The sequence below is a fragment of the Grus americana genome, chromosome Z (assembly GCF_028858705.1).
Source record: "Grus americana isolate bGruAme1 chromosome Z, bGruAme1.mat, whole genome shotgun sequence".
NCBI lineage: Eukaryota > Metazoa > Chordata > Aves > Gruiformes > Gruidae > Grus > Grus americana.
Genome location: NC_072891.1, coordinates 26,181,756 through 26,303,273, shown reverse-complemented (window position 1 = coordinate 26,303,273; position 121,518 = coordinate 26,181,756). Strand labels below are relative to the sequence as shown.

At 40.4% G+C, this 121,518-nt stretch overlaps 1 protein-coding gene across 2 annotated transcripts; it reads right to left on the bottom strand.

The window, feature by feature from the left end:
- Positions 1–9,067: 9,067 nt before the first annotated feature.
- Positions 9,068–102,984, bottom strand: HOMER1 (homer scaffold protein 1). 2 transcript variants are annotated; one of them, XM_054808843.1, is made up of 9 exons: positions 102,029–102,962; positions 76,604–76,760; positions 69,126–69,257; positions 64,396–64,488; positions 56,339–56,481; positions 32,153–32,309; positions 18,661–18,771; positions 16,902–16,982; positions 9,068–10,962 (listed from the first exon to the last, which is right to left on the bottom strand). In XM_054808843.1, the coding sequence occupies exons 1-9, from the start codon at positions 102,031–102,033 to the stop codon at positions 10,774–10,776; spliced, it is 1,068 nt and encodes a 355-aa protein (XP_054664818.1). In that variant the 5' UTR covers positions 102,034–102,962; the 3' UTR covers positions 9,068–10,773. The 2 variants fall into 2 exon arrangements, with proteins under 2 accessions (XP_054664818.1, XP_054664819.1); XM_054808844.1 differs by lacking the exon at positions 64,396–64,488 and having other exon boundaries at positions 102,029–102,984.
- Positions 102,985–121,518: the final 18,534 nt, after the last annotated feature.

The following is a 121,518-nucleotide window of genomic DNA, read 5'->3' as shown; positions in this document are numbered from 1 at the left end:
GTATAATATTTCAAAAGCAAACTAGATCGTATATGAAGAACTCAGGTACTTTAGAAGTACCTTTATGAGTGTTTTGAAGAGTTTAACGTTTTTTTTCTTGAGGGAGGGGAAATATCCCAAAATAGACGACCAGTCATGTCCCAGAGTAGAGTTGCCAGCTGTTTGTTCGTTGTTTGGGTTTTTTGTTTTTTTCTTCCTGTAGCCATTTTGTGTTATTTTTTTTTACTGAGACATAAATCTTACAAAAATACTCATGGTGTGCAGAGATATGTTTATATTGTGTATCTTTTTCCTTTTACTCCTGTGTTTCTGGTAGAAGTACAGTGCAAGTAAGTCAGGGTAGGCAGGTTCTATGCCCAACTGATCCCTTAACACAAGGGAAAAATAACAAAATTGGTGTATTTATGCCCTCAGCAGTGTGTGTGACTGTGGTGCGGGTACCTTCACATGTTGTGCTCCGCAGGACAAACTTCTCTTTAACAGTATTTGCTACCCTCAACTGGTGTCTACTGTGGCATTGACTTCAGAAGATAAGTAGCTGCTTTTTTTATGACTCGCACTATCTGTGAATCACCAAACCACCAGCAGAAGCTGAGCTTTATGCTCACATCACGGATCGCTTACTTAGGTCTGGTGGTGTAGAGTTTCGCCACTGGGTTTTTACCTTTTAGGAGGGAGGGATGTAATTAACAATAAAATAGTCTCTGTAAACTTTAGATGTAACATATTGGCCATTTAACTGTTACAAGCATCACTTTGCTGACACAAACTGCTTTATAGCAGAAAACGATTCCAGAGGTTTTACCAGGAAGCCATAGCAGCATGGCCACATAATCTGCCTTGCTCACAAAGTGCTGCGGAGTCCCAAGTCTCCACCCTGCAGAATCACAGACCTGACTTGTTCCCACAGATATGCCTTCCTGCCCTTCCCCCTTTGCACTGAGACTCTCCACCTCTTATGTTCTCTAAACTTTATGCAAATCTCTGCTACTGTCATTGCTGACTGTCCAGACTTTCATCAGCTCACAGACAGCACATCTCCTTTGAAACCTTGCCTCAACAGGAAGGGCTGGTGGATAAAAGCAGGCAGAGATTCTTATCAGTGCTGTTACAGCTGCTGCCTGTCTGCCTTGGTGCTGGGGTTCACTCTGTCATTAATCCACCAAAACTCTGGGGAAAACCCAAAACAAAACAAAAATTACATTTGAGATCATTCCCTGTGTTTGCTGCTTTATCCCTGCTGTGTTTGTGTGCTGTCTGTGGGATGTTTGTGTTGTGGCACAGACAAAACACCTGTATTACCTTCTTTTCACTCTTTCTCCTCCCCATGGAAGACAGTAGACTCGAATTTTTGGAGATGTCTCACTATGCCCCATACTGCTTATATAAGGCCAAACACATTCATGGTATTTCAAACAAAATTCACCATTTACTTCATTCTTTTATCTTAAACAACTTCTCTGATTTGCATTACACTCCCTCTGTATGTTATTGGTCAAGTCACAGGAGTAAGAATAATTGAATAATCATGCAATTCATACAAAGCATTTATATTAACTATACTTTTTCTTCCTCAGTACTTTATTTTAATCGCATTAAATTTCAGTAGGAATGTAACTGAGCTCTTAGCATACAAAATCATCAATGCATGCTCAAACTGCCATGCATGTTAACTGCACAACTTTAAACAACACAACAGATGTTTTATGAATCAACTTCATATGAAGCATCATAAAGTGATGGCCTTTCCCCCCCACCCCCCCACTCACTTGCTGTGAGTAAAATGACTGTTGGAGTGGACAGTCTTGCAAAAACAATATGACAAGCCATTGCACACTGCTCTTAGTTTCTAATGATATTTAAAAAAACCCCCAAAACCTCTTGAATTGGCATTAAAGAATAAAATAATGTGAAAAAATAAATCACACATCCTATCCTTCTGTGGCTGGAGCACAATGCTGTGTCATTCCCGTAATAGTTTCCTGAAGGCTTCTACTGATGGAAGATCACAGCCTCTCCAAGGGATCCATTGCAGTGCCTACTGGTTGAAGGCTTCTCTTAATATCAAACTAAACTGAAACGTAACGTCATTACTTCTTCTGCCTGCTACCACCATATGAACAAATTATTTCCACCCGCCGTGCAACAGCATTTTACGTGTCCCCCCACCCCGCCTTGCTCTGTCACTCAGCTCTACATTAAACGGTGCCGGGGGGGGGGGGGGGAGGGGGCAGCCTGACATGGGCCGCGCTGGGCTGGGCTGTGCTCCTGCAGTCGCCTCTGCCAGGTCTGGCCATTCACAGGCCATTCCTCCAGTGCCCGTGGCCAGCAGACAGCATCAAGACAAGCTGCACGCTACCAAGTGACACTCAGAGCACGTCTACTCTCATTTAATCCACTCTGGGAAAAGATGGGAGGGATGCAGGGCTTGTCCTCCAGTCAAAGGTGGCATTAGTTAACCATGCTTGACTGAAAGAGCAAATCTCTCTTCAGAAGATGAAGCTTGTCACTTTAATTAAAAAAAAAAAACAAAAAACACACCAAACAAAAACCCCTGTGTCTACTCAGGCTATGTTTTCAGGGAGAACACGGTCCACATGTTGCCTACCTGGACATGCATTGCTTACATTTGTATGCAAACTAACATATAGTACACCTAAAACACATTTAAATACTCAAAAGCAGTTACAGTTTCAAGTCAATGCTATTTCCCATTTCACAGAAAAAAACCCACCCCTTGAAGTTGTCAGCTTTTAATCTCAATTTGCAATAAGAAACTCTAAACTGAAACTCTCTGTCCCAACCAGCATTTGTCAAGACTGCACTATCAGCCATCTGGGATAAACCCGGGTTCTGCTCCCAGCTATCAGCTGCCCGACAGACCTGAAGTCTTCCTGCCTTTTGAGGCTCAGATACATGAATTTGCTGAAGCCCTTAGTGGATACTCAAGGTTTCAGGGATTCTTCTGAATAAGAAAGCTTTTGGTACTGTCAGCACCAGCTTGATTAAGTGATTGAATGCAAAATGTAGCTACTGTGCCTTTTGGAGTTCACCCAGTGGAAGGAGCCTAGCTTTTTCCCACAAGGACACTAAGACATTTTCCATTAACCCATCAACATGTCATAGCAATAGCACGTCATGGGATTTCCCTAAAAAAAAATTTCTAATATACTGAAATACTGTAAATTAGAATTTCTTCAGTTTTATATCTGTCAAGACCTTCTGGCTGATGAAGGCCTGATCCCTTGAGACACCGTCACCAGTTAGCTATTTTCCAAGTCGCTACGCCTCAGCTTTTGTCCAAGACCCAGAGCTATGCTTAAGGGGGGGGTGGGGTGGGGGGGGTGGGGGCATGGACGCGAGCTCACAACTTCCTCAAGTAGCAGCTTCTTCCTCTGGTGCAGCATGTCAAAAGAGTGACTTACAATGTCATGGTGAATTCCACAGCCACCTCGTAGCTACTGCCGAGCTGTAAAAGCAGCCTCAGTGGCTGGTTTATCTGTTTGCTTTTATCCTGTAAGTAAAACCAGGGTTGCAGCGGTGACGACATGTTTGGACATACCCAGAGTTCCTGGAGTGGTTGTTTGCTCAGCCATGGGGCTGACTTCTGCTGCATTCCGTGAGGCCCTAATTCCTCCTGCATTTTATTGCTAGATGCATGTCTCCTTGTTATAGCTTCATTATTGCAATTTGGCCAAAGTTTCACAATTCCCTTAAAAACCTTTGAATCTACAGCAGTTTGCTACCTGCCCATCCTGCCAGGCCATGTTTTAGGTCCTGTAGGTGATTTCCGCGCCTGACTCAGGCAGATGGCAGCTGCTGCTCAGAGATCTGCTCTCATCTTTGTACCAGTTCTCTCAGGGAACTTTCCAGATGTTGCTGTAATTCCTTTGCAAACAATCGGTCTCCTATCCTAGCTGATGACAGAAATCCTCTGGCTTGATGGAAATTTTTGATGCCTGATATGCGATTCCTTTTTTTTTTAAGCAGGAAAATCAGCTTAGTTTCTTCTGGAACCAGCCTGCCAATCCTAATGTCTTGATTCGAGGAGTTAAACACACCTTACAGGAATTTTCTGTTTATGCAATGCAATCATCATCAATAAGGAGCATACAAACTCCTGTCTTCTGTAAATACTTGCATTGCTCACTGTTTTAGCCAGCCTTGATTCAAAATGCTTCTTGTGTCATGCTTCAATAATGCTTGTTTAGAACATCACCGACGCTTCTTCGTTGCTTCTTTGGCTGGCCCACTCCTTCACTGAGGCTAAGAGATGGTCATGCACAAGAGACAGCACCCCATACCTACTGATGTGTTTTTTTAATGTTTTTGGGTCGCTGATGTGCCTGCGTGGTGAGCAGGGCGCTGTTTATGTGTCTCATGCCATAACCAGTTTAGGCCTTTCTTACATTTACATGTAAACATGTGCTTGGCTGCTCCATGTTACACAGGAGAAAAGAAAAAAAGGAAAAATACAAGAAATATAGGATAAAAAAAATTTGACTTCTAGGTTCAAATGATAGCAATAAACACCCCAAATAATAATTTCATAATTTTTCTTTCAAAGAGGTGGGGAAAAGGTGCTTATAGCAAACCAGCACATTACTCTGCTTCTTTCAGATCTGCACAATGAAATTTCCCCTCTGTTTTCACCCCCTGTAAGCAAATCTCCAAATGTGCAGAATGCTCTGGAGCAAAAGGGCTCGACTGGTAATAATGGGGCTACAATTTGAACCAGCAGCTTCTGAACAAAGAACAACAAATCCTCCTGGGTTGCTTCTGGGCCAGTGTGCACGGCAAGTGCAGCCACATTTGGGCTAGCTTCCACACAGCCAGCGGGGTGCAGCAGTGAGGCTGAGCAGCAGGGACGGTGCAGGATGCTCAGACTAGATACTGCTTGAGTAGCTCAACTACACATTTGCTATCCTGGCTCCTCTCACTAAATTAAAGTCAAAGAGAGAGGTGTGCCTTTCACTGACAGATTTCTGGTTCCCATTGCTGCAGATTCCTGAGAAACAATACTGCTGGAATTATAAAAGTAACAGTATACTCAGATGCACAGAAAGTAGATTTAATTTTTACATTTCCATCCACAGGTAAAGGCTATGATGTCTCTCCTGCAGGGAAGTACAAGATCATTCTGCTTCCCATCTCTTTTGTTTTGTTTAAATTCCTGTCATCATTTAACAAAATACAATCCAGACTCAAGAGAATTTCCAAGGTCTTGTTCCCTCTCCGAAAATCTTAAGCTTGCAAAAATCTGCATGACCATATTTAATTCAAAAGGAGGAAATCCATACACGCAGATAATACTTAAACATACCTTGTCAGTGTAGCTCTTTCCTCTCCCCTTAGCACCTGGATGCACATATTGTTTGTGAAGGTCCTGAGCTCTGCTTCTTTCTTGATCTACGGGGAAAAAAATTCTTCCTCTTCAGGAATTACCAGAGTCACAGAAATGCAAGTTCTCTTCCAAGAACACGTCTAGGTTGCTATTTTCAATCTAGTGGAAGCAAAAGCCGCTGACACGCTGCTGGATCCATGCAGTGAGATGAGACTCGGATGACAGCAGATGAGCAGCCCCAGAACAGGGATGGACAAGGTCTGAAACTACTTCAAAGTTTAAAGAAAGAAAAACCCCAAAACCCAGCTCAGAACTTTTGACGCTAACACCACAAGTGGTAGGAACTGATGGCAAGAAAAAAATCGGGTGTGTCGTCAGCCACTACCAATGACTAATACTGATACCAAACCTCTAGAGCTGTGAAGGTAAAAGACTGAAAGGACATGGGTTTGCAGACTGCCAGGCCTTCAGCTGTGTCCATGAAACAGACCCCTGATGCTGACCTTGAGAAGCCTATAGCGATCAGAGCAGAGTTTTGGAGCAAGCCAGGTGGGGTCAGTGTTAGCATGATGTCAATACCTAAGGAAAGCAAGATCATTCCAAACAAGCTTTTTGTCGCTGCTGCGCAGTTGAGGTGGCCTGTCCTTTGCTACACAAACCACTCTCGCCTGTTTTACAGCTACCAGTTCCACATAAGGGAAACTTTTTGACAACTCTGCATCCCCCCCCGCCCCAAATCTAACACATCTTTGATGGCTACGCCTCCCTCCCACGCCTGTATCTGAAACAACACAAACTGCCAGATGTATTGTTGCAGCTGAGCTTTCCTTGCACAAGACCCGGCAATAAGGGAGAATATGGGTACAAACTACGCTTGTGTTTCTTTGGTCCTAGGATTTGGTGCCAGCGGTGCAGAGGCAATACTGGCAGCCACAGGTCCCTGAGAGGTTGTGACAGGCAAGCTATGAGACCCCACTCAGTGTGAAAACCCGCTTCTACCTATCGCACCTAGAGGCATTGTAGGTATTATGATATAAACAGCTGCACCTGCTTTCTGGCTACACTGCACAGCCAGAACAGTGGACGTGTGCTGAACCAACTCCAGGATCTAACACAAAACTCCCTTCATTGTTCCCAAACATTTAACACAATGGGGAAAATTAATCCTACTTGTCTGAAGTAAGTGGAGCAAAACAAGGAACTAATGCTACTAAGCAAAAATGGAGATCTTAAAAAATATCTGCTATTCCGTGATATGTTTTCTGCTTAGCACCATTCAGAGGTAGTGCACATATGCAGCATTACTAAGAAAATGTAAACAAGACAATTTGAACATTGCTTTGCAGAGTCAGGTCCGGTTCTTGAAAAAAAATCGGTGTATAGCTGTGCACTTAGCTGGCACGTCCAGTTACTGGGAATGAACTACACACCTTTGGACGGAGTTTCTTGATGGTCCTTTTTTTTAATTGTCTTTTGACATCCAGACCTAATCTCTAATCAGATTTATCTTTGGCCTCAAGATCCAAGATTTCTGCAAGCAAACAAATTAAGTGCTTTTATTGATATCCCCAGTTCTGCAGAGAATTAAGGTCTGCAACAGTTTTCCATTCCTTTCTCCATGCGGTACTTCAGAAAAAGGTTTTGATTTTGACTTTCAAATGTGGTGCTCACAGAGCGCTGTTCAGTAGCCACTTCAGTACAGAATATAAAAAATGACTGAATGAATTGAGGTTTAGCCTCTTATTGAAGGTAAACCTGAAGTTAATCCCCAACTGGTAGAAAAATGAGTAGAAATCAGAAACCCTTCACAACTGACAACTGGAAAGACACATTCCAAAATATTAATCTTTAATAATTGACACATTGTTCATTGTTGCAGGGTTTTCTTTAAAGGAATTATCCTGGGCATGCCACCAATAGCATTAAATGATACTTATTTGTGTTACATCTGGTTTAGCCCTTTATTTATCGATATTTTACCTGATAATGTATTTTCTTAGAGACCTTATAATAGCATTTCTGCATGATCAGTTCATTTTGTTCTCCTGTTTCCTGGATACATTAGCCAGGAAAAGGAACGCCCAGTCTATAACAGACAGGTTAATTCACACATTTTACTTTGTCCACATAGGAAAATGCAATTTCCGGATCATTGAGCCATATGGATTATGAACAAGACACTCCAAAAACTAACTATCCAGACGGGGATATACTTACAAAAATCTTTTATGTCAAAGTCAGGATTTCACAACATAACACACTAATGAAAAATCCAGTAGCACCTGAAAGATTAAGGTAGCTGCTGCTATCACTTGCACATACTTGAAAAAGATTTAAGAAAAAAATAAAGGGTAAAAGTACATTCCCCACAGAACAGCAAGTGTATTTCAAAATAAAAAAAAAACCTATTCTTTTTCTTTTTTTTTCTTTTTTTTTTCTTTTTTTTGTTTGTTGTTGGGTATTTCTGTTAGGTTTTTTGGTAATTCTTTTTGCCTTTTTTTTTTTACAAGACTGTAGTTGCCATATAACAAGATGTACGTGATGTGACTGCTCTCCTCCTTCGGTGGAAGTTCATGGTCATGTTTTCAGGCTCTAGTACTCAACATTGTTTTCTCATATACATACTCCCATAGTTTCATCAAAGATAGATACAGTGTGTAATACCCGTCTCTGGGAAAGTAATGTTTCAAACAGGCAAACTTTTATCTTGAAACAGAAGTGGAGAGGCTACAGTAGGTATAGCTACCTAAGTATGAACATTAGGTCACAATTTCTAAACACTCACCTACTGTACATAAACATTAAAAATAGTCTTAACAATACAATTTTATTTATATGTGCACGTATCTCCACCTTATCCCATAACTATGTTTGGCAACTATTTGGGAATTCAAAGGTGCAGCCCTCAGTAATTGTATTATTTAAAAAAAAAATAATAAATGAAGCATATCTACTCTATGAGAAAAGAAATTCTCAAATATCAATTTCCAATTTTAAATTTAATTTCAATAGGAAAATATTAAAAATGTGCACATCTAAATTTTTCCATGTTCTGTATATACATATGTGTGTGTACGTATACATAGAAATACTCATGTACCACACATATTCACAAAATTTAAGTGGAAATATTTCTGTCCACTATTTTCCCACATGTAAATGACATCATATCTTTAAAAATGTCAATAATAATATCATTAAAAATAATATTACATTTATTCCATCATCAACTTTCTGTGTTTTTATTCTTTCTTCATCCTTATTATGTCCACTGAGCATTTACAGGCGAGATTCTCCTTGCACTTCCACAGATGTTATGCCAACTGAATGTTGCTGACATCACATCAAAGACACATCTGGTTTAGAGCAGCTCAAGTGATGGGAGAATCAGGCCCAAACATCCCCAGGTAAATTTAAAAACTGGTCATATCTGCTCATCTGGACCTGATGAAGATATACACACCACGGTCTAAAATCCACCGAATGAAAAACATGTAGGTCACCACAAAGTTTTCAACCAGTAGTACGCTGAACCAAGCGCCCCCCCCCCCACCTTTAATAAACAAAGTAAGTGAGAAAATACCCTAAAAATATGGAAAAAACTTGAAACATTGTGTACATTACATACTGTATAATACATGAAGGTTTAGCATTTGACCTAAACCATTTTCCTGACTAGTCAGGGGAGACCTGATAAATCACTGGTAAGGAAAAATAAGGTAGTTTAGAAATAAAGCATGTATTTCTAATATAAATGATAAAATGTGTGTATTATATGGTATATACACACAGTACACACATGAAAACAAACTTATCTTTTCTAGTTTTGAATAGCAGTCTCTAAGTGGAGAAAATTGTGTTGTACAAATTTAATAAGCAGCTAGATTTCATGTTTAACATTCAAATTAATTTGGGGAGCAAACAAAGGTCCGTGCATCTTTTGACTCTGAAGTCCGACACTCATTCATACATTTTAAAAAAGCCCTCTTCAACATTACAAGCAATTTATGGCAAGAATGTACTTTGATGCAAGACACATGACACTTGGCTTACCTTTCAAAGAGTTATTTTTTTTTTAAATAAATCTATTATATAAAGAAATGTGTGTTTGCCAAAAGTCTGTTAAAATTACATCAAAACAACTTTAAAACCTGCTGACTGAGGATAATTGAATTCAATTTCCTGTTGTTCAACATTTAGTTAACAGTTCAGAATATTGCCTGGTGTAGTTTCAATAAAGATGTGATATGAAGACCCATAAAAGAGTAAACAAGTCTCCATTTCAATTTGCTATGACAACAAAACTTCTAGAAACAGCTTTCTTGGTTGGACAGGTTCAGTGTACAAGTATTCCCTTGCAACAGCTCTATGCCCTTAATGCAATCTGTAATAATCTGTAATAAAACAGTGCTCCCCATAAGCCATTATTCACAAAACCTGAAATTCATGTGACATTCTGAAAAAGTCTCCTGCAGAACAGGTTAACATGTTAATTGGACATACATATTCGATTTATGTATCAAGGCCAGAAAACAAACAACTGACTATTCCTTGTTACCTGTGCATGTCAAATTTTACATTTAAAATTCTCAGGGTTTTTTTTGCATTTTTTTGGGTTTTTGTTTTTTTCCTAGGGGACTCACCTTCCGTCATTGGTTGGCTTCAAAACACAGTTAAGTGGAAGATAGTATTTCACTGTAATTACATGGAATTCATATGAAAAAGTAAACCTTACATTAGACAATACTGTAGAACACCAGAGTAAGCTCCATAAAGAAATACGGTATCTTCCAGTGTGTATATATATATATATAAAACCAAAAAACAACCAACCAACCAACCAAAAAAACCCAAAATGAAGAACTTTATACAAGCAGTTATAGTAACTTTGTTTCAATTAAAGATGCAACTCTCTCTCACTCCTGGCAAGAATAAATTGGTAATGGCACTGCTTCTCCACAGTGCAAAGTATCCTGAGAAATTATTAAGAACAACAAAATACAGGGCTGCCATCACTAAGTTCTTGCACAAACCACAGCAATTAAATATCTTAAATAAATAAACCAGCAGATAACCTATATTATGTCTATCACAAAAAGGGGATGTGACCTGGGACACTGCTAATTCTTCCATCACTGATAATTAGAAAAGGGTTGCATTCAATTACTTTTAATATCTTTCAAGTTATCTATGGCCAATAATGTACAAGGAGGTAATTTGTAATTCAAGTTTTTTTGTTTTTTGTTTTTTTCTTCAACTAGCTACAAGCTGAGTTCTAAATTTTACATTGAAATACGACTCAAATTTAAAACAAGCCCTCTCAGAGGAGCATTTTCTAATTTTGTGCAACTTTGATGCAGAGCCCAACACAGTCCTATGAAGAGAGACAGTGCATCTTTAAGCTGATTGGCACTGAAATCCCGTTTTCTTTAGCTGCATTCTATTAGCTTGGCCAAGTTATCTCGTAACTCTGTTAGTTCAAATATTTTTCCATCAAGAATTTCTAAAAGTGTCTTCAAGTTATTGCGAAAAGCTTCTTGCTCATTCTGACTTTTCTCCAGACGTTGCTCTAGATCAGACAGCTGGCCTTCCAGGTCTTTGTTTCGAATTTCTACTTCCTTCAGAGAAAATACATAACATGTTAATGTGTTGTCTGCAAACAGAAAGCAGTCTAACCTCCTGCTGGTATTCATGTGCTAATTTTGTCAACTGGTTTTTAAAACAGTTTGTGACCCTTTAAAGTTTCCACTAAGCCGAAATCAGAACCCAAATTATTATTACGATTGTGTATGTACCACCACTTCCTCCATTACTTCACTAGTTCATCTGAAGGACAGAAACTTTTGGAGAGGGATAAAATTTAGTCAGTGAACAACAGATGTGATATACTTATTCAGGTAAGTTACTGCCAGTGTGCCACCTACTGAAAACAGCTTCTCAAAGGCTTACTTAAGTTCAGTATTCCCTGACTTAGACTACATGAGTAGTCTACAAGGACACAGTCCCCGTTAAATGGTCTCATACAGGAACTCATCCAGAATACTGCTTTATGGATGGAGGAGTACTACCTTACTCCTGTCCCACATTACAGGCCTTTTCACCCTGAAAATTAAGACAGAAACATAAACTAGCAAAACTGATGTCAAGGTGACACTGATTGTAACAAATTTAAACCAGCAAGTGCAAGCCAAATGCCTTGTCTCGCCGCATGGTGCCCCAGAGCCCCACAGTAGCGCAGCTGCGGGAGCCACCAGCGCCGTACGAGGAGCTGTTCCCACATAGCGGGGGGGGGAAAGAAAGACAAAGTGGCGGCACGTTACACACAGCCGAGAGCATCCGACCCTGAGCAAGCTCAGTTCCTGCTCACGAGGAAGAGGAGCCCCCTCGCACCAGCCCGCTGGGACCCCTCACAGCTCTGGCTTGCACCTCGCGGGGGAGGGAGGTGACGGCTGCTCAGCTTTGTGCAAACCGGGTGCCCTCTCTTCTATCAAATTACTAATGCGGCAGTCACGTGTGTCTGGAATAGCATATTGTTATTTTTCCCATTCATTGTGCGTCTGGTAAATTCATGCTAAATTTCATCATTTCAGTTATGAAAAATACTTTCAAAGGTGGTGCAGGGACAGTGTATTTAGTACACCATACAACCCTGTGCAGCCATTCTCTGGAAAAGTGCATGGTGAATTCGTATTTGCATACATTACTATTTTTTTAACACCACCTCCCTTTACAGCAGCTTTGTGTCACAAAGCTTTAATGGGCCTGCTCTTGAGTTTTCACAACAACTGGTTTCACCCAGCCATAGGGAGGGAGATTTGGCAGCCATTACTGCTCCCAGCATGAGCAACTCCTCTTTCTGCCCTCCCACTCTCCCACTGTTTTGTTATGATCCTTCTGTCTCACTCAAAGCTAACAAATACATTCATGTTTAAATTGGAGAGATCTCACGTAACCATAAGAAACAACCTGACCCATACAGAATATGTATTTGGGCAGTAACAGGTATAAACAGGTATAAAAACGGCAGCCTTGTGTCATGGCCCAAGACACATTTCCACCCGTGAGGGGTCTGATGGCAGCATCAATCAGCCGCTGCATCCCTGGCCAGAGGAGGGATGGGGTGATGCGGCCAGTGCTCAGTTTTGGCTCCCAACCTCTGCAGGGCAGGAGAGCTCTGGGACTGCCGGCAGTGGTGCAGGTGGAGAAGGCAGAGCCTCGGGCACCTGATCTCCTCATAACTGTGGCTGCTGGTGCAGCAAAGGGTCACGTCCGAGCCGAACTGCAATACCTCACTTACTTCTTGTTTGGAAATGGGCAAGTTAAGAACTACAGAGTTTTGGGTACTGGTCTTGAACAGCACAGCTGAGAGCAGAAATCACCCCTCACTGCCATGACCAAGAGTAGAATTAGTTTAATCTGTTTAACGCTGAACAATATAGCAAAGCACTAAAGGAAGCTAACTGAAAAGACTATTTGTAGAAACAATATAAATTAAAATACATACATGCTTATGTAGTGATTAGCTACCCCACCGCTACTACAAACAAACAAGCTTACTGATCACAACCCAGCCATACCCTCTGAAGGCCCTCCTTCATGGACCCTACTCCTGCCCTCCAAACTGGGTACTGACAAGTACTACCTGGTGCAGTGACTGCACAGGTTCAAGACCCTCTGAGGCCAAGTGACTGCAGTACAGGACAAAGAGGGAAATTCACGGTCTTCTCAGCTCTGCAGGAATGACACAGTCCTTTAGCTCACACAAACCCGACTGCTGTTCTTCCATGTTTTGCTCAAGCGTCCTGCTTCCCCTATCACTGCTTCTCTTATACTCACCCAATGTGTATGCTCTAGGAAGTGTCCTTGCCACTGCTCTTACCCCATGGACAGTTAATTTATGTAAGCAGGCAAGCCAGCAGCAAAAGGAACCACTTTGGAACAAATCCATGGATACATACGTGGTTTTATTTTGTGATATCTGGGCCTGAAGAGCATCCCAATGGCCTGTATCTAGCACTGGAGATCATCTTTCAGGTCCCTCTCAGATGCTCTTAAACTGAGGAACTGTTCTGCTGTGAGCTGTTAAGAGTGGGGGCACCCAGGTAAAACCGAAAGCTTTATGTTAAATGTTGGAACTTCCATCCATATTCAGCAAAAGCCTAACTCTCCGTTGCTAGTCCTTGTCCTGTATCTCTTCAAATCAGAAGAGCTCCCTTCTTTTGTTTAAACTTCCAGGTGGTATATTTTTTTAATATTCCATTCCTGACATCTCTTTCCTAATCCACATACATTTGCTTCCCAAACATTTCCTCAGATACACTTTCTCCCACACTTCCTCCTGTTTTATTTTCCCTAGCTTATGCTTAACATATGTAATGATGTATGGGAAGTAGAAATAACAGAAATGTGCCAGGAGCTGTTGCTTTTAATTTCTGGAAAATGCTTCTTCCCAAATTTTACATTTTATCCTTACACATATTTACCCTAGATTAGTATTAATGATTTTTGCAATGGTATTGCATTACAAGTTCATGTCCAGCTCCTGTGCAGTTTCCTACTACAAATCAGTCTACCTCAAAACTGTTGCTTCTAGATTGGAAGAAGTGGAGAGGTGTCCATTTAACATAATCTATTCCTCTAGTTGTGCCATTTCACTTTATTTGCAGTTAGTCTCATCTAACAATAAACTGACTCTTCTGATACATTCAGGCCCTTTGCAAGGTGTATTTTACACTTTTTTCAAGCTCTTTTACAGCAGACACAATCATTTCTCATGCATTGTTTTCTTTAAGAAAAGAAATAAATTATTAACAAGTTATGTTTGTTGTTTGCACTGTAATAATCTTTTGTGGAATTCAGTGCAAGGATCAGAATACCATACACAACAGCTATATTTAGGAATAAGCCATAGTAATAAAGATATTCTGACTTACTGTGTCACACCGATCATGACTCAGTGATATATGTCTACTCAACATTGCTAATGAAATTATTAAGTAACAAGGGCCCCAATACTTACCCTTCACAGTGGTAACGTATTGCTCTTCAATGGGATTTGCCAATGATGGATTTCTAATTCATACCCTGATATGAGTGTGTCAGAAATGCAATTCACCTTGAAATAGTAATTTCTTTGTATAGCTGTCCTGGTTTCAGCTGGGATAGAGTTAATTTTCTTCCTAGTAGTAGGTATAGTGCTGTGTTTTGGATATAGGATGAGAACAATGTTGATAACACGCTGATGTCTTGGTTGTTGCTAGGCACTGTTTGCACTAAGTCAGGGACTTTTCAGTTTCTCACACTCCCCCGCCAGCGAGGAGGCTGGGGTGCATAAGAAGCTGGGAGGGGACACAGCCAGGACAACTGACCCAAACTGGCCAATGGGGTATTCCACACCATATGATGTCATGCTCAGTATATAACTTGGGGGAAGCTGGTTGGGGGTTTAGACCACAGCTCAGGAACTATCTGGGCATTGGTGGTCTGTGGGTGGTGAGAAATTGTGCTATGCATCACTTCTTTTGTATATTCTTCTATTATTGTTATTGTTGTTACTGTTGTTGTTGTTGTTATTATTATTATTATTATTATCATCTTCCTTTTCTGTCATATTAAACTGTCTTTATCTCAACTCACAAGTTTTATTTTTGTTTCCGATTCTCTCCCCCATCCCACTTGGGGAGGGGAGTGAGCAAACAGCTATGTGGTTATTTACCCGGCTTAAACCATGACAACAGCATTTTTGATTCAGGCTGTATTCCAAAATATTTTAGAGTCACATAATCCATTTGCAAGAACAAGAGGGGAAAAATAAAGCAGAAGACAAAAGATTGAGACAAACAGATAATTGACTCTGGTAACAATCACCCTGAAAACAGATTATGAGTCAGCTAAGTGAACAGATGTGAGATGGTTGGTCTGGAGCTACAGAAGAAAACACCATTTCACTGATGTCACAGATGCAGGGTGAAGTGGCTCAAAGAAGGCCAGTATAATCAAAGCAGAGTGATTATAGAAAAGCAAAGACTTGAGATCTTTGAGATGGGCTACATCAGGTCAGTAATAAGCTTTAGGCTTAAGAAAGGCAACTTTTAATTCAGATCCTAATGTGAGCTTTATAGTTACTTGAATAGAACTATTTTCAGAAACTGATTGCCTACAATGTGATGTATGGACATATATACACAATATATCCATTTGGTTACTAAAGATATTAATATACCAAAAGGAAGCTACTGACTTTATAAAGTACAAATTTTAATAAGAACTTAGCATTTTCTAATCTTTCATCTCTTATTAGTCTTTCATAATTCTACATGCTAAGGATAGCTAATTCCTGGCTCACTATTACTTTTCGTATGGTCTTAACACTGAAATTATTGCATATGTTAATGCTAGAACAATTTCCAGCTTTCAAGATAATCAACCATTTGAGTTCTCTCAGATATGTGCCTTTTCAGCTGAAAACTCCCATTTATAGCCAAAAGCGAGCAACAATTTTTGCAATAGTGGAACAGGCAAGCTCAAGTGTATTCAAAACAATCTTTAAAGATTGTTTTGAGTAATAACATGCTTTTTCCAAATAATTTGACTTAAGAATGGGGAATAATGAATAAACTAATTTTGTTCTTACGTGGTTTATTCTGTAAGTTAAAATGAGATTCAAGGAAGTTCCAATTCAGGTGACGCATTTCAAAGAATAGCTGCTTAATGATTTTTAAGCTGTGGCTAGTTTGATGGGGCTTGCTTTCAATGTAATTTAGGTAGAGACACAGTGAGGGTCACCTTTCACCACTTCAGATTTGGAGCTATTTAATGCCTGAGTTTCCAGTCCTATGAAAACTCTGAAGTCTGAATTCAGAGTTTAACCCACCTAGGCTTCGGGTCAGCTTCATTCTAAAGGCAGGTTTCACAAGTAAGGTACGTATGTGCAGGCAGAGCGAGCCCAGTGACAGACAGACAGGAGCTCAGAGGTAGCAAGGGAGGGTATACTGAGGGCACACTGATTACAGTAGGCTGACGTATCTGGCTTTACGCACAGTAAATAAACAACCCAGAAAAACCAACAAAACCACAATGATTCTAAATAATTCCAAGAAAATGTCAAAGTGTGTTTTTAAAGTCTGTACTACACAAGAACCCCTTAACCTTTACTTTCTCAGGGCATGTTTAAAAGCTGAATACAAACTCATCCCAACCTGATGATACACAGCCTGACAGTTTCAGTGGCACACAAGACCCATGGGTAGACATTGCAGTGAAAATGAGACCAGAACTACCCAGGATGTGTATTGACAAAGGACACATGCTAGCCTGAGAGTACACTGTGGACTTGTAAATGAAATTTGGGTCTGTTGGGTAAAAATAGCAACTTACAGCAGGTGGAAATTTTGATACAAACTCCTAAGGACGATCCCAACCCACCACTTTGCAATGCAGTCTAACTTACATATTTATCTGGTATCTTCAGTGAATACAGCACAAGTTTCTGCTGATGATGTCACCCGATGATCATTTTTCCCTTCTCTCTAAATTAAGATGCTGCGCTATAGCTCACCTGTAACTTCTGGGTCAGAGAATCCCTCTGTGCCTGGAGCTCTCTGGCATTCTCGATTTCTTGTTTCAATCCTTCTATTTCCTAAGGGAGAAAAAACAACCTTGCTAAAACCATGTTACCTGGCTTGGCCTCAGTGCGGGTAAGCTGGCTACCGCTTCTTCTCCTGAGCAAGCCATTGCAACGATACCAAAGCTGGCAGCTGGCTAATGCACATTACAGCACATGAAGTTTAAGCCCTGTTCTCAATAGTCCTGAATCACAGTCCCAAAACAGCAATTCCATTGTGAATAAACAGCAATACACAGAAGCTTTTTCTTTTATAAAAGTCCAAGTTTTCCTCTCCCACACAAAGGATCTGAAATAATTTTTTCCTGGAAAATTAAGGGGTTTTGTAATTAGAGAAACGATTTTATACTTTAAATTCTATTCAAATCTATCCTTCTCCTTTTTTCAAAACAAAAATCCAAATTTCATCTGTCAGCTGCTTACTACGGCACTAGCAGCAGGGCTGAGCATCAAAAAATTGCCTGCTTTGACCACTGATTTCTGTAAAAAGACCGTTTAAAAGAAATTGTATCTTTAATTTAGCAAGAAGAAAGTACTAAGGTATAAAAATAACAAATATAGATAAAACAAAGAACAGAAGAGAATCCTCTTCTTAGCTTACTTTCAGGAGACAACAACAGAAACAGTTAATGAAACTAAAAGGTATCAAATTTAAAAATATTAAGTACTTTTCCCCAGAAGTGCATATTCACCTCCCAGCACTCCTTTAGGAAAGATATCTTTGCAGCCAACAGCTCAGCATAATTCAAAAGTGAATGGGCACCAAAATGGGAAAAATTACCAAGCTGAGGCTAATCTCTTCAGTATGAGGGAGTTTGAAAAAGGCTTTGTTCCATTTTGGGGAGGATATTCTGTCACAACTGTGCTCTCTTGCATCCTCCTTGGAAACACCTAACAACCGCCCCGCTGGAGGCAAGACCCTGCAAGACACGCTGCCTTCCAAACGTGCACAGCAGTGCCCACTGCGTCTGTCAGCGAGTGCTCAAGGGATCGAGTCCGACACAGGGCAAATAATCCTTCGTACACCTTTCACACTATTTCCACCTCCTTTTTCCCATCCATAAAGGGGCGATTCTCAATCATTCTGTGGCATAAATTTGCTCTCCTCTAGAACCTGTGACAGTGCAGGTGTTACTCCAATTCCTTTTATGTTCATGCTGCTGGTCCAGCCCAAGGCAGATGGCACAATAAATATCATCAAGTTTCAGGCTGGGGGCTTGGCATGCGTTTAAGGAAAGGGCTGATCTTAGGGATCATAAAAGTCAGCTATATCAACATAGCCTGAAAAACAGATTGGCCTGAAAAAGGCATTGATCCTTGTTCCAAACCCTATTCTCCAGAAAAAGAAGAGCATGCGTAATGACAGCTTCCCTTCTTAGTGAATCTGGACTGCATCAGTGCAATGACTGCTCTGTGGAAACCACTTAAGACTTACTTTTGCAAACAGACATGCTTGGTTAAAGCAAACAGGAAAACATGATACTTTTTTTGTTGTTCAGATATCCAGCTCTATATTGGCCTGATGTAATTATATACACGGAAAAATATAAATTATTTCAAAGAAGCTGAAAAAAATTTTACATTGTAACATCTATAAGAAACAATACAGTATTTCCCAGCCATCACAAGCTGAATATTGGAAGCCTTTAGAAATGACATAACAGAAAAGCCAAGAAAAAACGTTAGCCAATACCTCTTCTTTTTTCTTCAGCGTAGACTCTAACTCCTGTATTGTCTGGTTTAATTCTGTTTTATGTGTGTGGACTGCATTAGCTTGACTGCTCACACACTCTAGCTCAGTCACCTGTAAATAAGTAGAAGAAACACATACAGAATTAATTTCAACAAATTCAAGGTACTATTACTTCTTTGCATCAATAGCTGCATTTGAAATATACCCTTAGTTCTGGGTGACTTACGTTGATTAAAATGGTGAAGGTGTTCTTATGAAGTTAGCATAACATTCCTTAACAAATTCTTTAGCATAAAAATGGTTGCTATGACTTCTTGCAAACAATACAATTAATATTTTGCAGATTGAAAGGAACATTAAATAAAACTTATACTAATTATTGAAAATTTTACTAAAGAAGCTGAATTACCATTTCAGACACAGATCTGTCTAACTAACCTCTCCATCTGACACTTTTTAATGTTGCACCATCTTAACAAACTAAGCCACAATGCTCACCCACCTCCTGGCAAGCCAATTAACATTTCACAGTCTCAATTTTTGACTCGGCATCAAGAGTGTAGTAGCAGACACTCAGCCACCAATGTACAGCTGCCAACTTCTTACTTCCTCTAGTTTCGGATCTCATCTCTCAGCCACAAAGCCATCAGCTAATGGCACAATTTGGATTTGCACAGTTCCTCTTTATTAGCAGAGAGCAAACACTCTCCATCTGCCCTTGGATAAGTTAAGATACTTGGCAGTGGTATGCTCTTTTTATTTTATTTTTTATTGAGGAGATGTTAACATCCTGCCATTCACAGAAAAATACTTGTCAAAAAATACCTTCTACACCAAAGAAATAAAATCCATGCAGCTAGAGTCTACACAGAAAAGTCTTTGTTCAGGTACCTCTCAAATTACAGACCAAAATACTGCAGAATTCTCACACTGCATGTCTGCATGGATGTGTGCACTAAAACCTTTTTGTTTAATAAAAAACTGTTAAAATATTTAAAATACTGTTTAAAACCTAATAACTCATTTTTTTCCAGAAGATATGAGCCTGTCAATCTTAGCAGGCAGTCTTCAACAGAACTGTACCATCTACCTACAGTAACTAGCAAATCTTGCCCGAAAACTACTTTGAACAAAGGGCTACCTAATTCTGCAATGAAAACCTTTAGGTCTCCATCTAACTTTCTTGGAGAAGTAGCCCTTAGACAGAGGGCAGGCATTCTCCAGGGCAATTTTTATTTCTTAGATAAAAAAACATCTCAAGAAGTCAAGGTTGGTGCCCTCCAGCACCAATGTAGTCTAGCTAGTGAAGCCACTGCGATGCCAGTAGTTTCAGATTCTGAACTATTAGTAGGCTCAAAAGGTAGATTACTGAGTGCAGAGAGAAGTCAAAAGAAAGCCAAGATTAAATACAAGAAAATTAAAACAAAATCTCTATCAACTTCTCCTTTCTGAGTCACAGGGCATGAACTTCCCCTCTGTAACAGACACGATGAGTCTGGTTTCTTCTACTGGAAAACTGTGATTAGACATTTTCGCATATCAGGTTTATAAATGGAGAGAACTGAGATTACATCAAATTCTTGGGAGGGGTAAGGGGAATGAGGGATGAGGATATAGCTTGGTAACACAACACCCCACACCCCACCCTGAAGAACTATCTTATTTGCTGGAATTGTCCCAAAAGAAATATTACTGCTCATGGCAAAAAGTAATAGCAGTTTGCTCAGTTTTATATGGCACTAAGCATTATTGAAGTCTTTGATAATTTTCTCAATTTGCTTCAATTACACAAAAATAAAACTATTTAGATTCCTTGTGACTGCTACCAATTGTGACTGCTACCTTGTGACTGTTAGTATTCACCACTACAATTACACAAACAAGCAGAATTGGAACACACCAACTGGGATAAACCTATGTTTACACAGTGTCTGAACTAACATCTAGATACAGCAAGAATCACAGAGGCACAGAGTAACTGAGGCTGGAAAGGGACCTTGGTGGTCATCTGGTCGAGGCCTCCTGTGAAAATAGGGGCAATTTTTAATCACATTTGATTGCTCAGGGTCTCGCCCAGTCAAGAACCCTTCGCTACCTAGCAGAGCTGCCACAGTTTTACACAGGTTCCTGTTTTTCTGACGTTGCGGGTTTATGCAGAGCTCTTGCTCATTCCTAAGTTTTGCTAACACTGTCAAACTCACTCACCTCACCCACCCTTGCCCCTTCTGATGTTTAATTTCTTAAAAATTTCCAAGCTTTTCTGCTGAACTTAGTCTTGAATTGGAGGCGGAAGCCTCTGTGAACCCAGGGCTAGGGTTGTTAAGGGAAGCCAGGGTCATGACCTCTCCCACTCATTGTGGAAGACTAGAACTTTGTATGGTAACCTCCAAGAAGGTCAATTTCTCTTTTAAAGCTGTTGCACTCAGCAATACCCACTGGCTCTTACCAGTGGCACAGTGAATACTGGCACAGTGAATACTCATTTACACAAAGTGTAGGAGCCTCAACTGGAAAGACAGAAGAAAACTCAAGTCCCCAAACCATCTCTGTTCTAGCACCTAGTGCCTTGGAAGCAAGTGTGCAGGGGTGTCTGACTGTGACTAAGGAAGCGCTTGGACCCCCACTGTTCTCCACATGGTTTCCTCTGGGCTGGTACACACAAAGAGGATGCACGTGTTGGTGCAAGCTTGGAATCCAAGAAGGCTGATGGATTGGATGAAACGTTACTGCTCTTGGCTGCATGTATTGCTGCTGGCTGAAAACACCTTCCGCAACAGCCCCACCAGCTGCATGGCTCACGTGAATGCTCCCCAGTACGCTCTGCTCCATACTAACTCAAGACATCTATTGAAATTGCTTAAGCAAACACAGCTAATTTTGCTTGAGCAGAGCAGGGAGTGCTCTCACAAAGCTTCTTGCCAACAGAGGCAACTGCTGGCAGAATGGCAATTAATTACCAACACTAAAAGGGCTCTGATGTCTTACTCTGGTCCAGCTTTTCTCTGGGCAAACGTCCATCTCTTATTGCTTATGGAAGAAAATAATGCATTGTTCAACTGTTTCGTTTACTGTTCGTTGAAAAATCAGTAAGTTGGAAAAAAGAATTAAATTAAAAAAACAGGGTCACTTTAATCACAGTCTTATTTAAATGGCCATTCCTACAGAGATGTGAAAAGATGTCAAATACCTTAATGACGTTATCTTCTTGAATGTAGCTATAAAAATGAAAATCATACTACGGCCCTTTCAAAAAAATCTGTAGAGTAAGATGGGCTGGAAAATGATGCTATGTAAAGAATATGCAATTGAAAACAGAAGTAACAAAAAAGCTCTAGGCAAAAATGTGGATAGCATTTACTTGCTCTATTTCCTTGTTTCAAATTGAATTTACTTTTCTCATGACCAGTAGTCCAAAAATCATTAAAAATAACTGTTTATGCATTATGCGCAGAAGGGGGCATAAAAGGAAGATAAAATGCTTTAGTCTGACCCTCCCACGTGCTATTTTCAGGGACATGTCCTCATTCATTATTTCAATAAATCAGTCATTCAACGCTTTACACAGCAACACTGAGAAATGTACCTGTGATTAAGCCTTGTTTCCAGCACAGAATTCAGACTCAAAAAACAGTCTGAAAAATAACTGATTAAACAAGGTTCTTGTATTGTGCTATCGCAAGACTGCACTGACTTGCATATCTGCAAAAAGTCAATACTGTGGCTTCATATTTGACATTAAAAAAGTATTGTTCTTAGTCTCTGCTTTTTTATTTTGCATTTATCATCCAGGTAAATATTGCACGTAGGGAAAAATTCTGAAGGGGCTTTTTAGGGACTATTTAATGAGCTAACTCTTCTAGTATATGGCTGGCATTACACTTAACTGCATACTTCAATGAGAAATACATCAGCTGAAATAAGACAGCAAAGAAAGTTGTTCCAGCAGAGTCCAGACCTTCTCAGTAGAGGCCATTCTAGAGTTTTCTGGAAATGTTAATCTAGGGTCAGCAGCCTGTAAATAGAGGAGGATGCCAGGCAGAAGTTTTCATTGCAGCAAAAAGCTAGCACACGCTGGGCTACTGGGAAGACTGGAGGAGGCTTTGGGTCACCTAACACAACAAGGAGTAACAGCCTTGACGTTAGCTTAAGACAGTGACTGTCCAAAGGTTCAGAAGACTGAAGAATCTCTCAAAGAAAACAAACTAAATCAAATCACAAAGAAACCAAGAGAAGAGATTGCATCAAATCCCAACACAGACAACTACTTCACCAGTAAAGAAAGGCTTCAGTTAGACAGAGGCAAAGAAGTGGGAATGACAGAAATGTTTTGAGTGGTCACCCTCCCCAAGCAATTATTGACTGAATGAATCTGCACTATGTTTGCTGCAGGTTGATTCATTTTTTTCAAACCAGTTTCTTGAAATAAATGTGCACACTTCTGATCTCAAACAACAATAGTTTTTGTTCAGCATCTTAAATTCAGTACCAACAGATCATTAATTCCTTCTACACTTCATACAGAAATTACTTCAAGTGCTACAGAAATGCAAAGACAGACAGATTAGAACATATTTTCAGTGCAGCTGTATGCTATTTTATATAACCGACACTATTAACTTGTTGATTCCTAAAGGTATTTTTATCCCTTCTGCTTACTGTGGAATGCAACATCCAAGGTCTACTAGCTCAAGTTACAGTGCAGACCAGGCAGAGTGCTTGTTTTTCTCCCCTCCCTGTCCAGCTGAGGAGGGGAGTGATAAAGCAGCTTGGTGGGCACCTGGTGTCCAGCCTGGGTCAACCTACCACAGTATCATAACTGTGACTGTGACAATATTATTCCATCAATAATGCAAGATGAACTTCCTACAAAGTGAAAAAAGAGTCCTCTGCTTTCCACAAGGAGAAGAGAAATGATGATGCATGGCTCAGCAAAACTATGAATAATTGCATAAAGTTTCACATAATTTATGCAGAAGAAACTTCTCAGTTCTTCATGGTCAACAGTAAGATGTAAGACAGCATACGACAAGTCAATCATAAAAATAATTCCAGTATAGCTTTCAAGAATAAAAAACTCTGGAAAGAATTTTGGTGCTAAGAAATTGAAAATGTAGAAAACAAGGAAAATTGCTTTTCAAGGTTGCTGCTGAAAAGCACAACATAGTTTTATTCATATACATCACTTCTGACAGCAAATTAATTATTGTAGTTTTCCAAGATTTACCCATAGATAAAATGATAACCTGGGGGCAGGGAGTAGTTTTGTGCATTACTTTTTTCAACAGAGAAAACAATTAAAGATTTTGCTGAAAAGGACATATTTTTCTCTGTGGGCACTGATGCTTCAAGCCATGGAAATAGCAAAATATTTTCCACAGTTATTCATTTCTACAGAGATGAAAGAGGAATAATCCATCATCTGCTTGATTTTTGTGAAGAAAGTAATGAAACTGCAGTAGGAATATTTGAAAATATAAGAAGTTTACTAAAATCGATGCTTTGAGCTTCAGCCATGCATAATTATTTGCCACTGATAATGCTAATACTAACTTCAGGGGACATCCCTCTGCAATCTAGTTAGTAAATACTTTTTCCAGCTATCTGGCCAGCTCATGAAATACATGCAATAGCAAACAAAGTACAGATATGTCATCCTTTAATCCTGAGGATTTAAATCCAGTAATTTCCTCATTCTCCAGTGGAGTTTTGGAATTATAGGATATATTTCATTCTACAAAGCTTTAACTACACAAAAATTTTGTGGCATGCCTCCACGAAGTATGCTTTTTGTAACTTGCAGATAAATGCATCTTAGTTCTTTTTAGGTTTTTTAGAAAGATGAAGATGGGGATGAGAGACTTTTCTATGAAAACTTTTTTTTGCCCCTTTCCCAGAGTGACAGTAGTTTTGTTGGTGGTTTGGTATTTTTTTTTCAAATTGTAATTCATATATGACACATTCAGTGAAAGTGAATTCCCAGGAAAAAAGTAATGAAATAGTCTTGCATCCTGAATGCAAATCTGCTCTAAAAACAAATCAAGGCAAATGGAAGAAGACAGAAAATACTTGCCTTCAGTCCACCGTACATTAAAAAAAGTCGAATTCACATTTTGATTTCAGGCACATAATCTGATTCACCTGCTGTGTCTGAAAAGAGACTGTCTTTTTAGTAAACTGTAATTATTAACTGAGGGTTGAAATTTGATAAAGGCTAGATGTGGATTATCTGTATTAGGTATCACACACAGAAAGGGAGCTGTGAGTACATGCAGAAATCTTGTCCTAGGAAATGCTCTGATAGCCTAACGTCAAGACTGACAACACACACCATTTCAAAAATGATATGGAACTTATGATAGCTGAAATGGATATTGGAGGAGCAAAAATGTACACCTGAGAAAAAAATACATATCCCCTGAAATAAAATGCTTATATTTTTCCTTTGGTAACACCTAATACGATGCAAAGAAGGTGGTCAGCCTCTGCAATGGTTTCTCAAGGATTTTTAAAATATTACTCTGGATTTCTTTTTATTAGAAACTAGTTCCAGGGTGATAAGGATAACCAATCTTACACAGATAATTATAACCTGCTCTGAAACATAAACTCTTTTTAAAGGCAAGATTGTAATTTAAAAAATAAAAACCAGTCACTATATTCCCATATGTCTTCTAAAAACTCAGCTATCACAGTTAGAACAATTAGCCTTTCCAGATCTTACTGTATTATAGAAAACCCTGATACTCCCCAGAATAACTCTCTTGAACATTTGGTCAATATTTAACATTATGACCTCACCTGGGCAAGAGGTGCCCTTTTTTTTTTGCTTTTTCAGGAGTTTCTAGTGCAACAAGTTTGCTTGCAATTCCAGATGAAAGGACTGCATATGTAAATATATGGACTTAGCTGTTCATTTTTTCTACACTCAGAACTGGTCCATCTGCACACATACTTCTTTCAAATAAATGCACAGACAAATACTAACATAATATCCCACTGTTTTGATTAAATTGCTAAGCTACCCACATTTACCCTGCAAAATGCTCATCTATTTTCATTATAAACAATGGTACCAAGCTGCTATCTAGCTGCATGCTAATTACAGTATCTTAAGGAGGAAGTTGTTATATTTGGGTAACTTTTTTCTTTAATCATTCAAACCAAATTTAAATATAATGTAAATGTAGATTATTCAGTGGGGGTAGCATGGACACAGTCTTAAAGGGAGGATGACAAGAGACAGGCATCACATAAAAAAGGTGTATTTTTGGATCAAAAACCCATTCATAAATTTCTCATTACCACGTTTTCTGTCACCTTATTTCATATTTTACACTTTTAGATAGTGTCCTTCCTCGGCCACATAAACCCAAACAGTTTTCATGGTATTCCCACAGTGGCGCTTGTAATACTTCTCAGAAAGTGTGAAGCCCACAATATGGGCTCTGATTCAGCAAGCAACTTATCACATCTGCATTTTCAAAATTTAGTGTTGGTTATTCAATTATTAATGCAGCTGGTGGAAACATGGAGGTGACTGCTAAAGGGTCTGCAAAGATTTTCTATAGATAATCTGAGCAGATGGCTTATATAGCATTCCATACTTCTTGTGGACTTTAATAACTGCTTTTACAGATTGCTGTTTTCGTTAAGTAGCACAGAAATAGCCCAATAAAATGACCACGGTTTTGTTTCTGTATGCTCACGCATTTTTTTAATATCCACTTTAAAACTTCTTTTACCAGTAGTGAAATCATGGTCCATTAATTGTCCAGTGGTTTTGATGACCACATAAGATGTCCTCATACTTATTTCATTGATTGAATAAAAGAACCAGAACACAATAGGTGAGTTTTATCTTATTTCCTAGGAAATCCTCGTCAAATAACAAGCTAGAATTCAAGAGTTTACCGTTCTGTTCTTTCAGGAACACCCAAGAGCTTTACGACTTCCCTGCATCTCTTTTTATCTGTTTCTTTTCCCACAAATGAACGATCTTCAAGGACTGTAGCTCTTACTATTATGCACTGGTGTTATTACTCTGTGCTACTGCTCAGTGTCATAGGATGATTTACTTTAGCAGTTAGCATGCAAGAAAAAAATTCATCATTTTCATTTTTAACATGACAAAGAACTTGGGGTTACTATCCATAATTCATATCACCATTCAATCCTTTCTTTTTTGTCGTACCAGGATTAATGTTAGTATCAATACTATTCTATCTGTCTGAAGTAGTTCACTTCAGGGGTTTTCTTTCTGTTACTGAGCTGTTCTAAACTTATGAATCCTTTTCGACTTCAAAAAGCTATGCAAGGTGTGTAAGAGTGCTCCCCAATCCCGTTTAAGGGAAATCCTTGTTGTTAAGTCACTTCTGAGCAGATCAGAGTAGAGAAGGCTGAGACCTCCAAGTTAAGCTCTTCACTGGGCATCACATCTTCCCGGAATTACTATCTCTTTGTATTTGAGAGGGGAAAATCCATACACTCATTTAGCAAACTTCAGAAAAATATGTCTGACAAAATATCAAGGTACAGTATTTCTGACTTAAACTCACTATATATCAGAAGACAGCACAATAATTTATTGAGAACTTTGCACTCAGCCACACTGAATCTATATTCTGTTTCGTCTCAGCTGTAGGCATTATAAATGCAGAGAACAAATGGAAGAAGGAAGACAAAGGACTCAGAGAAAGCAAATAAATGTACGATAATATGAAAAACATAACTGACAGATGAGTAAACCTTATACTTAATCAGAAATGGCAAATAATAAATTAATTTTTAAAAATGCAATCAAAATCAAAGGAAGGGGCCTTTTAGCCTTGTTTCTGTATTTTAGAAGTGTAAACAATGTGACACAGAAAAACTATTTCAGTCATATTTGAAAACAATTATAGAATAAAAAATGTTGGGCTTAAAATCATTTAAAACAACTTAAAAAGCAAAGTTTACAACAAATACTGCACAAAAGACCTAGTTTAGCACAGTGAATGAAAAAAATAGAAGATAAAAGAATGAGATATAATGTAAAATCAAAGCATTTTTATAAATAAAACATGGCAAAGTTCAAACTGTGGAAAAAGGTACCATAAGAAGGTAACTAGTAGGACAGTATTAGCAATAATTTTTTTTACTGTAAAGAAGAAACTATTCATGTAAACAAGGCTATCTATATAAAAAAGAAAGTAAAGATGGAAATAATAATGCAAAGTTTACTAATCAATATGCATTACTTCCCCACGCACACCACACTTGACAGAGGATATGAGTCTGATGGAGGCTGCAGACAGATGACTCAGGCACCAAAACTTGTATATAAACCTGAAGCATGTAAGGAGTGAATACCACAGTTACATTATATGTAAACCACATAATATATTATTAAATTGAACTAAATATAGCAGCTAATGTTGGCAGTACCATTCTTCATTTTGGAGGCTGGCTATACAAGACTATGATTGTATCCCTCCAATGCATACAATAGCTACATTTTTCTTCTCCAGCGGCAAGATGCTGTGACAGCCAGCTTTTGCGTACAAACAACAACTACATTACAACTGAACACGCAAACTAATTTTCAGATTTTTCTTCTTCCTTGGAATCAATTTTTCTATGCGTGTGTGCTGGTTTTGGCTGGGATGGAGTTAATTTCTTCTTAGTAGCTAGTATGAGGGTATGTTTCAGATTCGTGCTGAAAACAGCATTGATAATTCAGGGATGTTTTAGTTCCTGCTGAGCAGTGCTTACACAGACAGAGCCAAGGCCTTTTCTGCCCCTCACACCCACCAGCGAGTGGGCTGGGGGTGCACAAGAAGTTGGGAGGGGACACAGCCGGGACAGCTGACCCTCACTGACGAAAGGGATATTCCATACCATATGACGTCATGCTTAGCACATAAAGCTGAGGGAAGAGGAAAGAGGGGGAAGATGTTCAGAGTGATGGCGTTTGTCTTCCCAAGTCAATGTTACGTGTGATGGAGCCCTGCTTTCCTGGGGATGGCTGAACACCTGCCTGCCCATGGGAAGTGGGGAATTAATCCCTTGTTTTGCTTTGCTTGCGCACGTGGCTTTGCTTTACCTATTAAACCGTCTTTATCTCAGCCCGTTAGTTTTCTCACTTTTACTCTTCCAGTTCTCTCCCCCATCCCACTGTAAGGAGTAAGCAAGTGGCCATGACGTGCTTAGTTGCTGTCTGGGGTTAAGCCACAACAGAATATTTCTAAAAAACTGGTCTATACAACTTTTGTCACCGAAGTTTCTTTCAGATCAAACCTCATTTTTCCTCTAAGCAGGCAACGGATGAGATCTGCAGCATGGCAAATTTCAATTAGATAAGATATTAGGAAAAATAATTTGGCAAGGTTGGTCAAACATTGGAACAGGTTCCCCAGAGAGGCTTCAGGATTTCCGTTTTTTAGACTTGATTCACAGCCCTCAGTAACCTGATCCAGCCCTGGAGTTGGATCTAACTTCAAAGCTGGCCCTGCTTTCAGTGGAGAATTGGACCAGATTTGATGGTTGGACTTGATGATCTTGGAGGTCTTTTCCAAACTTAAAGATTCTATGATTCTAGATAACCTCCAAAGTTCCCCGCATGCTAAATTATTCTGTGATTCTATGAACTAAGGATGGAGCTCATTTCATCTACCTAAAAGTATGTCTGTGTGACTATCTAGATGATTCTCTTATGGAGAAAGACAAGCACTTACAGAAGCAAATTCAAGTCAACACCTTAGTCAGTTTTCTTAAGACTGGGACATGTACTCTTCATGCTTTTGTCTCTCTAAGAATTACAAGAAAAAAAGATGACCACCTTAGTCTTGATATATAACTTCTACATAATCTCAGGTGAGATGGAATCCAGTTTGAGGAACATTTTTTGGATCAACTGCAGCTACATGTTTAAATTGAGCTTAACAGATAACTGAACAGGAAGATAACACAATACAGTGACTTAACACTGCTTGCTACTACATATACTATAACCAACAGTCTCCAGATCTGCCATTTCAACAGCACATTTCCAATCCAAAGGAGAGAAACATCTGACGTGCGGTTTCTTTTTGAAATGGAGTACTATTTCAATTTGAAAGGTCAGTCTCCAGCATGCAGGTTAGAACTCTTGCATCGCACCGTATGGATAACAGATTGACATTGATTTTTTTTTTACCTGATTGCATACTTTTGCCTAGAGAGTTCAATTTATTGGGTTAGCCAAGTCTTTATTTTTCTAAAAGCAATTCCAACAGAGGGCTGTACTATAATGAACTATCCTGTCATAATTTACAGGCATGCCCAGAGAGATATAGGCACAGAGTGTTCCTATATTCTACGTGAGATATCAACAAGTTCCAAGGTCACAGACTAGAGAAACATTTAATAAAGGCATGTAAATGGTGATCGAAAGAGCATAGTGTAGATGATCCCACACTGTAAGATTTTACGTTCCCTCAGAAATACAAAATAATTGCAGGAAATTTGCTGGGCAAAGATTAAGAAAAATCATAAGCTGTTAATGAATGTGGCTATGAAGACTTGGTTACTACTTCTGTTAACTGTAGCATCATATAAAAGAAGAGTGACATGCTAAAAAATCCTATATTCATTAATTGTACTTTCCAATAATACATTTTAAATAAGATTTGACTAAGAGTGAGAGTAACATCAAGAAAAAGGGATCTTTGCCCATTTTGTCTGGTTGGGTCTCCCCACAGAAAATGCAGCTGCTGTTATTCTGTGTAACTTTTCTTTTCTTTCTTAGGTAAGGATTGTATTGTCTGAGCTTTGCAACACAAACTGTTAATATATTTTAATAGGAAGAATGCTACCTCATTATGTCCACATTTTAGCAATAAGTTCTTCACTGTAAAGCCTATCTGGTGGTCAAATCCACCTGAACGTCTGCACCACAGCAATTTTAACACAAGGTTGTAATTTAAATAATTTTATCAACAATTACTATTACCATCTATTCACAAGCCTGGAGCACAGGTTAGAACTCACCCCCTTCCAAAGGAGAAGCTTAAATGAGGTGACAGGCAAAGCAAAAGTCTCCCTCTGTTCAAAGACATATGACAAGCCTGTGCTTGACTGGAAAAATTCTGAAGCAAAGCAGTTTTGTCAGCAACCGCCAATTTCTTGAACTGAAAGCACTTTGCTAAAAGCACCAGTTTTAATTACTCTTCATGCGTTTTGTCCAGCCAGTTATGGCACACACAGTTACAGTCCATTGGAAATTGTTGTTCTTCCCTATCATTTGTCTGGGACTTCAAGATCCTTGTCTGCAAGTCAGTCTAGGTACAGGACAGCCCCAACAACCTGCCATTTTCCCACATTTTGGAAGCTCAAGGAATTCTTGCTACTCTTCCACCTCCCCAGGTTAGATGTAGCCTGCCAAATTTCTCCCCTCTCAGATGAATATGAGCCTTGTTCCTGGAACTACTAACAGCCTCCAGTTGCACAGGTCCAGCACAGGTCTGAAAGGACCCTTTGCAATTTGCAGGATTTGGCTAACTGTAATTGCCACACCTTATTTCGTATAGGTGAGTACAGCATACAAAACGAAATTAAAAGGTCTGCCTGCCATGTTTGCTACTTGACCTTTCTCTTCTTGTCAGCATATTCATGAAACCTGTTTCATCTCCTTGATATTTTTCTGAGTTAACTGATACTAACAAAAGTAATACAGCTTCATCAAAGACATCTTCCCTCCATACATGTGCTAATCTTGCCTTCACTTTGCACAAAAATGTGTCCTAAGCTATGACGACAAATTCATACAGATAAAGGTGAATAGTTTATACAATATATAAAGAGCTACATGTGAAAAGAGGAGAGAAATAAAAATATTGTATACTTGTTTTCATAATGCAGCCTTCAACTTTGCTTGCTTTATTCCTCCCTCAAACACTGTCATTCCTTCTCCTACTGTGCAGTAATTTCTGGTTTGTGCGATGACCTCTGCAAAATTTACAGTGAAGGGAACAGGACCCAGCCCCTCCTGTGTGAAAGTGGGAGCAGATCTCTAATTGCACGTAAGGATCTTGAATCTATGTTCAGTTTTCTTTAAGTGCAGGGATGAGGAAGGTGTTCATCTTTGTTATATGTTGAAACTACCACATGGTTTCTTTAAATTACAGGTTTGATGTCCAGTTTCTGTCAACTTAAATACAAGAGGGACTAAAGTGTCATGCTACGGAAAAGGTCCTGAAACAGATGAGGTGGCATGAAATGAAGAGTGAAAGCTGGCAAACATGTCATAAGGTTAGATGACTCTTCCTGCAACAATACCCTTTGCAGAAGAAAAATGGCTGCAAAGGAAAGAATTCCCCAATGGAGGAGCCCTGTGTGCTTTAAAGTAATCACTAATTTCTGTCTCAAAGATTAACCTAAAACCCCAACAATAAACTTACTTGTTTTACTTGAAAATGAGCGAACACAGTCACCGGTATTTGCACCTCAAGGATCCTAGCCATTTGCCTTGACTTACCCGCTTATGAAGACGTTCTGCTTCCTCCTGATATGCAGCAAGTTGTTGTTTCCATTGTTTTACATTGGCAGTGGACTCCAGCAGGGCTGCTGTTAGCTTAGCGTTATTACCCTTGAGAGTGGCCAGTTCTGCCTCCCAATGCTTGCTGATTGTCGAACTGCACAGACAGAATGAGAATGGTCAGAGCCCTCAAATCTCTTCCTTTTTTATTTCTTCCTTAAAATGTCTTGTAATTTTTTTTTTCCAACATATCCAGGAAAAATAGAATTATACAAAAATCCTATGACTGAATGTCCAAATGAGAATTCAAATGCTCATCAAAACTATAAATTAAAAAAATATTGGAAAACAACCTCTACCCTCCCAGTTCAATAGAGTATTTTTTTAAATAAAATGTTAAGGATGGTGAAATCTACAACAATTTCCCAAAAGCAACAGCATGTAATTCTAGAATATGTATATGATTAGTCATTATTTTAATATATATGTACTGAGTGAATGTGCTTTTTTAATCTACTATTTTATGAAATATTTTGTAGAAAAAGATTTGTCACCAACTTGAGTAAAAAGAACTAATGTAATGCTTTGGAACTACAGCTTAGTTGTTTTAATGCAAGCCTTCTATCCCTGAAATATACTTTCTTTATTAAATTTAATTTATACTTGCAAATTCAAATATCTTGAATTTCAACACCATACTACTATTAATATGCCTTTCCTCAATAATATCAGCAAAGAGACTAAAGATCAAGGAGCATAGAGATACTGCTTTATTACAAAGAGGAAGCCGATATTGGGGTTTGATGAAGCAGCCTGTGTAGGAACAATCCTTGCCTACAGTTTAGTTATTCTTGGAGCAAACACAGGGCTTTAATTTTCACAGGTGATTAGTTTGCCATCATCCAAAGACCCTATCTTTGCGCTCAGTATGCAAGGGAAAAACATCTCTGACACATCAAGTGAATGTATTAGTATGCAAATAGCTCATTAATGTTTACTTGTATAATGCTAACAGCATATAAGGTGCACACCTACATGGAAAATACAAAAAATAATTCATTTTGTCTAACTGGCTTACTATTAAAGGCATCATTGAAAAACAAACATTTGTAACTCTAGCTAAAATGATTTTGTATATAGGTTTGTGATTAATGAGGAATTATTATAATCTTATAATAAATATATTTAATGCTTAATTATAAATTATCACTATTTTGCATGTAAGTTAATTTCAACTTTGTACATATGAACAATTAAACACTCTGCCACAATTTTGTCCACAGAGTTTCTTCCATTCATGCATATGCACAGCCCATCCCACCAAGGCATCTTTAAAAAACATGATGACTCCTGTAAATACTTCTTAGATCTTCAAAATCAACCAGCCACCAAGGAATGTTCATTACCAATTCAGATCACATCTACTGTTTCACTAAAACATGATGCTTGATTCTTCCACGCTCCAGCATTTCCTTCCAAATACGCTGCTTCATTCCCTTGAACAGGAATACAAGTTCCTTCAGAACAGCAATAGAGGTTCTTTCAAATTGCTCTAGCATTTTGATGAACTATTCAACTAATTAGAAGTTCACCACTGGAAATTTTAAATCTTAAATGACTAAACTAAAATAATGATAATCCTACATCAGGGAACACTGACTCATATACTAAAGAAGATGAGAACAAATTTCTCTAACTATGTCTACTCTTCCATTTCTCTAATCAGATTTACTTTTCACTTACAGTAGCACAGCAGATCAACAAATTCTGTAAAAAACACGCTAAAAATATCTAGTTTATTATCATATTCATAACTCTTCCTTGATGTTCTGATCTGGCAAACAAATACCCATTCCAGACATTTCATGCAAGTGAGTAGTTCTGTTTAGTATTCCTGCTATGGCAGGACTAGTAGCAAATTGTGTGTGTGTGACACCTATACACGTTTTACAAAATGTGCCTTACTACTGATCTTTCCCCACAGAAGAAATATACACAAAAGATTTTATTTTGATGTAATGCTTTGTATTGTATTTGATTTTGTACTGACATAAAAGCTTTGTATGCGGGACAGTTACATGATGAGAACTGTTTGATCACTTAATATCCTAATTTAATATGCAACCAGGGAAGTGAATGGATTTTTTTCAGTGTAGTAATTTGTATGCCCACAATAATATAAAGTAAACTTCTAAGCCATGCAGATCCCAGAAGACTGACTCTCAGGCAGTGCTGAGTAATAATGTGAGGGGGATACGTGGCATGTTTCACCTTCACCTCTACCCAGAGCCCTTATTATCCTGCAAAGACAACACTCAGGAGCTCTTAAGTTCTTGCTTGTATACTGGAATGTCACCATTAAATATGAAGCACGTATTTTCTACTACTGCTATGGCTGCCCTGGTTCAAAAGCTAGAAGGTTTCTTTGGAGCTGGTTATTTTTAAATTGGTTGTTTTCAAGGAATGCACCAGTATTATTTCTCAATCATCCTTTTTATCCCTAGGAGATCTACATAGTGGGCATGAACACATCTTTTGTAATGCAGATGTTATTCGTTTGTAGCATATATTGGTTTTTTCTACAAATAATTTCTACTGTATCTTCTACAGATTGTACTATGGCTCCATAAAATAGAAACATATTACTTAAATTAGTCTAGTTTTGTATCTGATAATACACAATGACTTCCCAACTATTTAGATTTATCCTGCTTCTTCTTACAAAACTCCACATTCTCTGATATAAACACAACCATGTGATGGATATCATACCAGGAAACACAGAAACAGATACATGAATTTTTTGTTTCATAAAATCGTAATTTGATTAAAATAGCCCATAACCAATCCTGGCAGTGCTGACTTACTTTTTAAAAATACTTTCTTGACAAACTAAAAAAGAAAAGAAAAAGATAAAATTATGCTTTGTGGATTATTTTGGTTAAAACTGGATTTATTTGGATTTAGATTAATTATTTTAGGACCAGAGAAAAGCACACCTACAGTAAGCTGTTCTCAGGCTAGGCTAAGAGCATCTGCATTGATTCACATTTATTAACACTTCCAGAGGAAATGCTGAGAACGGTATGATTCAGACACAATGAGAGTTCTCCCTCAGAAGAGAAGATGCTGGGGCTAACACCCAGGAGAGGGAACACACAGATCCAGAAGCTGAAGGATGCATGTGGAAAATTCAAAGGGCTCCCAACAAGTGCTAGAGCCCGTGGCCAGAATTTTGATGGTGGAACAGTTGCACCACAGTCCCTCAGAATAGGTATGGGAGGGCTCCACATACTCTTTCTCTCTTAAACCTTTTACTTAATTCCTTTTGAAAGGCTTTTTGCTAAAAGGAATTGATTTTGCCCTTGATGCATTAGATTCTGTCATATGAAATACACACACAGCTCTATCAGGTTGTCTTAACAGTTATAAATATCTAAACCAGACCCAAATCACTCCTCATGTGTTCCAAAATTATTTGCTCTAGGAAGCACATGAAATACAAACACTTAGTATGTGATCAAAGCGATACCAACTGCAAGGCAATTTCTACCAGAAAACCTTTCAGTTTTGCACTGTGGTGCAAGAGCAAAGCTGTATGTATGCACTGGGGGACACGGGCATACACGTTTGCAGTACTGTGGTGTGAGAACGCAACCTACGTACACGCTTTGTTTTGTTCTGAAAGCCAGCCATCCATTTGCTGGCAGTGTCACAATTTTGACAGTTATTTCTTCAGACCTGTCAGAATTAACATCACTGACTGCCTGGCATGCTCAAAGTTTCGAGACAGTCCTTCGAAAAAAAGAGATGTCCTTAACACTCCTGCTTGTTGCCTGTTTCTCAGCATGAAAAGCTCCACCAAACTTTTAAAAATATCCCAACAGAGAATAAAGCCTGGTCATTTCCCTCATGAAACTTCTGAATATCTGAAAATCAGAGAACAAGCTGTTTTGCATATATCACTACATTAGTGCCAAATACAAGAAGGAGAATGGGCCTGTAATGGATAACAGCAAAATAAGAGTTTTATTGGCTCAACTGATGATGCTATATATATATATATAAAAAAAATGCTTTCATAACAAAAGTTTAGGTCTGATTGCACAGAAAATTATCTTTACAATAACAACTGTTCACGGGATCGTAAGCACTTGTTAGCAAGCCAAAGGTCAAACTCTCCTGAATTTCCGGTCTTTGGTGCTGGCCCCGGTATTTGGTACGTGTGTAACATCAGACATGGCCACAGTCAGAACACCGCATGGTGCTCCACTGTCAAGGCAAAGGATTCAAAGTCAGATATTTAACATCTATGGCATCCAGTAATTTGATCACTACCACAAAACACTCCTGGAACAACTGCTGGCTGGTATCATACAGCTTAACTGTGACACCACCCCCCCCCCTGAAAATTAAAGTAGGAGTCAATGATCTTCCATACTTTTAGGCATTCTGACCAATTAACATCAGGCCGATCTCCTTCTCATTGGGGATTAGTTACAACCCCAGTAAGTCACTGAGGAATAGCTTTGCTATCTGTCCATCTGTGACCTGAATAGAGTGCCAGAGGCTATAAATGCATGATTATCTTTCTCTGCAAAGTAGGTCACTTAAGGAAAATTAATCCGAGAAGCTCCAGTCACCACGTTTAGCCAGTTGGAGAAGGCTTGCAAAGGCAGGGGGCGGGAAGCATACATTAATGAGTTGCATTCAGAAAGAAGTTATTTTGAGAGATGCATTCATGAAACAAAGAAACAAAAGCAGTTCAAATCAAGAGATGTTTTCTGCTTTTTGAATCAGTATTGCTTGTTCATTGTTTGCTGAGTTGTATGCAGTACCAACACTAAAAAAACATGGTTTAAGCTTTATTTCAGATTTATGAAATAAAATGTGTGCAGAGTTCTGCTTTATTAATATTTTATGGGGTTTAATATTGGATTCATTGCATATAATTAATTAATTTTAAAATTGGATATCTTACTATAGCGTAGTCATGGTTTCAAAGAACTACAGTTACTCAAGAGCATGTAAATTCTTTTCTTCAGGTGGCACTGTGATCTGCACTGCAGGTGTACGGTGAGCAGTGCTGTCCTGGGAAAGCAGAAATGAGGAGGAATTCAGCTGAGTAGAGAATGGAGTAGTTTCACTACAAAATTTGGCATCTGATATAGTAACTAAATCCATAAGACTTGACAAATATGAACAGAGCAGAGTCCCTGTAGCTGCTGCCCAGATTATAAATAGTGGCATGCGCTGGAAGCAGCCCAGGAGTCTGGTGGAGTGAGCATTACCAATCAGTGGGAGAGGTACGTCGACCAGCTGGTAACAACACATCAACTGTGCTGCCAGCAAGGGGTGATCCTTTCTGACAGCCTTGCTGGTGAGCCTTTCGGAGCAGCTCTTTGTGCTGAAGGAAGCAAAAGGTGATTGTGAATTATTTGGTTCCGTTACAGTAGTATCCCAGAGCTCTAGTGAACTCAAGTAGCATACCTTCTTCTCTTTGGAAGTGTAACACAAGTGTGTGGGTTTATGTAAAACTCCCTGGTGCATTTGGGAAGGAATTCTGCACAAGGTCCTTATGAAATCCTCCCTATGAAATAAGCGTCAGATAATGCTGAGGTCCCAGGCTGGAAGGGTGAATCTCTGCAATGGGCTATGCTTGCTATTGCCCACATTGGAATGATGTGACTGTCCTATTAGATGGAGATGTTTACTCTGCTGGCACAGAGGGTGAGCGCAGCATCCCTCAAGGTATTCCTAATAGCTCACAAGGACCCTCCTCTCATTCATGCTGAGAATGAGAGTTAAGCTCCTCACTTCATGTCCTGATTTAGAAAAAATTTTAAACAGTTTGGAAATTTCACCCCTTTTCAGAGATTTCAAAAGGCATCTTCTGTGACCATCTATTAAATGTATAAAATTACTTCATGATAGAAAGGATTTAGAGTTTGTCCTGCTGCTAGTCCAAAGTACAATATGATCAGTAACGATACGGAAATTTCTCCCTCTCCCTTGAAAACTCAAAGCAAAATTGGAAACAGAAAGGGGTTTTGATCATTTATTTAATTATACCTAACAATGAGTCCTAGAATGAGTGGGAAGCTGAGGAGTGAGCAGTGGAGCAGATCTGGTCCTATCTCACTATTCCAGGAAGAGGCAAGAAAGAAGTTTTGAGTTGTTCTGCCATTTTAGTCTTCATAAAAAGCTGTCTGCTTATACAGGCCCAGTAGATTCAGCCACTCAAAAGACTCCGAACTTAAGTGCATTAGGGACAGATTCATCTACAGTGCAGTTAATAATCAAAGACCAGAAAAATGAGGAAAGCTACGGTAAGAATGACAGCTTTTGTAAGAAGAAAACATGAGAAACAAACCAAAATTGCCTCTTTACAGCTGCTGCTTATTGTCTTATCTATAGCTGTGATTAACTGGACACAAACAAAAGGAAGTGCTATTTGATAAACTGGAATTTATTAAAAAAGGGTAAATCCTCTCAAAGTTATAATCAAGAGATAATTACCAGGAAAATGCTTTGAGTTAAATATTTTGAGTGAGGCCAATGAAAAACTAATTAATATTCAGAGAGATTCTTATCCTTAATTAGAGTATTCAAAAGAATTTTCAGCAAAAGAGGATAGCTCCCCTGGGGAGAAAAGCAGGAACATTAACAGAGCATGAAAGATCTATTCTTCCCTTTGGGATAAGGAATGTCTACATGATCTCAGTGGAGTTACATCAGCACAAAACCAGGGAAACATAGTCGTGAATCAGCTCTTTAGAGTGGTTAAATGACAAATTTGATCATAGCAAAAAAGAAGGAGGCCCTTGAAGCACATCATACTTTAAGTGAGGTGACTAATAACAAAGCCACACAGACCTACTCGAAAGTGAGAAAGGCAGCTGAACTGCTGAAATCAGCAGGTGAGAGCATGACTTTTCTGAGAATTTATCATTCTCTACAAATGTTGAAAGTTTATCCCAATCCAGGATATATTGTCTTGTTTTGTTCTGTTTTGCACACCCATTTGCTCAACTAAGTTACAATATGCTTGAACTCCCAAGTTCTCTATCAGTGTGGAAGACAGATATGCAGAAGCATTTTTCTGCAAATTTGGGCAGAGGGGTGCTTGTGGGGCTGTTAGAGATGTCTCTTTCAAGGTGTTTCAAATATAATCTTTCACTTTTGTTTAACCTTTCAGTTTGACTGTGCTCTCGGATTCTGAATCACCCAAAGTACCCGTGCAGCCCATTGACAGAAGAGTTGCCTTTCCAGTTCTGTTGCAGGCAGTCCTGTTCTTAGGCATCTCTTGTGCTATGCTTTATCAGCTCACTGGGGAAGGGTCAACATCTTTGCAGACTTGACAGATGAAGATGGCCAAAAAGGTTGAGTAATGGTATGGACTCTTTCCGCTATATAGCAGACCACTATGCAATGCAAATTGGTGGCTGTACCCTATTTAGGTGCACCACCTAAATCTATGTTCTGTATTTTATAATACAGCCCTCATTCACCACAGGGCCCATAGAAACCACCACAACGCACACCGCCTTTCAATATGGAAGCTTATCACTGAGGAATAGACTGGATATTAAATTCTTTTTAAGGAAGGACAATTTCACAGAAATATCCTCTATGGTAACCCAGCATGGTATTCCTGCAGATGACAACAAATCCACAGAAAAAAATTCCCAAGTATGGTGGTGTTCACTGCTTATTGAAACACTAAGAGACAACAGCAACAGAAGAGCTCCTGAAAGGCGCTCCATGGGATGCAGAAGATTGGGTGTTAACACAAAATTAATGCCTCAGCTATGATCCTTATCAATCAGGGACTTAGATTCCAGTCCTGACCCACATTGAAGTGGGGAACAAAGAGAAGAGTCACTCTTCTCCACAAGAAACAAGGAAGTTTCCAAGCTTCTTGTATCGTCTGCTAGTGTACACTGGATGTGTTTACACAGGTGACATTTAAACTCTGTTTCTCATTAAACTCACACTGTTAAGAACTGGTTTATGCATATCTTTTGTACACTGTATCACAATGCAAAAGACTTGTATTTAACCTGAATCATCTCAGCAGCACTATGAAAATCCCTGATTTCTCTGAAGAGACTCAACTTTTATTTTCATTTTATTCTTTTAAAAAGATCTCATTTTTGTCTTAATCATTTAATTTTACATAGTAACAAGACACTAGGTTATCTCTTCATGAAGGCCATGGAGCATAAACCAAAATCAGTAACCATCTTATAACTTTTAGCCCTTTGCAATAACAAGCATAGCTAATTGACTTCTAGCTTTTTTTTTTGCACTAAACATTAACATCTTGTAGACCTAACTTTTATCACATATTCTGAAAAATTAAAAAAAATTTGCCCTTGCTCCCTTACTGAAATTGCTTATCAGTATCACTGCAAGTATTTTATTCTCATGCCTGTGAGACCTTGCAGACCTAAAATGTTGTCATGTACTCTGAAAAAGTGAAAAAAAAAATATTTGCCCTTGTTCCTTTACTGAAATTCCTTACTGGTAACACTGGAAGTAGTTTATTCTCATCCCTGTAACGTATCTCCTATTTTCCACAACTGATACCCAATAAGGTTTTTTAATGCATTCAACACTAGCTGTAATTCCTTGCTGTTGCTATGGTGCTTAATACTTCAAATATTCCAACAAAACTACATTTACAAAACCAACCTAAGTTATTTAGGAACTTACATCCCATTTTCTAAAATGACTAGGTACTTGGCTGCAAAGAAAGTCAAATTGACTTGGGCTCCTGTGGCACTTAATCAATTTTTGAAAGCAATTAGGTGTGGTTAACGGCAAGTCAGATACCAGGACACAGTGACCCTCACACTAAAATGATGGGAATTATGACCACTTTCATTCTGTAACTCATTTCTACACACAAGAATTTAAAGCCATTTAACTGTAAATTCACACTTTGAATTAGTATGGATTAATTTTGCTAAGGCCCCTGACTAGACAAAACACTGTGTTTCAAAAATCCTACCTCTATCAGTAATTTGAGCGTGCATTGAACCAATCTGCACTCTGTCAGCAATGTAACAAAAGAAAAGACAGTATTTGACTGCCCCGCACTTCTCTCACCTGGGCTCTCATTTATTGAGTGCTGCTCTAATTTTATGAGTTTCACTGAACTGTGCTCTCAATTACACCTTGGTGAGTTTGAGAAACTTCCCTAGCTTCACCACAAAACTGCTGTGGTACTAAGGACAAGGAACAACTTGTTCTCCCATTGACTACATCTCTGCCATTAAGTAAAACAGGGCCAAAAAGCCATGAGCTTCTGAAGGTCATATGGACTGGGGAGTTCTACCTTCTGCAAACTGCCCTGGTCCGTGTCAGCTGGTCAGACCGATCCCGAGCACAGTTTGCACATAGTCAGGTTTAGCGCCCTTCCATCTCTACAGTCCTCCAAGGCTTTACGTGATCTGCAACCCTCCCATGCCCGTCTGAAACACCTGTGGGCATGCAATGTACATCCATGCTTTTGTGCAAGGAGAGTACCACTCTGGTGGGTGGCAATGCAGCCCTCAAATCATTACACATATGTGGAACTGGAAAAGGACTCCATACAAAACAGTAACTGTGTCTTACAGTCGCAAGGACTGCATGGGCACAGAATAGATCCAGCGTCATTGCTGCAACATGTGGAAATGGTTCAGCCCACATCCCTCAGTGCCAAGGCCCGTTTGTTGAGCCATACGGATGCAGCCCACAAGGCTGTTGCAGCTACAGTCAGTTCTGCGCAGCTCAGTAAAGATTCTCAGCTTTGCAACAACAGAGTGAAAACAGTAAAAGCTGCATTCTGAGCAACTGCAGCCACGTGCTGAGCAGTGAGGTGGCTAAAGGGAGCTCTCCCAACCCTGTAAATGTGACCACACACAAGGGGTGGAGATTCTCAGCACAAGCCTCTGCCCGCATTTCTAGGTGTTGTGCCTCTGCTGAAGACAACAGCTGTTATGAGCGGCTGAATGTGAAAGATTTGCAAGTGCCTATTTCAGATCTTAGCTGAACCTTCTGTTAGATGCCACAGGATAGCTCAGCCTCTAAGACCCATTAATGCTGGTTCCCGTCTTACTTTCACAGCAAACACTGAACTCAGCAGAACAATCATTACAGCTGCAGGGCCTCACAACTCCACTACCAGCAACAGAAAGACATTCTATAGAATGACCTACAGAAATACTTATATGTGATTAGGCTGTTGCATAAAGATTCTGAATTATGACTATTTGGCCTCCACCCAGCTAGTGCATTAGCTTATCTCACAATGTCGAAGAATAACTACTGGTGCAATTACAATTGCCAGTTTGTTTATCCCAGTAAATACAATGACATGCAATAATCACACAGTTAGCTCAGGAGATGAACTGTCAGTTTACATGCTGACAACAAAATAATTTTATTCCATTAAGGGAACAGAAGCTATGTGAGAGTACAGCAAATTTAATTAAGTTTCATTTATCTCCTGTGATAGCCATACAATTACTTAAGAGTCAACAGCCTATATATAAAGCCCAAACTAAATGATCTATAGAGCTGTCAGAAGTACTTTGAAGAACAAGCAGTAAGTGACATGAACTATATGATCACAGTAAAACATTTATTGACTGTATAGGTTTGAACAAAACAACCTGCAAGTGAGTTGTGACACTTAGAAGTGGATACTGCAATTCACGTTTTTTTCCATCCCAGCTTCTTAACAGAATGGAAGTATTAAATTTGCCTTGTTTAAACCAAATCTGAATCCAAGAAAGACTAAATTTCTGCACTGTGTTGATCCTGGAGTCACATTTATTAAAAAGAGATTAAATGGATAAAAAAAAGATTAAATTTAATACATAGGAAGTCTCTGATACCGGCACTTTTTCTATGAACTAAAGGTTAACGCTAAGAGGAAGCAGTCCCTATGTAAGTTTTTTTTTTTCCCCTATTGTAAAAAATCCCAGTTTTTAAGAAAAAACCTAACATGGCACGTTCCTTAATTCACTGGTAGTTGCTAGTTCTTATTTACTCAGCCTAGACTAAGTGATCTTAGTTTTCCTTCAGCTTCTTTTCAGAGTAACGCATAGATCAGATGATTTGGCTCTAAAACTCAGCTGGAAGTTAAAAAGATTAATAATTTATAGACCCATTCTTCCCAATTCAACACTTAATTGATGCAATAGTTTCAACGAAGAATATAAAGCTTGGCTCCTCACTTCTCTCCCCACTCCATCTCATCACAAACTCAACAGGGATGCCTGGAGTAGGAAGCTGCACGTGAGGTTTGCTAGTTGTGAATTCACAGACACCAGAACAGATGCTGAGCTCCCATCCTTTCATGAGGCTATGCCTATGTGCCATGGCACTCTTTCAGCATGTTTGTTCTCTAATATTGTGAGCGCTATTTCAGTTTCCCTGATAAAGCACCTAGACTAGGAAAAGAGTAGGGCAAACAGCATGATGTGAAGAGGTTTAAAAGCTGGCTTTCCTGAGCCTCCCACTGTGCTGAATATAAGCCCAGCACAAATGACCCCTAAAGTGCTAAAGCAGAATGAAACAATACTAAAATCTCTGGAGACTGTAGAAAGAAGGTGCTACACAATTGCTGTTGTCATGTAATTGCATTAGATCACACTTTGGGCATGTAAGAAACTATTTTAGCTATCATCTTCAAATTCAGGCAAACTTAATCTGAATGTATTGCCTACATGAAAAAATATTTGGCTTCAGACGACAAAACCATATCTTATTTCTATACTTATTTTCACTATAGTGAGAGGAAAAAAAACTTTTTTCTTCCTTTGGAAAACTACAGCGTTGGATAGCTTAGTACAATTCAGTCAGTTCAGTTTTAGGGTTTTGGGTTGGGGGTTTTTTGCCTTAGCCATGATGTTTAAATAAAATTACTTCTTCATTTCCTATGTGGTTGCAGTGTCCCAGAGAAATGATTTCCACTATTCTAACTTTAATTCCGAAACCAAACCCTTTGCATTTCGTAACAGGAAGACAGAACATCATTACACCACAGTGCCACAGAGTAAAATCTGCAAAGGCAACAACCGTACAGTCGAAGTTCATCACAACAAATGGACCATACATAATATTTTATTATTGTGTACTTAAGAAAACAGAGTCCTAGACATCCCAGACATTTTATTTCACCTTCACCCAGCTCCAGCTTCCTTAATTTTCCAAATGGCTTAAAAGCTGATTAAAAAAAATCCCTCTTGCATTCTAGTTCATTGCTGATTTGTGCCAACCCAATTCATTACAGACAAAACTTGATGGTTGTTTGGTGTCACTGTGAAATACTTTGATGATGCTTATGAATTGCCAGTTGTCCACATCTCACCAAAGTGCTATTCAGCAACTTAAACTCATCTCAGCAGAGCCCCCTGTTATACTATCAAAGCACTGAGCAACACAAACCACTTTCTGCCTGTACTACAAAATGTCACTGGCATCTACAGTGATATTAAAGGAACTCAAAATATGTGATACTTCCCTAAAGCATAAAGCTGGTGGAAGACTACAGGAAACACTGATCTCCATTTAGCTGTAATCCCCATTTTACTCTTCAAGCTACCAAGAGAATATACAAAGTACTTCATATTTTTGACAGACAAAATGGTCCACTTCTGTGTTTATGTGTACCTGCCCCTAACCTCTACCCATGTCTGCAGGAAGTAGGTCAATGCTATCAAAGTTTCACTGCAAGGGGTCTGCCTACTACGATGGGACAGAAAATAATCAACATGACACAATTATGTCCAATAACACAACTTGTTCAGGTGGAGCCTGAATACTGTTTGCACATTCAGACACATTCTGAAATGGTTTACAGTAAAGCAACTTTGAACTTCTAATTGATCAACGACCTTTTACTTCAGTCTTTCAGGGGCTCACGTTATCTGTACAGGAACCATGACCTGGAGGGTAGGGAGAGTGAATGACACAGCCCAACAGGAAACATGGCAGGGTGACAGCGATGCTGGGGAACAAGACACATTGCCTCCATAGAAAACAGGAAGCACAACTCTGGATCATAATGTTAGCAAGAGGCGCAATTTAAGGCTGGACCCGGTAAAGAGGGCTTAGTGGGTGAAACCCATCTTACCCAGGTTTAGATGTTTAAAAGCTAAGAGAGGTTAAGTATCCTGAGATGGCACTTCATCTGACTGGTCTTAGGTGCCTATCTAGGACTAAATGCATCAGGCGTAAGGAAGCCCGTCAGGCCTAATTTTTCAACTTCAGTGTCATGTGGATGTGGCAGAATTTGATGGTTCTCCCCCTGAGGACCCAGGCCACAGTGTTCTCCAAAGAAATGACTGCCTTAACTAGGTTTACTTATAAAGCCTACCTCTAAATAGGGAAGAAATCTTTAGCAATCTTCTTAATTCATCTGACAAAACCAACACAGTCCAAAGAGTATCATATTATTAAAACAGCATGGGTCTTTTGGATTAGACCTGAAACCAAGCTTTTTACTTCATGTGAAAATTAAGAGCTCCTGGTCCTTGGCCCTACATCTCTTGCAGGGATGCAAAATGATCCCTCAAAGAATACACAGCTACACAGTTTATGGATTTCAGTCAGCTCCATTCCAGATAAATTCTAGAAAAAAAACCACTTTGATTAGAACTATTTTTTTGTATAAGGGATTCTTTTAAAGATTAAACAATTCCTTAAGAAAAGATACAACGTTAGTACTCATGCTATGTATTTTTAATACAGAGAGTTTTCTAAATGGCTTTTCTCTGCTATGTCCAACTTTAGTTTTTAAATATGCATTCTTTTAAGAAGTGGGCAGAGGTAACCATTTGGCTGAATCCCATCAATAAATATCTAAGATCAGCAAGTGGCTTCATCAAGTTCACCATGATTTCTTTGCACCACACAGACAACTGTATATTGGCTCTGAACTGGAGAAGTCAACAGACACAGCACAGTTAGTTCCTAAGCCACAAGGGCCTGGGAGTGAAAATATTCCAGGTAAGAGAAGTGTTCATGCAGCTCCAACCAATCCTCCTTTCTGTGTCACTGCTGGAGGAGACCACACCAGCTGTTCAAGGTACAGTTGCTAATTCCGAAGCTTAAACTACAGCATCAGAGAGGTAGCAAAGGAATAGCAGCTGCAGCCACCTCCTAAACTCACCCTCCATCTCTGCTTGCCTTTAACCCAAGCAGAATTTGGCACAGCAGCACATCTATCTCATCTTCAACAGAAAAAGATCCATAACTAAAGTATGTTGCCAGCTATCATTAGCTCTGACTTTCATGGTCAATCCCCTAGGAGAAAGTTATCTAATTGATTAAAAATTACCTAATTTTTAAGTCCTTATGGGCTTCATTAACATCATCTAAGCACTTTTTAAATGGCAAAACCCATGGATCCAAGGATCCCTGTAGCACATTTTAGGTGAATACACAATTAATAATTCACCAAGACTTAAAGTGGAAACACTCCATGATTTAAGATGCTTGGCATCTTGTAACTCAGGTCATATGTAATGTAAATTCCCCTACCCCATATGTAACAGTATCCTTATAAATGACAGCAGGAATAAAATGAATGACAGGCTCTTAAGCTTAAACATCTGCAGAAGATGGTGCTAGCCAGACTGATTTCTGTTTCCAGAGTGCACCTCTTCTCCAAGGAGAGGGGGCAGTTAAGAAGGGAGTAATACAGAAAAAACTAAAAGGAATATAAATATCCGTAAATTGATTATTTCATCTCCAGTGTGAGTTGTTAAAACATGAAGGTAGATTTATTTATATTCTGCTTGGAAGTTTGAGGAAAATGAGTTCTACACTGTTTCAAGAATAGCAATTGTTTAGTCATTAATGTTGTCATCATAGCCCTGTTTATCATCAGGCTTTCCAGACGGCAGTGAAACCATAACTACACAGCATATGCAAGATTTCAGAAGAGGGTATCTATCTATACAGATGTGCAGCTTCTCATATGAGAAGTCCATGTATCTCATATGGATCCACCACTACACCTGAGATAACACAGAAGGCAGAGTAACTTGTTGCTATTGGTAAGAGAAGGACTAAACTGGTATCAATCAGGTGCATTCAATGGAGCTTTACCTTCAATAAAATGTACTCAGACTTTTTTCTCCTCTCCACCCCCCCTCCCCTTCAAAATACTTCCCTCAAGTACTCCACTGGGTTTGGCCCTGCTGCCTAAAAAACTTAATGTATACCCTTTCTCTTAGAATAAAGCAGAGAGATGAGGTACAACAACACAGAGATCTTTCAGAAGAGCAGAGCAGCAGGCAAAACAGACACTATAGCTGGTGCAGGGTAGAGGGGCCAAGTGACTTGGAAACACAAATTGCCTACATTTGAAAAGAGCCACTAACTGAAAGGTTTGGGCTTTTTTGTTTGTTTGTTTGTTTTGCTGGAGTTATTTTTGTTGTTCTTTGTTGATTTGCTTGTTTGTTTGTTTGAAGTGACTTAATTTTAGCTCCTATCTTCTCAGTAAAGCAGGAAACCAGTTCCTGGTAAAGAATCATAGAATGGTTTGTGTTGGAAGGAACCTTTAAAGATCATCTAGTCCAACCTTCCTACCATGGGCAGGGACATCTTTCACTACAAGAGGCTGCTCAAAGCCTCATCCAACCTGATCTTGAACACTTCCAATGATGGGGCATCCATAACTTCTCTGAGCAACATGTTCTGGTGCCTCATCACTAATCATAAAAAATTTGGGTGAAGATATTCAAGTACTTGAGCAATTGAACAAGTGGAGATGTTCCTTCATTAAAAACACACACTTCACAAATACTCAAGATAGTATGGCTTTGGGGGGCAGGTTTATGTGGGCTTTAAAAGAGTAAGACTGTATTTTGAGAATATATTGTTGCTATGAGTTATAAGATATTTTAATATACCAAAATTGAAAAAAAGCCAAGTTTTCTTTTGCTTTCTGAGTTTTTTAAAGCTGTTTTTTAGCTTGTGGACTTTGAACTCAAAACTGTTCAGCAACACTTCAATTTCCTTTACTTCTAAAGAATATGACAGAGGCACTCTACCATGACTACAGTGACTGTAAGTTATGCAAGTTCATCCATGTTCTGTATATTGATTTTACAAAATAAACCAAAGTTGACAATAAGTGAACCTTGAGATGAGTAAAATACAAAGAATCTAAATAAGATAGTGATGCAGACTGTTCTGCAGCATACTTAAAAGTGATCTGAAGGCCACAAATAATCTTTTCTCTTTAGTTTGCTTTCTCTAAAACTGTGTAACCTTTTCAATAATTTCTATGTGGATGGGAATATGTACCTGGAAACCCAAGTCTGGACTGTTCTCCAGTTTCATACAACTAGATTATAAGTACAGAGCCCATTTAGCGACAGAAGACAGCAAATTAACAAGTCTGGAAAAGTTTCTTTAGCATGTGTCTACCCATATAGATGACTACATAAGCATTGTATTTTGTGTTGGTAAAGATAAGTGGACTAAGTCTTGCACTTGAAATGAAGCAGCTACACACCAGATACAAGGAGCCTTTATTTTCTAACATGTACTTTTGGGTGGGTGTTGGGGCGTAACTTGAAGAGGTCTCTCTGGAGAGGCAAAGCATATGTGTTTGCAGATGGGTGCGAACTATGCGATACTCTTACCTGCAGAACAGACTGCCATAGGAAAGTCTTGTTACAAATAGTCAAAATTCCCAACTCTGAAGAAAGCCCCCCACCTCCTCCTTAAGATTTAATCCCAGGCTGAAGGTATGGGCATGAATTTTTCACATTATCTTAGTCGTGAAATACTTTCAGGCACCAACTTTCCTAACGAGGAGACAGTGAAGTTTGAGTGATAAGACTTTGTGAAAAATAGGTTTATCCTGCAAAACATCCCCTCTGCCTTTCTTTTTCACAGGGTCATAACTGTTAGAAAATTCATTTGAGACCCAGGGGAGCAACAGCTATGTGGGGTTTGGGGTTTTTTTCCCCTCGTAACTTCAGATGTTACTGGCTTTCTGTTTCTTTAATGAGTGTCTGAAAAATGGTAAATATGCACTGATGCTTCCAATCCAAACAAAGCATGACATTTGCAGTTTCAAAAGTACTAAGTCTTTCCACAGATGATTTTAAAATAAAAAACAATTCTACAAAGTGATCTCAAAACTTTTCACTGTGTTTTTTTACGGAGAGTAATGCATTGACTCCTGCAGCATTTCTTTGGTGTCTGTTCTCTTTGATAACTAGTGACACTTCTCAGTTTTGAAAAAAAATGTTTGAAAAGACACTGGTTATAGTTGCTGACCAAACTTCAGCAAAATTACACAGAGAGATCTCTGGTGTATTAAAGACACCACCTTGGACTCCTTCATGGTGTCTGGGGAAAGTTCAGTTTGCAGCTTATCGCTACTTACTGGTTGAAAGGTTTCCTACGATGACACTAAATAATATCAAAACTACTGATGGAAGTAGGAGTAAAGAAAACATGAGGTTTCAACTATCTAATAAGATCTTCTATAACTATCATTTCAATTCTTGAAAAGATGATTGCATGTTGGAGCTTACAACTCACAAAACTGCAGATTCTAAATAATGTACATACAAGTCATGCCATAAACCTACCTCACAGACACCACTCACAACTTTAAACAAGCATACATAGTTATCCAAATGCACAACAGAAGTTCATTATTCAAGTTACTAGGAAAATCTAGAATAAAGAGAATAGCTCCTCCACCAAAGCCTAAAAATGACAAAAAAGTCACTGTGTGCTGAGTAGACTCCTAAAATGATTAACACCTGTCAGAAAATTGTATTCTTGAAAATACCTAACAAAATTAATGATTGTTAATTAATAGATGCAACAAAAAACCCCCACAAAAAATTACTCACCCTACAGAATCTGGCTTAGTTTAAGTATCATATATCCCAATTCACAGAGCCAATGTTTACAGTTGCTGAATTATTAATGAACCATGTTTTAATGTCACCCATACCTTGGATAGGATGAACACAATGAACGTATCTTAGAAAATGAAAGTTCACTCCTTAAGTAAGGTAGTTCCTTTTCTTTTTTCTTTTCATTTTTACTGGGTTTTTTTTCTTGTGTATGTGATTAAAGGGGGGAAAATTACATAGTACAAGGAGTATGGTTTTGGTTTGGTTTTGTTTGGGTTGTTTTTGTTTTTTTAAATATAAATTGCATAAGGATTATATTCTTTTCTAAGAACATGCTTGACAGGTATGTTTTGAGAGTGCTCACTTGTCGCTGAGGACGATATTTATATCATCTAATCTCAAACACCCAGCTCACATCATCTGAATCACCTCTTGGAGCCCTCACTAAATAAACGTCAGGAAGTACGCAATTCACATGCTCCAAACTAGAACATGCTTAGGGAGATGGTGAAATTACTCTCCTAAGTGTTAGGTTATGTTCAGTTTTGGCTCTCATCCTTTCCCCCAGATATTAAAATTAGGTCTATTAGTTGCAGAGTTTCTTCAATTTGAAGAGCTCAGGAAGACATATACCATGACTATTCTTCCAATAGCATGTACGAGTCCTCTCCGTCTCTCCTTCCACTACTAGAGATATCATATGAAAATGTTACAGGATGAGCTGTATTATGCTGTGTTTGACATGTTACTGGTTTAAAACCATGTGATGGTTTACTATGTATTCCAAAGATTCCTTATTATGACAAATTCTGAAAATTTTTTAAGGGAAGTCAGACATAGGAAAAAAAATAATTACATGAACACAAGGTAAGATTTTCCTTTCAAATTAATAATTTCCTAGCAAGAACTTTTATTTTGAAGGATAGCCTACTCGAGCTAGATCACAGCAGCTTAGGCAGAAGTGCAGGAGTGTGGGAAGCAGCAGGAATTGGGTCAGGGAGGGAGGGGAGAGCAATCCTTCCCTGTGTGCTTCTTCCAGAGACCACCAGGCTCTTGCTGGTGGAGCACAAGAGGCCAAAGAACAGTACAGCTATGACCTTCACAACATCAAACAAATGTTGGTAGAGGTGAAGTCAAGACCTATATCTAAGCTGCTATATTAACCAGCTCTTTGCTTACACTGACAGCAGGAACATATCACCTTTGAGTTTCTTCTCTGAGTGTGCCTCAAGAAATAATAATCTTTTCTCAACAGAGTAATTGAATTTACCAGAGCTCCTCCGGTATGTCCTAAAATGTCACAGTTCATTATAGTACTGTGCAATGGGAAGACAGTTACTGCCTTTTATATTATAGAGAAACCTTTTTAAAAAGCCTGGCTTTATCAGTCTCCACTCCAGAAGGTTTTCAAACCCCAACTGGATAAAGCTTAGAGCAGCCTGGTCTGATCTCATAACTGACCTTCTTTGGGCAAAAGCTTGGATTAGAGAGCTCCTGAACTTCCTCACAACAAGAAGTTATCCTATGAACAGGGTAAATAACATTCAAAACAAAGAAATTTTTTAAAAAAAAAAGTAATACACCCCCCCAGGACTATTTGGTAAGGAAGCTATGCATAACCCTATTAAGAACATCCAAATACTACAATTTGAGCATAAATCCAAATTACAAAACACAAAAATTATTAACTCAAAACTTTTCCTTAAAGTTCAGCATGATCCACAAAGTACCTTTACTGTAACATAACTAAAATATTTAAGCTTGTAGAAGTAAGTAGTTTTAATAAACAAAGTGAAAAATCTACTAAACAGATTTCTGCATACAACTTTTAATGAAAACTCAGTGAAGACAGTAGCTAGCAGCAAGATTTTTGTTTTTTCATTGTTGTACAGCATTGGATTTACATGCAGCATTGTTAAATGGTAAGCTAGCTAGACAATAACATATCTAAGATATAAACATCATTTGAAATAAGTCCATTTTCACTAAGGCAATGAGTCAAAATTCCCTATTAAAAACTTGTTTGAATACAAAAATAGGAATTTTAATGAACAAGCAACAAACTCACATATATATTGTCTGATCAAAACATTACGTAATAGAAATTCCAAGTTTAGGTATTACAAGAAAAAATGAGGTAACGGGTTCAAGACACGGTTGACAGAAAATTGAAGACTTTCAAGATTTGTCCCAGGAGAATCCTCTTACATTTTGTTTCTGAAAGTGTGTTTTATCAGCTTCATAAGGTGTCAAAAATGGAATAAAGCTTGTAATGAACAAGTGTGTTCTCTTCAAGGGTGAAAGAGCAAGTTCACCAAACAGTTACCAAAAAGCCCCAAGCAGCAGCTGCCCAGTTCACCAGATACTCTATTCAGTTTTAATATTTGAATTATATTCTAAGGCTCAATAAGCTTAGTATAATGTTTCTTTGGGCTCATCCACATGAATGAGGAATTGTATAATATACACCACTGTGATCGAAACTTATTTAAAAGCCAGTCAAGTCAGAAGTAGTTAAAATTTATTAGCAACTTTTTTCTCTCCAAATCCTATTTTATGATCAACATTTTTAACTTGGAAAAAAAAATTAAAAATCACAACTTAAAGAATGTGGAAGATACGTTTTAAACAAGGAAGACATCTGAGGAAACTAAGATTTACTTAAAAATGAAAATAAGTACCTTTTTTAGTCTTAATTATTTTTAGTAATAGATTTTATTAACTAGCTTCTGTTAGAAAAAGGCTTCCTGGGCTGTTGTTCAGAAAAGGACTGATCAGAGGCTCAGTCAAGATTTTTAAAAATTCTAATGCCAGGTTTAGGCTACATTTTACTTTTGTTTGTTCTGGCAACATTTACTCATGAGAGCAGTGCTCAGGCTATAGTATATTATAGGATGTGGGAGTTACCCAGTAATATTACTTCATAATTCAACATTAAACATCATAGATAGTTTAAAAAAAGGCAAGATGTTTAATTACAAGACTTTATCTTCAGTGCAAGGCTCATAACTGTTTAATATCCTTATCTCTTAAGCAGTTGACTAGAGGTACACTGCTTATGAACAGCATTAGGACTTTCCAGATGAGGATAAATTGAAGCAACTAGAGTTCTGCTCTATTATGCTCATGGAATATGAATGGGATTTTAGACATGTAGTGGAGAAGGTTCATTTCAATACTTACAATTATTTACTGAAATAATAAGAAATTTGAGTTCTGATAACAAAACTCTGGTTACTTAAGTAATGCTGGTTTTGGCTTTTGGATATAAGTGGTCAGAAAATAACTATAAATACCAATGTAGTCTACACTTACGCTGCCGAAATAACAGGTCCCAGCTACTTACACTAAGACATAAAAAGTGCAGAGAAGAACGCCTGCAGAAGAGTACATATCTAGCCAGTGAGGATGTATTATAACAAAATAAAATTGAACATTTTTCAGGTGTGCAGATTAAAAGTGAAAAGTAGTAAGATGTAGACCAAAGCATGACCTCCACATCTGTGATTGCTGACCTTGTTAACTCCTGCCAGACCCTTTCAGTTCATACAAAGACATGAAAACCCCTTACCTATATCACTTCTTGGCAGCAGCCCCCTGCAAACCTTTACCCTTGTCCTCTGCCGCAGAGACACTGAGCTTGCCGGCCCTCTTGGCAGCAATGCAGTTGCACCTCACCAGCCACCCTCGCTGTGCCGTGCCGTGGCACCTCATCCTGCCCATGAAGCTCCAGCACGCGCCCTGTGGCTGCCTGGGCTCCAGCCTACACAGAGGACCACTCCTTTTGGTTCTTCACCGGGTAAGTATGTACTCTCAATGCCAGAGCAGAGTATAGCTTTCCTATTTATGGAAGAAATTAACTTGCTATGGTAGCATTATTTCAATGAAGCATAGCCAGCCGCAGTGATTCTCATGTCCTCTACAGCTGAACTCATTGGAGGGAAGACAAGACCACAATGCCTTTTCTTTTGAAAAGCACCTAGCAATTGATCAACAGCACCTGGAGTAAAGGCAAATACGTAAAAAGCATTGCCACACACAAGACGACACTCAACTGCCCTTCCAGTGCTACCCTCCTCACCCAGAAGCACTGGGTAAACTTCACCTTTGCTGAAACACAGGGTGCAGGAGGAAGAGACTCAGTGATTGGCAGGAATTACCAGGGTGCACGAGGAAAGGGCTCCGTCTGGCAAGTCCTTTCCATCACACATGGAATGCCACCAACACACAGCATCATCAGAGAGGCAGGGAACAAGAAGAACAATCCGTTTCCACACCCCTGACATATGAAAAGCCCAAGGAGTCTCCAATGATCAGGGTGTAAGGTTTTAAATTTTTTTTGTTTTAATTCAGTGCAAGTAGACTGCCTGCAGAGTGCATCCTTTCAGCCAGCACAAGCAGCTAGGTATGTCTACCTAGTTGCCGATTTAGTACTATGAAATGCCTCTACAAAAACATGCCCATTTAGCCAGGACTAACACAATCCTAGAGGCTTCACTTTCCATCTCTTTCATGCGTTTCATGCCTCTTTATTTATAATAAATAAATAATCTTTATTTATTTATAATAAAAACCTTATCTAGTCCAAAACTCAATTTATTACAAAGGGTTTTAAAAATTTGCATTTTCTTCAGTAATAGCTCACTAGCAAACTTGAAGCCACCAATAGCAAGACAAAACTCTGGTCTTTTGAGAATCATCGTAAGTGATCCTCAAAATGCAGAGTTATTGTCGAAAGACCAGTTCTAGCTAGTGGTATTTAACAGGACAAGAAACTAAAACCAGGCGCCCACACTGCATACATGAAGTAGACAGAAAAACGCGATGCACGTAAAAGTTTTGTAACCTCTGTTCTACACCATCAAAACTTACAACTGGGTAGTTTCAAAACATATCTTCCATCATGCTCAATGCCAAGCAAAGTGTAGTTACTATACTGGCACACCAGAAAACATATTTACATATGTAGAATAACAGGGGAGATCTTGCAGCTACCATTTAAAAAAACCCAATAAACCCACAAAGAAAAAAACCCCAACACTACTCATGTATGGATTTTATCACAACTCCTTTTCACAAAAATATTGATAGAGAATTCCAACACACAGTTTAAATGAACTCGTTACAGAATACTGATAGATGTGCAACATTTGTAATATTCCTTCAACATGCTCATAGTACTCTTACAAAGCACTGTTTCTTCTAAAACATATAATAGATGCACTGGTGACAGTATAAAAATAAACACAATCACTCTGTTAGAAAATTAGTGCAAAAGTATAATTTTTTTCTCATTTGAAAATGTATACTTTTTTTTTCCAGGTATGTTTAATAGTATTATTCTCTTACAAAACCCAAGAAGTCCTGTGCAATTCCAATTCCACCTCTGCTCATTCTGAATTGCATGACATATCTGACATCCTAGTATTCCTCAACCTTTGATCAAGAGCTCTTAAACTCTATTTAAACTGAATTAGACAACGTTTAAAAAAATAAATCTAGTATTTCTAGCTCTAAGTTTATTAAAGGTTTCAGTTACTCTCCACGGTCTCAATACATTATGTGTTTTATTGAGAGTGATGCATTTATAACCATATCTAATAGGCGAGATATATCCATCTTAACTCATTATTTGTAGCACTAAATTAAAAAGTCCTAGCTTTCTTAAAGAACAGCAGAGCACAGCATTCCTAGTGCAATGAGTTGTAATTCAGTCTGAAGCAGAACTACACTTCTCTCATATTTAAAAAAGTTGAAAAATGTTTTCAACTGTCAGAGAACTGTTCAATTAAAGGCTGCTTTGAGCTTCACAATCCAGAAGTGTTGTAAGAGTCCCTTTTCTCCCAACAACTCGTCAATGAAAGGCTGACATCCAGTCCTATCAGTCATTTAAAGAATGTGTGCAAAAATAATGTAATTGGAATATTCTATGAAGCAGTTAACTTTACTAAGATCTCAGGCATTGAAATAATGCTTCCTGTTAAAGGGACACCTGCACTAACCAGTGTTCAAGGGCTTGAATTAAGCTGATTAAACTATAAGGTAACATTCCCCCAAATCTTATTCCAAGAGATTTTCTCATATGTGTTTTTCTTCCTTAAAACAAAGATTATATTGCAAACCTGAAAGCCAGTCCATTTTTCTTTTGGGAGAGGGATGGGGGGTTGGGGGAGGAGGGGTACGGGTGGGTGGGTGTTGGGTTTGGGGTTTTTTCCCACACAATATGGGAGAAGGTCCCTTTAACAAGGAAGGAGACAGCTATCACTTAATTAGGATTTGGGAATGGAATCTGTACCTATGGGTAAATGGCAATGCGTTCTGGGTTGGTTCAGCCCTTGGTTCTGAGTTCTGTGTCACTTCCGGCGTTGCTCTCTCGTCATCTGTCCCGTTAATACTTTCCGGCGTTAAAGGAGACTGAATATCCCCTCCAGCTGATTCCTTAAGTAAAACAAACAACACATTAAAATTACAGACTGACCTGGTCAGGAAGGCTATGTGAGTATAAACACTAACATTAATTCTTAAATGATACACAAATTTCTGGTAGCATTAACGCGAGGCTCAGATTTCCAGCATCTCTCATGTTCATGTTTCATCATATGAATTTAATTTAGAAGTATATTACCATAAGATTCACATTATCTTGTACAAAACAGAACTTTTCTATGAATTATTTGCAAGCATCCAGCCTCCTGCTTATTGCAGACCTCTCTCTCTCTCTTACCTGGTATTATATCCAGCCCTCATCCTGCTACACAATGGATGACTACTGATACCCAGGATTCTTGTCTCTCACTGTATATTCCAACACAGGGAAACAAACAATTCTCGTATTTTTTTCAAAATCTACCTTTCATACAGTTTATTAACCAAAGTGAACAGTGGAAGGGCCATTGGTGGTGGGTTCACAGTTTCAGCTGTGAGCTATCTGTAAACAATACTTCTTCAGCAGAGTCTTGCAAAACTTTTGGAGGCACGTTAGGCTGGCTTAGTTCTTGCTGATCACGGTATTATCCAGGAAAGAGAATACTCCAGCTACACCCAGGCAGCTTCCACTACTGCTATGCAACTGGACACCTGAAAAACTTAATGGCTGCCTCCCAGCAGAAGGCACTGGTGCTGTTTAATCACCCTTTGTCACACCAACATGTACATTTGTGTTTTGCCCAACAAACACCATTTGCTAATTTCTAGTCACTGAAAGTACTTCTTTTTTATACAAAGTACACCCTTGTAGCCCACATCCTAAGTTAGAATGTTATAGGCTTTTCAGTTCCTGTATGTGGCTTAATTTTAGTATTTCCTTTCCTATTATATTCTTTTTCAAGTAATGATTTTTGCAGGAGATAAGCAAGTCATATAAGCTAGGTAGCTCATCTCAATTTTAAAATGTCTTAGTAGACTTTTAGTAATCAAGTGGTAACATTTAACTCCAAGACAGAAGAGTTTCATGAATAGAGTTGAATGGATGTCATGGAGGGGTGTCTATACAACAGAGGACTAGTTGAATTACAGTGTTTCCAAAAGCTAAGCATCTACTATGGCCACACAGCCTTCTACCATGGGCAACAGATAAAATTGCTATTTAACGCTATTAGGCTGAAGCACAGGCACAGTCTCTGTGCCAGCAGATCCTCTTCCCAGCTCTTTGACGCTCTGCATAGGAAGCTAAAGAACAGCAATCTCATAAGGAATTACAAAGTATCTCAAGATGGTCATGATCTTACAAGATCAGGGTTTAATTTTGAGCCTCCACTTGTAGCCTTCAACTAGTTTGCAAGGATAAGGCTTTTCTGAAAGCCAATACTGAATCTGATACTCTGTCTATAGGAATGTCCTTGACTTTCAGACAACTAGATGGAAAAACTCAGTTCTTTTAAAGAAAGTAACATCTGGCTGTCATCACCACCTTTCTGGTGTCTCTTAACCAAAAACATTGCTGTTCAACGTATTCATTGCACTTGAAATTACATTAAACTTTTGCAGCGCAACAATTGCCAAAATTTTGCTTTTATTCTGCCATATTTCTCACATTGTGAGAGATATGTAGCTCACTCTACAACTTGAATTAGTGGGTGATACAGTATTTTAAAACTGACTTCAAGTTCTATTATATTTAGCATCCATCAAGTTATACAATGCACGTGCACCAGTGCCTCCGTTCTGCACCTTCTTATTAAATTCCTACTGATTAAAAAGCAGAAATAATTAGCTTACACTGATTTAATTCCACAGATACAAATGGTTATTTATAATATACATGTAATTTTTTATTATATGAATGCAAATTGTTACCTACTTTCAGTAAGAATCTTGTTATTTTATACTCAAAACCATTGTCTTAAGTGTTAATACTTCAAAAGTCAAAAATAAATCTTGATTTTTACAGAACAATTTTACTGAACTAAAAGTGAATTGAAATTAAGTGTGAAAGAGCAGAGTTGGCAAGATAATCAGGCAAAGGAATTATTTTATACCAATTATATGGTTTGCCTATATTATCTTCTGATTTGATAAACAGTTTCCACTGACATTAAATGAAAGCCTTCATGGACCCAAGAGTTTTTCTTTTATTTCCTCCTTTCCCCAAACTACACTAGATATTCTAAAACATACATATCACACCCTACAAAATCTGGATGGCTTGTATCTTAAAACTAAAATTCCTACAACACTATTATTAGATACATAAAGACAGGGCCTCATTATTGAAATGTTTTAAGTGTGAATGCATAAAAATTATTTCAGTAAAACAAATGTGCACGTTCCATCTAGGCTTACTATTCAATAAAGCACTTTCATAGACTTCCAACGTGAATGAAATTCAAGCGACAAAAATGAATCCAGACAAACATCACAGTCTATGTAATACCTAAAGGTTCACAGCCTGCAAATTCTTGAGGGGCTGATTTTGTATGTACAAGAGAAACATCAGATTCTAGGATGTATTTCTTCCACCAGTCATACAGGTTAATCAGTGCTCTCACACATTCACAACTATCCATGCCTGATAAATAATTTATTTGCAGCCAAGTATAATGAAGCTGGCTATGAATAAAGCACTAAAGACAACAGAAAAAGCCACTTAACACTGAACAAAATTTTTACAAATGTTTACAAGTAATATGTTCCCATTTTGTATTAATTAAAGAATTTTAGAAACATTTTTGTGACATATTCACATGTAATGAAGGGTTTTTTCCCCTACTATTACAGCTTCACACATCCACTCAAGACTTTACAGAGTTGGGGAAGAAATTGTGGTCAGCTTAAAAAGAGATTTTCACACTTCCCTTCTAGCTGCAAGAGCAGGTAAACCTAGTTCTAACATTCAACTGTGTAGATACTATATGGAAAAAATGGCTTAAATTGAAAATGACAAGTCTTCCTGTAAATCCATGATCTGTTTTAAGGCCTGGTATTTCCCACTCATGACAGCTACAAATAGATATTTCATGCATTTGAGAACAAAGGATTAACAGCTCTCCTGTGGTATAAAACCACTATTGTATCATATATAGGTTTCTGGAGGATATTGAACTTTAAGTCACTCACCAGTCCTGGACTTACACATGGACTGAGGATTAGTATTTTTCTACATGACAAGTAAATGTGAAAGTCTGGTAAGGTATATTTTGCTATTTAAGTCTGTCAGAGATCTGCACTGTTTAAAGGAGCTCTGGCCTTACTAATGACTATGCAGGACTCTGGTGATGCCAAGCAGTATAAAAATGACAGTGACTACAGTTTATAAACTAAACATAAGAGAGGGGAATTCATCAAAACATGCCTTAAATTCTAAAATCTTATAAACAAAACGCATGCACTCACAAAAGAATCTTTAAACTAAACCTAGCAGACTTCACAGTACAGATCAAGCCACTTATTAATGGTGACTAAATATGGAACCGAAGAAAAGGAGAAGTAGGTGGTTCTAAAACCATGAACAAACCAAACTAATTCCAACATGATTTCTTAATAAGTATTATACTGTTTTCTCATTAAGTCTTCCACACTCTTCCCTGGCATTGCTGTTCTTCGTAGTGCTTCTCTGTTCAGTACTGACTGGCAACGGCGTAAGTGTGCAAGCTACTGATTCAGATACAGTAACACATGTGAAACATTTGTTCTAGTATAGAAATTCATATACCATCCCAGAAAACTATTTTTCCTACAAGCTCTGTAAGTAAATTTTGTACTTCTACAAAGAAAAAGCCAACAAGTGATAAACTATGACCGTTCTTCCAAAACCAACCCATTCCTTGCACTAAAAAAATGTGGTTCTAAAACTTTTCAAGCAATAGTTATTCCTAATAGTCTGCATAGGAGGGGCTCAGAATCAGAGACAAGACTATTTTCTGTAAATTACTCACCGCACAATTTCAGAAATCAGCAGAGTTCTTAATCTGAAATGACTGGGGTCAAAAGAAATATCTGAGGACAGAATCTTGCTTAGAGAAAAAGAACTGAGGTTCAGACTCCAGGTGGCTGTAAGACTGATGGGGTGAGACTGCAAACCGTACAAACTGCTCTATTTGGTTCTGTACTTGAACCTAATTAAGGTTAGTTTAAAAAAGAAAAAAAAATGGGGAGGGAGGACATATTTTCAGACTATTGCTTCATGCAGCTCAGTGAACTCCTGATCGAAGTGTTGCTCTTTCAGTGCATAATCAAGCTTGTAACTGAAAATAGACCATGGCTGGCTTGTCACTATAAGATTCATGAGTAAATGACATGAGCAAAATAATTCCCTATATTAAAAGATGGGTCTGGGAAATAGGAGGTGGCACAGCAGGGGAGCCAGTATTTTGGTTTCATATAAACAAGAGCATTGCAAACCTTTATTATCTAAGGCTAAGTTAAAGGGACACCAGATGAGGTACCTATGTGCACAGGTGGTCTTAGAAGTACCAAAACAGACAACTTCTTTCCAGACCAAAGCCTCCAGACATACCAAATATAGATAAAGTGTGTATTATTATATGAATCCATTTTAATACAGAAGGGTCAAAAGTACAAGTTCTCTGACACAGAAAGAAAGCTTTCCTCTTCATTTCAACAAAGCACCATGCACTTGGTGGGACTTACACATAACAAAGGAGCATCTTTCCTGTAATCTGTTGGTCCAGGTCACTGTCTTTCTCTGGACAAATTAAGTTCTTTTTACAGTCAAGGTAAATGGTGATTTTATATATTATCTGGTATTCTGGGAAATTAAAGCAAAGCCTGCTGGTAAATAGAAGCAGAACAGGCAGTATTAAAGAAACAATAAAAATGCAGAGCTTAAAATTAGCAGCAGCATAGCTCAGGGGAAAAGGAACTCCTGCTATTAAGTAATTGCAAATTGGGCTATGTATTGTTTTCTTTCTACTACATGTTTCTCACAGACACACAGACACACACACAAAAGCCAAAGAATACATGCCATCAGATGAAATAGTATGTCCAAAAAATACTCAACACAGAACTACTACTTGCTGACCATTGAGGCACTTTTCTGGTGGAAATACCTAGCCAAATAGTACTAACTCTTTACTAAAGCTCTTAACACCTTAAAGAAACAGCCTAACTTCAGCGGACTGTAGATAAGATTGTTCTTAAGTTTTAACATGGCTAACTCTGGGAAGTACTTGAACTGCAAATATATATTCTGTTTCTGAGATATTTCTGTTGTTAGCTCTTGTTTTCTATTTCTCCTTAGTTCCTCAACAAGTTTTTGCACGGTGTTCAGAATTGAAACTCACACATACCAGTAGTATTTGCAGGGTTACACCAAACAATAGTGAACAGTAAATACGTTGTGCAGGGGTTTGTTACACTAGTTGTAGAAATATTTTAATAAAGATTTGATCTGTAGGGACATACTGAATGCAGAAAAAAGTACATGCACTTTTTCTCTTTTAGAATTGGGTGGCAGAGGGTGGGCAATGTACCATATCTGGTTCTTTAATTAACTGGTAAATAATAAGGGCATTTTTAAAGCAGTACCAAGACAAATATAACATTTTATTTAAGCTTGACATGTATATTTTCCAATTTTGATATGTAGTATCTTCCTACCTGTTATTAATGTAATGCAGAAAGATTATCTGCAAGTCCAAGACAGCAGAGGGATTGACACTTGCAGCTAACTGGGTTATCATCATAGAGCTCACTACTCACACACAACCTGCCAATGCCTTTCCTGTCAAAACTTCCTAAAAAAACCAGGTTCCTGCAGAGTCTTGACTGGCTACTGAGAAGATGTCCTTTCTCTTTTACTCTCCCTCTCTGCAAAAGATCACTATGCAAAAGGGAAAGAAGAGCTGTAAAATGATTGAGAAAGGCAACACTTGAATAGTTCGCCTTGCAGTCATTTTTTGGCAGATGATCAAAATGGCAGCAAGTGCTCCTTCAAATGTCTCCTTCCCTCCTCAGTACCACCCATCTTACCCCAGACATTAAATCTCTTTGAATGACCCCAGGCGCCATGGAAGTGCTGCAGTTTGCCATGAAGCCATTGTTTCTCATCTGCTCCAAACTCTGAAGTTCCTGATTCAACTCCCTTCTCTCTGGGGAACTAATGAGAAGCATTAAGTATGTGAAGACTATTATGCTGATGTGTCAGCACTTGCACTAACTATCTTTCAGAATAATACGCTAACTTATCAACACAGCGAAAAGCCAAGAGATGAGAAGTAAGGCCTGAATATGAAATTATTCCTAAATGTGCAGTAATTAAATTGCAGCTCTCAATGTGCATTATAGAATCGCTCAAGGTAACATTTCTGTAACTGCCTACAGTATAAAATGTTAAGTTCCAAGTGCAAAAGGAAATCTGTACAGGAAAGTGAACATTAGTAACAGGTTATATAGTTTAAGAGAAAGCTTTAACCCTGGGCAGCTGCTAGACAAAAGCGTCTTGTCTCCGAGTGTGTAGTTCAAATTTATGTCCAAAAAAATAATAAATCATTCCATTCGACAATGTCAGATTTAACATCTGAGTCCAGACTATTAATCAACATGTCAAAAGAGAAGCAGAGTAATTGTTTTGCCTATAATATTGAGTAACTAGAGGCCTGGCTGAAGCACTTCACTATTTCTAAAGCCAAGTGTATATTAGTTTATAATACTGAAATACCTTCTTCCACTATCTCTGTGTTTATTTACGGAGTTTATCAGAAATTTAGAGACAGTCAAGAAAACTAATAAAAAAAGACTGCCTTATTTTTCTCCTGTTACAGTAGAGCAAGCAGTTTCCCATCAATAGCAAAAGCCAATCTAGCACTTGGGCAAAATGCTTACTGGGAAAACAACATGAGGTTGGTTCATTGTGTACATTCTTGTGGTTTCCACTGACTTCTCTTGGAAGGACACCAGATGTAGCTTTCTGGTGGCAATAAAACTATTCATACAGTATGTTGCAAACTGCCTGCCATGCTCGTTCTGTCAAAGATCAGGAGCATATTACAGTGCAAAGCACCCAAGAGATGCACTGATTCAATGAATGAAGACTCTCCAGAAAAAAGACTCAGCTGCATTAATCCTACTCAACTCAGGAACTCCTGCTCTAGTTTTAAAGCTGCTTCATCCTCCAAGAGAAGGAATTTCCTTTGTCTTCACTATTGCTTAAAACAAAGCAAATAGCTACACATAGAGTCAGAAACACTGGGTGGGGGTGGGAATGGAGGGGCATAAAAGCCTCAGGCAACTTCTTTTTTCAAAGCAAATTCAAAGTATTGATTTTCAAGTATATTAATTTTAGGCATGACTAATGTGAATGTGACTATATTAATTCATCCTCCTGTTAGGCCTATATTAACCCAGTTCATGTTTTGAGATATCTTTTATAAACTCTTCTTTTACATCATGGCTAACTGTAATAAAACTCCAGAACCAGCATGTGAATCTGTCATCTTCCTTCAACACACATTTCATAAGTGAACACTACACAGTAGGAAATAAGTAGAAATAGTTTGCTGGTTTAACTTTGATTTTTACTATAATGATTCTTCTACAGAAGTCCTTTACAGTGCACTGCCAGAAGTCTCACAGATACAACAAGAAAAAACACAAAAGATGTTTACTATAGATTTACTTACATAACTGCTTGCCATGTTTACTCATTTTCTGTGGAAAGAATGGGAATAAACAAAAGGCCAATTTTATTTTACAGCTAGTCCCTTTGACCCTTCTGTAGCGTATGTTAAATGTATTCTTAGACTTCTTGACACTTCTAGCTGACTGTTGAAAGGATTCAGGGTAATTGGGAAATACCCCATTCATTTTTAATACAACATGTGTGTGTAATGTACGGTACAGTAAGCAGCACAGATATGAAGTACTAGGCTTGAAGCAGGCAGTAAGACTTACTTGAGAGGGTGTACTTGTTAGCTCCATCTTTTCTTGGGATTTTTCCTTTGCTAGTCGAGCAGCTTCTTTGAATTCCTGAAATTTTTCAGCAAACTGAAGGTACATATGTTTAAAAAAAAAGGAAAAAGAGAAAGAGTAGGCGTGAAGTAGTACATTACATGCAGAACAGAATGCTGTACTTAACATTTTACAACGTCAAATTCTGTCAGTAGAATTTTTTTAATTTTTCTCCTTATTACATAGTCATTTAAGTGACACTCTTTGTATGTCAGGAAAATTATGATGCAATGAAGTTTGATCTGTTGCTGATAGTGTTAAAAAACCTCACCTCAGAGATGGCTAATAGCAGTGACAAGCTGCCTTACACAGCTGCTTTCAGATTCAGGTTTTACTCTCCTCCTGACAATAAATGATCTGCTTCTGAAGCCTACTGTGGTCACTATTAGCCTAGAGCTTTCAATCGGCTTTATTCTTTCATGACTGAAAAAGTACTGACATCTTCCCAAATTTCAGCAGCATTTCTAATTTCAATAGCTAGTTAGGAAAGCAGCAGTGGGAATATTGAGTCAAGTTCATTTCTTGATTGTTCATTGACATCTACCAAGCTAAAGAACAAATTAATCGAACTAAACATTTGCATATACTTTACACTAAATTCAAGAATTGCACATTGAACTGCCATATGAAACTTGATTTCTATGCTACACGTACCTCTTCCAGAAAATAGCTAAAGCAACAATTTAGAAATACATGCACCCTTAAACTTGAGAGATTAAATCAATTTATTAAGAATAGGGCCTAGTTTCTCTGGCTAGAGAAAAATTTGGCTTCTGAGATCTCAGCTTGACACTACACTAATTGCTATAGTAGCTGAGCATTTCTCTTTGTTTCCTACTGCTTTTATACAGAACATTATTTTATTATGATCAGCTTAAGACTGAAATGATTCTGCAAAAACACTGGAAGCTTCACCAACAGCTTCTAAATCTCTTCAGCCGCAGCATATAAAGAAATTGCTTTGCACTGCATGTATTTAGAAGGGATGAAGCCTACCCTTTGTGTGTCACAATCTCCTCAGCTATTTTCAATCAGAACTTCACTTGCTATGGAAGATCTAAAAAACCTTATTGTCTTTAAACTTCATCTCCTGGTAGGCTATTAGCATTTGAGGAAATATCATTTCTCTCCACTTGTATCCTGTATTTCACCTGTCAGGTTCTTTAAAAGCATACGTTTCCTGAATATAGAAGGAGACAAAAAAATCCAATCCAGCATCAAAAAACGTCTCAGAACAGATGACAAAATTGGCAACAGATCACCAGAACTAGGTGATAACCTATTTAGGACTTGTACATAGACCTCAATGGCTAAACTATTATTTAAATCAGCTTTAAGACCAGAGGATTGATAAATGGAAAACATGATGCTGAGGTTTAGAATAAATGGCTGAAGACATACAAGGCAGTAAATATGATCTTCTGTATCACAGAGGTGGCAACTGTAAAAAAAAATACAATAGATAAATAGATAACATTCTAAGAAAGAGCCAACAAGGCTAATGTAGTGGAAATTTTCACAGATGTACTAGAATTCCTTGCGATAGTCAGGTGATGGATAACACCAATCTCTTGACAAAACTCCTGAATAACGAAGACGAGATCTCATGGTATAAAAGGAAGGGTTCTCTGGAGGATCAGTATTTTAAGGAAAAGATGAAAAATTGTGCAGGGAGACTACAAGAGAGTCTTACAACTATCTGTTGGAACACTTTTGCCATTTAGCATACTCTTCAGTTACGTGGAATAAATCAGGTCAACTAATTCAAAGGGGTAAGACAGACAGCAAACCTGAAAAGGAGTATTTCTTATACATCAGGATATTATCAAAAGCACAGACTCATATTCTGAATGAGAAAGTGATCTCAGTTTTTTTCTGAAAATCATGGGACATTCTGTTTCTCCTACTGCAGCAGCAAGAGGGGTTCTGCTAGTGTATCCTGATCCTGTGAAAGGAATATTCTCCAACATAGGAATCAGCTTTCAGTTATCGCTGACTTCTGATGGAACAATCTTGAGGTGAATTTGTGATCTAACATATTGAGAAAAGGTCTAATGAAGATAAATAAACATTTAATTCATTTTCTTCTATACCATTTGTATGTGAAGTTGATTAGAGTGCCATTATTTTTCTGTCAGATATTCTCACTCCACTAATTCTCAGTCACAATAATTGTACAGAAAGAGGTTACCGCTGTTCCACTTTACCCTAGCAGATAGTTCAGGAGGACGAAGGCATGTGAACCAAAAACGAACAGTTCAAAAGTCAAACATTTACTATGAGCTAAGCAGACAATGATCTAAGAATAAACAGTTTATTCTATCTGCTCTGATTATTTGCTTCATTAACCTGTTGCAGTCAGTCACAGACTAGACTAAGTTTTTTGTGGTTGCAGGCTGTCTTTTGCTCCCTGGAACTTGAAATATTTCACTGAGGCCCAGAGACGCTACTGCAAAACAAATCAGATACAACAGGGCTGTTCACTTAAGGACTTTGATAAATCAAATACAGAAAAGAAGTTCCAGAATCAATTTTTAAGGCAACTTCTAGAAGCAACCTGTTCCTGAACAAATCCACTAATACAGTTTATTTGTTAGCCTCATTACTAATATCCAGTGGTATCATAAGCCCTAAATTAGATTTCATGTCCTACAGTACTAGGTGTACCAGAGTGCAATGCCAGTGCACAGAAGTGAGAGTTAGTAATCTGAGCAGAGACACAAGACAAGAAAGAGAACATAGATGTGATTCTCTACAGCTACACAGCAGACACAGGGTTTCTAACTCAGCTTTTCTGATTCCAAGACCAACTTATCTACTGACTTCAGTGACTGAATAGACTGTAATCTAAAGAAAAGTTTCCTTTCCCCCATCAAATATGTTTGTTTTAAAATAACACAAAAAGTTTTACCTTTATGAATTTTATTACCCATGATCAGTTTTGACTCACATGAATATCAGTTTGATAATTAAAATATAATTCAACAGGAACAGTTTGCTGAAAAGGTCCTGAAGATTCATCAACATAAGCTTCAGAAAAGGTCTCCGACTTGGTATTCTTCTCAACAGATTTGTGTGCTAATCCAACACGTACTGAAGACAAAATATCTACAGTAGCTTTTCAGACTATTTTTTTCAACAGCAATATAAAGTTTTAAGCCAAGGGCATACTTAAAACTCTTAGATGTCTGTTTGAAGGCAGTGACAGAATGGGATTGAAACAACTATAATTAAGAAGGCAGTAAGTACTGCATGGGGAGAGCAAGAAAAGAGTCAACGATAGGACAGATAAAAAACCCAAAGTATTTTCACTGGCAAGGATAACCTAGTGTTTAAAGTCAGCCAAACACAGAGTGTGCATGACTACAGCATGATGCTTTTCCTCCAAAGAAGCATTCTGTGATTAAGGAAAACATGCTGGTCTACAAGAGAGGTAAATTAAATTAGCATTCATGCTAAATCCACTGAAATATTAAGAAAAGGTATTAGGCCATTGGTAAGCAAGTGCCTCTAGGACATACACACCAATTTTAGTAAGTGACAAAGTTTCCAAGTTCACTGAAGCAATGATAGGTGCACAAATGCACTTGCAATATTAGTATCATTCAGAATTTCCTGTGTTTGTGTTGCTTTGTGGAAATGAAAGCTATCTGATTACGAAAGGAAGAACTCTTACAAGTGTTAACATTTGTCCAAATAAAGCAGATGTACTGGTTCTCATTTTAATGGTTTTCTAACAGGCCTATGCTTATCTTTGGATAGTGACAATCACTTTCTCAAAAGGGCTGGTATGATTATTTTTTTTAAATAGCAAGCCAATCATTATTCCGTACTTAAACATGTACTGTACATTCCTTTTATTGCGCTTGGGTTTCCAGATCTTTTGTATACTTCAGAGATGAAAATTCTCTGCTTAATGTAGAGACTTGTTCTTAAACTGAACTGAAATTCCTCATCAGGAGAAAATTGGCTCTGGCTTGTACAGGTTCTTGGACTCATCTACCAGAGAAGTATCAATAGCAATAGGTATTGTAGAAAAGGTGCTCAGAGGAACTACACCATCACTTTGAGCAACAGGGGTTACTACTTTCCTCAGAATAAGGCATACTTCCCTCTTGCACAAGTAGACCAGAAAAAAACCCTCACATACGGCACAGAGTTTCCTTAGTAAACATTTCAACTTTTGTATTCCAACAAGAAAATGTAGTTTTCTTTTACACTGAATATAAGTCCCACTAACTTTACTTTAAGCCATGCTAGAAAAGTGAAAGTGAATGTGGCTTAAAAGACAAAAATGCATCTGAAGACTACCAACAATTTTTTTCCTAGGAGATCTAAATACAGAAGAAACACTAAATTGTCTACTCCTTTAAATTCTATCATGAAAAACTGTAATGGAAGAACAACTTTAAAAAAAGAGAAAACTAACAAATGAGTAATTAGAAAGCGTCAACAACATACACTGTGATAGCTTAAATCTCCCTCCTTTCCTCCATCAGTTAAAAGAAAATTTGCAGGTATCACATTTTGTCTTTTTACATTATAAGGATCAATACAGAGCATTTTTTTGTAAATTATTTTTAAATAACAACAGTAGTGAGCACTACAATGAGCAGAAATCAAATATCTTAGGCCACTTGACTAGCTGAATAGTTGCCACTGGTCATACTTACTTTTGAAAGGTGATGTTCAGATGAAAATCCCAAGCCATAGACTGTGTTCGCCCTGCTGTCTGCCCACTGGCCAAACTTCTGGGATGTTTTAGTAAACGTCATATTGGGGGTGATAGTGCTATTTATTATTGCCTGAAAAAAAGTAATAGTTGTAACAAAAGGGGTTTTGTGGTTTTGATTTTTTTTTTAATGACTACTCATAATTGAAAATGCCAACATTGTAGTCAAGTATCTGCGTACACTGAATGAGACACACACAGGGAACTAGGGAACAGTTTTCTAATTCAATCACAGCTAAAATTACAAAAGTATATTTTCGTGTACATTCTGTAAAAGGAGCAAAATCTGGGGGGAGGCACCTGTTTGCAATTGCAAGCAGTCATTTGGTAGTCAGCAAGTCTAAAAAAGTCATTTAAAGCACATGCATAGGCTAATGAGATCAGAATAGAAGAATTAGCAAAGTCCTTTTTTGTCTCACAAGTGTACTTCTTTGTCCCCTAAGGCAATGCCTTTCAAGCTCCACTGTAAGCTTCACTGTTGCATTCCCCCCACTCCCGTTCCATATGTGATTCTCATTGGAAAACATGCAATAAAACAAGAAGCACAATTTCTTTTTCAGCTTCTGTATTACAAGATTCCGTTTTTCCTTTATACACACACAAGCATGCCTAACAGTGACAGGGTCAAACACTAACTGTAGAAGAAGAGCTAATCTTAGAATAATTTTTCTTCTCTAGTTTTTGTTACAGACAGGATGGAAGCAGCATATCCTCCAGCATACGACTTCTGGTAATGTGAACAAAAAAACACAACTATTAGATGATACGCTGGTTCCACTAAAAGCAACTAAAGTTTTACCATGGATTTCAGTAGTATTTCCATCACACTGAAGTTAGTCTAACATACTCTAAATCTGCGATATGGAATTGTCCAGCTGACTTCAAGTATGTCGGGATAAAGTCTTATAGTGACACCAATGGGTTTCATTTAACTAAAAAACCATAATGGTTAGTACAGTTTATAACCAGCCAACAGGAACAAGAAAGACTAGCCATAAACCCAAAGACATGTGTATTTGAAGCGAAATGCAGGCACGGTTTCTCATCTGACTGATGCTACTAAGAGTCTCAGCCACATTTGTTAAATAATTCACAGCCCTTTTCATGAATCACTGGTGCTTTGTAACACCCACGTGAAAGAGAATGTCCTTAAAACTTCTCAGAAAATAGCACACACTGCGAGCAGAACAATGCAGCAAGAATCTTTCTTACATACCAGTTACTGTGCTCCAAAGGTTATTGTCAGTATGTGTCCTACTGCAATTGTCTTACAGTACTGAGGAGGGCATCTTTTGAGCATCAGTGTGCATGTTTCCTGCTTCCATGAAACCATAACCTCTGCCTTACCCCTGGCTCGTTAAAGCCAGTGATCACGGAAGAATCCTAAAGCAGCAACAAAACCCACAGGGTCCAAACCATCTTCTCTGTTGTAAATAATGAAATCTTTCTTTTATTCTTTGAATAGCAGGAACTGTACAGATGTGTAGAGAATAACAGTATTTTCTCAGGATGGTGACAGTAAGAAACTTCAACATCAGAGAGACCAAGTACTGCTCTCCCAAGCTCAAGATCTTATAGAAGCCAAAAATCAGCCTATACTACTTGTGTGAGATGGCCTTCTGGGTGGATATTAAAATGAGTAGTTATGGAGTTTATTTAGCACCTTTTGCTTTTGCTGAGATTTGGGTAGGACTGGAGCACAGCTACCATCAACATAAAATTTTCCCTAAATTCTACAGGTCAAGCCTGAAAAATTTACAGCTGAGAGGTCAGCCAAGCCCACAAACAGCTCCCATGTGCATACGGTGATTCTCAGGTGAAGGGGCAGAGAGGAGCATTGCAAGAAAGTTCAGAGAACCACATTGCATTGCAACATGTAGAAAGACAAGCAAAGATACTGCTGCACAATTGAATTTAACAAAACTGGCATCTGGCGCAGTGGCTTTGGCAGCTCCACTATACTCGCATTAAATTAGAAGAGCAAATCTGGATGTAGCTGATGATATCAAGCAGGCAGTTCTCTCTGGTAACCTTTGCGTCAAAATTCAAGTTTTGGCTACCACTGTGAACAACTCCTGGAAAATTCTGGAATGCCTGAAAGCTTACATATGAGCCAACAAGAGTCATCAGGTCAAGGACAGGATTTGCTGTGTGATCAGAGACTGGGGAACCATCTCCAGCATTAACTGTCCACACAACATCTCAGATTTTCATAGAGCAGAAGCTGCTCAGTGGAGTCACTGGTAATTCAAACATCATTGTCCTTTCTTTAAGTATAAGGTTTGGAGCCCAAACAAAGCCAGCAGGCTTGCACTCACACAACGGCCTCCAACTCATAGAAAACAGCTGTCTATGCCATATAGGACAGAGGAGGTAACGTGAGACAGGGAGGTGGACTACTTGGAAAGGAGGTGTTCTGGAGCTCTTTTTTTCTTTTTCTTGTATGCTTCTCTTCTTCTTGTACACTGTTAGTGCTTGGAAGCCCACTTTTGAAATAACCTGGTGGAAGCCCACAACAGAGCTGTGCAAGTTCACTTAATGCTCAACTTCTCTTGCTGTGGAAGCTGTCAACAGCAATATGTTTGAAATTAAATAACCTGGGGACAGACTAGAAAAAAGCATTCCTCCCAATTCAAGCTCTAGCTATGTTGTCTAGCTTGCTTAAGCCCCAGTTCCATCCATTGCTTGATTAATTTGAACTTACATCACAGATCTGAGAGTGTGCATATTATCTCATGGATGTAATGTCCTCAATACAGAAGATGACTCTGAGGACAGGGACTTATGACCTCCAAGCAACAGGCAGGTTTAAAGCCTGCAGGACTGACATTTGCAGCAGTGACAGTGGCATATCTGGTTGCAAATTAACCCAGCGAAAAAACGTGGAGAAAGCAACCAGTTTTTAGCTGAGACTGCTCACTGCTTCAGCTGACCACGTGGCTGGCTGCACAAGAGAGAACCCAGAACAGACTGCCCGAACCAGAATGGGATATCCGCTTTGACAGCAGTTTGCATTTAGGCTGGGCTACAGTGACTCTCAAATTGCTTCCTTGCAAGGGAGGAAGGTAGGAAGAAAACTTTTTGAAAGTAATTGTATTGAGAAAGCCATGATTGTTCCCTTTATTTCCCAGCAGAGAAAAATAAGGAGGCTCCAATCTAAAGACAGCGAGTTTCTCACTGGGAAGACTACATTCAGCCCAGTGATATAAAAAAGAGTCCTTTCATTAGATTTACCAATTTTACAAGGAAATCAAGGCTTTCAATCCTCTTTGAATTAAAAGCATTAGTATGCTAGATCTCTCACTTGCTAAATTAATTATGGTTTTAAAAAGTGCAATTCTAGAGCATACTACAAATGCAGTCAGTGTCAGCTACTTCTGGAAAATACTAGCTATGAATCCTTCATATCTTCAGCTTAAAAAATATTTTTTTTAATTTAGAATTTATAATTAAGGCTGTCTTGTCTACTCAAATAGGTACTGCTTTAACTGCTCTCCTCCATGCCAGATTTCACTGTAGAGTTACTAGTATAACAATTGTCAAATATTTCATCAACTTTTAAGAATGTTGTTAGTATAAATGTACAAGAATATCTTAAAAACAGAACAGAGTCAATCTGACAGGCAGACATTTAGCTTTTGAAGAAAACTGATTTTGTTATCTTTAGATTTTGTTGGAATAATAAAAGAGCTTTCATGTTTTCCTTTCATATTAGCTTAGCTATGAGAAAATAGGGCATGTGTCTTAGCTGTTCGTTTTACTGATTGCAAATCCAATAGCTGCAAGATACACACCAGCGGTCAAATGAGATTTTATCTTGTGAAAACTGATGGCAATAATAATAAAGACACACAGTATTTTTTAACTTCTTCAGAGGAAGATCACCGAAGACCTGTGCTCCTGTGCTTACAGGTTTTACTTAAAACTCCTATTTAGCATTAAACAGGTTATCACTTTAATATGTGACTAGTTTATTTTACAACAGCCATTTAAAGGTAAAGATCATCTGTTGCAGTAACACTGATGGGAGACGTGACTTAGAAGCCCCATGGAACCTACAGACTGGAAAACCACTCTTTTCCAGAGTCTTCTCTTGTTTGAGATGAGCACAAATTATTAGCATTTTTTTCCTATCTTGCATCTGTGAAAAAAAAATCAGAGAGTTAACTAGTACCATGGGAACCACATTACTTGTTCTCCTTTCTTTTACCAGTGACTGCCAGAGATTGAACGGAAAAGACAGTGGGATTCTGGGAATAACCCTAGTCTCTGTCTGCAATGTTACTGGGGAAATAATGGAGGTGTCCTTCCATCACCTAAGAGAAAGAAGTACTAAACCACATTTTTCCAAGGAGCTATGAAATGACTATATAATTAATGAGAACTGAAAGCCTTAGCAACAACTGCTCAATGTTGTCATGTCACATTGCATAAGAAATTTTATTTTTCAGGCTTTCTCTTGATTTGTAGACTGGTAGGAGAAAAAGGTCGCATAAAAGATATTTACTCAAGAGGTCACGGAAACCAGCCTTGAGTTCTGTGAGATTATCTGCATCAGAATCTCCCTGCCATGGGCAACAGGGATGCAGATACTGTATGTGACTATAAAATATGCCTGTACACTGACCAGATGATCTCTAGAGGTCCCTTTCAACCCCTACCAATCTGTGAATCTTATGGTCGTAGAACATTTCCTGGAGTCAAGATAGAGCGAGATGCATCATTTCTTGTGCGAGATATTTTAAGAGGAGACTCTAGCATCAGAAAACAACATTACACAGAATGCATTAAAAATAAGCAGAACTTGCTTCTATAGGATCTGTCTTGGCTGAATCTGGCTCACAGACCCATTGATATGGAATAAGGAAGAAAAAACCCCTCTCTCAACCCCCGTACACCGAAGATCTCCACAAACAAATTCAAGTAGGAATCTGCAATGTACAATAGCATCCCTCAGAGGTGAGTGAAGATCACGTCTTTAAAATGTCATTGTCTTTTCAAGAAGAAAGATTTAATGACTTTCAGACAATCAGTACAGAAGTTAAATTTTATCCAGGAATCCTAATGAAACCCACTGACCCGGTGACAGGGAAGGATGTGGGACAGAATTATGATTATCACTCAAATCTAAAGTATATCTCTCTCAAACTTTCCTTACTGCAGTCTAAGTGAACATAACATACATGTGAGTTGCCATCGCTTACTGTCTTACTGCTCAGCACCTGAGCGGCTGTAACTGAGCAGCCACATGCACATTATTCTCTCCACCACACAAACCCACAGGGTACTGTAAACCCCACCAGCACCAAGGTATATAATAAAATCTGGTCGGATCTATTCCCTCCGAGGGAGGGGCATGACAGCTTCAAAACCAGTATGGTTCAAGTGGTTTTGCCCACTGGCAACATGGGCATTTGAGCCATTTTCAATGTAAAATTTGTTTTAAAAAAACCCCCAAAACCCCACAAAATCATCTTTATTCAGTTTCATTTCAAAACTTAAATGGGGAGAATTAAATTGCATAGCTTTTTCTCCCTTACAAATTTAACGCTTCTGTCTGACCAATCAGCAATATAAGGCATTGTAAGCTCAGGTACCAGTAGTGTTACCAACACCCTGCTATATGCCATCTAGCAGAGACACTATCTGGATGCACTCCAAACTTAAAAATGCTTTATATTCAGCCCTTTGTACATACGATAGGGCTTTAATTAAAAATGAAAAAAAATATATCTCTGGGAATTATGCTGAAAACCTCCCTAGAATTCTTCCATGGGTCCCCTGCTATTCAGCTGTGTATGTTTCAGAGCAGTGCTGTGATGCCTAAAACAATGGGTCAGTCTTAATCACAACTAGGATCCTAGATCTTAGTCAGACATCTAACACTTGGATGAAAACATTATTAGGATAGCAGCAATCACAGAGAGAGTAAATAAAAGTGATAGATTGCATTATCAATATACCTTGCCAATAGTGCTGCAAATGTAAAGGAAATGCTGCAGTAGACAACAGAACAAATAAATAGATGAACAACTGTTTGACAATTTAACTCAGCAGCCACTTTGCAGGAGGTGCAGCTTTGGACAAAGGCAGAGGAACCCCAGCAGATACCACAATAAGGATTTTGTAAACTGTGTAGATCAGTTAAGGTGCTACAAATTACAACTGGTAGTCTTGATTTCATACAGCATCTAGTTCCAATCCCAAAGTCTATATACATAAACAATCAAACAAAAGGTATTTTAGTTATTTGACAGAACTAGAAGAATCATTTGCAGAATGCTGGGAAGGGAAGAGAAAAAGTAAGACTTAAAGTTGGAAAAATTCTGGTAAGCTTTGATACAAAAGTCTCAATTACTTTAATTAGTATCATACAGAAATCTTTGACTATGAGATCTATTTCTATATACTTCTTTATGATATATACTATATACTATATATACTATATATATGAGATCTAGTTCTATATACTTCTCTTTCCTCATTTAAAATAGCAATTCTCTGGATATTTTAAAAAAAACCAAAACCACAGGGCAGTATTTTTCAGCTTTCAATAGCCACAAAATCTGTGCTGTGGTCTAACAGAATATTTCATTTCAACCATCATGAACTGATACATCTCCAGAAGTTGCAAATGAAAGTCTCTTGAAAGGATTACAACTTTTGATTACACTCTATATATCCTTAATGTCCTTACTGCAGAGTTTTCTGTTCATAAAGTTACTGAGTTTATACCCACTTGGGGTAAAGCCTAAGGAACAGTCAAGTATTTTCTCCACATCAAATTAATTTCTTAGACAAGGTTTCTTACAACAACCAGCAGCTCAACACATTATCCTTCCTAATTAAAAGAAGAAAAACAAAAACAAAAACACCCCCACAAAACCCCCAAACCAACTGAGTTTTGATAAAAGCTTACCATGGAGAGCTTTATTAGGAGGGAATCCTCACATTCTCTACAGCAAAAATGGAAAGATTACGTAACAAAGGGTTTACTGAGTGATTATGGCCACTGAACAGATGTCCTTCATAATGCTGAAGCCAGTGATATTGATAGATCATCGAATGCGGAGATGAAAACAGGTTATTGTAACCCTATTTGTACTTTTTAGTGCATTTCACAGGGAATGTCCTTTTAGCCTGTTCATAATATTAACTAACAGGTCATCACTTAAATTCAGCAATAGATTGATCAAAGTAAATATGAACGCATGGAAAATAGCGTTTCCAAATAAACACTTAAAACATGTAATGAAGCATTTAAAACATGTAATGAAGCAATCTTATAATTTTAACATGTTAGTTAATCTGTTACTTAGATAATGATAAACGCATCTGAGAAGATACATGAAGGACATCAGACTAGAAAATAAATACAAAAATTGATGAAGCAAGCAAGCTTTCTGAAATAAAACTTACCTTCGAGCCATCCAAACTGATTATCCTGTAGACATTTCTTGTGCTGTCATAGAAGTAGGACACAGTAACAGCATGCTTGCTGGTGGGAACCCAGTTTTTCTTAGTGTTTGGGTCAATCTGGAAGACGTGAGCTCGGGTGCTGAAGATGGGTTGTTCCCTGAAGGATAGAGCGTAAAAGCCATGAATCTAATTTGTACATAATATCACTGCACACAAGTTACCTGTCAGCTGTGTCTCCTGGTATCTACATGTTTCACTTTGCATTGATAAACTTTTCCTAAGAACTTCCGTATGTGTTGCTGCATAGAGCAGGTAAGTGCCTTAATATACATATGCAAGCGAAGTGCAAACCTTCTAAGGCAAAAATCAGCACCCAGCTGTAAAGTCAAATAAAGGCTGACATCTCTAGTATAGATTCAGCCCTGTTCTGTCATCTCCCCAGCCCTCACCCTCCATCTATCCCTTTAAACTAACTGGCATTAATACATGTGTGACATCATCTCATTACACTGCACACTGCAGAATGTGTATGACTTCAAACCCCCATCTTCTTCAAAATCTTTTAATACTCTGATTTTTCTAAACAATTCTAAACAATTTTAGGCCCTAATCTGAATGCAATTACTCTAAAACTAACATTAATTAGGGCCAGAAACGTGTTGTGAAACCCTCATTCTTTGGAGCTTCACACTGAACATTTTCATAGCAACACTAAATATGTATAACATATATATTTCAAAGATAACTACTTAGCAAATAAAATTATATAAGGTAAAAAAAAAAAAAGCTACCGTACTTCAGAATTTACAACTTATTTTCCCCATGATCATTACAGGACGTATAGTATTGCGCAGAAATCTAAAAATATTTTAGTATCACTAAGATGGTTGTCAGTTTAAATTTAGCTACATTTTAGTGACAAACAGATTGCTGTATTCTTCAGGGAGCGTTGCCATCAATTCCAAAAGATACTAAGTACCAGAACTTTAAGTTGAATTTAACTTTTCTCCCATTTCCAGGATGTGAAGAAACATACCCTTTGTCCTGCCCTCAGGCTCAGGACACCTGAGCTTGGCACTGGCACAGGGAGGCAGTAGTGAGATTGGCTGTGTGAAGTGTGACCAGGTGGATGATCTGCTCAGCCTGGTGGCAGAATTACATGACGAAGTGGAGAGGTTAAGGAGCATCAGAGAGGCTGAGAGATAGACTGGTGGAGCCAAGCTCTGCCCTCCCTGAGACAGAAACAGGGACAGCTAACAGACCAGAGCCAAAGTGAAGGGGACCCTGTATCCTCCCCTTGCCAGGCAGAAGGCAGCAGCCTCAGAGGGGAGTGAATGGAAACAAGTTCACGCTTGGCGCGGCAGGCGAACCTTCTCCTCCTCACCCACCTCGCCTTCCCATGTACCCCTGTGCAACAGGTACGAGGCTCTGGTTGTGGAAAGCCACTCGAGCGAGGATATGGATGACAGTCAAGCTACACCAGAGGTAGCACGTAGGCCCAAAAGGCCCATGCCTCGGGTTGTGACCACCCCAACAAAGAAGAAAAGGAGTTATAGTAGGGTTATAGTTGTAGGGCACTCCCTTCTGGAGGGTAGAGAGGGCCCGATATGCAGGGCAGACCCTCCTCTCAGAGAAGTCTGCTGCCTCCCTGGGGCCCGTGTCAAGGACATCACTAGGAAACTCCCCAGCCTGGTACACCCCTCTGACTATTACCCACTGCTGCTCCTCCATGTGGGTGGGGATGAAGCAGAGACACGCACCACGAAAGTGATCAAAAGGGACTTCAGGCTCTTGGGACAGTCACTGAAGGATTCGGGAGCGCAGGTGATATTCTCCTCCCTCCTTCCAGTTAAGGGCAGCAATGTTGGGACGAACAGGCAGACACAGTCCATAAATGCATGGCTCCGTGGCTGATGTCAATGCCACAACTTTGGGTTCTTTGACAATGGAACGGCCTACACGGCACCAGGCCTGATGAACCGTGATGGGATTCATCTCTCTCAAAGGGGGAAGAGGATCTTTGCCCAGGAACTAGTGGGGCTCATCGACAGAGCTTTAAACTAGGCTCGAAGGGGGAGGGGGATAACATCAGGCTTGCCAGCGACATGTTGTGGGATGATGTGCCCAGGTTGGAGGACAGGGCACTGGCGAGGGCCCTCAGCCTGCTGCCTAGAGACATGCTGGACGCACTACAGCACGCTCGAAGCCTAGAGGAGACGAGCCGTGGGCTCCAGATGCAACAGGAGTCAACGGGGTAACACTGGGAAGATACATCAAAAGAATTCCAGCCACCCCAGCCAATAAGTCAGCCTCATCAGGGGCACAACTGAAACGCCTCTACGCGAACGCACGGAGCATGCGGAATAAACAAGGGGAGCTGGAGACGTGTGTGCCTGAAAGGCTATGACCTTATTGCCATTACAGAGATGTGGTGGGATAGCTCCTGTGACTGGAGTGTTGGGATGGAAGGGTACAGGCTCTTCAGGAAGGACAGGCAGGGCAGACAAGGAGTGGGCATTGCCCTCTACATCAGTGACCAGCTGGAGTGCATGGAGCTCCACATGGGGATGGATGGGGAGCCGACCGAGAGCCTATGGGTCAGGATTAAAGGGAGTGCTGGGGCAGGGGACATCATAGCGGGGGTGTCCTACAGGCCACCTGAGCAGGGGGACCGAGTAGATGAAGCCCTCTATAGGCAGATAGGAGCAGCCTCACGCTCACCAGCCCTGGTCCTCATGGGGGACTTCAGCCACCCTGATATCCACTGGAGGGACAATGCAGCTGAGCACAAGCAATCCAGGAAGATCCTGGAATGCGTCGATGATAACTTTCTCCTCCAAGTGATAGAGGAGCCCACGAGGAGAGGTGCCATGCTGGACCTTATTCTCACCAATAAGGAGGGCCTGGCAGGGGATGTCAAGCTGAAGGGCAGCCTTGGCTGCAGTGACCACGAAATGGTGGAATTCAGGATCTTCAGGGCAGCGAGGAGGGTGCGCAGCAAGCTCACTGCCCTGGACTTCAGGAGAGCAGACTTTGGCCTCTTCAGGGATCTGCTTGGTAGAATCCCATGGGACAAAGCCCTGCAAGGAAGAGGGGCCCAAGACAGCTGGCTAATATTCATGCATCACCTCCTCCAAGCTCAGGAGCGATGCATCCCAACAAAGAGGAAGTCAAGCAAGAACACCAAGAGGCGCCCATGGATGAACAAGGAGCTCCTGGACAAAGTCAAACAAAAAAAAGGAAGCCTGCAGAGGGTGGAAGCAAGGGCAGGTAGCCTGGGAGGAATCCAGAGAAACTGTCTGGCCAGGGATGTCAAGGACAACAACAAAAGCTTCTATAGATACGTTAGTGAGAAAAGGAGGACGAGGGAAAATGTGGGTCCCCTCCGGAATGAAATGGGTGACCTGGTTACCCAGGATATGGAGAAGGCTGAGGTACTCAATGACTTGTTTGCCTCAGCCTTCACTGGCAAATGCTTGAGCCACACTGCCCAGGTCACAGAAGGCAGGGACTGGGAGAATGCAGAACTGCCCACTGTAGGAGAAGATCAGGTTCGAGAATATCTAAGGAACCTGAAGGTGCACAAGTCCATGGGACCTGATGAGTTGCATCCATGGGTCTTGAGGGAACTGGCGGATGAAGTGGTCAGGCCACTCTCCATCATATTTGAGAAGTCCTGGCAATCTGGCGAAGTTCTCACTGACTGGAAGAGGGGAAACATAACCCCCATTTTTAAGAAGGGAGAAAAGGAAGACCCAGGGAACTACAGGCTGGTCAGTCTCACCTCCATGCCTGGCAAGATTATGGAGCAGACCCTCCTGGAGACTATGCTCAGGCACATGGAAAACAAGGAGGTGATTGGTGACAGCCAACATGGCTTCACTAAGGGCAAATCGTGCCTGACAAAGTTGGTGGCCTTCTACAATGGGGTGACAGCATCTGTGGGTAAGGGAAGGGCAACTGACATCATCTACCTGGACTTGTGCAAGGCATTTGACACTGTCCCGCACGACATCCTTGTCCCTAAATTGGAGAGACATGGATTTGATGGATGGACCAATCAGTGGATAAGGAATTGGCTGGATGGTCACACTCAAAGAGTCGTTGTCAACAGCTCAATGTCCAAATGGAGAACGGTGACGAGTGGTGCTCCTCAGGGGTCGGTACTGGAACTGGCACTGTTCAACACCTTTGTCAGTGACATGGACAGTGGGATCGAGTGCACCGTCAGCAAGTTTGCTGACAACACCAAGCTGTGCGGTGTGGTCGACACTCTGGAGGGATGGGATGCCATCCAGAGGGACCTTGACAGGCTGGAGAGGTGGGCCCGTGCAAACCACGTGAAGTTCAACAAGGCCAAGTACAAGGTCCTGCATGTGGGTCGGCGCAATCCCAAGCACGACTATAGGCTGGGCAAGGAATGGATTGAAAGCAGCCCCGAGGAGAAGGACTTAGGGGTATTGATTGATGAGAAGCTCAACATGAGCTGGCAGCGTGTGCTTGCAGCCCAGAAAGCCAACTGTGTCCTGGGCTGCATCAAAAGAGGTGTGACCAGCAGGTCGAGGGAGGTGATGCTGCCCCTCTACTCCGCTCTTGTGAGACCCCACCTGGAGTACTGTGTCCAGCTCTGGGGGCCCCAGTACAAGAGAGACATGGAGCTGTTGGAGCGAGTCCAGAGGAGGGCCACGAAGATGATGAGAGGGCTGGAGCACCTCTCCTATGAGGACAGGCTGAGAGAGTTGGGATTGTTCAGTCTGGAGAAGAGAAGGCTCCAGGGAGATCTAATTGCAGCTTACCAGTACCTGAAGGGGCCTACAGGAAAGCTGGAGAGGGACTGTTTATCAGGGAGTGTAGTGACAGGACAAGGGGTAATGGGTTTAAGCTGAAGGAGGGTTGATTTAGATTAGATGTTAGAAAGAAATTCTTTACTGTGAGGGTGGTGAAGCACTGGAACAGGTTGCCCAGAGAGGTTGTGGATGCCCCATCCCTGGAAGTGTTTAAGACCAGGTTGGATGAGGCTTTGGGCAACATGAACTGAAACAAGAGCTTAATCTATGTGTACATGTGTAGTTAATGAATACACATTTGGCCAGCAATGATACTAAATTCTGTCACAACACCGTACATCACACAACTGGGACTTTCAACATACCACTGGTTAGGATTTTAATATGTAAAAGGTAGGCAAAAACTATACAAGTAAAGCAAATGGGAGTGTCAGTAAAAGTCCAATTGTTCAGCCCTGAGTTGCTGCTCTCCTGCACTGTCAGCACAAAAGTCTTCCATAGCCCCAGCTAAACTTGTTTTGCAGGGTGGCCTGCTCATTGTGCAGTAGTGTTGCTCAAAGACAAACCAGAGCAGTTTGCAGGGCACCTGTGTGGGTCTGGTATAGACATTACACTTAGGTATGGAACAGCATAAATGAAACTTACACTTTTTAAATTACTTCTGATAGAGCTAGAGTTACAGTGTTTTCTTTCCGTGTTTTAACTGAAACTACAGCTTTACTGAATGACAAGCTGTCTAGATTCTGTGGAAAAAGCATAGTTCTCTTCATTGAGCTAGCCAGATTACTGGAGTAATTAGGATTTTTTTCTGACAAAGACACTAAACTTCAGATGTCTCTAGAATTAGACCAAAATTTTGACACTTGATGATGAATGTTTATAATGATTATTTCTTCAAACAAATGCAAGTTATGCACCTTATGTCTACAGGACTAAATGTCTTATAGAATCAGTCACTGATGAGCCACTGAAGTCCTTCAAAGCCACTGTACAATTAGCTCATCTGTACTTTTCTGTAGCAACATACTATAGAGCTACTTAAATTTGAGATTTGCTAAAACATTCAGAAACAAACAAAAGGTAATACATAAAACACAAGATTTGTAACTGCAGCTAATCCATCTTAGCTCAAACTTTTTGTTTTTCCATTATCCACACAGGATGTTATGCCCTCCCAATCTGGAAGTTTCAATTAATTCAGATGAAGTAATATTAGTTATAGGAGTATTAGTTAAATAGGAAAATAGTTTCCTTTTTCCCTTGCTAAGTGTTCAGACAATTAATATATATAAAATGTATTATAATTTATTAATATACTATATATTCATATGTATATAAATTTAAAAATCTACTTTTGTCTATGTAGAGTGGAGATAGGAAGAAGAGAACAGCTTTAAATAAGAAAAAACAATCCTGTAAAAAACCCTATCAGTTCCTTAATCTTCCCTCTCTTCTCTTCCTCTTTCAGCTTTGTCTTGTCATTCTTTCCTTACCAGAAAGTATTTAGTATTCATTAAAGACACTAATAGGAACTAAAACAAGAACTCATCGCTAATTACAAAGAGAAGTAATTCATTTTTCCAGAAATATCCTGATGCTGAACAAAAAGAAAATAAACTAAGAAGAATGCCATAGTAACACAGTTTGACTATTAGCAATGTCCACTCAGGCATGGCAGAAACATTAAGACTGAGATGCTGCTGTTCTTAATCAGCTTAGACTGCAACATCACAATGGTCAAACAGACTAAAAAAAGAAGTGCTAAATCCTCCTGGACTTGTAGCAATGTGAGGACTAAAAAAGCATGAGAAATACCACTTAAGCAGGTAAGAGTCACACCAAGTTTTTTCATCATTGATAGAGAAATCCATTCATTGATATGTGATCAGTCCTAGGCTAGGCTTAGGAGAAAAGCCTGTGTCCTAACAGGTGAATGAACACTGTTTTCAAACACTCTTTCCATTTTGACGTCTTAACACATCCTTTTCCAAAAAAAATGCGGACTACTGAATATAAGAATCTAAGGTTTCATTTTTCCACATTAGACTAATTAAAGCTTTCACAAAAGAAGCTTAAATTAATATAGAAGGTTAGAAAGAACCTTCCTTGCTAATTCATAATTAATATTTGCTTTTTTAAAAAGCAGTATCTATTCTTTGATGTGAAGACCTCCTTCCTCTTACTTCTTTCCCCACACTGTTGTTTACCATGACTCCAAAGTTACTTTCATTGCCATATCATCTACGACTTCTCAAGGCTGGGATTCTGTTGTCTTAGTTTCTGTAAAAACAAGGCCACTGAAAAGAAGGTACGAACTTCTACATTAGTTGATGTCCTGCTTCCCTCCCCTTATGGTATGTTAACGATGTTAAAAGAAAAAAAATTAAAAATTGCAGACCCCCCTCCCTTTCCCCTGCATACCGGGCTAAATTGACAAGGTTTTGGTAGGGAGGGTGCTGCACCTTGTGGGATGAGATCAGGGGACTGCCCTGTGCAGACAAAAGATCAGGACTGGGGTTGGATGAAGAGACGAAGGAGATGACACCTGAGCGGGGGCTGGAGCAAAGAGCTGCGCAAGCAGGAGCAGACAGCAGACACAGGAGCAAGTATAACACTGAAGGGACTGGTGTCCATGGAGGAATTGAGTTTTTCCCAAAAAAAAAAAAAAAAAAAAAAAAAAAAAAAAGCCACCACAGGCACTGACCACCATCTGAGTGCCACCTGGCAGACCAGGAAGGAGTTGGAGAGGTGTCCATAAGGAAGACGAGGTGTGTTTTCTGTGTTTATTTAATTGTTTGTCTTCAACTTCATCATTCATCAAACTGAATTGAATTTCCTGAATCAAAATGGTTTTGTTGTGCATGACATTCCCTCCCTGCCACAAACACAAAAAACAGACCTAAAACTTTATGTAACAGCCTCTTGGATCCCTAAAGTGTTCAAATACACTAAAAGTTTTAAATCTCTAAGCAGAACTATTTTACCCAACCATTAGGACAAAAGGCGATAAATAAGCAGGTCCAGTGTGATGGGGTCATCCTACTCAGCTCAGCTTTAATAGCTCAGAAATATCTACTGAGTAACAAAAAGTTCATGAGAATGAACATTTACGCCAATCATTTCAGCAATTTCTATCTCCCCAGTATGGATCTTAAAAACTCCGAAGTGCATTATGCAGACTTATTGTTTTGATGCAAATGGAGTCCACATGCAAGACTGTTTTCAAGACAAGTCCAACAAAATGTGCCTTAGAAGTCCTTTCCATCACATTTGCAAGTTGCAAGCAGAGTAAGATCCCACCCTTCAGATTTCAGTCTCAGAGTTTCAGAGGAAGATGATGCCCTGAGCATCCAAAAACAGGACAACATCCCTGTGCTCAGAACTGGAGTACAACCACGCTCCAAGTTCCCTATCCACAGTGGAGACTGGACAAAAAGCGCGCTGCCCTCAGCCTGTTACAGCCACGCAGCAGCCTGCATGCTCAGCACACAAGCTCTGGCACTCCTAAGGACTGCAAACTCTTTCAGTAGGCATCACACACATTTTTGTGGGTGGTAATTTGGCCACAGTGAGTTCTGAGCCTCTATAATATCTGTCATACAAGGTAATTTCTCCCCATATCAGACAACATGAATCCCCTGCGTGATGGCTCAGGCATTTACTGATTATCCTCAGATTTAGGATGCGACAAAGACCTTTTTGCTTTTTCCAAATGACAGCATACCAAGACTACAGCTTTTTCCCAATGCCCTGCTACAGTCTTAAAAAATACTCTCCCTAGCTTGTTTTTAAAGCTGTAGCAAGCTTTTGTTACTCTAAGCAGCTTGAGGAAAGATCCCTGAAAAGAAATGAGGAGAGTGATTAAAAGTGCAGCTATAGTCAAAACTAACTTGTCAACTATGGCATCTAAACATGGCGAATGGTTTCTCAGGAGTCTGAGTCAACAAGCTCTGCAAACACAATTCAAAGCAACAGAAAACCACAGAATTTTCCTTATTCCTAAAAATGCTCTGAAGTCTGATTAGTGTATATGGTAGCTTGTGGGACAGTATTGTTTGACATTGACTTCTTGTTGTATGGAACTAAAATCTTTTTCTGGACAGAAAGTGACTGACAACTGCCATCTTGAAATAAAAAGTAAACTTAAAGTACTTGAACAAAACATAGCACATACTTGTGAAATGAGTACATATTAAGATTTTGCCTTCTATATTACATGCATACAGTAACAACTTTAATGTCTCAAAACAAGCTTTGAGATAGTAAAAAAAGTGGAAGTTACAATTGAGCAACCAGACTGAAATCTCTCCCATCAGTGGTTTATCTAGTTTTACACCTACATTCTTAGACCTCCTTTTGCTGTTATGTTTTGCGGTTGAGTCAGGTTTACTCAAGGTCAGCAAAAGCTTAGGAAATTGTTCCTAAAAAGCTTAAGTTTTCTGTATTCAGTTAGAAGTTAATACATATGTGTGCCTACTTACCTATAAAGTTCAATGGCTTACTTTATAGAATATGTTCTATAGGTACTGCACAGAGCAGTGCCTTCAAGCTTTTTTTCTACACTGTTTTGTTCCCATTTAACAATCAGCTTTTACTGTTAGATCTTTAACCACTTCTAAGTTAGCATACCATCACATATACTACCAGCAATTTTTCAGGACTTGAAGGGAGAAAAATATTCTAGAACCTTTCATTAAACTTATAAGGTTAAGTAAAATATACATTTACCTTTGCCAGAAACATATTACATACTCTACATCAGATTTTCCAGGATCTGAAATTTTGACCCACTGAAGTGTTTCAGCTTGAAATCGGATATCGCACAGTACTTGATAGACATAAGATACAGGAAGTCAGAAAAAAATAATTTGCTGATCTGCTCATATCTACATTTCTATGAAATTAGTATTTTGTCACAGCTGATCAGGAGACAAGACCTTGCTGATATGCTAGAAGACAGCTACCAGGCCTGCTGGCTTAATCCGCGTGGCCAGCTCCAACACTTTGCTTTTCCAAGGGTATTGTAGCCTGTGTTCTTATTTTAACATTTATTTTTATAAATCTACAATAGACATTTTAATGCCTAGTATTGCCTATTTTTCAGAAGGAAAGGTTCACATCCCAACCTGTAAACTCTGCCCCTTCCCCTCCACCTTTGCCCACACTACAACATCTACGCATCTTCATCCATGTTCTTTGCACATGAGCTCTAGTCTTAAATGCAAACAAAGAAGTTTCTAAGATGGTAGAAATGGTTTGAAGTAATTCCAATCCTATGAAATTACAGATCAGACTTTGAAAATACTGAAGAATTATTCAAACATTAGATTTTTAAAGTTCCTTAGATGTCAAATAACTTTAGAAGATAATGGCAAACCCCCCACTGAATCAATGAAACAGCTTCTGCCGTTAAAGGGTATATAAATAAGCAAAAGCATTGCTGGACTCCCCTCTTAAACTGCACAACAGTGACACTAATGTTAAATGGACTGAGTCACAGCTGGTTTTAGAATTCAAATTGACTTAGTAGCTTTAGTCCAGTGAATAGGAAATCACAACATGCTCTAAGATACTGTCCAAGTTGTAAAAGCTGTTTACTACTGGAAATTATTCTGTGATGGGTTCATATAAAAGTCCCTGGAAAACAGCCTATAAGAAATTACTCCAGAGCCCTGGTATTACTTACAATGAAGTCAGACAATTAGATGTAACAGAAATACCATGGTACCCATTCCAGTGGAAATGTGACAGAGAACTTCATATTCATCCAATTTTACACCTGCATCATTTTGTGTCATCCTAAAGAGACAGCATATCACACAGTCCCACACTCCATTCAATAAGGAGTTGGTGATGATGGCAACCCTTTTTTCTCTTCTTTACCAAGTTGGTTTTGTTTTTCTAAAGTATTTGTACAAATAGCAGAATGAATAAAAATTGGTCTAAACCAAAATTCTAACTCACAGCTGGACCTCCAGTGTCTAACAAAGGGAACTTCCACTTGAAACCCTCCTGCATTTTGGGGCAGAACATCTGACCTAAGGGATTGCTCTGTGACTATTAAGAGTTGAGCTCTTGCTCTCTCAATAAGCACTCTTTTCAACCTTTATTTTCATAAAATTCTCAGAAAGCTATTATATTTGAAATGTCAATGTCCCTGTAAAGACTACTTAAAATTTGAGAGCAATTCAGGCAGGAAGGGGAGCAACTGCACTATATTTGCATACATTAAAACCCTAGGCTTTAAAAAACACCCCAAACTCACAACATCTTACTATGAGCTAGGAAGTATATGCAAAACATATATATACATGCAAAACATATAAAGGTGCAAAGAGTATAGTTTTATGTAAGCCAGGCTACATTTGACACCTGTGAGTAGGCAGAACTCTAATAAAGTCAGCAATTATGGACTTTCATCAGAAGAAAAACTCTACTTATGATTATTTGCATCAATGTATAAAAGTTTCTGTATTACACAGGTAGCAAGTCAGGAAAGCAGGTTATTTCAAAACGTAGGGCAGAAAACATTTCTGAAATCAGTTCCTTCTGGTAAAATTTTGGCACATCCACTGATGTGGATGGCATCTTTATGAGGATGTAATCCTATAAAATAGTCCATATGGGTGAAAAAATTAACCACTCTGCATGTATCAATCTCAACTAAATGCTCAGGAAGCCCATACATAAGACCTTCCAGAGGAGGAAGGGAGATAAGAAAGGCAGAGGAGTATCTTACAAGCACGCACTGTAAGACAACTGCAGTCAGCACTTGAAATTTATAGTCATCATATAAAATCACTAGAACTAGGACTACCATACCTTGGGAAATAAGGCTTTTGCTATTAAACAAAAAAACCACCAAACCAAACCCCCAAAAACATAATTATGAAGAGCAATGAGAAAGTTCATTTAAACTCATTCCTCTTTTGAGCTTCCCATTCATAGGAGACCAGTGAAGGATAGTAGTTATTGGTAAACTTTAGAATAGTAAAGAACATAGATTTAAAATTAACTGTAGCACAGCACAGAGATTACAGTCTCACAAATTTATTAACATCAACAGCATGAAGCTGGCAGAGTTTCAATGCACAGGACAAATCAGTGCCTAGGTTCCCGCTCCCCACAGAGGACAAGAAAAGCTAAGCACAATGAATTTATTGTTGGGACAGTGGTGGTGGCAGGACAGGACACTGCCTGTGCTGGCAGACCCAGGCACAGGAGAATGGAGCAAGTCTTAGACCAGGATCCAAGTGACCTGGCTTTGATCTGTCTCTCAGACCTACCTTCCTGTCTCATTGCAAGTCATTCATTTGACCTGACCAAATAAATACACTTTTCCAATCTATTTCACCAGCACTTCTGTTCAGGCATCTCACTGGCTGTGCAACCCTACAAAACATCAGGAACAAGAGTCCCTTAAACAGCTGTCCCCTAAATATTTGTCTCAGATACTCTTCTTTGTCCTGTTTGCCTTCATGGCTTTAATGTCACATTCATTTTTACATGCTCTGATCAATGTTTCTACATACACATATATATATATCCACCTCAAACATATTACGAAGTGTGCTAATAATAAAGTTGGTCACAAATCAGTTAGCATACTTTGAGCACACCAAGCAAACAGATTCTGCCTTCAATATCTTGCATTAGAAACAGCCTCCTTGCAGCCCACCTTGGCCCTCACCATATCACAAGGCACAGAAAATGCGAAAGACTCAGAAGCCAAGAATTGTCTTTTGTCTCCTCCCATTTTCAGATGCCTAACAACAGGTGGGGAAGACAGACGTATTAACTTAAAATTCATGAGACTGATGGAATAAATTATTTTAGTAGGTCAATGTTAACTTCACTGCATGACAGATGTTTTAAATTTTTTCTTTTCTTCATTTCCAGAGCAAATTTGAGATATCTGTAGAGATGACTTAAGTAAATTCTCTAGTTGCATTACTATTTCTCAGAATACAGTGAAAATCTGAATGACAGTGTCTGCTCATTTTCCTTCAAACAAGCAATGGACCATATTCATCCATGATACAGTGAAATCAGATGGGTCTTACTAGATATGCTCAATGTCCAGATCAACAGCAAAATCTCATGTTTTGCTTTCTCTCAAACTGGAGAATGCAAAAACTGAACCTGAAAATGTATGCACATTCTTCAGAGAAAGAACAGGACACAGTGCACAGGATTCTGCAGTAAAATTCAGCTTACTTAGATGTAAGGGTGTCCCTGCCCATAGCAGGGGGGTTGGAACTAGATGATCTTAAAGGTCCCTTCCAACCCAAACCATTCTATGATTCTATGTGAGTCATGATTACACCTGTCACTCAAGCATTCCATCCTGCTAGGCAGTATTTCACTAGGTGCTTGTCCTCACCATGCTCAACCTCTGCTAGAATTCTGCCTCCTAACTCCACAGAACAGCTTGCAATCTAGCACTGCTGTCTTCTGGGGATCCCAAGATGGTAAAAGCATTCCTGCTCAGCTCTAACAAGCAGAGTCAATATACCCTCACAGCCATCAAAGATCAAAAACAGAACACACTGAATTACATTTGCCAGTTAAGATGCAAACTCCTATACTTGGAATAGAATAGATACTACTTAAAATTAAGGCTTATATTCTAAAGCAAGGAAAAAATCTCAACAAAACTCCTAAATTTTTGGCATAACGTCAGTGAACATGGAGTTACTTGTGCTGAAGAGTAAAAAAGGTACCTGGAGGATAGGTACAGTGTAATATTAACTTGATTTAAAAAAAAGGAAGAAATAGATAAACATTAGATTTGCTTTCACTTCTGTAACTCTGTGGGCTTAAGAAATGCCAGTTCTCCAATGCCCCCAGCTATCATGTGCTGCTCAAGTTCTGCAGGTAGGTAACCACCTGAAGTGTTACAGGAAACATCCACTCCAAGAATTTATCACTGACTATGAAGTTCCTCCAATAGCTGCATGAAGGTCCATCTCTCTAAGGTTTTCCTCTTTTGTCCTTTAACCCAGTCTTCAAAAGCTCATTTTCATACGATTAATCAAGTGAGAGCTTTGGGAGTCACATCAGATAACAAAAAGCATATTACCAAGGACAAGTACTCATCTTTATCTTCACACTTTTTACTTCAGTTTATTGAGTTATTCCAGGGACATAGGCATCTTCAGAATTTTTCTAGGTACCTAAGTGATTATTCCTCTAAGTCGTGCAAGTAAGTGGACAAAGGTATCTCTGTTTTTAAATTACAAAATTGGAGAGAACTAATCATCAGCTTTTAATGACTTAAGAGCAGCTAAACAATGCTAGATTGAATTTTAGGATAGATATTTACTTATACTGAAAATACTAAGTAATCATGACATCAAAAATTGATCTAAGGCTGTCTTTTATTCCTGGATTTTGCTCTGTTCAGAAATTCTTGTCAAGGAAGTCAAGAGAGGAGTTCTATCTTTAGGACTAGACAATTAAGTTTAAGATGTATAGCTATTTTCCATATCTAGTCACTGAAAGTGTTAACCAGAAGCAAACAGAAAAACAACCTAATGTCAGGTTCTGTCCTATGAACAAAGAACTCTGGAAGGACAGGCTAACAAGACATTTCTGAAAGCAATCTAGATGTTAACATTCCTGCAACAGCCCTTACATACAGTAAACTAAGCTAAGCTGCATCTGGAATTAGAAACAGGCAGGCGATGGTCTGAAAATACTCATTTCCCTCCATTCTACAGCATGGAAAAGCAACTTTGCCACACCTGTAATACAAACAGAAATGAGAAGGAAGCCTACAAAGCACAATGTAGCAAAGGAAGAAATAATGTTATTCATACCTGTTAGGTAAAAAAAAGTTTAGAAAGGTCCAAAAGCAATTGATAACCAGGTTTTCTTTTTAATTACCCAAGTTCCTTGATAATCTCTGTATTGAAGCAATCTTTCCTTTGCAATCTACATCTAAAACCTCCCATGCCGTGGAGATGCGTGTCAGTCAGATTACTCTTACAGAACTCACACAAATATTTTAAGGGAGAACACAGAACAGCTTAACTGCTCAGCTTAAACTTCTACTGTTACTTAGCACAGCACTTTAACACAGAGTCATACAAGGAAGTTACAGCTTCCCGCCCTCTGCACCACCAGTTTTCTCGACGTTGTACTCAGGGAGAGTATCTACAGTCTTCAGAACCATTACAAGACCTTCAGTTTTAAGGAAAAAGAAAAGAAAGAAAGAAAACCCCTATACCAGCAGAACAAGCACAGCTCTCCAAATAAAGAAGTAGAGAGGGTGCTTTGGGATCCAGAGACACTGCTTGTGAGCCACAACTCCGTGCTCTGCTTTACAAGCAGGCCCAGCAGTGCTCTGCTTTCCAGGGGCATGGAGGAGGAGGAAGGCTCCAGATGGGGCATGATTTTCAATCTACTGCAAGCTCCAGAATGCAAGCCTATTCCCATCCAGCAAATTTTCCTTGTCATGTTTCACAGACATCCTCAAATTAGTTCAAGGACTCGAGATCTAAAGTTCAGTAGTTTCCTTTGCAAAACAGTTTTCAGTTTGTGAGAAGGGCTGTTAATGCCACTCACAAACAACTAATTAGACTGACTGATGCTGACTAAACAAGGTAAGTATGAAGCCAAATCAGATGGGGTACTTAGGTGCTATTGCTGAGGCACAGATGGGGAAAAACAGCACCCTGCAAGCACAAAAAGACTTTGATGTTAATCATACTGTTTGGTGGGATATAAGGGTCATAAGACAGCAGTGGTAGAAGCACTACACAGAGTAGCACATTCAAACAACTGACAGACTGAAACTCCTTGCTTTGTCCTGACATGAAAGCACGAGACATCCAAAAATCAGCAGCCTCTGTTCTAAAGTTTGGTTAGATCAATTTAGTTGCTGTAATGAAATCCTTCAGCAGCATTGACATGTGTCACTATGCACAGCTAGCGCAGCAAGAAGGAACCAAGAAGAGAGGGTTGGTACTAGGACATGCGGTCATGCAGAGCAGTGAAGTAATACAGTGGGAATCCTACGTTAGCTTAAGTTCCATGAAACATGACAAAGTTCAATAAACAATGTAAACACAGTATTTTCTAATTTGACATTCAGTGTGATTTTGTGCGCTCCATCAACTCTCATCATTGCCTATGACAAGAGTTTCTGTTCTGACGGCTGTGTTTCACAGGTATGAGGCAACAGAGACAAAGCTGGGACATTTGGCAACAGAGACAGGTGACAATTTTGGAACCTAAAAAGGAACAAAAGGAAGACAAAATCATGCAATCAATTCATCGGGTGTTTTCACTGAGGTAATCCGCAATTATATGGTAAACAGTGATATTATTTAAAAATTAGTATTTTTAGATGATGTTAACTGCTGTTTTTGCAATCATCTTTGACTTTGAGATACAACAACTCAACTAATACTAGTCATAATTTTGCTATTCTAAAGACTAGATCTCTCAGCAACTTGTTCACTACAGAAAAAACAAGGAATACAATACTTCCGTATCTATTATGAGACACTTGGAATTTGTCTCGAACGTATTTCTGTAGCAAAATAAGGTTTCCTTACTTGGCACCAAATCTTTAGCAACCCCTCCTTGTAATGCTTCTTACTAGTTTTTTTTCATTACCCTCCTTATTGGCTTTAAACTTCCATTTTGTTTCCTTGTAGATCTTCATACAGAAATGATCACACCTCCTTACCACTTCTCACTCTGTCAACCAAGTCTACCTCACATTCTTCTACATCTCCAAGTTGCTAATTTTGGCATGCCTTCCACATGTCAAAATGCTTTTTATTTTAGTGGGCTTGGCACGTGTCATTCCTTTCATTTCCAGCTTAAAACCCACGAATGCCTTATTTAACATTAAGAAGTTGTCAGGTAACAGTCAGTATTGAGAGCTAGTACACTTAACCCTCAGAAATAAATACCCTGAAATAAATCATTAGCACAAGTTGCACGTTGACCATAGACACCTCAAAGCAGAAGTCATGCTCCCACCAGCACCAATGGCAGTATCAGAACTTACATAGAGAGTGAGCAGAATGAACCAGGCTGAATAAACATGCATTTCATCATTATCACCATCAACTGATCTTCAAACAATTTGCAATCCCATCCAGACTGCTACAGCTGCACGCTAAGTTTCAAAACGAATCACTGGTCTATATCACAAGATGAGAACTGGATTATTTCATTTGTATCAAGGAACTGAATTAGACTCCTAGAAAGGTAAACAAATTAATTTTATATTCATAAGTAACAAATCAATTTGAATCATCCCACTGAGCACCGCAGGAACTATAAAGCCTCTTTAATTCACTTTGAGCGTGCCATTACCATGCCAGCAAGTCCCTCCCTTCTGATAACTTACAGCCTATTAAACACTATTGAATTTTGGAAGCAGTGGTTTCATCTACATTGAGCTGTAACTGGAAGTGACAGATTTCAGTATCCCTGATTTTTCACAACACGCATATGCCAAACACGTTCTGAGACTCCTCCTAAGGCGGGACACCCAAATACCTTTCCTGATAGACCTCTGGAGCAGATCAATCATTAGATCACTGAAGGCACTCCTAGTATGGCCCCAAATCCTGTTTCCCCCAGTGACGTGCCTTGCACTGTCAGACAACTTCCCACCATAATGGTGATATTCACAAGAAGCATACAGGGCACAATCCATTTTTAAATATACCAGTATGACGACACACTGTGCACAGAGCAAATGGTGCCCTGCACAGCCTGCTACAGAGGCCGACATGGGAATAGGTACACAGGTCTGCACAGTTAATGGCAGCCAAGGGACTGTGCCAAGTGCTCTGCTGTGGGGATGGGCCCCAACAGCTGGAGAGGAACGGCATACCTGGACTAGGCTGTCTCACTGATGAGCAGCTCATAGGGAAGACAACCGTGCTGGAAACACAATGGCTGCATCAGTACTACCCCTGGGTATTGCTATGCAAACAATGTAAAGAAACATTTCTGCACTCACGGCTCATGCGCTTGCTTTGAGTGCACTGGTGAAGGCTGGTAAAGACAAAGTATTATGTGTTAGTTGTACTGGAGCTAGATTATCAACCACTTTACAAATCATACTTCACAATATAGTTTATACTTCACAAAGGAACCTACAATGACTGTAGTTCTAACCCCAAGATAGCAGGTAAGTTTCAGGGCTTTACCGAGATGGAAGCTACTTTACTTGTTGGAAGTGTAATTACAGGGGAAAAAAATCAGATCTCAGGAAGCTGCTCAGCATTTGGACAAACTGAGCAACAAAATGCACACCATACAGTTTGTGCAGAAGTGTTGGCTCAAATGCCTGTGTGACATAAAACTGGAATTTTCTTACCTATTTCACATGGAATTGGAATTGTCTACATTAGAGACCTATACTTAATAGTTCAATAAAAATATTCAAGCAGTAAATACATGCTACTACAGTTAGGAAGCTTCTAATCAAAGACCAGGGACCAGTGCTTGTTAAGACCTAGCTAGTTATTCAGTATGACCTTTTTTTTATGAAGAGGAACAATTTTCCTTACATAGTACCTGAATGAACTGGTAGGGTTCAGTGCATTCAAAACCTATGTATGAAACAAGAACGAGAAAAGCCTGGCAACACACTGTGTTCTGACACGCTTCTCTGGTAGCAAGTACTGGTGAATGCCAGTTGTCATTAAAAAAATATTGACATGGGAGGGACATATATTGAAGACTATACCATACTATTTACTAAGTTATTTAAAAGCATTTGAAAACCCCAAATTCTAAACCCTGGCAATATTACCTATTATGTTTTTTAATATGAAAGACACTGTCAAAAGGGGGGAAAAAAGTAATTTCTCAATGAGTTGAGACTCAACCCAGTGGACAGTCTCAAAAACCTTTCCAGACTTGAGCTTCAAAACTGAGCAGCGAACTTGGACAGGGCTAGCTCTGAGTCTGGATCTTCTTGAACACTTCCTGCCAGAATAAACAGACACTGCTGTAGCAAAATGTAGGGCTATCCCACCTGTAATGACACTTCCCTAGTGCCAGCCCCTGTATTTGTACAGCCATGCAGTCAGCTAAGTTTCAGTACTGATATGGCTTACTGCACCAATGTTTGTGCTGCAGGAGACAACAGGAAAAAGCATCCCCTGTCTTCTGTTGTTCCTACTTTTTGGTGGCAAGCTGTGAAAACTTAATGATCAAGATGTCGACAGAGAATACAGCCACAAAAATGGACAAAACAGTGCCTGTGAATCATTTGCATATATATGGAGGAAGAAGAAAAACCTGAGAGGAACTATGTACTTCAAGTTCTTCACTCTAATCAGTTAAAAGCCATTAATAAAAATGAGTGCTACAGGCTGCTTAAGTTAGCTAACTTGACATCTTTAGCTAAAAAAAAAAAAAAAAATTAAAAAAAATGATGACTAGATACTGGAAATTTCAATATATGCTTGTATCTAGCAATCCAGCATCATCTATTGCATGTTTAAACTGTGTCTCCCTAGACTAATTTTTTTAATGATGACTGGCATTCACCACTACTTGCCACCAGAGAAGCATGTCAGAATGCAGTGTGTTGCCAGAAGCGTATTTGTGATGCAGTTCTAGAAAATCAATACAGTATTCAAACACAGTTCCATTACTTTGCAGAATGGAGCAGACAACATTAATACCACTACCAGGGCTCTGTGTAGATACAAAAAGAGCCCAACACTCCATGGTGCAAGGCCGAGGTAGAATAAAAACACAGCTCCCTCTAGCCTCCTCTCCCCTCTAACCTCCCTGTCCTCAACAAAATACTAATTTTGGTGGATCTCACACAGATGAGAAAAAAAGATAAAAGCTAAAATACTCACAACAGAATGGGGAAAAGAAACCTATTACCAAAATCAGATCCAAAAGCAGATTTTCATAGTCCAATGCTTCCACACTCATTGCACCTTAACTTTAAGACATCTGAAAAAGCCTCACAGAACCAAACCCTGAACTAGAAAGCATGGTCTTGCAATTTTATTTTTTTTTTACTGAAGGCTTTCACCTAAGCAGGGCTTCTAAAATACACATTTCAACCTAATATAGCATCTCTAAAAAGAAAAACCAAACATCAAACAAACACAAAGAGATGGGACTGAATACTCCAATTTTTGTTTTTACTTTAAATAATACAGAATACCTTGTCCCTTTGTTCATTGTTACAGTTTCTTGTTACTAAGACTATAACCACACACATGGGGAAGCCTGAGATTTTTCTCAAGTGCAGGGCTGTCTCAGATATAAAGGGCACATTGTTAAAACACAAGCACACCTAATTTCTGTGTGCATGTATATACATATACTCATGTGAGTTCCGCTCCAGATCTGGTCTCGGCCTCACTGTGTATCTCTGCACCACACTCGCCCTCTTGCTAAGCACCTCAAACTATAACATCTGGACTAGAAGAGACATCAGCTCTTGGTAATTACTTTAGGTCTCAAACGCTTCAAAATTGAAGATGTCTAAAAGAGTAGAAGAATTAAGTTTCTAATCCGTATGAAGTGTTTGCATTTAAGATGGTCACTGATCTGGAATACACTGTAAAGGCATAGGCTCAGCTAAAATGATGTCCCAGACAACTATGCTAATGAGAAACTACTAGAAAATTAGTGTTACATCATGAGATAACGCTCTTCTCTTTGTAGTGCACTAACACATAGACATAGATTTGGAAGGCTGTGATTTAACGAGTGATCAGCTAAGAGCTTTAAATCAAATTAGTGTCTTAAGAGACAATCATAACGAGTAAGTGTTTTCCAACAAAATTCCCATAAAAGTGATATCTGAATTCTACTTATTACTTTTGATAACTAGCAGGCAGAAACACTCTAATGCCAGTTAGATGCTTAGTTAGTTAGGTCTTCTAATGCCAGAAACTAGGTGTCATTGTCGGCCCCGATTAGAAGTGCTGGCATGTTACAGTATTTCAAGCTATTGCAATTTCTATGGCTTTGAGATTGCATATTTCCTCAAGTATTGGCTCAACATCTGATTATGAGTCCTCCAAAGGTAATGGAAATTGTGGTAGAACACTGTTTGGGAGAGAGAAATCACAAGACAACATAGACAAAGCATTCATCTGATACTTGCCTTGAGATACTGAGAACAAAAATAATCTCAACATGAAGAATGTGAAGGACTGAAATGTTTCTTTTCAACAGAACTAGGATCTCACCCAAAAAGCCGGTCAACATAATCTCTATAATGCATGGAAATACTGAAACAGATCAATCGCAAAGTTAAGGCATTACAAATACCTTCACTAGATCAGCATGGAAATCATCCCCCATGGTGTTCTGGACACTCCTTTATGTGTTGCCAGGCCAGAAGAGCTGGTTTAGATTTCCTATGCTTATTTCATGGTCATAAAACTACTGTGGCAGAAGATAATTTAAGCATGGTAGAGGTCTCCACACATTGCTGCCTGACAAAGGAGTTCATTAACCATTTCAAGCTGATTTACATACAGTCCATCTGTCTGGGTATTCATACCTTACTAATTTTTTTTCAGATACTCAGGTTTTGTGGGTGTTATCTATATTAAGTGATGTTGATCTGATTTTGTTACACTCTCCACGCTGCTACAGAAGACCGCATAAACTACTTTGCTGCCATTGCTTTCACAAAACAAGCATCTCATTTTACCCCTGAGATAGCAAGATGGCCAGGAATTGCAGTAGCACTGAACTACTGCCAAGAAGCTATACTTTCTGCACTATTATCTGCAATATTTCTGTGTCAGAGGAGCACAGCTGATGGACTTGTTGCTAAGGTGAAGTTTTTGGACAGCTATCATTAAGCCTTGTGGGAGAGAAAAAGACAGGTTAAAGAACCTGAGTCAGGTCAAATTCAACTGTCAACGCTTACGGCTCCTTTCAGCTTCATGGTGTTCACTTCTTGTTACCCAGCTAGAGAAGGAAAATGAAACGTTTAAGGACAAGACTGTGGTTTGGAAACACCTAAAAAAGTAAGTCAACAGGCAGCAAACCAAAACCAATTTCCACAGCAAGAATTGTCTATTGCATACGTTCAAACAGTACTGATTTTCATATATTTTTAGATTTTGAAGCTTCAAACAGGCTTTGTAAAAAATCATTACATCCTACAGTTTAGAATTAGCATGATTTGTCAATTCCCCCACAACTATAGTATCCTGTCCTTAAGATGGGACCCATGCTTTAAAGAAATGCATTTGACTAACTCCCTATCCTTCAAAAAGCATAAGAGCTAGGAGTGTATCAACCAGCAACAGAAATCTTCCCGACTGCCAAAAATTAAAATACTTATTTCTAGGCAACTACAACGCTAATAAGTACATCCTAAAATACTCATCTTCCACAATATTCTCCAGCCGACTTAAGAACCCCAGTATTCTAATTCTGCCATCTCAAACTGACACATATCATAACCACCTTTATGAAGATAACATACTAAATATAGTCCAACAAAAGTGAAGAGAAGCTGAAGTCTTTATAAAGACACCTTGATTAACATGACATGACAGAGACAGGCACATCTTATAGAAGCTTTTACTTTGTAATTCCTTATCATTCAGCAAGAGTGAAGGGAAAAGCTAGTAAGATAAATTCAGATACTTGTCCACAGCACAGAAGGCCATAAAGGAAAGTAGTTATGGAGAGACACCTATTAATAAACCAGGAATTAATCCAAGAGATTAAGTTTAATAGGACACCAATTTCTCACCCCTCCCAGAATACATGGCTGTGCAGTTTCCATACTGTGTCTAGCATGAAGTCTATTCATTTCAGCCTAAGCAATGACTGCATCACAGTCCACAGATGCAAACCTCTAACTCCCCTGCCCCCAGCTAAAAGGAAAAGCAGTACCAGTGACCAGTAAAATACAGTGATGGTTTGCAGCTTTAACATGAAATTTACCTGGTCAATGTATACAATAATCTAGGCTACCACTATACATCCTGAGTAAGTTTACTTAAGATGTATTTCTCGAGGATTTTTAATGTAATCAAACCTCTGCTCGAAGACGACTGATTCTGTATTTCTAAATACTGGGAATACAAGAGAAACACGTTACGAACTAGTACAGAACATACTGAAGTCATCTTATTTACACAAAAATCCATGTTTTTCTATTAAAGAACGCTATATTCTGTACAGTCAACCCAAAAGAAGAGCATGCACAAATAAATGGTTACATTGCTCCAACAGTGACTACTGACAAGAACTTGTCTTTATGCAACAGGGATGAGGAACCAGGAGAGGAGAGACAGACTGGCAGGTAGAGAAGCAGAAGTAGACATCCTATGTGCCTGGCCAACACAATCCCCAGAGCTTGTTTCATTTACCTTCTCCTCTGAGATGAGACACACCCACAGACATAGGGGATACAGCACTAAGAAGAGTGTCTCCTGAAGTACTGCACCCTATGGACCATTCTCTAGTCTCAAGTTTCTCAAAATAAGTATTTAATAGCAACACTGGTCCAGAGAGCAGTCAGCCACAGCTTGGCATCCACCACATACAGAGTGCATAATTACCTGGCTTGCCTGATGGTATTCAATGTGCCGAGCAGGCTGAACTACACTTGCAGAACAGTGAATTCTTCACTATAACAAATGAGACTAAGAAAGCCACTGTTGGTTTGGCAAGCCAATTCCTCTCCCTCATCTTAAGTTTTCTGTGTTCTGATCACTGGAACAGGTAGACTCTCCACCAGCCAGGTACTACAAGCTCACTGTACAAGCTTACACAGGATAGCAGTACCCATTAAATACTGAATATAGTACACAGACGCTTGTGTGGCCAGGTACACGGATTATCAGCCACTTTGCAACTTGGTTCTAGAGCACTCAAATTTAAGACCTTAGCCGAGTATCAGTTTTTACGACTGCAGTGTTAAGAGTCCAGTACGCCTTGGTCTAGAAATACCCCAAAATCCATGAGCAACTGCATTTAGATGCTAATACAAATAGCCACTGAATCAAGACCTCTGCTCTGAACACTAGCAAATGCCTGATACTTAACTACAGATCCACAGAGTTGGTGCTGGCCCGGGCTTGGATGTGCTTGCTCACATTTAGAAAGCAGGGAGCTTATCAGTTACACATATCTACGTTTCTGGTTTCGTCCACCTTGTTAGAAGATGGTCTGCAAGGAACTCTGTATCGCAATACCTCAATGCATACTATCTAAACAGTCCTCAAAATCTTTGCCAGTAAGTTTTGTCTTCTTGACTTCAAATGTGCCAAGATACTACCCAAGGCATCACACAAACAACCTCAATATTTAGGGTTATTTCAACTCCCTCTACAGATACAGATTTGTACTGTTCATTAAGAAGCTACGACACAAAAACACCAGCAGTACTGGAGTTGATGAAATGGGGGAGGTTTTTTTGTTTAAATCAGGTTTTTGTTTTCAGAAATGCTCAATTTAATTCTGGAGAATGTTTACTCCTCTTCAACAGTTCTCTGTATTTGCAATCTGATACATTTAATTGACATATCTACAAACAGAATGCTTATTTTAAATAAATGAAAGGTTTTCCATTATTTGAATTTAAAAAGCTACATAATTCTGTGTCTGCTTAACAGTTTTAAGTATATATCCCCAAAACACTGTAATATCACATAGCCTTTTGGCAGGTTTTTGAAACACGTCACTTTCTTAAATATGTAGATAGCTGCAAGCTTGGGTTTATTCTGTTTGGAATTTTTTCTTTGGTTTGTTTATGGAAGGATAGACAGGAAAATAAGAGCTAGCCTAAGAAGTCATTCCCTCCTGCATCTTGTACAGTGAACCCCAGGATGCAGCTGTTATCACCCCACATGCAAGGAAGTTAATAGATTGGAGAATTCCAAGTATCCTTAATGGCTTGAGGAAAGAGACACTTTTAACTTCTGTATTAATATACCAATTTCACATTCAAATTCCTAAATGACCAAAATATAAAGGACATGATTTGTAACTAAGCCTGACAGCAGAGTTTATTTTTTGATCTTGCTATACAAATTACTAAAGATACAACTGTGGAAAGTTTTCACAGGTATCTATGTCACTTTTTTATCTACTAATTTAGATGCAATCAGATTAATTTTAAAGGCTTTATTCCACCTCATTTCCTTAAAAACCTCAAGAATTTACTAGGGAACTTGCTGTAAAGCAAATTTCCTTAGACCCTTCTTTACTTTATTGGTAAATTCACATGTTGTTTTACATCCTCTGAAGACTCCAGAAGAGTTAAAATGAGACTTCGCTGCTCTGAAGTTTTACCTTGCCACACTGAGCCTAAACCAGTCGTTTTCAGGACTGACCGTGCCTTAACGACTCGGGGAAGGACCTCACGGTGGGGATCTGGAAGCCAAGACGGCTCTTCCACCGATTCGGTGTAGCTACGGCGGAGGCAAACCTCTGCAGATCGCGGTGCGCCCCTTACGGAGCGCACCGCTTTTCTTTCATGGGGCTGATGCACAGCATCGATGGCAGCAGGATTCCTGCTCCTTGTGTACCCCCGCCAGTAAAACCACTCACCTCCGTGCGCATCCAGCGGCAACAGCTCGCACGGGCAGCCGCTTCCACACCCCCCCCCCGCCCCGGCACTACCCCGGCGGCCCCGCGAGATCCTTACCCCATGGCGGCCGGCAGCGCCGGGCACCGGCGGTGCCGCACGGGCCGCGTCCCCGGGCCGCTCCTCGCCGCGCCGGCAGCTCCGCAGCCCCGTGGCGGCGGGCCGCTGCGCTGGGCTCGCCGCGCTGCGCAAGCCCGGGGGGCCGCGCCGCCGGCTCGCAGCTGCCGGGCCGAGCAGGGCCACCCGCGCCTTAGGGAGCGCCCCCCGCGGGCCGGGCTCCCATGGCCGCCGGCCCCGCCAGGCGCCCTCAGGCAGCGGCTCCGGGGGCAGAGAGGTCCCCTCCTGCGGGCGGACGGGGAGGCGCTCGCCTTCTCCGCGAGGGGCTGGCGGCGGCTGCGGCGCTTCTCGCCGGGACGTGAGCGGCCGCCGAGGGCTCCGTGCGCCTCAGAGGCGGAGCGGGATGGGGCAGGCGGTGCGCGCCGGGTTCCACGCCGCCGCTCCCCCTAGCACCCCCGCCGGCAGCGTGGCGAGCACCGATGCATTTTCCCGAGGCAGAGCGAGCCGCGGCACCAGCGCTGGCATCGGGCTCCCAGCATGAAGGGGCTAGCGGCGGGCTGCGGCCGCGCGTCCCTCACGGGCACCGGGGCGCCTCGCTCCCCCGATCCGCCCGCCCGCCCACCCCCGGCTGCAGAGATACGGGACGCCGCTCCTCCTTCCCGCGGCGGTGGGTCCGCTCCTCGCCGTCACGCCTTCTTCTGCAGCGAGCGGGCGTGCATCGTCCTGGGGCGCGGCGGGTCGGTCACCGCCAGCGGGCGGCGGGAGGGGCTGCCGCCGCCGAGCCCGCGCTCCTCTGCGGCGGGGCCGCGGGCTCAGCCCCGCCGGTGGGATGGCGGGAGGGAGGGAGCGAGCGCCGCGCCGGGCGGTGCCCGGCTGCTCCGACACCCCGGAGCCGCTGCCGCTGCCTCCGCCTCACACCTCCGCCACCGCCCGCCCGTCCCCTCGCGGTGGGCAGGCGCAGCCGCCGCGCGCAGCCCGCGCCTCCGTCCCGCTCTTCCCGGGGGAAGGGAAGAGCTGAGCCGCGGCCGCCCGCCGCGCCCCGCACTGCCGAGCCGAGCCAAGCCCTGCACTGCCGAGCTGAGCTGAGCTGAGCCGAGCCGAGCCGAGCCCTGCCCTGCGCTGCCCAGCCGCGCCGCGCCCGCCGCGCCCTGCACTGCCGCGCCCTGCACTACAGTCCCCCGCACACGCCACCGCACAGGGTTAGCCCGCTCCAGCTTTCGGCGACACCTGCCCGCTCTGCCTCCATCCTCCGCCCGGGGAGCTTTAAATAGGACACGTCACCGCGCTCCCCTACGCACCGACGTCACGCACCGCTCCCGGCGCTGACGTCACCGGGGTGCGGGGGATGATGTCAGAGTGCTCCACGCCGCCGGAAGCTCTTCTATAATAGGGAATGGCGGCGAAGGGGGAGGGCTCGGGGCCCGCCGCGGCGCGGCCGCCTCCGTGCGCCTCCCCGGGCGCTGGCGGCGGCCGGACCGCCTCCTCCCGCCCCCGCCCCCTGCGGCGCCGTCTCCACGGCAACGCCGCGCGCGCCCGCCGCCGCGCCCCGAGCCCGCCCCGTGAGGTGCGCCCTGCGGCTCGGCGGGGAGAGCCGGCGTCAGCTCTGCCGGCAGCCGCGGAACGCGACGGCGGCAACTTCCTCGCCGTCCGCCTTGGGGATGGGAACGGCAGGGCGCCACGCTCCGAAGGCAGCTGGTTCCCTGTCCGAAACACACGCCTGCGTCCCCCTGCTTTGCGAACACTTCAAACGCGACAGCGCTGCTGGCTAAACGGGAAGGAAACGCAGCTGCCATTCTACAATTGCCCCCCACAAATGTAGATTCTAGCACATCCATGCTAGTACTATTGCACAGAGACAGCAAGCACTGTGAGTTTGCCAGATCCTACTATTTTTGGCTCGGTCATTTGATGGTGCCACGCAAACAGATAGCATGTGTTGCTGCTTCTAATTCAATGGAGTACTCCAAGCTCCACCTGAGCATCTGCCTCATCTTAGGGTCAGCAAATACTTCCATTAACTCTCCAAGTTTTCCCGAATTTATATTAGGTATAACTGCTCATAGACAATGCCACTGGCATCCGGACACCCCAAGCGGAACACGCATCCCAGCTCCTTGCTACTTCTAGGACCACTTTTGGTATTTTCATGGTATTTTCCTGCTTAAGCAAGGTTGTAGCCACCAGAGGCCTATTAGACTATAATGAGAGTAAGAGGGAGATATCAGTAAGATATTCGAAATCAAGCCCCACATAAAAATGGAACAAGACCCCCCAAGTTTTACGAAGGGATGTTACGGCTTTGTAAAACATGGCAAAACCAACAATGGTATGTTCACAGCTGTTGCTTTAACAAAATGTTGCTTGTCCATTCCTAAGATCTCCACTACCTAGGACCAACTGTATCCCAGGAGGAGGCTGGAATGAAAGATAGTGAAAGGATTTACCTAACGATCTGATCTCCCCAGAGTAAGGACAGACATTTTCAGAAGTTATTTTAATTCACACACGTACGTGTTTTACAGACCCTTGCTTTAACATTTTGACCCATAAAAGTTATCAGCTATGGGAAGAGTGAAGATGACAGATATCAAGGGAAACCTTCTCCCAAAACAAGCATAAGAAACCTAGCATGAATCACTCCTAGCAGTAGAAGTGAGGCAGATTGCCTCACAAGGGAGAAAACAACAGCTTCCTCAGTTTCCCATTTCTCACACACTACCTCATAACCTAAAGGCACTAAGCTACAGAAACCTTAGACTGAGCAGCAACAGTTGAAATTTTGTTGTGGGCAATGCTCAGAACATGCATAGTTACGATAAGGCTGCATTACTTTTCTGGACTGCCACTGCCATTTCTTGGTTGGGTTTCATGGGCAAACTCTGAAACATATGAACCTCTATGATATTTTCCACTAAAAATTAAATTAGACGTACAGGCTTCTACCAGTAAAACTGTTTGAGGCAGTCCCCAGTGTTGGTGGCGAAAAGATGAAGATCCACAACTGTTCTTTCTTTCAAATAATAAGAATGGTAAGAACGAAAGAGATTATGATAAAAAATAATTAAGTCTAAACAACATGCAGCTTATAAACATATTCCTTGATGTCAAGTAGCTAGGAGCCTGGATTCCTTAGCTTTTAAAAGCCCCACATGACATTTTGTACATAGTCATGGCAGGTCAAGAGCAAAGAAACTAAGGCTCTAAATCCACATATGAATAACTCTGTTGCATCATTTTTGTTCTTTCAGCTCAAGCTTGCACGCTAATTCAAATGCTTTAGTATTTCATTATGTCCCAAGTATTTTGTTTAGATATCACAGAGATGGTTCCATCTGTCTCTGCCGTTCAACTTGTTCACATATTTGGCTTGCATGAAGCATGTTTTCCCACCATATGGGTGCAAAACCAGAAATCCCCGACACTGAAGATAAAAGAAAAAATATAAAACAAATCAAACACACACTGAGCCCTGGGGGAAAGAATTGCATGTTCACTTGAGAATCAGAGGTGTGAACAGATTCAGGGGCAAAGAAACACTGCTATCCCCAGAACAATCTCGTGTGGGATACCAAGAGTGTCTTCACTGATTTGTGAAATGCCCTATATATTTCATGCTCCTCTACAAGTAATAAAATATGAGTACCGGGACAGATAAGATCCTGGGTGGGGGAACAGAGCTGTAGGGACAAAGAAGGCATTACTCCAAGTAAATTTCACAGTCCATCTTTTTTATTCTTAATTCTTCATTTAAACGGTGCTATTTGATTATTACAGTTAAGTGTAGAAGCTCCACATAATTGATTACTTCCCTTCCATATTTATTGTTACTGGTCCTCCAGATCTGACTGAGCTTAAGCTTTGTCTCAATTACACCCTTCCACAATTTTGATCAGTTTCCAGGTTGATTTGGTTGAGTTAACATTACTTGTCTTGTGGAAAAAGCCTTTGTTTATGCTTGCCAAGCTTACTGAAAAATCTTCTGTCTTGCCATTCCCCAAATTAATACATGATACAAACCCATGGTGACATCCATCAGCTAAGGCTGAACTGTACATGCAGATACAAAGAAAGCAAGCTAGGTGATTAAATCATAGACATTAACAGGAGAAACAATACACAATCACCTCATCTTGAAAACTGAAGTAATATAACATGGAGAAATTTAATAGTGATGACAAGAGACTCCACTCTAAGTTGGTTGTTTTGAGTTTTTTCCCCTGCTATTTTAGAACACTTGTTTGTCTAGAGCACTCTGATGGAGGCAGTCTTGAGCTGCAGAGCACACTGCCTGATGGGAACTATCAGCAAGTCAGTGGCTGTTACTCCGCAGATACCAGGCAACACCACAATCAAACAAGAGATGGATGGGTTCAGGCAGGGCAAAGCACAAGGGGGGTGCAGGAGAAAGACTTGTTTGCTGCTCTGAAGTAGCATATTCCTGGCATGTATATTCATAGCCAAGGATGAAGCTGCCAAACACTGTTGTGGCACCCTTGTCCTGAATGGCCAACCAGCTGGGGCAACACCTGTAAACTTGGCAGCAGTATTGACACCTCGGAAAGGAGTCCGAGGAAAAAAACCCAGATGGCTGTGCTGTCTGAGTTTCAAGCCTGCAGAGTATCAGCATGGCCACTGGTCTGACCAAAGTCCTGCAAGAGCAGAACAGAGCTGGAAAAGCAAGAAGCACCACAAGGGTCTGCATTTTGCCCAACCTGCTACGGTACTTGTTTTTATTCATGCAAAACCAGATCTGTACTGGTTGATCGCACATTGGTTAGGAGCTACTATTCCCATGGAAAAGACAAACATGCTTGTAAGAGACAGAGAAATCCCATTTCATTGGACAAAGCACTGAAAAGATTTGAACTCCAATTCCTTGTGCAGCTCTAGTCAGCACATTCAAAGAAAGGAATTTTAGCTGCACCAAAACCAGAGAGAAACTCTAAGGATGTTTAGGAAACCTCAGAGAGGTTTGAGAGCAGAATAATAAAAATTGGCTGGTTTGGTTTATCAAACTAAAATCCAGTACAACATACTATTATGCTCTTTTGGGTGAGGTTAACACAAGCAAGGGAGCAAAAAGAGCTATTAAAGGTCAAAAGAGTATAAATTTGCTATGAATATTTTTTCCTGGCACCCCAAAGATTGTTGATCTTCAAGCAGCTGGCAGCTGCAAGAGTAGCCTTCCAAAATAAGGACTCGGTGCAAAAGAAACAATGACAGAAAAGTAATCACAGATGGCAGCCATCACTGCCTCCATGTGGGAGGAGGTGAAGGTAGCTAGGAGGATAGAGACATCTTTCCTCCAGTGGCTAGCAGCCTGTAGACACCACTTTCTCCAGGGCTCTGGGCTGAGGTACTACTGCTGCTCCCTTACATCAGCTGCCATTTGGTTTAATACTGGATGAGTGTAAATTCCAAAATCCCTAAAGAAACCACGGATGTTTATTCCCTTTGAAGATGAGGGAGCCAGCACCTCACACTTCCCTCACTTTTCATGCATTGCTGCTATTTTGTGTCTCTTCCTTCCTCCTACTCCTTTATGCCTTTTCCTTGCCCTCCTTTCTCCTGTTTAATCACAGATCTCCCTCCCCACACACATGCTTCTTTCAGTGAGTGGGATCACTTCTCCATCATTTTCCCTTGCAGGATCTGTGTTTAATTTATAAATGAAGTAGAGAAAAGAGGAGAAGAGAGTAAGTAGCCCAAGGTTCCCATCTGCATTTTCGTCAGTTTAGAAAAACCTTCGCTGTCCTATCAGGTGAGCCTGGAGGGATTCTGGAGGAATTGACATTCACCATTTTTTCTCCAGGAATAGATGAAGAAACGTAAGTGTTGCCTTATAGTCAAGTAAATACAGTACTCTCAAACTAAGACTAGATTTGTTTTTGAAAGCAACTGTATGACATAATTCCCTGAGATGCCTTATGGTCCAATATTTGCAACTGTCCTGTTGCCAATGAATGCTAGTTTTCCAGCACCCACTTCCAAAATTTCATTGTCTTACCACCAGAAATAGATCGCACATCTCCTACACAGCTCTGTGGCATTACACCCCTACAGCAATTTTTTAAAGATACTGAGCCCTGAGTAATGCTTTCATTTCTTAGGCAGGTTTACCAGTGGCTGTTATTTCCTTCAGTGTTTTTTCTGACCATATAGAAAACACAGTTTATGCAAGTACACTGATTATGTCAGCTTGTCATTTCTGTCTAATTACTCTGAGTTTATCTAAATACATCACTCAGCTTTGCTTCCCAAAATCCTTGGAGATGTTTTTGCAGTTTCAGCTGAAGATGCTGAAAATACTGTAAAAAAAGTGTATTTTTTACTTATCAGTTTTGAAACATAGCAATAATGGCATTGTGGATCTGAAACCTCTCCAACAGCACTCCTTTCTTGGCAAAACTGTACTTGCACACAATAAGTCTTCTTTTCTAGTGTGTCCTCTGTGGATTGCATATGAGAAACCACATACTGATAAAAAAGTTTTTTTCAGTCATATTTACATTACAGACAGTATGGTCTGTGTTTTCAGAAAGAGTAAGTCATAGCAATCATACGGCATTTTTCTTTTTGATCACTCCTGCCAAACCAGACCAACTTGATTTCTAGTAGAACTAACAAATTCTAAACATCACCCCTGACTTCTGTATCAATTTTTCTTATCTTTGAAATAAAAGGTTAATAATTTTATTTTCCAGGGTCTGAAAGCTTGTAGTGTATGAAGTACTCATTCACTAGTGTATACGAGATTGCCCTAGCATAATTAGCTTCTGTTTTTAGAATTCTTCTTTCCTACTTAGCTTTTAAAAGTTCTTGTAGACATTCTAACAATAGAATCTCTGAATATTTGAAGAAACTGCTTAATTTTTTGCCTGCGTTTTCCTTCTTACAGATGAGTTTTTCTGAGACTCTGAAAGAGTCCTATTTGGAGAAAATTATGCTGTATTTCTATACACCTTTCCATGAAGAATATCTGGAATTTCCAACTATTTCCACAGAGTTGCCATGCACTTGGACTTCAGCTGCTACTGAGAATGAAATCCTAGCCTATACAATGTTCTTTCTCCATGTGAGAAAATTCTGACCAAGATTTGAGAAGCATTAACATCTTCATGCTATGAAGCAGAAAACTGAAATTTGGCCATAACCATTCTGAACATCTTTTTTATCACTTATAGTCTTCTTCCATTTCTCTGGCAGGCTGGTCCAATTTACAACAGACTAAACTTTGAAAACAAAAATTACTTTTTGCGCACACTTAGGAATTTGCCTATAAATCTCTAAAGATTGCTCTACATCCATTCTGCAGCTGAGGCTTAAAATACAAGAGGACTTTGAGACTGGGACCAGCTTGATAAAAAGTCAGAGCAGCTTTTCACATTATGAGAAAACAGTCAGAATTACAAGTGGAAACCATGACTAAGGACCAGAGAGAGAAATGGCAGGCAAATGAGTGGGAACCAGTGAATCAAGAATGAAACAGAGATCAGAAAATACCCAAGGCTAAAATCCAGGGAAAGAAGCTTGAAAAAGGTTAACAGGCAGGGAAATTGATTGAATGAAAAACTAGGATGGGGAAAATTTAAGCTTGAGGGTAGAAGGGAGGCTTCAGACTGGTAGGGCAGTGAATAGGGAAGTCTGATGTTTACAAGATGGAACCGGCAAGTCAAAGATAATACAGACCTGAGGAGTCAAGAGAGAGTGAAATGGGGTGTGAAAGAGCGGACAGAATTGCTCAAATCTGATGGCGGAAACTGGATGGGCAGTGTGCTCAGCAGGGCAGGCATTTCCTCCAGATGCAGGTAAAGGACCCAGCATGTCATCCCTCTGCTGTCAGAGCACAGCAGTGAAACCCACAGGCTCCATCTGCATTTCACCCCCATCCAGTGCTGTCTGTGTAACGGTGGGGAACTGCAAGTTGTACAAGTTACTCTGAATTGTCGAGTAACAACATGACTCCATCCGTGTGGGACCATATGATGCCACTGGGTGGGATTTGTCTTTTATGGTTCCGATTTTTTAAGGACGTGCAGAGATTGCACTGAAAGGTTCTACCCATTGGACTCGCACGGGTTATAAATTCCACAGCTGAAGATGCACAGGCAAACTCTGTCATCTCCTTATGTGTATATACATACATTGCGATGAAGTAACTACGTGACCTTAGATATTTTTTGCACAGAATTCCTACCTCATTCAATGAATAGGACGGATCGGATTGGAAGATGATCTGCAGCAAAGCAAAACCTCCCTCTAAGAAGCCCTGTGCATTGCGTTACTTGGAACGTATGCGTTTGCTAGTTGAAACTTAGTCTCTACCCGCCCGGAACAAGAGGCTTGTACTACAAAGGTTTTTATAATTAGGAAAAGCCCTAGAAGTAGGTTTCCAGTGGAAGAGGAAGAGAAATGAAATGAAAGAGAGGATGCTTTTGTAGTTGTTGAATTCTGTTCAGGGTAACCTAACTCCTCCCTGCAAAAACAGATGTGCAATTCTAGCTGAGGGATGACTTTGAAGTTGGCATGAGTGCTCTCCATCTTCTGGGAGACTCGAGATTTTGGGAAGACTAGCCGTTAGGGTTGTTAATATGATTTCTTTTTCAGCAGACTGAAGGATATACGAAGGGAGCAAAACGCGTACATACAAAACAGCTGAATTAAAATTACACGAGCAACCTCACTCCTCTCGTGTCCTAACCCTGAACACTGAGCACTGCTGCTCAGACTGCACAGCGCCCTGCAGCTGCCTGCCTTTCCTGGGCCTGCGTGCAGCCAGACACATAGGCCCATTGGCGCTCTGTCTCAGGCAGAAGTGCTCGGATTCAGCGCAAGCTGCCAGCACAGAGCAGTTTGAACCACGTTTACCAAGTACTCACCTTTCAGCCTTACATCTCACCGAGTGCTGCTCAGTGTTAAGTTTAGCTCCATTACACATCAACTGACGGGCACGCGTAGTCCGAAAGCGGAAACGGGCCGCAGGACCCAGCGAGATGCCGCCGGGAAGAACCCCTCCTGTTCCCACCCTGCTTCCCACTGCAGTCAGCCCTTCAACGTCCACAGCAGATGCACGGACTTCACAGGAACCACGACAAGAAGCCTTAGGAAGCTTTCTTGCGTGAATCCACATCTTTGCCTTACGGGGAGCACCATGAAGAGCACAACTCGCACTTTGAGAAATTAAAAGGAAAAACGCTGAGCTGGAAGGCCAAATCCAATCTTCAGAACCCCCGTACTACTGAACCACACAGCATATATCCCTTTTTCTCGTCACAGAAGGGAAGCAAAAACTTTGACAGGACGTACCCTGACACGAGGCTGCGCAGTGACCTCCAGGTTAAGCCACTCCCGTCCCCGCAGTCCCACAGCCCCAGACCCGTCCCTCACCGGGCGGCCGGCTGCCCGCACCCCCTCTCCGCGCCTGGGCAGCCCCCGCCCGTTCCCAAGCGCCCCCTCACACCCGCGCGCCCCCTCACACCCGCGCCACCGGCTTCTCTGATTGGCTCCGCTGGCGCCGGGGGTGGGGCCCTCGGAACGGGCTGCAGCCGGCCGCGTCCGGCGCGGAGCAGCTCCCGCCTCGCCTCGCAGGGGCAGCCAGTGCTTCCCGGCCCCGGTGCCCTCCCCGTTGCAAATGGTTGTGATGGACCAAGCGGGAAAATGCGGGGTTTTAAAAGAGGGGTGGGAGCAGGGCTAAGCGCCGAGTCGCTGCTGTCAGCACGTGAGCAGTGTGACGATGATGCCAAGGCCAAACTCACAGCCTGCTTCAACATGGCTGCCAGGCCCTCCTGCTGAGCCCGGCGGAGCGCTGGAGGCGCAGCCACCCCGGCCGTCAGGAGGCAGCCGGGTGATCTCTGTCCAGCCCTATACTCGCAGTCAGAGCAGCAACTGCTTTGTAAGCACTGGGAAAGGCAGTGGTTTTGCAAGAGTTCAATACGGACTCATGTCCTCTTACAAGGAGGAGCAATGCACCTCTCCTCAGCTGCAGCCCGCTGCACAAGAGAGGCATGTGGTTTTTTTTAAAAAAAAAAAAATTACTATTTCCTGAAGAGCTTTTTAAAATTTCCTTGTCTCTTACAATTTAAGGGTTTTATCTGGACACTTTCAGAAGACTTTTTCTATAACCAAAAAATTCTGTCATTTGAGTAGGAAATATGCTATATTTTTTAATAAATCCAAACTGATTGAATCCTCTGCAAGTGATAAAGCTGAGAATCTTAATGCATGTTGTCTTAGTTGTTCAAAAAGGAATCAAATAATATTTTGCTATTGTTTGGGCATTAGTTTCTTCGGTGTGATCTCATTTTATAGCTAGCTCACTTTTCCATTTCTTGTAGCCTAAACCTAAATTTATTCTTTATTCTTTATTTATTTGCTCAGCCTCTGTATCAGATGGTGTCATGGCAGCAGTTAAGATCTTTAAGAATTTACCCCTATTCAGTAGGATAAGAAGCATATCCTGAAGGTTGCGGTAGCTACGTTCCAGCTACATGTATTTAGGGTAATGTTAGATCTTCAGAGTGCAATTAGTTACAAGTATAAAACAGTGTTCATATGAGGAAGGAAAAGCATGATGTGTCCTCTCAAGAAAAACTAGTTTAATACCTTTTTACCAGGATGGTTCTTAAAAAATCAAAAAAACATTTCCGTAGTAAGTGATGAGAAATAGAGAAGTCAGCACATTTACTTGCGCTCTAACGCCCTCAGACAGCAAATAGTGGACATGAATTGTCCAGTATAGATGATAGGAAGGTATGTATTTACCTGTTTGTAGTATTCATGTCTGTTATTTCTGAGGGTGAGCGGTTAGCTCTTTTATTTCCTCAGTCTTAAGAGCAAGTATATCATTGGCAGATGCTTTTGCCATCAAAAGTTAACAGTTTATCCAAAGATTTAACAGCATATAAACGTGCACAGAAAAAATACTGACCTCACCAGCACTCCTTTACTGGCCTCTAACAAATAACGTGTTAGGATATTACTTCCTACATCTCTTCACCTTTCTGAACATGGATGACATTTGGAAATTGTGTGGAAAGCATATAATTACCGCTTATGTGACATTACCTAATCTTTCAGAAGCATATTTTCATTACTTTTTGCTGTTCAAAACCTCTTACTGTAGTTTTGACTTCCCTTTGTGTAAGCAAAACACACCAGCTTCCCTCACGCCCCCAAACGTAAGAGCAATTTATCATAAAAGCGGTATTCACAGATACGTCAGAGCATTAGTAAGGGAAAAACGCTGGCATTAGCTTTGACCTCTGGAAACTCCCATAGAGGAAACAGGATTGATTGTTTAGTAAATTTGAGCTGAAATGTTCTGGCTAGTTCAATAGCTTTCATCAAACCACTACACCCCAAGCCCTCTTAAGCTTGTGGTATCAGGAATAGCAGAGCACCAAGCTCTGCAGCCCTCTTTCATCGTCCTGTCCTGTATTGTGGAAGACCTGAGATCTTCATGGGCAGTAAGCAAGGGGATGGCGAGGGAAATAAGGTAAACTTTGCCCAGTGAGAGGGAAAAAAACAGTGACCTCAAGTAGTTGTGGAAGGATCCTCAACAGAATTGCATGAAAACAAGTTATCTATTTTGTCCCTATCACCCTATACTTTCTGAAAGGCATTTTGTTTGCTTAGAACTGTGGATTTTGTATTATGATTCGTACCATCAGTGATACTCATGATACATTCCCTACACTACCTTACCTATTAGCTTTACCCAGGCTAGTGGAGAAAACTCTACTTAATCTACAGCATTTCAGTAATTAAGTTACAAACATCAACCTTTCCCTGATGTGTTGCATGCAGTCCTCCTGTCAGCCATATCACAGGGGGAAGGACACAACTGCGGTCGGGGAAATGTAAGACCCTGCTGTGCTGCACACATTGCCCCATTGCTATGCAGTGCTGCACACATTGCCCCATCGCTATGCGGCGCTGCAGCTTTTCTCCCACGGTAGCAGTCAAATCACCAAAGGAGCTGTGTTTTACACGTCCTCCTTGTGACCGGCACTGAGGCTCAGTGCTCCCAGTACACAAAATGCAGCTTCTCAGAACCTGCATTGTTGGGGACACTAAAGAAATCTGGTGCATGAGAAGGATATGTGGCAGCAGCTTATATGGTCATGCAATAGGCGTTGCCTAAATCTTTCTTCAATATATTTTTTTTCAGGGGCACGTTAGCAAATAGATTCATACATTCCAAGTTCAATGAAAGAAAGCAGTTGAGGAAAAAGCACCTGCAGGTTTATTCCACAGAAAAAGTATTGGCCCACAGTACCGGGGCAGAGACAAAAAATGATAAGGGTAATTATCCTCCCTCTACAGCAAAAGGTTGGAAGACATGGCTAGACCATTTCTTCCATCCAGGACATTGTTAATCTGTTCCTGACACTTTTAAGGTTTGATTGAGAAAGTAAGCAGAAGCTAAAATAACAGTGTCCTTTTTCATTTCTTCCTATGCTTTGCTCTGTAGATTACCTTTTAAGCATGATCCTTCCTTTCTCCTGATGATCTACATAGCATGGTAGAAATGGAAGTGGGATGCAGGATCAGTCAGCAGGCAGAGAGGGCAAAAAGACACCTAATGCACACTAATGCCCCCTCTTTTTCCTTCTATTTCAGCTTAAAAGGTAGAGCAGCATCTTCAACATGATTGAAAATTGAATAATTATGACCAAAGATTAAATTATTTTCCACAAATTTGAACTTCGTCTCTTGTGAACGAACTTGGAATACAGATAAGGCATAAGCAGCTGCCAGGTATTTTCAGAAATCACAGAATAGCGCGACCACCCTCACCATGAAAATGTTTTTTCCTATCTTTAAATAGAATTTCCTGTATTTCAATTTGTGCCCATTGCCTCTAGTCTAGTCATTGAATACCCCTGAGAAAAGGCTGTTTCTGTCTTCTTTAATTCCTCCCATCAGCTATTTATACACATTGATAGGATCCTGACCATGAGGATTGGACAAGATGACCGCCAGAGATCCTGTCCAACCTCAGACCTACTGTGATTGTGTGATTCTGTGATCCAGATAAAGGGGCTCAGGAAGAAGTCCCAGCTCTCTCAGCCTTTCCTCTTACAGGAGATATTCTTAGGGGTGCCCAAAAGTTGGGACGAAGTTCTTGGGCTTGTGGAAATGCACAAGGCTCATGCCAGGGTTTCTGGGGGAAGGTTCAAAGGTGGGCGACTGGGATGGGTCCCACCAAGTGCAGAGGAAGCCCCATGTTTCAGCCCATGGCACAAGTGTACTTTGCTCAAATGGCAGTCTGCGTCTGGATTGCTGCCAAAATCCTGGGGTGCTCAGGGTTTGCAGCTTTGCTTTCCAGACCAAGACCATGCCAAGGCTTGCAGATCAACAGATGAGCCTCATTTCCCTGCAATGCCTTTTGGGAAGCAGGCAGCGTGTCCCCAGAAGAGCAACCCCCTCCTGCTTCCCAGCCACAGCCAGTGTTTGGGGCTGGAGGAGTTGGGCTGCTGTTGAGGAGAAGTGTCAGAGAAAGGCTCAGAGGGCTGTGACTAGGGGATGACAGGGCCATTTGGCTACGGAGGCACCAGCAGGAGGACCCAGCAGGGACAGGGCCGTCAGCATGACCTCAGCTTTGCAGACCTTCGGAACAGGTGGCCCAGCAGAAGCTCAGAGGACTTAAGACAGCTTTACCCCTGTGGTTGGAAGGGGGAGGTGGGGAAGCTGGAAAGCATTCCCTGCAATGGCTTGTGCTTTGGTTTTGAAACAAACACACCCTGAAAAGCTTCTAAAGATAAACCTAATTTTTATTGAAGTTCCATGAAACTAATCAGCCGTGCTCTCAGTGCCGGCAGGTCGTAGCGGAGGACGGGTCTGTCCGCCGGGTTCTCCCCTGCAGCCTGCCGGGCAGCAGCATCAGAGCGCCCTGGAGCTGTGTCACCTCGCGCCCCACGGTTCCTCCTCACAGGACCCCCTCTCCCAACTGCACGCTCGTCAGCGGTGGGCCTTGGGCGCAGGTGGTAACGCCGCTGTGGGGATCTGCTGCGTACCCGCTCCCTGGCCATGGTCCTCTGCCGGCGGGCAGACGAGCCAACCACTTGCTCCCGGTTGTCATCGTCTGCCCTCACCGTGTGCAGGACGTGGTTGAAAGGCTGCCTGCAGAGCGGGCACACAGCTTTTGTGGCAGCCCACTGCTGGATGCAGTCGAAGCAGAAGGTGTGGAAGCATCCATCAGTGCGTGCTGCATTACTGATCTCGCCCAGGCAGATGGAGCACGGGTTGTCTGCTGCTGCTCCCCACTGCCCTGCCCGCCGCAGCTGGCTGGTGGCGGCCGCCGCAGCAGAGCCGCTCTGCTCCAGAGCCTCCTCAGCTCCCGATGCCATGTCCTGCCAAGAGAGATGTTCAGAGCTTTCCAGGTGCTAGGAACAGAAAAGCAAAGAAAGCACCAGAAAGCGGTGGGAGAGGGGAGGCAAGGGCCTCCCAGAGGGTCTCCTTGCAGGCTGAAAAGTGGCAGCAGAAGCAGCCCCGTGGGACAGCCAGCTCCAAGGGCTGCCCTTCCCGCCTGCCTGCTCCCCTCGCCTCCCCCCAGGGACACTGCCCACAGTCCGAGACCCCCCCACCCCTCCGCTCTCCCCAGACAACCGGCACCACTCGAGCTAGCGCAGGGTACCTGAAGGAGGTGGTCAGGGAGGACGGAGGAACTGGCCGGGAATCTTCACTGGTGCCCACAGCCACGGCACAGCTGCCGTGCGGGACCCGCAGCACCCCTGCCAGCCAAGGCTTGGTGCAAAGGCAGCACTCCAGGTGGAGGTCCACAGTCCTGATGGAGCTTGCACGCCGTGTGTGTGCACTCATAGGAGCCCTGGACCAAAGACACCGTGACAGACACTGTGGCTGCTGAAGAGCAGTGAGGTTTGGGCCATCACAGATGCCTTCCAGTGACATCACAAGGGTTGCTGGGGCTGCCCCCCAACCTGGGAATGGGCCACCCAGTAATGCAGGCGGGGAACCCTGGTGACCTCCTCGGTGCCAAGGACGTGCCCACTGGGCTCCTCCAAGGGCTGTCAGGGAGAAGGAGTTGCCTCTTGTCTGCCATGGGAAAGCCCCAGAGCTTGGAAGGGACCTCTGGAGGCGATCTTGTCCAATCGCCCTGCTCAAGTAGGGCCACCTACAGCCAGCTGCCCAGGACCATGTCCAGGTGACTTTTGAAGATATCTAAGGATGGAGACTCCACCAGTTCTCTGGGCAACATGTACCATTTCTCTGTCACACTCACAGTAACAAAGTGTTTCCTGATATTCAAGGGGAACTTCCTGTGTTTCTGTTTGTGCCCATTGACTCTTGTCACTGGGCTCCAGTTGCAAGAGCCCAGGTCCATCTTCTTTTCGCTCTCCCTCCAGACATTTGTACACCTTGATGGGATGCCCCCTGAGCCTTCTCTTCTCCAGGCTGAGCAGCCCCACCTCCCTCAACTGTGTGGCAGCACTCCTAACGCAGCCCAGGAGACACTTGGCCTTCTTGGCCAAGGCACCAAGACACATTGCTGGCTCATCTTCCATTTGGTGTCCACCAGGACCCTTAGATCCTTTTCAACGAAGCTGCTTTCCAGTTAGTCAGCCCCCCATGCATGGGCTTGTTCCTCCCTGGGAGCAGGACTTTTCAGTTCCACTAGTTGAACTTGATGATGTTGCTTTCACCACGTATCTCTACCCCATCGGGGTCCCTCTGGATGGCAGCACGACCCTGGTGTATCAGCCACTCCTCCCAGTTCGGTGTCATCAGCAAACCTGCTGAGGGTACAGTCTGCCTCATCATCCAATTAATTAATGGAGATATTGAAAAATATTGGACCCAGTATTGACCCCAGGGTACACTGTTAGTTACTGGCCTGCAACTCATGCCTGAGCATGGCAGAAACTCTGAGGTGATGGTCTTCTCAGTCCTCATGTTGACTCTGCAGCCACATGATTTGTAGTTTCTTAGCCTTTTCTCTCCTCCTTATCTTGTGGAACTAGCATTTGCTGATAGCAGAATGTTTATTCCAGCCACGCCTAGGTAACCAAAGGTAGCCTCAATGGAAAAGAAATAATAAATTAGTGAAGCCATAATTTTTAAGTATGATGACAGAGAGACATCTGAAAAGTTCATTGTGATACAAAAGAAAAGAGATGAAGCACTAATTAATTTGGAGTAACTTGGTGGTGTGAGCAGAGGAGGAAGTTGAGAATAGAATGGAGGAGGCCCAAGAGCCAGCTGGGATAGGATTTTAGTGGAGACAAGGAAAGCGTTTGTTACTAGGAGTACAAGAAGCTGATCATCTGCTGGAAACTGAAGTGGGTAGCGCAGGTGTTGAACTGAACAGAGTCAGGACAGACCTTAATGAAAGTTCTGTATATGAGTGGGTTGTTGCTTTGCAGATGTTGGGGAGACAAAATATGATAGAGTTACATTAAGAGAATTAAGAACATTGAAGTGCATGCTGACATGGTAGAAAGCAGAGAATAGAGATAGCCGCCAACATGGCAAGAGAAAAAACCCTGGGCCAGGGCAGAAGACAAGAGCGTATGCATAAATGCCAGAGGGATGGAAGAACATTCTTACAGAAAAGGAGGCCTTTAAAGTTGGAGTACTACTGCATTAGATCCTGTATGTAAGTAAGGTGGTCCTTTTCAAAGGATTTGTCTTTGGAGAAAGAAAAGGGTTCGAATTTGGCAAAGGGTTAGAGGCATCTTTTTTTCCTGCTTATGACAGGAAACAAGGACAGGCTGCCAGTTCCATATAGAAAAGAAAAGAGCAACCTCCACTGTCCACTGTCAAAAGAGAGAGAAGAAAAGAATGAAAGAAAGAAACAAGATACCTATCTTCTTGGCTGATTCTTCAGTGTGTGGGAATGGAAAAAAGTAGCTCATGGATTAATTACAAAGAAAGTTGTAAGCATCCTAGCATTGGCTGATAGGAAGCAGGGAAGGACACAAAAAGAACGTCTGATACATCCTTCAGTACTCAGCAGGAGGACCAAAAAATAACTCCAGCACTGCAATGTGGCAGAAGAACACCAGTTTTGCATTTAGCTGTAATTGCTCCTCACCTTGAAGTATCACTTAAAATATTTTTCTCCTCTTCCACCACCCTCAAGCCTTTCAGCAGGAGATGATGAAGATTATAAGCATGTTTTTTTGTCATGGTGAACTGAACCATATTTATACTTTCTTCCACAGTGGCTATTTCTTATGGCCTGGAGTGACAGTATGGAGGACAGTGTCCTACAAAAGAAAAACCGTGCTGAGGTAACAAACTTCTTCAAACAAATTTTAAAGTAATTAAGCCATTTATCAACCACCTTGGATTTATTTTTTTTCACAGAAAAATTGGTATAATAAGAAGAGCTGATTCAATCCATTTTATATTTAAACATATTCCATAGCTTTCCGAGAACTCAAAGGCTTTGACAAATTTTTAACTTTCTGCTCCCTCCAGAGCAATACAGACTTAAGAATAATACCAGCCTGCTAAACTGACTTAACTAGGCTAGGGTTAACTGACTAAATTTTGCTACTGACTTAAGTGGTCTAGGGTTCAATAAGTGAGTTACTATGGAAGCACAAAGGTGCAACAGTGTCTTCTTTGGGAAGAAAAAAAAATACATGGGGTTTTTTTCTAATATTGATTAGGCAGGAGAAGAGAAAAAACCAAAAAACTTCTCAGCTTCAAGACGTCAGCCAGCATATAGTGGATTTGGTAAAAAAAAGAAATAAAAGATAAAACTTGATGTTTCCTCTAATACTTACTAATGTCCCATGAAAACCAAGAAGAAAGCAGAAGTAGCATTTTTGCTTCCACACACATGATGCCGTAATTCAGTTACATTTCCTAATAATATTACTTAAATGTGGCTCTTCGCTCAGAGGTTAAGCAATTTCAGATGTTTAGACTAAGTATCTCTATTCCATGAGGATAAAAAAATGACAGAATGAAATAACCTTGTCCAAGGTCATCAGAAACCAGCAGGTCTACTAATATGGCCCTTGTGTTCTGAGGGCCAAACTAATGGCCTGTCAAGTCAGCCACGCTACTTCTCCTTAAATGTGTTTCCTGGGTGATGTGTGCATTGCTGGTACTATTTCTATGATGTTTTTCTTTCATTTTATTAGTACAGTAAACCATCTGGATTGTGTCCAAGTTTAGATCCATTTAATCTCACCACAAAGAGATCTATTAAGGTACAAGGAAATTAATGTCAAAAAGTACACAGAACAAATGTTTTATTTTAGTTCATCCTTTGTGCTGATTGTGAAAAATTGTGGATATAGACTCAGAAAGAGAAGTATGCACATAACCACCAGTCGAGTGGTGCATTATCTGCACAAAATACTGTACATTACACAATGTGCATTCATTGTCTTCATCTTGTTTAGTCATGTTGAATAGACCATTAAGATATCGTCTCTGGGACATCTGATTAAATATAAGAGCAAAATAGGCAAAGGTTATTGTAGTTTCTCTGGCATATGCAATAAAAGTTTTTGGATACTTTATAAAGTCTGGCAAGGTAATACGAGTATAGGTTGGTTCACTGTTGTTTTTTGAATGTCTATGTAATTTTACATAAATTCAGGGCAGTTTATTTCTCCAGATTTCTTGCTCATGCTGATGCACAAAAGGGAACCCTGCCATGGATGAAGTTCACAACGTGGAGCTAAATGACCTGGTTTTTGGCTGGGATAGAGTTAGTTTTCACATACAACCAGGACAGCTGACCCAAATTATCCAAAGGGTTATTCTACACCATATGATGTCATGCTCAGTACATAAAGGGGACTGGCTGGGGAGGAGGGGTTGCTGCTTGGGGCTGGGCATGGGGTTCCAGGTAGTGAGCAAATTGTTTTGTGTATCACCCACTTTGTATATTCTAAGTACTGTTGTTATTTTCCTCTTCCTTTGCTGTCCCAGTAAAGTGTCCTTATCCCAACCCATGAGTTTTGCCTTTTTCTTCTGATTCTCCTCGCCATCCCACTGCAGGCGGGAGGCATGAGCAAGTGGCTGCGTGGCGGTGAGCTGCCGGCTGGGGCTAAACCATGACACTAAGTTAGGCTTCTGCTCTACAGAAACATACATTCACTGCAGAGGCAGTATGGGGAAGCTAGTCTTTCCGAAATAGTTTTCTTTCAGAGGGTCCATGGAGATGCCATTCACATATCACATTGCCATTGGATATATCTAAACTGTGGGATTTGAGAGAACTTCCTAGATCTCACTAGGACGTAGAAGTGCTCCCTGGCCACAGCCCAGCAACCTGTTGGGAAGCAACATTTCCCTCTTTCCTCCAGTCACTCTGGTTTTCTTTAGGAAACCTGGGTGTGCAGGGAGGGAGGGAGGGAGCAATGGTGTATTCCAACAAGATGTCTACTGGGACAAGACTGGGCACAGAAGAGTGCATTTGGTCCCCAGAAGGAATACAGCTGTAGTGCTCAGAAAGGGAGACTGTGTAGACATTCTAAAGCAGCGGTATTTCTGTGGGGAGATGT

Bases quoted from the DNA above. Each gene is read 5' to 3' on its own strand.
- HOMER1 (XM_054808843.1), bottom strand. The intron at 69,258-76,603 runs GTAAGTTTTATT...ACTTTTTTTCAG, and splicing joins TCAGTTTGGATGGCTCGAAG to GCAATAATAAATAGCACTAT. The intron at 16,983-18,660 runs GTATTGGCTAAC...TTTCTCCCTTAG, and splicing joins CGCTGAAGAAAAAAGAAGAG to GAAATAGAAGGATTGAAACA.